Source organism: Pelecanus crispus, chromosome 1, assembly GCF_030463565.1.
Source record: "Pelecanus crispus isolate bPelCri1 chromosome 1, bPelCri1.pri, whole genome shotgun sequence".
Lineage (NCBI taxonomy): Eukaryota > Metazoa > Chordata > Aves > Pelecaniformes > Pelecanidae > Pelecanus > Pelecanus crispus.
This window is the reverse complement of record NC_134643.1, coordinates 67270859-67415037: the sequence shown is the minus strand read 5'-3', so window position 1 is coordinate 67415037 and position 144179 is coordinate 67270859. Positions and strand designations below refer to the sequence as shown.

General features: G+C 41.2%; 3 protein-coding genes across 3 annotated transcripts; 1 reads left to right on the top strand and 2 right to left on the bottom strand.

The window, feature by feature from the left end:
- Positions 1-52200: 52200 nt before the first annotated feature.
- STMP1 (short transmembrane mitochondrial protein 1) lies at positions 52201-59862 on the top strand. The gene is made up of 3 exons (XM_075727638.1): positions 52201-52279; positions 56012-56065; positions 59415-59862. The coding sequence occupies exons 1-3, from the start codon at positions 52265-52267 to the stop codon at positions 59493-59495; spliced, it is 150 nt and encodes a 49-aa protein (XP_075583753.1). The 5' UTR covers positions 52201-52264; the 3' UTR covers positions 59496-59862.
- A 9781-nt stretch (positions 59863-69643) lies between these two features.
- SLC13A4 (solute carrier family 13 member 4) lies at positions 69644-99938 on the bottom strand. The gene is made up of 16 exons (XM_075712369.1): positions 99840-99938; positions 93655-93783; positions 90915-91051; positions 90178-90359; positions 89358-89412; positions 87599-87638; positions 86861-86938; positions 84098-84288; positions 79991-80110; positions 77194-77295; positions 75973-76074; positions 74377-74474; positions 73094-73224; positions 72119-72280; positions 70445-70582; positions 69644-69781 (listed from the first exon to the last, which is right to left on the bottom strand). Exons 1-16 carry the CDS (start codon positions 99936-99938, stop codon positions 69644-69646), a joined length of 1902 nt encoding a protein of 633 aa, XP_075568484.1.
- A 4685-nt stretch (positions 99939-104623) lies between these two features.
- Positions 104624-130116, bottom strand: FAM180A (family with sequence similarity 180 member A). Its single transcript, XM_009480038.2, has 3 exons — positions 130041-130116; positions 105998-106098; positions 104624-104977 (listed from the first exon to the last, which is right to left on the bottom strand). Exons 1-3 carry the CDS (start codon positions 130114-130116, stop codon positions 104624-104626), a joined length of 531 nt encoding a protein of 176 aa, XP_009478313.1.
- Between the last annotated feature and the right edge of the window lie 14063 nt (positions 130117-144179).

Below are 144179 nucleotides of genomic sequence, written 5' to 3'. Positions count from 1 at the left end.
TGTGTGTGAATTCTGGCAGAATTTTTCCATCAACTGTTCATGAACATTTTCTCTAAAACAGTCTGTAATGTGCTGACACAACAAGTGTTAAAAGGACACATTAGCATTCCTGCCAATAATGACAAGAGGGAGTTAATCCATATGTTGATATGTTGTCAGTCAAAAGCAAACTGAAAAATAAATTTATCTTTAGGCAAAAAATAAAAGGGACATTCTTTAATATTTTTTTTGTTTGTTTCACTGTTGTCTCCAGCCATGACTTTGTGTGGCTAGTGTGCATAAAAATAAATACCATGGCTCATGGTAGATATGTTGTGGTCTATGTGTTAGGAAGGTAAATTCAATTTGTGTCTCTTTTTCTGAAAGCTGTTTTTCTAATTTCATTGTCTAATATGAGGAAGCAGAGAGGACAATAGGTAGCTTGGTGTCCTTTCTTCTGCCATTTTCTCAAAGCCTTCAGCGGAGATCCATATGCTTACTATGCCATTTCTACACACAGTTACTTTCCCTGTCCAAATGTCAGGGGCAGAAATGTGTTAGGGACCCTGACTAGAATGTAAAAGCAGCAAAGCAGCACTTTTAAGGACCAAACTTTCCTACGGGCTATACAAAACATACTGGTATTTTAAGCAACTGAGGTTTTAAAATTATTATTTTATTATTTTATTTTGATGTGGAATATCAAGGTTTGAATTTCTAGTTTTTCCAACATTTGCACCTCTCTAGATGGCTACTGTGTTCTCCTAAAATGCCTTACTGAATATCAAGAGACATAATCATATCTTTAAAAGATTTGCTGAATTGAGAAGGTAGCTTTATTCATGAAGAGTTACGATAATCTTTCATGTGTGTGCCCTGGTTAACAAGGTATTTTGATAGAATTTTCTCCTGATATATAGTGTCAGAGCCCCTAATGTCCCTAACCTCTGAAACAATTTCTAGCCCAGATAATGAAAGTCAGTGTCTGCATGTCATTTGTGTCTTCGAAAATGTCCCCTGAAGCCCAGCAATACAGTGGAGTGTTGTTTTGATACTGACTGCTCAGAAGAACAGTCAGTCAATGGTTTGACATTTTCTAATCTGGATGCACGAGATAAGTCACTTAACAAAGCCCAGTGAGCTCACTATAATGGCAAATATAAAATAATTTTTTCTTTTCATATAACCAGGTGTTGTACAGAGTTGGATTTGGTACTGCATTACTTGGGTAACTTTGGAAAGTGCTATCTCTTTCACCTTAATTTGTATATGTATATGCGAAGCTTCTAACTAATTAATATCTCTGCTAGCTCCACTGTGCAAAAAGTTTCCCTCTATCAGACAATAACTCAGTCACAATGTATAAGCATTTGTAATTCTAATGCCCAGAAAATACAGTACAGGCACTGCCATAAAAAACCTGATGGAATTACTTAGCCAGACCACTTCTTGTTTGCATTAAAAAAAAAAAATCTAATTTATAAAAAATATCTATCTTTCTGTATTAATTCATTGCAGGCCTCTTTGGACCTAAAAGTTCTTAAGCAGAAAGTATGATTTGCTCTTGATAGAAAGTATGAACTGTTGCAATTCCCCTCTTTCCTCCCTCTCTCCATTCAAGTGTCTGTATCCAACACTGCTGGTCAGTACCCCAAATGTATGAGAGGAAGTGGTAATAAATCCTAAATTGGGAAGTTACAGATAGATGTGGTTAGGTGTAAAGTTTCATCTTCACCTCCTCAGTTAGTGGTAGGAGTTTTCCTTGTTCATTTTTAATGCATTAGGATAGAATTAAGAGAAACCCTGAACCCAGTTCAGTGGCATATTTCCTCCCTGACGTCAGTGAGACCTCACTCTCAGATTTCGCTGTAAAAGTCTGCTCTATCTGTTTCTCCTTCAGAAAGTAGGCCAATCATCTCTTGAGTCACCAGCAGTAGCAGAAATAACTTCTAAGGTTAACCAAGGAATTTTATGGAACACTTGCTGCTTTACCGGTTTCTATTGTAGTCCTGATACTGATAGCGAACAAGATACATAGCACTTATTGGGTGAAAGGCAAGATGCTTGGATGTGTCATCGTTTTATTATTACAGGTAGCTTGTGACATACAAACAAGTATACAATAGGCAACAGATGAAAAAGTAACAATGCAGCCCTCTAATGGTAAAAGTGAATGCTAACATTTCAAAGAACTAATAATAATACCATGAAAGAAATATTTTTATAAATCATATAAAATGTAGTACCCATAATCCTTTCTCTGGTACCACTGATAGCAACTGGATTAAAGTAAAGAAGGTGTTAAATCCAAACAGTGGATGATGATGAATCCCAAAGCACAGCAAAAACATGCAGCCCTGATCTTAAAGGCCAGGAGAACAGAAAGAGGCAGGAGAAACGTGAAGGATGCAACGCTTTCTCTGTGATTGCTCTCCATAACTGCATAGCTCACTAACTTGCACTGTGCTTTGGGGGCTCCTTTGCCTGGTTTCAAAAAAATCGTTGCTCTATTGGGGACATCATTCTTTCCTAAGCTACACCGGGGTCTGACTTTGACCTGATTCCTATATTTGAGTGCTGATGACTGAGCCTAAAGCTGCTTTTGTCATTGACTGTACTTACGGTAATGCCCTACAGTTTCCAAGGCAGTGATCCTGTGGTGCTATAAAAGCAGCAACTGAGACTAAGGGATTTTATTCTCTTCATGAACTTTCGAAAACAGAGTTGTGTTCAATTAATTAAAATGGGAGATAGTTGGCTGCAGGAAGTACACTGGGAGAGGTTCCTGGCTCTGTTCTTCATCCAGATCTCTGATCTGTTTGCTTGTCACGCATGCTCACTTTTTCCCTTGTGGAACAGTCCAAGGTTGGGGAGAAGCTATGTGAGGAACTGGCTGAAGATATGCACTAATAAAATTGTTTATGTGGAATTATTTCTGTTGTTATCTAGGGATAAAAGCTCAGTGTTAGGGATTTACTTCTCCCTGCAGAATTTTCTGCTGGTTTTCTATTTCATGTCCTTCGCATGGGTCTGTCCCTGACTGAAGGACTACAATCAGTAATGAAGTCCTGGCTGTCTAACAATCAAAGCTAAGAGCCTCATCACTATCCCAATAACTACATTCTGCTCTAATGCCCCCATGGCAGCCTCAGTAAGTCCGACAGGTTGATATGGAAACAGTGTTGTGGTTTAACTCCAGCTAGCAACTAAGCACCACGCAGCCGCTCACTCACTCCCCCTGCCCCAGCGGGATGGGGGAGAGAATTGGAGGAGTAAAAGTGAGAAAAACTCCTGGGTTGAGATAAGAAGAATTTAATAATTGAAATAAAGTAAAATAGTAATGATAATAATAACAATATAATAATAATAGTAATAACAATATACAAAGCAAGTGATGCACAATGCAATTGCTCACCACCCGCTGACTGATACCCAGACAGTTCCCGAGCAGTGATTGCTGCTCCCTGGCCAAACCCCCCAGTTTATATACTGAGCATGATGCCATATGGTATGGAATAGCCCTTTGGTCAGTTTGGATCAACTATTCTGGCTGTGCCCCCTCCCAGTTTCTTGTGTACGGGGCAGAGCATGGGAAGCTGAAAAGTCCTTGACTAGCATAAGCAGTACTCAGCAACAACTAAACCATCAGCGTGTTATCAACATTCTTCTACTAAATCCAAAACACAGCACTGTGCCAGCTAGTAGGAAGAAAATTAACTCTATCCCAGCTGAAACCAGGACACACAGGCTACTTCCCCTCTTACCTCGTATTTATGAACAAGGAATTTAATGTAATTTCTATGTTTAAATCCAGATCTCCTTCTACCAGAAAGCTTACGGCTGTGTCATAGCTGGCCAACAGAGACAGCCAGTGTTTCATATAAAGATAATATATATACTACATAAAAAAAACATTATTATCACTTTTCGCTCTTCCTATCTGCTATGGAATCCACATATTACATCACACAAATACCTTTTAAGTTCTTTGTAGCAAAGGCCTTCTTTTCCCTTGTGTTTGTAGAACGGAGCACTGACCCTTCACTGATATGACCGGGTGCTACTACTGTGCATGCTTTTGCAGCTAAATACATGAATGAAGGGCTAAATTCTGCTCTTACTCAAAACAATGAGTAAATGAAGCTGTTTCAAATTTGGGCAATGTTTTAATACATTCATATTTTCAGCTGAAGGTATAATTTGCTTTCTATACAGTATAAGCTGTTTCAGGGCTGATGTAGAATCCAGGATATTTATTTAGTCTACTCTTTGAATCCAGACTTTTGTGTGAACCCTGATTATTTTGGGGGCTGTTACAATTAGAACTGCACATAGAATCTCAAAAGCATTACTGAAGCTCTTTAGTTAAACCATGACTTAATAAAATGTACAATTTTGCATAGGACACAATAGTTTTGGACCAGTTTGCCTGTTTTCTAGAATGGGAAGAGACAGCAAATAAGAATATTATTCTAATTAGAAGCAACTCCAGAAATAACTCCATTAGAATTGCATCAGTGGCATTTCAGTGCATCTTTCAGCTACTCTGAGCTTGAAATACAAGACAGACAGGCTTCTGCAAAACAGCTACTATTGACATTTCTTCACTTTATAATTGAAAAGAAATTCAGGCCAAATAGATCATATTTACATATGTGAGTGATACTAACAGTGACACTAAAGACATGGAATTTGTCATACTTTCCCACAGTATGCCATGTACTATACTATAGACTGCTTCTTTTTCATCTCTCTCATATTTCTAATAGTAAGGATTGCATTTTCATTCAGAATCATTTAACATGACTATGGCTGTATTATCTGTAAGCAATTGTTATTAGGAAAGCAAATTAGGTTTTTTTCTTTAATGTTTTCCAAAGCAGTTTAGCAGTTGCAAAGATGAGAAGATTACATACATATTATATGGATCATATCTGGAGAACTAGTGATTTGCATATCTATTATTTGTATTTAAAATAGTTGATCTATAGGGTAGAAGGGCCTTGACATGACAGCTTATGGTTTCATCCTCTCAAGAAATTGTTCTCCATTCATTTCAATTGTGAATGACGATTTTCCATGGATACTTAATGCTAAATTTCTCTCTACTGACTGTGTGTCAGTACCTCAAATACCTTGCAGTCCTTTCCAGATCGGGGACTTACACAGAGCTGTATATTATAGTTTGTCTTCCCAGCTGCTGATATACAGTGCGCCATATTTTATTCCAGAGGTGACAAATGTACTATGCTGTATACAGAATCCCATAGATTCCTTCCATTATATGAACTCATTTTTGTGAGAGGCAAAGTCTATCAATTCCTTACATTTTTACTCTTATAAGCATAATTATAATTAGGTGTCACGGTTTAACTCCAGCCAGCAACTAAGCACCACACAGATGCTCACTCACTCCTGTGGTGGGATGGCGAGAGAATCAGAAGAGCAAAAGTGAAAAAACTCGTGGGTTAAGATAAAGACAGTTTAATAGGTAAAGCAAAAGCTTCACACGCAAGCAAAGCAAACCAAGGAATTCATTCACTACTTCCCATGGGCAGGCAGGTGGTCAGCCATCTCCAGGAAAGCAGGGCTCCATCACGTGTAACAATGACTTGGGAAGACAAATGCCATCACTCCGAATGTCTCCCCCTTCCTTCTTCTTCATATAGCTTTATATGCTGAACATGATGTCATATGGTGTGGGATATCCCTTTAGTCAGTTGCGGCCAGCTGTCTGGGCTGTCTCCTCCCAATTTCTTGTGCACCCCCAGCCTACTCGCTGGTGGGGTGGGGTGAGGAGCAGAAAAGGCCTTGACTCTCTGTAAGCACTGCTCAGCAGTAACGAAAACATCTCTGTATTACCAACACTGTTTTCAGCACAAATCCAAACCATAGCCCCATACTAGTTACTATGAAGAAAGTTACCTGTATCCCAGCCAAAACCAGCATGTTAGGCCAAATTCCTCTGCCTCAGTTGTATTCACTGGAGAAACTTACGTTGGGAACTTCATAATGCTAAGTGCTCTTAACAGTAATAAAGCCAACTTTAAATATCAGTCCAGACCTGATGCACTCTTTGGAAATATCTCTATCATTCCACTGATTTTACAGGGAACGCAGAGAACTTAAGCTCTAAATTTAGACATTTCAATTAAGGGCCGCAAATGGGGTGAATCCAGGCTTAAATTCCTGAACTTTTGATAAAGATGTTTTCCATTGCCATCTTTGTTTCTTTGAAGGCCTTCCTTAGTGGAAGAAAATTGTCTTGACACCATGAACTGTACGGTCTACAATACATAACTTAAAAATGGTTGCAATATAACTTAAGTTAAATTTGGTTTTAGGGTTCAGGACACTTGGGATGCCAAACAGACTTTTTCACCTTTGTTTATAAACAAAGTAAATCTTTATGGGCAACTTGTAACAGCTGAAAAAATAAACATCACCACCCCCCCTCCTCCTTGCCCCCCTCCGAAAACAAGCAAAGTTTATATTATTAAAACACAGAGGCACTACTTCTGGCTCTTGACAATATTCATGAATATGCTATGTTGTTTCCAAAAAACCTCCTGTCCCAGTTGATGATGCAGCAGCTTTTTCAGGAGGAACAGCACTTAGGAATGGATTCTTCAGTCTCCTCATATCATCATATATGAGAGGTCCTCCTTTTTGCTACCTGGTCTCACTAAGTCACAGGAATCAGTTTGGTCAAATATAATTTGTAGTTTGGATTTTTCACTGTGGAAAAGTATAATTTGAGCTGTAAAAATGCCAGACATGTAATACCTCTCTCTTCTTTCCCTTCTTTGCAAAGGTGAATCAAATAGACAAAGAGCAGCCTGACACTTCATGGTCTCAAAATGTAAATGAAGTATCAATGTATTTTCAATAACCTGCACTGACATTTAGATAGAAAACACCTGTAATTTCCTTCACAGAGAAATATTTAATTTCCTTACAAGTAACAGTATAGGGCTTTTTCATGTGCTTTGCCATTTCTCTTAGAAAGTGATTATTACAAATTGTGCTGTCATTTCTATGACTTTTAAAGGTGTTTTCTTTTGTCTGTTTTCTTTTGGCTTCATCTTTGCTCTTGTGGTCCCATTTCATTTGTTACATTTTAAAGAATCCTACTAATCAGCTGGAAGCTATATAAACACTGATTGCAATGAAAGCCATATCCCATTTTTATGGCATCTGAGAGACTATTTTCAGGAACCCATCTGCAGAGGTGTGCTGGAATACAAACACAGGAGACCTTCTTCCCCATCACACCACAGTGACCTACAGAGGATGAGATCCTTTATAAAGAGAAAGGAAGGGGACATTACATTGGGATATCTTCTTGATAAAGCTCAGTACTCTGCACCAGTTTACCCTTTGCCCACAGAGATGAAAGGAATTTGTTTACTCATTAAATACTGGGGACAAGGAGAAGTTCTGCCCAATGAAGGTTTTGGGAGGACTCAGACCAGCTAGTGATGCCACACTTGGAGACCAGCCTGCCCACAGCAGGAAGGGAAGACATAGTGGCTACCGCCTCGTGGTATATCCTCTGTATATGGACGGGAAAGAAGCAGTAGCTGCTACTCTGTCAGGTTCAGCAAATATTGGGGCAACATGACCAGCTGTGGTCAGATCAACAGCAGTTTCCACAGAAACAGCCGGAGAACCAAAAACCCTGTTTGAACATCAAATATTCTTCAGACTAACAAGAGAGATTCTGCTCCTTAAAGAGCAGTCTGAACTAGTTGGGTGAAGACTGTCAGATATTACATGGAAGGGCAGCTAACGAAAGCCTGGTTTTGGAAATTCTGAAAGATGATCTGAAGTATCACTTTTGGACACATGTGAAGATATCTTGTATTGCTGCTGTTTTCTTTGCTGCAGAGCAAGTTGCTAGGAAGTAGCAGCATTTACATGAAATGGAAATAATTTTTGAATCCCTAACTGAATGACTGTTTATCTTGCAAAGTGCCATTTGGGATGTGACAAAGCAAAATATTTAAGGCACACCTAAGGAAATAGGAAGATGAAACCTCTTCTTAATAAGGTAAGAGATTTAAATGATATGTACCGGTCCTACCATTGACAGTACAAGTAAACTCCTTTCTAAGATTAGTAGGATAAAAACTGATTAGTCCTAATTGAGTTTCCAGCAGACACAGTCTCCTTAATTGATCTCTTGTGTAACAAGACATTTCACAGAATTAAATTATCACCTGTATGTGCAAACATGTTTAATAGGACCAACTGTGCTCACTGAAATGCCTAATGCTTTGAAACTCAGAGGGTACCATGGAATTAATTTTGTATATAGACATCTATGGAAATTTAAGGCAGTCCTCTTATAAGCATGTGAAAAAGGGTGAATCTTAGTGTATCTGAATGAAAGAATTCTCATATCCAGCAAAATAATGTATGAGATAATAGAAAAAAATCCCACCGCTAAGGAAGCCAGCTGAGACCCTGAAATTGTACCTGCAATATGGTTCACTAGAATTATTACACATAAGAGGAGGCCAAATCCCAAACCAGCCCTCTGCTATTTATCACTGTAGCCTTCTGTGTCACCAGGATGTCACAGATCTACTGCTATGAACACAGATCCACATGAATGAACGTTTTTCTCACCATAAGTTACAGGTCTGTTGAATGAAGAGTGAGTCTGATTCAGCTCTAAGGGGGTGGAAAGGAAAAAGGAAGGTGTGTAATTGAGTCTGAGGCAGCTATCCTCACTCTGAGGGAGGAAAACATGCAAGAGGAAAAGCAAGAAAGAGAACTGGGGGAACTACAGGCTGGTGAATCTAACCTCATTTTTTGGGAATACATTGGAGTAAATCCTTGTGGAAAACTTTTGCAGGCACATGAAATACAAGAAGGTGACTGAGAACATCCAGGATGGATTTAGCAATTGAAAGCACAACTGATCAACTTGATTTGTTTTCCATGAGGCGATGACTTGATCTATGGACAAGGAGATAGAGTAGCAGATGGTTTTTTACCTTGACTCCAGCAAGTTTCTCAGCATGATATTTCATGTTGCTAAGTTGAAGAGGTATGTTTTGGGTAGATGGAGTATAAGGTGGATGGAAAATTGCTGGATTGTTGGCCTGACGAACTAATGGTCAGAGCTTCAAAGTCCAACAGGCAGCTGGATACCAGTAGCACTACTTGGTGGTTGCTACTGGCACTGATACTATTTAAATTCTTCATTAATTACTTGCAGCATCGAATACCCACCCAACAGGCTGGCAAACAAGAGCAAATTGAGGGAGTGGTTGATGCGCTGGAGAGTAGGGCTGCCATTCTGATGAGCCTTCACAGGCTGGACACGTGGGTCAACAGGAACCTCATGAATTTCAGCAAGGACAAATCAAAGTCCTGCACCAGGCCTGTAATAACCCCATATAACACAATAAACTGGGGACTGGCTAGCTAAAGAGAAGCTATGGAGAAAAGGGTTTAGAAGTCCTGGTGGGCAACAAGCTGAGCAGTAATCACCAGTGTGCTCCTGTGGTGCTGCAAACTGGATTTTATTAACAGGACCATAGACAACAGGTGGAGGGAGAGATTATTCCCTTCTCTGTGTTTGTGTAGCACACTTTTTATTCAACATCTTATGCTGGTTAAAAGCTGTGAGAGTATTAATAAAAATGTGACCTAGATGAATGACAAAGGTGTTTTTCCAATCTGATTACTCAATAGAAAAAGTACCTTTAGTTTGAACACTCCTCCTCTTCATTTATGAGATTCTATTATTTAGGTAGGTATTTATAGAATCATAGCATCATAGAATCGTTTAGGTTGGAAAAGACCTTTAAGATCATCCAGTCTGACCATTAACCTACACTACCAAGTCTACTCTAAGCCAATCAAGGGTAGACTAGACTAAACCATGTCCCAAAGTGCCACATCTACCCGTTTTTTAAACACTTCCAGGGATGGGGACTCCACCACCTCTCTGGGCAGCCTGTTCCAATTCTTGACCACCCTTTCCGTGAAGAAATTTTTCCTAATTTCCAACCTAAACCTCCCCTGGCGCAGCTTAAGCCCATTTCCTCTCGTCCTATCGCTAACTACGTGGGAGAAGAGACCAACACCCACCTCACTACAACCTCCTTTTAGGTAGTTGTAGAGAGCGATAAGGTCTCCCCTCAGCCTCCTCTTCTCCAGGCTAAACAACCCCAGTTCCCTCAGCCGCTCCTCATAAGGCCAGTGCTCCAGACCCTTCACCAGCTTCGTTGCCCTTCTGATTCACAGGGAAAAGACTGGTTAGGAGATATTCTAACAACCAAGGAAAAAAGGGGATTTTGTCACAGAACCTCGGAAAATAGGTCATAAGGCTTGTGCGTTCACACAGAAATGCAGGAAATCTGCAAATTCTTTGGTGCACCTGCTGTATTGACTGGTGTCTGGGCAAGGAAATGGAATCCTCCTCTGATAGGAGAGCCTCTCAGCACAGACATGAAAAGACACATGAAAACTGTCAAAATAAACCCCAGTTATATATACTTCATATCTTTCAATGCTATAAGGAAATGGTTCCTTCCAAAGTTTGCATCTCCCCAAGGAATGCAGTTGATCCATCACCTATGACATGATTACCTCCTGGGTCTCTGGATTGTATCTGATGTTTAGTCAAGTTAGTGGCAAGGTTCGTCACTACTCTTACCACAGCCAGAGTCCCTGTTACAGTGGGTACCAACTTTTCCAATACAATCTTCCCAATGTAGTGGCTCAATAATCAATGATTTTCAGACATATAGCCTAGGACAACATCAGATTCTTTCTCTCTGATCCTACTAGTATCTTTTATACTCCTTCCTTTCATGAGATGTTGATTATGTACTCCTTCATTAATTTATCTCTGAACACTATGTAAACTGGGGTCATAGCCATGGCTTGGTAGAGCACAAAGAAGCAATTGAAGTAGTCAGGAAACAGGATGAGATTCAGGTAGGAGGACCTTCTAGAAACATCAGTGTTTGGTATAGCAATCATCTAGACTGATCTTGGTAAATGCTTTCTGTATCTAGTAAATACCCACAGATGTTTTATAGTTTATGTTAATACACTTAATGTTATTCAGCATCAAAAGAAAAGGGAGTGTAGAAGCAAAGCATTTCCACACACAATAGTTGAAACCTATCCATAACAAAGGTTTAGCAGAGATTACCCACAAAAGGCAATAGCAACTGCAATTCTGTCCCATGGCAAAGATGGCACTATTTTTTCATCCACATTCAGCTTTTCAATTCAGTATCTTCTAGCAGTGCACAGCTGAAGGCTGAACATGAGTCCATAGCTTTTATGAACACTATAACTGGCACAAGAAGAAGGAATCAATATGGCCTTTTCCTCCCCTCTCCCATGGGCCAGTTCAAGGCTTGTGACAGTGATCCAAACTGAAAACCTGAGCTATGTTAATACCTTCTGTTTATTGTTCTGTTTCTTGTTCAGGGGAGGGGACAGTACACGGATGGAGAAGATTAAGGGTATTTGTGAAATAAAGGTCTTAGACACAAGGTGAAGATCCAGCCCCTCTGTTTCACATGAAGTCTGGAAGGAAAAAAAAAAAAGGATAATTTTCAGCATATTTCACTTCTTTCTACTTGTCAAGCTACCAGAGAAAATCTCTGGATTCCCAAAGCCCATTTGTAGGAGAAAAAATTGATGTATCAGGCAGATATACCTAATAGTTTGAGAGGAACAAATGCTATAAGGGCATAAAGTTACGGCAGAAGATACATTTAGAGACCTCACACTTCCAAGGTAGTTCTTGGTAGGCTCCTGGGAGTAAAAACCATTTAAAAGCACCAATTATACAGGGAAATAGAAAAGCTATAGGATCTTTTAGACATAATTTCCTTATAGAAGTTGGTTAGAGATTAGCATTTCTATATGAACTTTGCAATATTTAACAGTTCTTCTCTTGCTGTTCACTAGGTCCATGAGTGATGGTGGTCATTAGTACTTCCCAGCATAACAATATGACTTTAAGTATATATATATACTTACCTCATGTTTTTTATCCTAACATTTCACACGAAACTGTTCTCCTGTGCAAGTTTTGCAGCTCTCTTTCCTCTGCCTGATTTTTTACTCCCTGACTGGATTTCTAGTTCTACATAGGGTGTTTCTTAAAACAGACTTTTATTTTTCTACTGTAATGTGGACCTTCAGTCCTAAGAAAAAAATTATTACCCTGCCAACGCTTTCTGCTATGCCTGTGCTGCACTGGCCACAAAAGTTTTGGTGAAGCTAAGCTCATCTCTCCTTACCCAACTTTAAGTGATCTTGAAACTAGAAAATCTGTTATTACAGAGGACAGTCTATATGACTAAAAAGGGCTTGGTTTAGCCTCATGTGATTTTAGACATTTAAGCAAAGATTCTGCTCAGTAAAAGTTTCCTTCAAATCTGCGCAGAGCTTTAGGGCCTCAGTGGACTGAATCAATGTTTTGCAGGAATCTCTCTCTTTGCATTGACTATAGAGGAGGAATTTGAAGTCACACAACTGATGAATTCCATGCATCAATTTAACCAGAAGGTATCTGGGATAAAGTACAGTGTCTGAAAATTAGGTTATTTTAAATATATGCCCTTAGCATAGAATTTTATTTTAATAACTTCTTTTGCATAACATTTATTTTAAAATAGCTCACTGAACAAATACCCCAAATCTGTCTTTGGAGACGTGCATATACTGGCACTCACTCAGTATGGTGAAAAGAAGAGGGTTATAGACTGAAGAGTGATCTCAGCTGAACATATTGGTGTTTTAAAGGCTTGACTGTTGTCATCCTCCAGTTCCTAAATGGTATAACCCAAATGAAATTGAGCCATAGTTGGAATACCAATAGTGGTGTCATGGTAGATTTCCAACCTCAGGACATACTAAGTAGCAAGAATTCTTAAATCCTGTAGAGGAAGATAAGGCTTCTCCTCAGCACAAAATAATATTCACCTTTACACATATTTTCTTTTCTTTAAAAAAAAAAAAGAAAGAAAAAATAAAAATAAAGAAAGAAAAAAGAAAAAAAAGAATAATAGTTGTAAAAAAATTCTAGCAGAATAGATGGTCTGGACAGAAATTATATTTATTGAGCCAGTAGCCTCCAAACAGTTCCATGCATTATTCCTGCTCCCAATGCGTTACTGAGATGATTCTTCTGAAATGAAAATCATTGAAAGTGACATTAGAAAAACCAGCAGCACACAATAATAACCAGCAGCTAAGCTACTGGGTTCTGAATAAGGATTTCTAATTCTCCATAAGCTCTTCTCAATTCCTCTTAATATGGCCAAAGACATTCACAAATTGGAAAAGCTTCAGCCAATAGAATATGGCTTATGGGCTTACTGTGAGAGAGTCGGCACAGCTTCACAAAGCTCCTTTAAGGCGCTCTCAGGAGACTCTGAAGTGACCAAAGACAGTGGCTTCTCAGACGCTCTTGTCTTTAATAGGTAAATCCAATATTAGTTCATCATCCCTCTAAGAGTGTTTGTGAATCCTCTGGCAGCTGTATTGCTCAAGAAGCCCAGGATTTTTGAAGCAAAGTGGATTTCTAGTGGAACCACATATGAGAAAAGCTGTAGCAATTTGAATGAGAAAAATGAATTTCTCACATACACAAATAATAAACAGTGAATGCTACAGACCAGTGGGTTTGTGAGCACAGGATATGTTGCATTTTGAGGACTCTAAATGTCCTTGCAGAGACTAGTTTCAGTTTAACAGCTGTGTAGCTCTATTGTCAAGGGAGCTATTGTGTTGCTATTGTTGTACAATTTAATTTTTCAGTCCAGATAGGGTATGATCTAGTAATGAACCCTGTTACACAGATATGGTCATTTATATTATAAATGGTGATCATATTATCTCTGTCTGTGAGCCACTTGTACATCACGCAAGGTATTGCACTCTCACAGGATTAAGCATGCTCTCTGTTCCAAATCACTGGCCAACATAATTTATGTCATGGGGCTCCTTTTTGTTCTATTCAGCATCTTCAAACCCCTTTATCTGTTTAGAAGACACTGGCACATTTTCTTCTGTATAGTGTTCTTCCCTCCTAGTTTTTCTAATTTTGTTTGTCTTTTAATTCACATCGATAATTTCAATATAATTAAAAAAAGATGAAGAAAACCAACCGGTGTGAAGCAAAAAATCTAATGATTTCCACAGAACAAAGTAATTGTGGTTAAGCTTCTTTTTCCATGGAAATGTTCTGGCATCAGATACCATCCTGAACTACCACCCACTGTCTGGTGGGTTTGTGCTTTTTTTTAAAGCATTCATTGTAGCAAACATAGTTTTTCATGCAAGGCCTTGATCCTGCTGAGAGTTGTCTTGACAATGAGTTATCCAAAATTCCCTGTAGGGCAGGAAGCTAAACCCCTGAGCCAACAAAAGGAAAATGAGGATGTGCATGCAGTTATCACTTGTACTCCCACTGTTTCAATGGAAAATTCATGTGTTCCAAAGGTACAGACAAAATTGAATTAGATGAGGAACCAGGACTCAAGCTGGTTGGTAATCTGAACCACGTATAAACCAATGTAACATCTTCTTGCATCTACAGGTGTCTTGAAACAATAGCTCAGAGTGGGATCAACCACTGTGCTCATCTCTGTTTAAATGTACATAAACATAAACAATACAAAGATATTGTTAACTGTAACCCTCTTCCTCTGTAACCCCTCTGCTGAGGGATGCAGCTCTCTGTGGCCCAAGGCTTAGCTCCAATGCAGCCCGGCTACAAAACCTGGTGATAAATGTCAGAGCAAATTGTTTTATTGTAAGAAAGAGATGTGAGGAAGTGCATAGACTAGTGCAAGATAAAGAAGCTAAAACTGCAAACTCATAGCAGCTTGAAGATCTAAGAGGAAAAACACTAACATGGAGGCTTGGTGCATAGAACCCTAAAAGAAAAAACAGGGAGTCGTAAGACAGCAAAATAGCAGTATCAAGGGTTGGCCTCTTCCACAGAGCAGTGGAGGCTGACCCTTTTCCCCCTCCCTGACCACTGCTTGGCCTGCAAGCACTCATAGGGCTTCTTATTAGGGGTTGTGAGTATGTGAATGCTTAGACTAATACATTGGTAAGTGTAGTCGTTTGCTGTGTGTATTATCTAATAATTTATTTCTTTGGTCTTTTAAACTATGTGTGAAGCACTTGAGCACATGGTAAAAGCCACCTGAACAAAATGATCCAGGGAGAGTTAAAATCATGATATTGAAAAGAACTTTGTAATTTGCAGTTTGTTTTTTTTCCATTTCAAGGGAGTGAGCTTAGCCATTCATGTAGCCATAATTTGGAAAATCACTATCAGCTTCTGTTTTCTATACTAACCTCTGACCAGTTAGATGGGAATAGAAGCCAGCAGATTAGAAAAAAGAAATAATCAACCCTGTCAACCAAAAGACTTCACTATAGTCTTTTATTTTGTATTATTTCCTACAGTGTGACAAAAAAAAAGAAAACTGGCAACTCTTCTTCCACCATATTTGCAACGTTCTATACTTCTGACATATTCTTCATTGTCTTTATCTGGGTCTAAAACTCTTAAATGTGATATAGAGTTCACAGGTAGGAACAAAGATTCTAACATGGAAGTGTGTACTCTATGGAGAAATAGGGGAAATATAAATGAAATGATACCTACTAAGGTGTTCTTCCAGCCAGTGGGGGGAAATATGTGAATTAATCAGTCTTTCTGGTTATCTTTGAAAAGCCCATGAAATATAAAAGAAAATAAAATTATTTTCAGCATAATTTAAGTACTTAAAGGAATCATGAGGGGAATAAAGCCAAATCTTATTTAACCATCAGAAGCTCTTCAGAAAGATGGCAGCTAAACTCTGAGGAACTTATTTAACATTTGAGTCTTTTCATTATAAAAGCATTTGGTTTATTTATATTTTTGCTCAGAAAGGTGAAAGATGGCAGAGTGAGATAGAGGTGGGCAACTAAAAAAAGTCATCTTGTTTGGATGGACTTTTGAAAGTTCTTAGGTTGAGTTGTGGAAGACAATAAGAAATGCTACTTCAGGTATAAAATGTAAAGCATATTGTGTGTCCTTCAGTTAGTTTACTGTAGTAGAAAATACGATGGAGAGGATATGCTTTGGGATAAAATTGTGTACTATCTGCTTTGAGTGCAGGCAATATGAATGGAAACATTAAAATGTAACAATGCCTCTACTGAAAAGTCAGATGAGAGAAAAGCTGTCTGCTGCTATTTTGTTCTCAGATCTTTATGCGGTCTGACATTTCTAGCCAGACTAGCAGGAAGCAGCTGCACAACACTGGGAGCTACACTAACAAAGATGGCTCTCCTGTAGAGCTGAGCCATCAGGACAAGCTTCTTAACATTTCTGGCGTGAAATGGAGACCTTTGCTAAGATTCCTCTAGAGCCTAGACAGAGAAGAAGCTGACACCGCTCAGGCTTCCTTTAAACAGCTTGAAATATGCTGTGGTCCCCTATGTTTGGGCTTTCACACTGTAAACAATACACTTACATCTTTGATTTTAACACCTCTGATACTCCAGGCATGGCTGAAACATCCCCACCACTGATAACGGGTTTCACACCTCAGCTCAGCACCTCTTGTTTCCTCTTTCATGTCCCCTCCATTTCCAGGAGCCTTTTACATTCTGCCTTCAAACTATCATGAAACCTCTGCATGTGTTAGAGCTGGCCAGAACGACAAATGCATCTTTGTGAACTCTGTGATAAAAAGATACCTAGTAGTTTAATTCTGCTGTGATTTCATTCAACTCTTAGCAAAAGACATGCTATAGAGTGGGTGCTGGGTTCTTATATGATCACTTTGAACATGCAATGGATAAAATACAGATCCAGAAACTGTCAGAGATTGCATGGGAGAATCACCGCACTCAGAAGAAGCCCATACCAGTATGGAGAGAGCATAGCAGCCCCTGTTTTTCACTATCTCATTTCACTATCTCACCTGTCTGTGTGTAGGGTGTGACAAGATTTAAAGGAGTCTTTTTATATTTGGCTGATGCCCAGAAGTAATTTCAGTACATTATGTCTGTTAGTAGTTAGGGTAACCTAACCTCACAGACAGCATCCTGGTAACAGAAGAGCTTTACATGATCTTTGTGAATTCCCCCTACCTGGTGCAATGTGCTTTTCAATCACAAAAAACAATTTGGTCCTACAAAGACTGCCTTTTTCATGACTCCAGCACTGTAGGTCTTATGTACTTTAACACAAGCATTTCTGAAGCAGGAGCCTTTTAGAAATGGAGAACTCCATTTTAGTTCCATTCCTGGGTTTGGATCTTTCTATTCCTCCACAAAAATAACTCTAATGAATTACATGAGAAAGCTGTCCCTTGCATGCCAAGAAATACAGTTCAAACTGTTTGTTTCATGAAGCTAAAGGTATCAACACAACAGCATTCTCTTATCACTTGCAAATAAGACACAATTATGCAATTTTGAGATTTAAAGTAGATCTGGAATAAGATAATAAGTTTGCTTCCCTTAGAAATGATTCTAGGGATTTTGGAGCAAGAACTGAATATAAAGTTGGAGGGTTTTTTCACTAATACAATATTCTGCATCACTCCTTATTGTCAGATGAGTATTTTGTAGAAATTTCTTTCTCCAGACACTGTGATATCCTGAGAATGTTTTAATATATTTTGTTGTCAGATTTTTAAATGAAGATGTACAGAGAAAACATTTTTTTAAAACAATACACTAAATTTAAAATCAATGTTTTCCTTGATTGCATGTCTACCCAGGAGAAAAGTTCTAGTTCATTTACAGGCTATTAAGTTCAAAACAGAAATGACTGGATGAAATTCAGTGAGTCAGATGAAGTGGTAAGTCAGAATAGATAATGCTTATGGCTTAAAAATCTATTCAACTGTTTAGAAGGAAAAGTAATCTAGAAAGATTTGTAACACACAGTTTTTTGTTTTGGTTTTTTTTGAAGGGAAAGAGAGGAAGCTCAAATCTAGAAATATGCGCTTCCCTGAAAGATCTGTTTGGTTTATCAAATTAACAGTGCAATTCTACATATTTTTGAAGGCCAAGAATCAGAGCTGAAAACTTGGGCACTGATTCAGTAAGGTACTTAAGAACGAGCTCTGCTTTAAAATTGCTCTAATCAAAGACAACATTCCTGGTGCTATTGCCTGATTTTAGAAAGCAAATTTAGCACTAATGAAAAGATGCCAGAATGAAACAAGTGAAGGCTGTCATCTCTCTCTTTGCAGAAAAAGTGACACGGGAAGTAGCAAGGCAAGCTTTTTTAAGCCTTTCCTGCCCGCCCCATCCTCATCGCCCCTACCCCCATATGTTTAAACTTAATTTTATTCCTGATGGAGTCCTTGCGATGCTTAGCAACAATTTTAGTTAGCACCAACAGTGGTAATGCTACATTGACACCGATTCAAACTAATAATGTCAAAAGCAGTTTGTAGCTCTAGCCAGTCTTGTTAACTAGCCAGTCCCCTTAATAGTTTGGCATCTTTTTTCCCTCTTCTTGTCACAAATTCGCTGCTTGAACTTGTTGTCCATGGTTCCCACATTAGCAACACCTCAGCACGATGTCTGCTACCTTTCACTCAGAACATGTCAGGAAATTTGCCTGACTGACAGGTTTAATTATGAGTAGCTGGAGCATGATAGGATCAAGGGCACAAAGGTGACAAAGAGAAATGAGACTTAGGGTGGATTACTGGAGGCCTTCAGTATCCTTGTAAGCCTCCAAAGGTGTTAAGGTGTGAAACAAAGGTTTTCTTGGTAGAAATTTTTTGGAAGAGGTGTTCTGGTTTCTTAACCAGGCAACTGTTTTTGTAAATAATGAGTAGTTTAACTGAGAAATAAACTTTTATTCCCCTACAATTCCCTGTTCTTGTCATTGATAAACTTCTCATCAGTACCAAGTATCACTGTGTCTCTAATGCAACACTGAAAAGAAAATTCTTCTTTGTGTTATAATATGGGAAAGAACTTTGGTGGGGGTTGGTTTGGGGTTTTTTTTTCAGGGCATGTTTTCTACAGTGTCCTGCTGTGGTGAACAAGAAGTCTTCAACTTCCAGCAAGATCTTACCAGATTTCCATTAAGACATCCTTTGCACTGTCATGCACCAACAGGACAGGACTGAGATTCACCCTATACTTCTTGCATGGGACAGAGGGAGGCTGCCCTGAAGTACAGTCCCTAATCCAAAACACCGCAGAATTTCTATAGTCTCCTCAGAAACAAGTTCCCACAAGAAGGATTCAAGGACAGGTGGGGATAGGAATGAGAGCGAGATCCAGTTCTTCTCTCCCAGCTTTCTGTCTCTGACTGTGGCTGGAAGATGCATAGGGAAGAACATGGGATCAAAACAAGGGGAGAGTAGTTCTTCCTGGATATTTTTCTTGTCTGGGGAAATGAGTAGTTACAGGATGTAGATGAATTTGTCTAACTTTTGAATATGCTAATACCTTTCTTTCCCATGATGTTCTAGAGAAAGAAGTTCCAAAATTGCCAATGAACTGTTTGAAAAAGGACTTCCTTGTGTTTAAGTTTGGATAGAGATCAGAGTACACCTAGCTCTTCTGCTTTGAGTGTCCTATCTCCCTTCAGTTGTTTCTTTCCAAGCTGAAAAGTCCGAAACTATTTAGCTTGTTTTCATGTCTCATCATGCATGTTGTCCATGTGGAAAATGGTTATCCTAACCAAAGAAACTTTGTGTGATCACAGCAGTATGGCCTACAATGCATCAGGGTAAAACCAAGACCTTTACAAGGATTCCATGAGAAACAAGCAAGCAAGTTAGAGCATTTGCAAGAGATATACAAGCTCCTTGGGGCTTGAAACTAGAACTGCCACATTTCCAGTGAGTCCCCTGGCATTATAAGAATTCTGTCCTACAGATCTCTTCCTTCATTTCAAACACACATTCCATCTTGATCCTTCCCAAAAGGAAAAGTTTCTGAAAAGCACATCCAACAACTCTGCAGCTTTCTTGGCAACTGCTGGTAGTTTTCCTGACCAAGGGAATAGGAGACCTCTGCTCAGGAATATGGGCTCTAGGTTTGTCTGAGGAAGTTGTATCATGCTAATGACTCTACTCTGCTTCAGCAAGGTAGGCTTTTATGTCTTCCACGCACTGCTGATACAGCATTCATAGTAACAGCAATGAGGACACAAAAACTGTCAGGAACAACAGGTTTTAAACTGTGCAGTTATGCACAGTGCAATTTCTGCTTTGTCTTCTGCTGCCACAGCTATGCAATCGACAGACCAAAGTTGCCACAGTAAGGCTCTTGAATCAGCTATACTGATGGCATTTCAGAGAGGCATATTTGGAATTAACTCCTCTTGCATTTGTAAACAGCCTAAATTGATAGAAAACAAAGCACTTTTTAGATCACTTGGTGAAAATTATTTCATTGCACTGGGCTTTTCCTCATTTCAAAACCACAAAATATCTACAAGCATTTTTTCCTCCAAATTATACAGAACTTTTAAAATGAGTGTTCTCGGAAATTCACAGGTCATGTTCTCTTTTTCAACAGGATTTGCAGAGCAGATGCATACAAACAGCCTGTGCAACAGAGGCCTTCATTTCCTTCCCTATATACTCGTTCTCTCAGGTTGATGCAAATCACAGCATATGAGGTCATGGCCACCTTTCCAAGGCTGATGGATCACCTCCTGAGACTAACACTCAATACAAAGCTGCCTACTTAGATGATACAAGCCATCTATGATGAAGACTGGAAATGCCAGCTGCAGAGACTGATGGCTGTTCTGTAATCACTGCAAAACACAGGTCATGCTGTTATATTGGCCAAATATTCTGCTAGCTGATGAACTACCCTTAATCTAGGATACATCATGGGAAATGGCCGGGGAAGTTGTCATTTATAAAACTGCTCCTTTGGTTCAGAAACCAATCACAATAGTAAAAGCAGCCTGTGGTGGTTTAGCCGTAGTAGGCAGCTCAGCACCACACAGCTGCTCACTCACACCCTCCACCCAGTGGGACAAGGGAGAGAATAGGAAAAGCAAAAGTGAGAAAACTTGTGGGTTAAGGTAAGGACAGTTTAATAAGCGAAGCGAAGTGGCACATGCAAGCAAAGCAAAATAAGGAATTTATTCACTACTTCCCATTGGCAGGCAGGTGTTTAGCCATTTCCAGTAAAGTAGGACTCATAATGGTTACCTTGGAAGACAAATGGCGTAAGCTGCACGTCCCCTCTTTCTTTCTCCCATCTTTATTACTGAGTGTGATGTCATATGGCATGGGATAACCTTTTGGTAAGTTTGGGTCAGCTGTCCCAGCTGTGTCCCCTCACAATTTCTTGCCCACCCCCAGCCCACTTGCTGGCAGGGCAGCATGAGAAACAGAGGTGGTCTTGATGCTGTGTAAGCACTGCTCATCAATAGCTAAAACATATGTGTGTTATCAACACTGTTTTGGCCACAAATCCAAAACACAGCATCACATGAGCTGCTATAAAGAAAACGAACTCTATCCCAGCAAAAACCAGTACAATCTCCATCCCTTATTCCATGTCATTGGACAGTGTATGATGTGAGCATGAAGTTAAGTGATCGAGAAGGTGCCATTAGGATGAAAGGGGGTTCAGAAAGATCACCAGCTGTTCTGCTGGTAACACTGCTGTGCTCTGACTCTTTCTACAATATCTGACAAATCCATTTTCAAATAATAATTCTTACATTTAAAGAAACATCTGAAAAAGTTTTGCAAACTGAGCTGCAGGTGACTGGACCTGCTGACAGATTCAGACCCTTTGAAGGACACCTGTTGGAACCAGGTTCTCCTTTGGTGCACTTTCATTTTGTGGTCAAAGAAGCTCCATCCTATATAGTTGCCCCTGTATGGGATGCACTACAATTGTTTTCCTTTTCTACACAGGCCCAACCATTTCATTTCAGCAAGGAGATTGTACCCAGCAGTACCTTACCTGATGAAGCTGCAGGGTCTGTGACTAGTTTAAAGCATTCTGTTTTCCTCTCTTTTCTGTGTTTACTTATTTTGTCTAATATTGACTCTTTTGTATTCGTATAAGCTTGGTCCTTGAATCTTCATCCAAACTCACAGCTGCTGAAGATTTAAAACAGCTACTTTGGTACTGGCAGTACAATGACATCATATACACATTATTCACTGTTGACCCTGAAGGAGGGAAAAAAGAAAAAAGAAAAAAAAAGACAACTTTATTAAAGAAAGGTACTTCCAGCAGCCTTATGCAAAAGAAGAGGTACCAAAGGTGATCCATGTGATATGCAAGAGAAATTAGATTTGCATCTTTCTGGAGGAGAACAGTTAGATATCTGAGGGGAATAAACACAAGTGATGCTGCAAAACTAGGTGACTGTTAAATAACGTGGGAACATGTGCTGGTTTTGGCTGGGATACAGGTAACTTTCTTCATAGTAACTAGTATGGGGCTATGTGTTGGATTTGTGCTGAAAACAGTGTTGGTAATACAGAGATGTTTTTGTTATTGCTGAGCCACTGCTCAGCAATAGGCCTTGACCCTGTGTCAAGGCCTTTTCTGCTTCTCACCCCACCCCACCAGTGAGTAGGCTGGGGGTGCACAGAGAAGTTGGGAGGGGACACAGCTGGGACAGCTGAGCCCAACTGACCAAAGGGATATCCCACACCATATGACATCATGCTCAGCATATAAAGCTATATGAAGAAGAAGGAAGGGGGAGACATTCGGAGTGATGGCATTTGTCTTCCCAAGTCATTGTTACACGTGATGGAGCCCTGCTTTCCTGGAGATGGCTGACCACCTGCCTGCCCATGGGAAGTAGTGAATGAATTCCTTGGTTTGCTTTGCTTGCGTGTGAAGCTTTTGCTTTACCTATTAAACTGTCTTTATCTTAACCCACGAGTTTTTTCACTTTTACCCTTCCGATACTCTCCCCCATCCCACCAGGGGGGAATGAGCGAACGGCTGTGTGGTGCTTAGCTGTCGACTGGGGTTAAACTATGACAGAACATAAATTATTGTTCTAATAGAACAGAATCACACATACATTGAAACAGGTTTATTTTGCAGAACATAAACTTCAGCATAAAATACGAGCAATGACATTCCAAGAAAAAAAAATATACTCATAAGAAGGGGAAAAAAGAGGCTACAGGAATACAAAGGGAGCCTAAGACATGCAGTAACAGGGACTGGCTTTTTGGTTTCATTCATATTCCAGTTTTTTGGTGCATGCACAAGAGCTCTTGCATGGGGTAACTTCCTTGAAAAAGTTTTTCTTTTTTTTTTTGTATTACGGGTTTCCAGTGTATAACTGTTTTTCTCTCACTGCAGACCTGCAGAAGTCTTCTGTCCTTCGCCCTCTCAGTGAGAGCTGTAAGAGGAAACAGTGCCAGTTTCAATGGTGATTCAAATATCATGCTTGCTCCATATATTAATTTCATTTGAAAACCAGTCTTAGACCCTTTGTAGTGGGAACATTTTAAGAGATGGCCTAAATTTTACCGACAATCTGAATTTGAAGTGAGTACAAATTTTGTACTTTTGAAAAGCAAAGACTTTCATGACAACCTTGCATTTATTCTTCTTTTATTCTGCTTTGAATATATTGGGACATGCTTCATTTTATCTAGAGGACTTAATTCATCACTAAGTTCCTAAATTGCAAAGGAAACAAATAAGTATAAATGTTCAGCTTCTCTATTACTCATATAAACATTAGCATAGTCTCTATCCAATGAAAATTTTTTAAAATAAATCTTCCCAGGGAGGGCAAGAAACTCTTGTATCAAGATACAGCTGCAGAGCTTTAAAACTTTTAGATGCAAGTACTGACAGAAAGAGACACTGGTTAAAACTGAGTTTATTTCTTGCCTCCTATAACATGCCTTACATCAAATTTTCCAGAAAGCAAGCAGGAAAAAATGTCTTTGCTTAGAAAGAAAACTCTGTTTTTGCAAAATGAAATAAGGGTTCTTGGCTTTTTCTCAACATGTTGCTAACACTTGCTGCTCTCATTTTTGCCATGCACAAACATGCACACAACCTTCCATAATCCGTTTGTACCCCAGTGCCAGTCCTGGCAGCCAGCCCCCCATGAACCCACTCATCTATATTGTTCACCTTCTGCTCAGCCTTATGCTTCCCAGCACTTCTGGCAGTGGCCTCCACCACACCAGCTGAACCACCAAATGCAAATTTACATGGGGCTGGATGAGTTTGGGCTCCCTGGACCCATTAGTGACAGCTGCTCTGGCATGTGCTCTCTTGAGTCATATGAGAGAACTGTTCAGCACCTCCCATTAGAGTGAGGTTGCATTTACCCCTGGCTACCCAAATGTTTAATTGTTCCTTCAATTTACCTCAAAAGGAGAGTATTTAGTTTATCCATTGGTTTTACTTAGGTCAGTAATTAGCAGCAATGATGAATATATTCCAGTATAATATAATTTCAGTTACCTATAATAGAAAACTTCTAAAATATCATCTTTTTTTCACAGCAAGTTAATTCAAATACACTATCAAAATGTCTGCTTTACATCCAAGACTTCTGATATCAACATCCTGGAACAAATTAAGGAATGTCTCAGCAATACAGTCAAGGGGAAGAACAGATTCATCACTTCTAATTTGGATGATATGGCATTTGCTTATGGCTCACTACATAGCTTGAAGAACCAAACAAGGGAGTCTGCAGGTTTTGCCTTTATCTATCTTTATCTTTATCTTTATCTTTATCTTTATCTTTATCTTTATCTTTATCTTTATCTTTATATCTTTATCTTTATCCTTATCCTTATCCTTATCCTTATCTTCATCTCTTTGTATCTTTATCTTTCTTTATCTATTTTATGTGCTACCAGAGATTGGGACTGCTCAGCAGTGTTTGATAGACTGAAATGTGGGGATTTAGGAACTTTGAAATAGCCTACAGAGTTAATTGCTTAAGTATCACCTAAGCATTAAACCCTCTAGTACTCCTAGGATAGTAATTATACTTTGAAATCCCTCTAGTGATTGGTCCTGTCCTGGTATCTTATAAACAACAAGACTTAAAAACCCTTGTGAGGTAGATTTCATTACATCTTTTAAATAGTTATATAAACTGGACTGCAAGGAGATCAAGTTCCTTGCTCAGTACCGTGCTGTGAATCAATGATAGACTCAGCAATGTACCCAAAATGACCTACAGCAGTTTCCTTTCCTTTAACTGACAGGCTGTATTTTCTCAGATAACGAATTATGAGATGCACAGGTCTTTTCTTTTCCCCTATAGAATACAAATTATCAGTACTTGGAGTTAGGCAGACGGTCTTTCTTTTATGAAGCTGTATAATGTTTCACAATTAGGCAGTTTCCTGATGGGAAACTTCTGGTTGTTTTTGCAAAGTTTTAGAGCTCCATGGAGCATTGGCCTATTCTGTTATTTTAGCTCTTGTTTTTGTAAAAAAACAGGAGAACTTTCAAGCTTGTGCTCATTTGTTTTGCCTCCCTACTTTAAAGACCTGGCCTGAAAGCTGAAAATTGAAATCTTCAAACATGTTCTTTTTCAAAGGTAGCGATTACGAACAAATTGGTTTGGGAGAGGAAGAGAGAATGGCGATTCATTATAAGGACTTCAGAAGGAGAAACTGCTGCCTCAGAAAAAAATGTAGGTAATTGTTTCTTTCAGTCATTGTTAATAAAATGGAAGTACTGTTTTACAGAACTGCAGGAGAAGTACTGTCAGAAATCTCTCTTTAGTTGAGACATCAATGTAATGTATTAAAACAAATTCTTCATTCAGATCCCATTCTTTTCCTCCATTAGGATCAGCACTATTTTTAGATCCAGACTGCCTCAGCAAGCTCTTATTGTGAGGGAAATAGCTGTTACAAAATGAGATGCAAAGTCTAGAGTGGTCTTAGAAAAGTATTTCATAGTCTAGTGCTATAATGGTGAAGAATCCCTTTCACCTCATACCGAAGAAGCAAAATTGTGGAAAACAGCCTTAGCAGTGAAGCTACTTGGATTCTTAAGCACTGAGTGTTTGTTTCATATCCTTTGATGGTATTTGCCAACCAACTTCTGTTCTGCAATGTAACAAATGGTAGGAGCCTGGTTTTGTGCAGCAGACTCAAACTGTCTTGCAGCTCCAGTGACTGTGAGCTATACATTCAATGGCTCTTCATTTGCCTGCCATCTGATTATCTCCTGCATGTCTCCTAGCTGACTGCTGGCTTTATCAGACCACCAACGCACTGGCAACTTCCAATCACTATGAGAAGCACGTTCAACACATCTGGAAACAGAATTAGGATGATTCCCAGGTACATTCTTGCTGTGTGATGCCCTTAGACTACAAGTGCTGTCTATCAGTGCTTGCTAGCCCTCTACTGGGCAAGAGATATGTTGGATCAATTAATGCATGGTCAGCAGCCTCTCTTAGTATCTTGTTACTCCACCATTCACAGACCAATAATGGACCTCAGTGAGCAAGTTCAGTCTTTCCCATGTGATGCATGATGACCCTGTTTAGCAACCAGATCAGCATGATGTCACAGGTGTGATAAAGCTTACTGTTCCTAAGCCAGTAAAACTATTGTGCTATGTTAAAAGCAAGCCTTAACCTTCAGAGTACTGTTTGGTCTTGGCCTATATCACATGCTTTAATGTTCTCCAGTGATCAGTCAGGATGCTGGCAACACAAACACCTACATACCTGCAATGGTGGGTATTTTTAAGGGCAGTGAATAACGTCAATTCCTATTACCACAGCTATTGCTTAAATTGTGTTTCAAAAATAGTGACTCTTTAAAGTGGTAATCAGACATCTTGTCGGACGACAACATGGTTTTGTTTTGGGGATATATCCTCTCCTCATGAAGCCCTTAGTTTAGGCTTTGAAAAGATGATTGATTCCTTAGCCAGGAATCCTGACTCCATAACCCAACTTTTCATTTTCTTCTGCTCCAGAAATGAGACTGGCTGGAGGGAGGAGAGGGGATTAACTCCCTGCCTCACTTTCCTGGGCTATTTTGAAGCATTTATGTGAGTTCTCAATGGTGCTGGCAAACCTATAGAATAACTCTGTATCGTACAAAGATTTGACTAAACCCCCCTCTGATTCCTGTAAGACTTAGCTGCACAGCTTTGCAGCATGGCACACAGTGCACAAGCTGCTTACATGCATTAGCTCATTTGAAGATAGACACAGTCTTGTGCAGTAGTGGAGATATATGCAGAGAGGTTAGTTTTGCTGCATGTGACAGACCTTTTGTAACAGCAAATAACAACTCCATTGTCTTATTTTTAAAGGTAATCACAGCTCAGATAAATTCAATGTATTTTTGTCTAACATAGAATCCTATATATTTCCTACATATACCCACTCAGGACTTCGAAAGACTGATTGAAGGAAACTTGTTTTGGTATTAAGGCAGTTTAATACATTTAAAAACCCCTGAATTTCAACTGAGAGTTTCAGAGAGAAAAACAGGCTCCTGAGAATTTAATAATTGTTTTTCTAAAGGCCTTAATGACTTAGGAGTCCAAGTCTCACTGACTTGCAAGGAAAATTATGCTCTCTCAGGTCCTGGAGGTTTTTAAAAATTAAGACAAATGTTCCTACATTACTGAGGCACTTTTGAAAAGTTTCCCCTAAATCACTGTTGTGGACTGCTGCACACAAATCAAATCAGGATTATGTTTTACATGCTTGCTTCTCCTTGATAAGAAAAATATTTTACCTTTCTCTTTTCACTGCTATAAACATCATGTGCCAGTATAACTTAAAGGCTACTGGCTTTTATTCTCACAATCAGCCTGTGGTTTAAGTGACTTATAAAGGAGAAAAATGTTGTCAACAATTCTGTTCACAGAACCCCTAGAGTTATCCTATGGGGCATTTTAAACCTAGCATTAAAGCAAATAGTCTAGCTTTAATAAAAGAAAGATTATGGATGTTGTAGTACATGAATTATTGAGGAAAAATATTCCAGCCAAGATAAATCAGAGAGTACTGAAAATCATCCTTTTAGTCTATCTGTTAAGTCAGCTTAGATCAAATAAGGTGATTTTAGGCCTTGATCAAAGATTTGTTTCTTTTAAGATATAATTTTTGCTAAAATATTAACAAAAGCCTATCTAGCCTTTCAGGCTGGATAATAAAGAGGGCATCTCAAACAATGAGGATTTCACACATTACTCCTGTGTAGCTACTTCTGGGGTAAACACGGCAGCCCTTCTGCTGATCAGCATCTAACACAGGTAAGGCTAGACTTCCCTTCTCAGTCATGCTGGTACCCAGACTGAAATCTCAACTGACTGTAACAGGAAACATCAGGCTTGTCAGTGGTGTTAAAGCGGGAAAGCAAAATCTGACAAAATCAGACCTTTTTGATGTAGAAATTAGGTTACTTATTTGGAGCCAAATCCTATCACTTTTGTGCGTGTGGAACAGCATCTTGTCCACGTAATACACAAATTTCATGGACACACTGCTACCCAACAGAGGTAGGAAAGGCTATACATGGCCAGTAATTACTTGTGCCTCAGTTTACCCATCTGGAAAATCAATATTAGTAACATCTACATTCCAGGTCCAATTTTGTTAAAGCTTTGATAATACTTAGAGATCCTGAGATGCAGAGATTCAAATAAACACTAGATATTATTACACTTTCCCATTGCTGCCATTTAGTTAGGTTTTCTGATTGCTGGTTCCCAATAAGGGCAAGTAGGCAGAGCAAAACAGAATGGAAAAGATGAGCCACACAAAGCCACACAAAGACGACAGGCTTGAAATCATAAACTTCTAAAATACCTAAGGAAAAGACTTAAGCATGGAGATACTTCCTTTAAATCAGAATTTCCCAAGCTCTTTTTCCCTGTGTTGCAATCCCACAAGTACACTCCTGCTTGTGTCTCCTGCCTCATTAGCATGGTCACAGCCCTGTGGCCCCGTAGCCACACCACCCTATGGCTTTTGGTGTCAGCACCTCCCCTGCAACTTCATGGCATGGGCAATGCAAGCACCTGCCTGAGCGGGTACCTCAGCTCTGCTACCAAAGTTCAGGTGAGCTCTGGATTTTCTCCTCTCTAATAAGATGCTTGTGTGATCTCTTGCTGGAAACTGTGTAACAAGGAAATGATTTTGCCAGACTGCAAAGGATGGCTTGGTTCTTGTTTGCAATTTGCCATTTATATTTATATATTTTTTGCCTTTCATCTGAATGCCATGCTTTGACATATCTAAATAAACACAGACAGCGTGTGCCCTGCCTGGTCCATATACCCAGCAAGGCAACGTTCTTGAGTGCAAGGCATAAAGTTCCTGCCAGCTTAAGGATGAAGCTCTCTCTCTGACTGAAATGTCAGATACTATATTAAAAAGGTAGCAGATTGTGATGATAATGAAGTGCTGCAGCCTGTCGCTATGTTACCAACTGCTCTGAACTGACATGTCAGAAGGAACAGCAAGGAAAATGCCCAGAATCCCTGTTTGTATCCTCTTCCCACGCCTACCACCAACTGAAGTATTTAAAATATTTACAGATATAGCCAGCTTGTTGCTTTATAAACAAAGCCTAAAATGATAAATAGAAAAATATATTACCCCAGCGAGCCTGCTGTCTAAAATCATCCTCCTGCCTCTCCAGTTTGCCTCAGATTGTATCCTGCACCCTCCAACAGAGAAAGATTGATTCAGGAATGGGCACTTCTCTGCCCCTTCTCTGTCCCTTAAAGAGGTCAAACGCCCCCTGACTGATGCAGTGTGTTTAAAAGTAGATTGAAACAGGAGGGAAGATATTTTCCTGCTGACTGAAGACAAGGTGAGAGCCATGGATGCTCTTTCAAGGGAAGGGGGACATTCTCCATCCCTTGACCTGCTGATTCTACGTATCATTGCCTTATTTATATGGTGTTAGAGTCACCATCCTGGGCAATGAGCCTCTCTGGATAATAAAACTGGCTGCAGCTGGTCTGTAAGGGGTGGGGACAGAAGTGAGGAGGGTGGTGTACAAGGGCACAGCCAAAACCATTCCTTTCACCCTGTACAGAGCAGTGCTCACAGCAGGCTTAATCCCTTCCCCTCCCTCAGCAAACCTACCTACTGTGCAAAGCAGAATGCACTCACAACCAAACCACTTCTGCTCTCATGGAAATTTTGTGTAAACAAAGAGAACAAAACAGAGTCCTTATCACGATGCTAGGGATGTGCTGTGACTTGCCTGGTGATTTTGATATGAGATGGGTCTTCATCACGGGACATGTTTGCTGAGAAGAGATTGCATTTGGAAAAGCACTGGATCTGGATGTGATTCTGTGCTCATAGATGCCAATGTCATTTTTAAAACTGTCTACTCAGTCAAGCAAAAAAACTGGTTGGAGTCGCTTGTTTCCTGCTGCACGCTACGCAGAAATGGAATTCTTAATTATTTTACCAGTTGTGGCTGAATTTTCAGTTACATAAAATGGTAGGTTTTCCCAACATTATGAAAAGAGATCAGTTCTCTGAAAAGCCTACAACATTTAAACTAGAAATAGGTTCACTTTCTGCTAAAAATCTACCATATCATTATCCTAATTCAGCAGTAAAATATTTTAAACTGGTTTTGGTTGAAAGTAAATTTGTGCTAAAAATACACAGCAGATAAATTTTTAAGAGCTAAGAACACAATTACAAAAGTAATTCCACTGTTTGTGAAAATCACACTCAAATAGCAGAGGCTGCTAGACATTCAAATTCAATAAAGATTTTTTTCAAGATGATGTGAAGCTAAACATCAAAAGGAGAGTGTCTGGATTTGTGCAGCACACAGCTACAAAGCACCAGGTACCAGATGAAATGGAGGAAAATGTGGTATGAAGTATGTGCTGCTACTTGACAAGGTACTCCATAGGTAATGGAAAACAGAATAAAAAAAAAAAGAAAAAAAAGAAAAAAAAAAAGACAAAACCAAAGCCACCTAAACCCCACAATTCCAGGTATTTCTGATTGTGTTTGAAAACAAATTGCTCACAGCACAACTGAAGCCATGTACATCTAGGAGAGTCCTATTCCTGTCCCTGTCCTCCTGTTGGTAAGGGCACATGGTGGCAACTGTTGTACTGAGAAGGAGGGGAAAACAGGCATTTAACCAACTTTCTGATTAACAGCTCATGAAAGCTTCATGGTCTATCACACTTGATCAACTACACTTACCCTCATGCCACTTGCCATCACTCCTCATTAGTCCTGCCATGCAACTCAGAGGAAAACTGGCAGAACTTATGCAGCCAATACAAAGCCACACTAATATCTTACAGGTGTTGTATTTGCTCCTCTCTCAGCTTCATTCTCTGTTCCTCCTTTTTGCACCCACACACATGAATGGGCAGAATCTAGACCTAGCTGAGACAAAAATCTGAGAAAATATCTTATTCTTTAGGCCCTGCTTAGCAACAGCTGTCAGCAGGCATATATGACTAGGGTTATATTACATATAAAGGAAAGAGAGAGACTGACAGGACTAACTCCAGTGGTCTACAGTAGCTTCCAGCTGCACTGTAAAAGGCTGGTTTTGGTAGACCGGGACAGGGCTTCAGGTAAAAGCATGTGCTTTCTCACAAGGGACTAATACTAATGACAGTGAATAGATATTCCAATGAAGCTGTGGGATGTCCACTGCTCGAGGTTTTCCGAATGTCTGCCAAGTGTATTTTAGTCATGAGGTGCCAACATGATCCTGATGATTAACTGAGGTCCCTTCCAGCCCTATTTTCAATGGCTGTATAATTCTGACATATATTGTAATATATTTTCTGCCTCCTGTGAAAGGGGAAATGCTGCTGTGCAGTTTCTTTAATAGTATTTGGTGTTTTATTTTTATTGACAGCAAGACCCCTGCAGTACAAGATGTCAGATGCATTGACTCAAATATAAATAATTAAATTGTTTTTTTCTTCTCCATTAATTCTACTCAGCCCTTTACTCCCATCCTCCAGACAGATTTCTGATTAACATAATTGGAGAGGAGAGTTTTGCTATTCACTTTTCAGTAGAAAGTTTTGTTGTTTTTTCCACCCCATGGGAATTCAGTGCATGAGCTTGACATCAGCCCAGTTGATTGAAATGTGCCTTTTAACTTTGTCTTAAGAGAAAAACTAGAGGAAAAACATGAAAGAAAAACAACTCTAAATGAAAAGTGCAAGATACCTACTACTCCACAGCTCCTGTTCTGAGTGGATCAACAAAGGATGATAGAATAAAGTTAAGGTCTGCCTGCATCGGCAAGACTTGTAATGAATGAAATGGTCGGGGGCTTCAGCCAGTTTGCTGTAACAAGGAGAAGTCTTCTGTGGTCAAGGCTCTTGGCTCTAGTTGGTTTTATCCATCTACTGGCAGTGCATATTTTATAGATGAACTGTTATTGGCAAGAGGTAAGCAAGCATGTGTACACGCAGTTGGACACCCAGGAGCCTCAGTAAATACAGAGATTATCCATAAGAACAAATGAAGCGTTGTCTAGATAAATTTTGACCATAGAGAAATCTGGTAAAACATCAGTCCGTCACATCCAAAGGCTTGATAAACATATATTACTGTGTACACAGGAGGTGATACCTTTATGTTCTCTGTTTTTCTGAGCCTGAGATGTCCTTTGCATTTTTACAATTCTGGGGGCATTCTGAGTAACCAGCAAATGAGAAGAAGCTTCATGGATGTATCCCTATTTCCACATTTCTCTTCATGCTGAGAGAGGTACAGAATTAATTTTCTAGTTCATAATCAATTACTGCAACACTACAGTGAGAGAGAAAGTATTTAAATATTTTTATAAATACAATTTCATAAATGCCATAAATATCTGTTAGATATGAACTTATACTGTGTGATTTAATTTCACAAAGTCAGTGCTGTAGGATATAGGCACTTGTGAATCTTTCCTACTGTGCCCAGGTTCTGGACAGAGACTTCATTCTTCTCCAGTTCTCAGAAGTGCAGCTCTTACTCTATGCATGGAAGAGGAGAACATTTCCGTTCCTTGGTGGTTTAGCTGCTCGAGTGCTTTCTTGACTAGCTTGCTGCTCTCCTACTAAAAGAAGAATTTCATTTATATGGTTAACAAGTTTTCCATCTCTCCCCTCTGCTTTTGAAGCATCCAAAACATATGCCAGGGAGTAACATTACAATGTGTTACAAAGAAATAAAATGAAGAGGCGATCAATAGATCCAAAGATTGCATGGATGAGAGAGGAAATTCTGGTCCATTTAAGTTGCTGGTAATACACTCATATCTCTCTCTGGAGCTAGACCTTTTCTCCTGGATTTTCTGAGTTAAAAATGACACTTAGATGCAAATTCTTTCTTGTTGGCCACTAGATGGGAACAAGGCCATTGAAATGGATTGCAGCCAGCCAGGCAGTGAGTGTGCAAAAGTTACTTCTCCAGAATGGAAATGAAGAGGTTGTTTTTGTCTTGAGTACAGACAGGCAAACTGCAACAGAGTTTGGGATTTAGCAGATCCCTAAGGAAAACAGGCTGCCAAGAAGGGCAAACTGAGTGGCTTCAAGTGGGTGCAGCCTCTTACCGCCAGGCCTGCATCAGCATCCTACCCTAGACTCAGTCATCCGCTGCAGAGGGAAAGGTGCTGCCTCCAACACCTCCACCACCAGGAACCTAAAGACTTTATTTGGCTGGAGGTCCTCAATCCACCTCTGATAGCCCAATGGTGGTTTTAGAAATGAGAGTTTCTGATGATCTGACTTTGCAATATCCCCAGTAGATATTAGGATCAAATTTATCCTCTGAGCATTTCATTGCAGAGCATCTTTTTGTAACATGACATCTAGAAATGTCCCTCAGGAAGAAAGAAGTTGCTGAGAAGTTACACTGCGACCGACTCCCACAGTTGTATGGAACCATTATACTGCCATTTCTAATGAAACCATAAACAACTATACAAAGAAAGGGGATAAAAAAGTGATTTCAAGTGGAAGTACTGCTACAAAATTTCTAACCTTTTCTGCCTCTTAAAATAACAGAGGATCAGAACTAAATCACACACAACAAATTAAGTACCTGACAAGTATAACAGGAAAAATAAAACAAATCTGATTTGTTACTCTCCAAATTAATAAGCAAGTTTACAGTGCTGGCACAAAACACTTGGTCCCATTGTACATCCTCGCTACCTTCCCACGCACCATTTCATACTTCAATGTATTCCTGTATGACTGGAACAGATGTTATCATCTTGAAGGAAAAAAGTAACTGTGGCTTTCACTCAATACTTACTAAGTTATTATTTCTTTATAATAGCCAATAGTCTGTGATAATGGAAATGTACCTTTTAAAGAAAAAAAAATAGATCACATTGTTCCCTTGGGATAATTTTAGGCAGGGTAACTTCAGCTTACTTAAATGGGTTCACTGAAAGGATGTTACAGCATTTACAAAAGTAGCCATTGTACCCATGGACTAGTGTTGTCCTTTACTATATTAAAGTATTTTGTAAAAAACATGATGAGCAGTAATCAAATATTATTATAAAAACTATACATGATGCATGTTCATTTATCAAAAAAAGCCTATTTCAGATTCTACCAGAATTCTGGCAGAAACCTGGTTGGAGCCATTTAGGAGCATATAAACAAATTAGCAATTTGGAAGACAAGCTCAGATCAATAAATGTCAGATCAGTAGGGTCTCTTGAAAAAAAATTAGATGGAAGGCACAACAGAGATGCGCCTTTTAATGGATTACAAAGGTGAAAGTGATTAGACATAAGATTGTTCTGAACCCTCTTGGATAATTTGTGCTTAATGCCTTGCTGACAAGGTGATTACTAGTATGGAATAGTATGGAATAGTATGGAATTATACTTCCAAATATTTCTAGAATATCTGTGAGTACATGTGTTTGTGTATATATGTGTGTGCATCGATATGTACAAATACACACACACACACTTTAAATAAGATAATGTTGCAGAAAATGTTGGATTCAGTCTCCAGATTCCTGGATTGTATTCACTGTGGTACTGCCAGAGAGATGAGTGACCTTGAATCAAACTGTTACTTCTCTATGCCTCAGTTTTCCCATTTGCAAAGTGATGTCAATCATACTGACTTTGTCATGAAGTGTATTAACATCTGCTGATGAAAAATATTTCATGTTAATGGACTGAAAATCATTTACAGCTATTTCTCATTAGTATGAGTTAAAATAATAGCCATGAGCTTGATTTCAAAAGAAAAGCCTGTGTCAGTGGCAGGGTTTTTACCTCCTAGTCAGCACGCTGCTTTTTGCTGCACTTATCTTTTCTTTCCATTGGCGTCGTGTTACAATTTAGAAGTCTTATCAGGTCACAGCACTCACACAGAGAGCACAGAAAGGTTTCATTGCCCCAAAGAACTCAGGCATCTGTAACGGGAGTTTTCAATGCTTTCGTGTCAGTTGCATTTGTACCCTTCAGCATTGCTTTCTCCACAACATTTCCAATATTGCTAACTTTCATGCTGTTAGTGTTTTTTCCTCTGAGGCTCAGGAATACAAGGGGAAAGGAAAAGAGAGAGGAGAAACTCTCCCTCTGGATCTAAAAGCCTATTCACTGATTCCTTTTCACACTTCCACTCTAGCAGGCCCTGAACAGCTACCTGCCTGTCTGGCCTAATGATTTTCATGCTCATCAAAAGATTTATTGCAGGATGGTTATTTGGTATCTTTTAAAATGTTGCCATACATCTCTCTCAAAGCAAAAAGGAATCTGAATAGTATTTGACAGCCAACAGATGTGCAGTCTGTAGACGCAAAACCATTTTGAAATTCTTCTACTAACAACCTAACAACAGCACAACTTCTCTTTGTTGCAAGATATGAAAAGCAGAGTGAGATGAGAACACATGCATGAAATGGACCCCCTTTTCAATACTCAAATTTTCCAAGAAATGAAGAGCCTTTTATACACAGTAATCACTTACACCTTGTACTTGTAGGGCTGATTTGGTTTTGCCTGGATTAGTTTTCAAACCAGTTCACTGCAGGACCAAATGGATGGTGACACTATGGCAAAGGAGAGGATGCCAACACAAGCCCAAGATAAGGTGTAGCCCCCCTTCAGTACCCTTGCTAGCTAAACCGTTCCTGACTATACAAGGTATTGAACGTCCTTCAGCACCCTGATCTATGACACTTCCACAGCATGAGAGCCTCGCTTCTAAAGCCAAACATTCAAACCTTGTGGCTCCTCTCTCTCTGTGAACTCAAAAGCTACTGGGAAGTGGCCCCTAACCACAACAAGCTCTTGAGCTCACTTCTTAGGCTTAAACATGTGTTGAAGAGCTTTGCTAGACTGCAGAGCTCATGACTGCAATTGTGTGGGTTCCTCAGAATGTTTTTTTCTGCTTCCACTTTAAGTGCAATGATACATGGGTCTACTTGAAGAAAGAAATGAAGGACCACAAAAAAACCAAAGAGCATTATAGCCATTACTGTCATCTGTGTGAAGAAAGCATTGCAATGGCACCTTGCCTGGTGTGTCTAGTTTACTGTCTTCAAAGCCTGTGAAGAAACATATTCAAATACTAGGGAAGAATGTGCTTGTTTTGCCTAGTCTGCAGCCTGGGTTTTACAGCAAAGGCTCTTCTCAGGGTTTCTGAGCTTTAGGCTTTAACCAGTGCCAAGGAGTAAAGGGGGTGAAAACGCTGAGGTAGAAAAGTCAGATCAAACTCTGGGATCCTCAGGCAGAGGGAATGGAGATAATGATGGGAGAAAAACCCCTAATTGGAATGAAAGTAAAAGATAATTTATGAACACCAGCAACAAAATTGTTTCTCCAAATAAGACTTATTTGCATAATTCACTTATTTTTCTGCTGTTTCTATGGGCCTTTTTATGTGAGGTGGAATGGGACTTTGACAATCATTTACCCTGTCCTGAGGCATTCACATCATAAATAATACACTGCATGCAAAATAATTTTCCATTACACTGAAAAATTAGGGAGTACTAGGATTAAAGAGGCCTTTTCAACTATGCTTCTTCCCTTTGTGCAATTCTGCTCCTGCATAGTCATGTAAGTTTTCATTTCATGTTTACACACTGTTTTTCTCAGCAGGCACCCTTCCCCTATAAAGAAATCTTAAGGCTCTCTGGAGATTGTATTTAAGCATTCCTGCCTGGGGTCCAGGCCATCAACTCAATAGACCATTCAAAATGATCTTGTTTTATATGTTGCTGCACATCAACAGCCTTAACAGGGCCATGTGGCACAACACAGCTGTGCTCTTCTGAGTGTTTTAGACAGAAGGAAAATGAAACTTTTGAGACAGCAAAACACGATTCTGAAAGAAAAAAAAGATACAGATCTGGTAAAATCTAAATAAGAGGACAGTGTCTAGTGAGGCTTCACTGACTCTGTGATATACTAAGGCAAACTGCTGATTGGTAATACAGTTCCAGCAGATGCACTTCATACTGTGCAACCTGTGACACATTGAAGTGCGTCTTTCCTATCTGTAACTTCTTCTTACTGAGGTTTCTCTGCTAGCACATGTCTGTCGCTCAGGTATCACACCTCCTCATACCACTGACCAATGCCAGCACAAATTTCCGGTGTATATTTGACTTCTGTGAAGCTCATCTGATACCAGGTCTTTTAGGGACTAGTTCAAGAAGACATGAAGGCAGAACAGTTTAATTCCCTTTCTCCCTTTATGTCTTTAAGATATGACTTAGTATGTACTGTGAAAAATTCCCTAAGTACAGAAGCAGCTCCAACTGCAGCTTAACACTTTGGTTCTTTCTTTGTTTCGTCTTACTTTAAGCTTTCACTTAATTCTCTTCATGCTTCAGCAGATGTGAACCATAATAATTAGAGCTAGCTTTTGGAATGAGCTGCAAGGATAATTGCCTGGGCATCCTGTGTATGGAGAGAGGACAGAGGGACCATTAAGTTATCTTAGGCTGTCCCTGCACTGAGAGGCTGGTGTGCTCTGTGGTGTCTACCACAGTCTTGGGCTCCTGGTTTCCCAGCCTCCCAGATCTGGCATGATCCCTTTTGGACTGCCTGCTGGGATTTTCTTTCCCTGGAAATCCAGTTGAGGGAGAACGAGAGGAGAGGCTGTTGCATAAACTGAAAAGTGCTCCTGGTTCCACAGTCACCGGATGGAAATGTCAGAAAGGAGAAAGAGATCCATGAGTTAGTTTCTTACTTGAACACTAAGACTGTCTTTGCTTTTTGCTAGTTGTTACCTGCAGTTGTCTGTTTTTCTACAGATAACTGGTGTTTGCTGAAGGTTACACTGAAGAAGGATGGTAAAAATTGGAAGATGTATATATCTAGCCATCCTTCTTCATGATGATTAAGTGGATTGTATGTGCAAGTAGCACATAAGGGACAAGAAGGGGAAAAGAATATTACCTTTCTCTTTTGCTAACCACTTTTCTAAACAGGCATCAGTAACCTTAGAACAATATTTGCTAACCTGTGGGTTTCCACAGAAACTCATCCTTAGATATAAAGTGATTTTTAATGAGGCTTTTGACCCTTACATGCAGGGTTCTCAAACAAAAAGGGTAGGGGAAAATGCCCTGTCCTTAGGGTATTTAACTGAGGCAAAGATCTGCTATAATGTTTCAAATTAGCTACCATTCCTTCCAGGAATTTTATTCAGGCTCTAGGAAATGTTTCCATTTACTATAATAGGGAAATAGCTGAATAGTGGAGGGTTAAATTTACATTGAATTTTGGGTTAAGTTAAATCCCCAGTGGGGAACAAATGGTTACTAAGGCAACAGGAGCATGCATTCAATACCTGTTATTCAAGTCTATATCCTCATGTGCATTAACTATACCACATTGTTTATTAATATTCACTCTAAAATGGATGTTGCTAGAACCTTTTTGCTTTGACCTAAGTAGCAAGACATGAATTAATGTGAAAAGAACTCATAACTACTATCAATATATTAAGATGCCTCTCAAGAAGCACAGATCTTTGTATCTGAAGAACAACTTTTGCTTCCATGTAATAAAACATCAAAAAAAGCATTTGTAAACAGAATTCTGAAGGGAGCTCTGCCCAGAAAACAGAAGGACCTACCATGATGTCCTGAAACAAGCAGTACAAAATTAGCAAAAAAAAGCCAGGTCAAAATACCCACTTAGATACTAAGCACTGATATGTAAGAATTTCCATGCAGAATCAGACTAACAGTATCTGACTGTATGTGTTGTTGAAGACCATGACCAATATGGAGTGTTTTAGGTGAAGCCGGAGAACTTGTGCCTCCCTGTTTTTTTCTCCTGTGATAAATGAGAATAATATGTTCAGAAAATATATGCTAGCTTTGGCCTACGATAGTTTGCAGAGGTCAGGAACATTATGATAAGGACTTGAAAGAACTAGTACACATTGTACAACACAATAGCACTTCACAAAGCTTTTAAGACATCTTTGTGTAGCCTCCCACAAGAACAGAGAATCAAATACACATAGCAATTCATCCCTGAGCTTACTCATTCCTCTCCCATTCAGAAATTAAGTATCAACAGCAACAGATGCTTCAATCTGAAACAAAAAAAATATGTATTTAAAATGCTTCCTTGGGAGTGAAAATTCTTCCCATTCAGAATCATCAGAGCATGTTATTTGATTTCATTTAGATTTTTATACCATGTTAAAATATACTCAATATTATATAAAACTTACAAGACACATACATGAACATGTTTTTTTAAATAGCGACAAATATGACAACGTAACTAACAATGTCTGTTTCTGGAAAGCATGAGCTTGCCTTGCTGTTTCTTGAAACACTACCAGAGAGAAGTTAGGGTCAGCTGGATCATCTCAGTTTGTTACTTCAGTAACCTCTCAGAAGGCAATGCATAACATTATTCCCTTTGTAGATTTGGCCCTAAATGCCTAGTACTTTTCATAATTCAGAGTTGCATTTCCTCATCCAGAGTTCACAACCTATGCAGCTGCAATGCTCCCAAGTGTAACAGAGACATATCTATCAGTCCATCTTAAAAAATTATGCTATTGAAGCAAAGGATCTCATTCTTCACATCTAAATGAGTCTATGAAAGCAGGAGCACTCAGTTATTGAAACAGAATTAAATCACCTGTTCTAAATAACATATTGCAGACAAGTATATAGCACAGAGTTAAACTCACATTGATCAATCTGGAAAAAAAAAAAATTTGCTTAAGCTAGAGTCTCATATCCTACAATATCCTTGACTTTAGCTAGCTAGTCTGAAACCACAGTGATTTGTATAGTCTCTGTAATATCACATTGGCCTAAACAGAAGAATCATTCAAAGGATTCAAAAAATCACTGTAGGAAAAATTTTGCACATAGTATGAGTTTCAGGCTTTTTATTTAATTTTTATTAAATTCTTGTAAATTATCCATTCCGTAAGGGCAGCTGTCACATGAGACCTGGCACACACTGGACAGCTATGAACAAGAGGTCAAGATGTCCTCATAGTTAGGATGCTTTTGAAGATCCCATGAGATACAAATAATGATTATTAATCAAACATTAACATCTATGCGGAAAAAAGTATTTCTTACAGAAATTTTCACTACAGTGATGAGAATGAGATTAACCATTATACTAAATACCCAAAATACCTTCTATAGTTAAGACCAGCACCTCAGAAAGGCATCTGAAGTCTTTTGGATTTTACTAGCAATTGAAACTCTAAATCCTCCTTGGGCTCCTTTAAAATACTTAGCCCAAACCCCAAAGCCAGGATAAGGTTTGAGATGCTGTGGGGCTATAATTCTCCAGTAGCAGGACCCTGAGGCACCCAGGTGCAGCAGGCAGGGGCACGGCTGCCAAAGAGTATTCACAGAAGTTGTGCCTCCTGGATTTAGTTGAATGGGTTGTCTTGTTCAGTGACAGAAACTTGGGAAGTGCCAGCACAAAATTTCTTGCTCACTTGGTAACTGGAAGCATTTGAACTCTGATTGCTTGCCAGTTGAGTATGACAGTTATCAAAGACAGACAGAAAGAAAGTGAATATCAAATAACTGTAATCAAGTAAGTGGGGTTTCTCAATTCTGTTTGATGTGTGCAGGTTTTTCATTTCCATTGAAGACTAAAAAGAAATATAAACAGGGCTCAAGCAGAAAGCATCAGTGTTGATTTTCTTGCATCAGAGATTAATTAAATACTTAGAGCCATAGTCCTGCAAAGGCATGACTTCTGTGACTCGTCCCATGAAGTCACCTGAACTTCTTCCAGTGCAAACCTGGAAGTCTTTCCAAGACAAGCATTTTTGATCAACTTTGAGAGCACTTTTGAAAAAATCTCTCCTTTTTGACATTCCTACTGTAAGGAGAACAGGTGGTAAAATATTCTGACCCTACAATTGATCTCTACATTCATTCAGATTATTTTAATAAACTGAAGAAATTATGTCTAAGAAAATAATACCAGATAGTACGAGTTTTTTTGTTTGGGGGTTGTTTGGGGTTTGGTTGGTTGGTTTGGGTTTTTTTTTTTCATAAAAAGCAGAACAAACAACCTTATGATAGAAAGAGGAGAGCTAATTAAAATCGGGGAAGATAATCTCATTCTTTTTGAAGAGCTGCTTGGTAAAGTGCAACACCATAATTAGATTATTCCACCAAGTTTAATGAATTGGGTCAGTTAAACCAGTGTCTCTCTGTTATGAAATATAGTGAAAATCTGGAGTGACTTTTGGAAGGAAAAAAGTGTTTGAAACTTATTTTTTAATAAATATTATCTAGCTGTGGGATAAAAAGATTGAAAGAGGTTGATAATGTTTTTGATAATTTGAAAAGACTTCTTAAATTCTTACTCGGGAAAAGAGCACCATCTACTGATCATCACTCTGAAATTCCAGTATGATGTTTCATTTAGATGGGTTTTACTTGTATACAATATCATAATCTTGATTCCAGAGGCTCTGGATGACTCTTGAAAACATGTGAAAGAAGGCTTACCTATTTTCAGCTACCAGCTAATATTTTATTGTTATTGTGGTGTTTTATTGTTATTAGTAGCCAGCAGCACCTTAGCAGCAGAAAGCATGCTTAAGAACTTCAGAACATATGGTGATATCAATAAACCCACATTATCACTAAGAGGATGGTAAATGCTTTCCTAGTACAGTTGCTTGTTACAGACACCTGCTTCTTGCTGGCACAAGTAACTTTTTAGTCATGTGAAGAGCTAACCTAAGCAGGGGACAGGCTGGTTTTTTTAAGTAGGACCTGTTCTTGAGCTGCCCTGAGGGGCAGAGGACAAGGACTGCCCTTTCCAGTCCCAGCACAGATTTACGCCAAATTACAGTATCATTTAACATTGCCTTAAAAACATGCAGCTCTTCTGCACTAAAGAGAATAGTTGAGTTCTTGAGTTCACCTCCAAAGCTTTTTTTGAGCTTGCTTTTCTGCCAGAGAACCAGCTGTGACAAAGAATGTCACACAGAGGAGTATTCAGCAGAGAGCAACACTCATCCAATGCCATAAACACTCTCCCCACTCACACGCAGAAGACGTAGCTATACTTAAATCTCAGGTCATTACTCAGGTTCTGCCAGACACATTCTAATTATATTCTTTTAATTATATCACATATGTCTTCTTTTTATAGCTGCTCTGAAGGCACTGACTTTTATTCCACACAAAGGTTGCTCAGGCAAGTTCTTTTCTTTATTTTCTTTCTCTCTTAGGAATAAGTGATTGCACTCTAGCTAGTTAGAACAAAGTAGGGTTCCAGGAGCAGCTGGGTGGGCTGCCCAGCAGGTGTCGGAGGATGCCAGGCACTGAAAGTGGTGCTCCAGCAGGTCCTAGTGGGGTAGAGATCTGCCTGACCAGGCAGACGGGCTGTGACAGTGACCAGGACAGCTGCAGCCTTGCTCTGGACAGGAGCAAGGATGGAGTGTCCATGCAGCAGCCAAGACACGGAGGCTCCCGGTAAGGTTTCTCCCTCCCAGCTCTGTCTCACAGCCCCGGGGGGTGGCAGTAGAGACTGCAGAGCCTGCTGGTGCACTCAGGGCCCTAACAGGAATACACAAGCTTAGCTATAAATAACAGTCTTTGCTCATTTTCCTGTACATTTGATAAGACTTAAATTCTTAAAAAGCTCTAGTGCTGTTCTGAAAAGCGATTTCAGAAAATTGGTCTGCTGGTGATTGCTGTCATCCTATGAGTGACGGGGCTATTTTCCCAGTGTCTCACATCTGATGTGATTGTGACGACTGTCTCTAAACCAGAACGTGAGGAGCTGAACCAGGAGCTCCCACAGCTGCATGCACAGCTACATCTTGAAACTGCCAGTTAAATCTCCATGACTGGCACTCATGCCCTCTGCAGGTCTGGCACAGAGAAGAATTCATTGCACAGCTATTATCTGCTCATGCAATTATGCATCTCTGTGACCACAGGAGAATTGGGGTCCTTCTTGTACTACTGTCCTTCTCAGGCCATAGCCCAGCAGCTAGAGCTGAAAGGTATCATTGCTCAATAATGTCTTGCTTGACTCTGCCTTCAGTGTTTTGAATTCCTTGTCCCAGGGGCATGCGATCATGTGAACATCTCAGCCGGCCAGCGGAGGAGTTGTTTAGAGAACATTTCTAGAACTTGTAGCTTCAGGGGAAAAACTTAAAACCATGACTCATTTGCATTCAAGATACTCCATTACCCTGCCTAAATATAAAATTATCAGTCTTTGGGGTTTGAGGTTTTTCTTTCTTTATACACCGGAACTTTTGCTGGACAGGTTTCTACTTTGCCTGGCAGCATAGACGGTTATTTCATGATTTTTGGATGCAAGGCTTGGTAAGACTGAAAAATCTGTTTCCTCCATTAAAAGGAAGATGAAATGAATGACTGGATATAAACAGAAAGCATACTAAAATCATAGGTTAGCATAATTCAAGTGGGAAGTGACCTCAGAAGGTCCCTAGTCCAACCTCCACTTCCAAGTAGCAGCTCTGAGCTTAGACAAGGTTGCTCAGGGCTTTATGCAGCTGAGTCTCGAAAATGTCTAAGGATGGAGATGGCATAGCTTCTCTGGACAACCTGCTCTGCTGCCTGGCTGACCTCATGGTGAAACACTTGAAAGCTAAGTGAGTCCAAGTTAAAACATAAATTGACTATATATATATATGTATTGAAGGAAGGGAGAGAAAAGGATAAAGTAGAGACATTTACATGGGGGAAACCAGAGCCACTGAGGTGTGTAGTCAGATATTCAGCAAGTAAGTTAGAACTGTCTGTAGGCTATGTATATCACTGAGTAATGTAATTCCAAGGTATATGATAAATTCACAGATAGAGCTTGCAGATGTCCTTTTGTGGAAATGCAGAATGAAGTTGCAATGCTAGGGTGGAATGAATGGCTGAACAGGTCAAGAAATGCACTTCCATGCATCTACAAGAAAAAAAATGTGCAGCTGAATTATCTTTATTTTTTTCCCATTCAAAGTACTTCTTTGAAACTCATGTGGTTGGTTCATTTTAGGAGCATCTCATTATTATTACTTTGCATATAAAGAAAACTCAGCTGGTATTTTGGGTTTTCTAGCTATTTCTCAAGTCCTTCTGAGCCCCTCCCTTTGTGCCAAGCAACTTGTGGGGTTACTCTAAAGAGGAGCAAGTCTTAGATTTTTAGGTTCATAGATTGAATTAGGACATCCAACATCAGACCATGCCACGAGAATAAGGACCAATTTCTCATTTTATTGGAAAATGCAGAAATAATCTTCAATGAAGCTAGGCCAGGCTCCTGCATTGTTGTGTCACCCCAGACTGTGACAGACCTCTCAGCTCCAACTTGTGAGTCATGCTGCCTTTCAGCCCTGCTGCTCAGAGACCTTTGGTAGGTTCTCTCTTCTGTTTCTCCTGGGGCTTACACTCCTCATGCTCTAAAATTTCCCTTTTTCTGGAAAAGAGAACTTTTAGGACAAGGGAGAGCTCTGGAGTTCACTCTGGAATTCACTCTGGAGACCCCTGGGCTGGGTGATGTCTGACAGTCTCCCTGTTCCAGCTGTGGCTCTGGTGATGGCCCGGGCAGCAGAGAGGAACAAACACTTGCAGGTTGTCTGAGGGCTGATAGGAAGAGCTAAGCTGCTCCCTCTGCCCCTGACAAATTGTTCACACAGAGCTGGGCAGACTCAAGTGTACAGCTAACATAAGGAACATATTAAGAAGGTAATATACTTTCACATACATTATGAGGAAAATGTAATTTCCTTTTTTCTAAAAAAAAAAAAAACCAAAGTAAATGTTTTGACACTTTTTTTTACTTTTTTTTTTTTTTCCTGTATTGAACTAAGCCAACTGTCTGTGTTTTGTGGTGTCAGGAATTATCTTTGAATCTCATAGTGCTCTGTGTAAAAATCAGACTTTAAAAGGGTCGATATGAACCACCATAAAATAACTATCTCTTCTAGTCAGTAGCTACATTTGAAAACTTGGCCTTAAACAACTACAGACTCACATGGTGAGTCAGTGATGCCTTCTGTTTTTCTGTGAAAAACATACTAGGCTATTGATCTGAGAACTCCAGAGGGGATGGGATACAGCATCTAAGAGGACAGAGGAGGGGGTGGAAGTTATTTTGAAAAAGATGTTTTCAACAGGTTTAAATTAACAATAAACTGCACCTCGGCTGGAAAAGATTTGAGGAGATGCAAACTGAAAGGCTATTTAGGTTTTTTTCAGGTAGGCAATTATACATGGTTTATTTAAAGGTGGTAAGTTCTGATAAGTTTTTGATAAGCTGACTGTCCTGCAATTCTGATTTCTCATTTCATATTGTTCTATACATATTAAGTGTATAATACTTTCTGTATCTATTGTGTACTAAAATGGTGCATGTCTCCAAGGCAAGACAAAAAAAGTCCTGGATAATTACAGCTCCTCAGAAACTGTTCAACCATATCACAGATTATATAAAAGATATTTTACTATGGCAAAGAAAAGAAAATGGGCAGAACTGAAAATGAAATTTAAGCATTAAACATAAAATGTAAACAGAAATTTTAATATATGATTTTCTTGCTCCATCTGGTGTTTATTTCACAGAATTTCTAGCTCAAGGAAATCTGATTTCCACTCCCCTTTTCAGCTATACATCAGAAATGAGGAGTGATATTAGAGGACACTTACACTGATGCATGCTGAGGGCTTGCATTCAAAGTTGTATATTAGCTACTGTGAAGGTACAAAAAGAATACTTTTTTAAATCAATGTTTATATCCTGTGACTTAAATCATATTCAGATCTGATAAAGGGTTTCTATGGCTAACCACTTAACATTTTCCCTCATGATATCAATTAGACTGCTAAAATACTGTTCGTCCCTACTAACCTTGCCTTGCTTACATCCTCATCATGGCTAAATCATCAATACTACTACTTTATTCAAATTAATTCTCAAACACTTGCAACAAAATTATCACAAGTATTCACATCAAATCTTTTATTGTTGCTGCTTTCAGGTCAGATAATAGCTTATTTACCAACTGTACAGAAAAAGCATGTTGGAAGGAAGAGCGAGAAGATCACTGCTTGACTGCTCACTGGGTCAAATATTTGTGGAGAAAGTACCTATAGAGTCTGCAATATAAATCACTTTTAGTATCATAGTATCATAGAACAGACCAGGTTGGAAGGGGCCTTAAAAGATCATCTGGTTCAATATTTTGTGGGAAAGGGAGCCTAGATGAGATTATCTAGTACCCTGTCCAATCTCATCTTGAAAACCTCTGGTGATGGGGACTCTACCATGTCCCTGGGAAGGTTGTTCCAGTGATTGATTGTTCTCACTGTAAAAAATTTCTTTCTTATATCAAGATGAAACCTCTCCTGGTGCAACTAGTACCCATTGTCCCTTGTCTTTTCCATGTGGCTCCATGTGAAGGGAGAACCTCCGTCCTTTAAGTGCTGGAATACCATGATGACGTATGCCCTGAGTCTTCTCTTCTCTAGGGGGAAAAGACCTAACTCCTTCAGTCTTTCCTGCAAAAACCATTGATCACCACCCTCTGAGTGAGGCCTGTGAGCCAATTTCCTACCCATCTCACAGAGCACCCATCCAGTCTGTATCTTGCCAGTTTGTCCAGGAGAAGGCTGTGGGAAACAGTGTCAAACGCTTTGCAGAAGTCCAGGTAAACAACATCCACTGCTCTCCCCATGTTGACAGAAAATGTTATTTTGTTGTAGAAGGTGATCAGGTTTGTCAGGCATGATTTGCCTTTGGTAAATCCGTGATGGCTTTTCCCAATCACGTTTAATTTGTTTTGTAATAGTTTCTAGGAGGACTCATTCCATTACTTCCCCAAGGATTGAAGTAAGACTAATGGGTCTGTAGTTTCCTGGGCCCTCTTTTGGACCCTTCTTGTAGATGGGTATGACATTTGCCCTCTTCCAGTCATCAGGGATATCCCCTGATCCCCATGACTTTTCAAATATTATAGACAGTGGCCCTGTAACAATGTCAGCCACTCCCCTTAACATCCTGTGGTGGGTTCTGTCCGGTCCCATAGATTTATAATGATAATAGACAATATAATGACATACCACCCTTCTTTTTCTACTGGGCCTAACATACACAACTGTCTTGTCCTGGTATGTTCATACACCAGCAAACTTATTGTAAAAAACAGGGTAAATTAAATATTACCCTATAAGAAAGGATTCTCACTTTCCATGGAGTGGAGTATATATATACCCACACATGCATGTTAAAAACAATATTAAATCAACATAGAGGCATTTTCAAATATGATTTAGCAATTGAGAATAATGTAGAATAGCCAGTATTACCTGACAAACAAGCTTTCTGCATACCTCACAGGCTTGACTATACTTGTAGAGCACCTGAGTAAAGTAGGTAACACTGAGAAAGTCTTCAGCAGCAGCAACTGTGTTAAAAATTATACCATTTTCCCTATCTCAGTTAGAAAGATGAGTTTTCCAACCTTACTCATATTAAGTAGATTAGTCTTCAAGATTCTTGGTTACAAGGGATAATCTGTTTTCAAAGACATTGTTTATTGTATGTATGGGTATTACTGTGGCCTTTACAACTTGCCTGCACGTACTGATTGTTGAAAATTATCAGACTATCTGTGTGTCTTGTCTGCAAGTGACTGAAGAACTCATTGTACTTGATATTCAGCATTTCAGCTTTGGGTTTGACTGAATGCATGCAGTAGATCCTGGGATTTCACTGGTGCTCCATGACTTTTATATTCTTCTTTACACTGCAGATATTCACACTTCTGCACTTGGTCCTGTTGTTCTCCCACACAAAAGACTCCATTTCCTAAAGCACAGGTGTGATGGCAAGGTGGAAGGAGCTAAAGCAAAGATGCTGTAAATCAGTTGTCAGTCTCACTGAGCCCAGGTTTTCCTGGGGTAGGCAGCCGAGTGCAGACAGCTCAGTGTCACACAACCTCAAGGCACTCCCATTTGTGCTGCTGCTCCTCATCCCATCTTTATTCTCCACATGCTATTACCAACCTCTACGGCAACAGCTGGTAGCTACAAGAGAAGAAGCTGCAAGAAGTACCTTAAAGAAGACCCAGACAGCCTTCAGCCCCTGGTCCGCGAAGGATTATGACTTGTATCATCCTCTGGCAGGACAAGCAGGGAATGAAAAAAGCAAAGCATATGAAAAGCAGGCCATGTAACAGACCCATCCCCAAGCAGGCAAAACAAAACCAGTGCCACGTATCACAATGGACTCCTTCCACTCCATGAACATTGCCCAGAATAGCATCAGTGGTGTTGGAGTCGGGGAGTCTTGTGTACCTCTTCCTGATTTCTTCTCTTCTTCAAGATCAAATAAAAGCACTCCAACCAAGTTACAGCCAATGCCCAGGCTGGAGTAAGTGCTGCCCACTTATGAGTTCTCTGGTCTGAGGTGAAGGCCTATTTGGGGGAGCTCAAAAAAAGAAGGGGTTTTCTTGTTTTCTTTTTTTTTCCCCAGCTATAAAAGCATGATAGGTGCATTTATAGCTGTCAGACTGAGCTCTTTCTTTCAATAACATATGCCATCCACCATACCCACCCTCTACAGTCTCTAAGTCAAAATGATTCAGCGTTGGCTGATGTAGATGGAATGGATTTCCTTTAAAGGAAAAAATGATTTTTGGCTGCCCATTAAATGTCACAGAGGAAACTCATGGCATGTAGGAAAACAACTGTGTACAATACTGTTGAGTCAAGACTGTCTGACAGATGTTGTACTCATTATAGTCTAAGCACAACATTTTTAATGAGCAGAAAACAGGAAAAGCCTTATCTCCCTGCGGTGATACTCTGGAGGCATTATTATTACTTAATTAATAATTACTTAATTAATAATTTAATTAATAAATAAAAATATTACTTAATTACTTAAAGCCTTGTTTCCTCCTGCTGGTTTCTGACATGTGCTCAGGCTGGAGTCTGTAATATTATCTGAGCGCTCTGATCCTCCACATGTGTAGAAGGCCTCAGCATTAGGAAAACAGTTATTACCAGGCGATTTGTTCCTGTTTCCAGAACGAAGCTCATTTCCAAGATTCTTGAGAGTGCCACTCCAGAAGGCAAGGAAACCCAATCCTGGCTCTTGTGCCACATCCATCCAAACTTCTCTACGCCACTTCCAGATGTGGTGGGTTGACCCTGGCTGGATGCCAAGTGCCCACCAAAGCTGCTCTGTCATTCCCCTTCTCAACTGGACAGGGGAAGAGAAAATGTAATGAAAAATCCTGTGGGTCGGGATAAGGACAGGGAGATCACTCAGCAATTACTGTCACAGGCAAAACAGACTCGACTTGGGGAAAATCAGTTTAATTTATTGCCAGTCAAAACTGAGTGGGGTAATGAGAAATAAAACCAACATTATAAAAACCTTCCCCCCACCCCTCCCTTCTTCCTGGGCTCAACTTCACTTCCGATTTTCTCTACCTCCTCCCCCCTGAGTGGCGCAGGGGGACAGGGAATGGGGGTTGCGGTCAGTTCATCACATGTCATCTCTGCTGCTCCTTCCTCCTCAGGGGAGGGCTCCTCACACTCTTCCCTGGCTCCAGTGTGGGGTCCCTCCCATGGGAGACAGTCCTCCACAAACTTCTCCAATGTGGATTCTTCCCACAGGCTACAGTTCTTCACAAACTGCTCCAGCATGGTTCCCTTCCACGGGGTGCAGTCCTTCAGAAGCAGACTGCTCTAGTGTGGGTCCCCCACTGGGTCACAAGTGCTGCCAGCAAACCTGCTCCAGCGTGGGTTCCTCTCTCTCCACTGGTCCACAGGTCCTGCCAGGAGACTGCTGCAGCACAGGCTTCCCATGGGCTCACAGCCTCCTTCGGGCACATCCACCTGCTCCAGCGTGGAGTCCTCCATTGGCTGCAGGTGGGTATCTGCTCCAGCGTGGGGCTCCATGGGCTGCAGGGGCACAGCCTGCCTCAGCAGGGGCTGCACCACGGGCTGCAGGGGAATCTCTGCTTTGGTGCCTGGAGCTCCTCCTGCCCCTCCTTCTTCACTGACCTTGGTGTCTGCAGAGTTGTTCCTCTCACATATTCTCACTCCTCACTCCAGCTGCAGTTTGTGTCCCAATGGGTTTTGGGTTGTTTTTCGCCCCTTCTTAAATATGTTATCACAGAGGCGCTACCACTGTCGCCAATTGGCTCAGCCTTGGACAGTGGCGGGTCGGTCTTGGAGCCGGCTGGCATTAGGTCTATCAGACATGGGGGAAGCTTCTAGCAGCTTCTCACAGAAGCCACCCCTGTAGCCTCCCCACTACCAAAACCTTGCCACACAAACCCAATACACCAGATGTCAGCTCTGGCCCAGGGAGGGAAGCACAATATAGCAGCTTTGGGATAACCTGAAATTCCAGAGAAAGTTGTCTCAAGTCTGGCTCCTCACTACAGTATCACCAGGACCAAAAAAGAAGTTACTTAGTATCTTTCTGTTCTTCCTTTCCTAAAACGCATAGAAGATACTTTACCTCACCAGGGTACCTGCCCCAGAAAGGCAGGAAGCTACATGTTTTCTATCAGTTGGAGCATTCAAGCTTTCTGGGAATAGAGGCTTCGTTTGTGTTAACCTGGTTTCAGGGTAGAGTTGCCCAATACTTCCAAATAGCCACGTTTTGTTTGTTTTGTTTTGCTTGGGTTTTCTTTTTTTTTAATCTGAAATGGTATGTGAAAAAGAGAAAAAAAAAATAAAAAAGGAAAGACAGGTTTTTTGAAAGCTCTTGTGGGATCATTGGATCATTCAGGCGGGAAGGGGCCTCAGGAAGTCTCTAGTCCAACCTCCTACTCCAGGCAGGGTCACCTCTGAGCTTAGAGCAGGTTGCTCAGGGTTTAACCCAGCTGGGTCTTGAATACTTCCAAAGGTGGAGATGGCACAATCTCTCTGGGCAATCCAGGCCAACTGCCTGCCTGCCTCCCCTAAGGGACAAAACAGTCTGTCCTTAAATCCAGCCCAGTCCTCTTGTTTTATCTTGTCTCTGCTGTCTCTCATCCTCCCATCATGCACAACTATGAAGAGCATGGCTCCACCTGACCAATACCTCCCTTGAAGGCCCTGGGGGGGGTTGCTGCCAGGTCCCCCTGCATGGCTGAACAAGTCCTGCTCCTTCAGCCTGTCCTGATCAGCTCCAGGGCCCTCTGCTGAACTTGCTCGAGCTTGTCCAAGTCTTTCCTACACTGGTGCCCCAAACCTGGCCATGGGTACCCTAGATGTAGTAGGGAAGGCAAGGAAAAAAAAAAGAACAGAAAACCTTTCTTTCAGGCTTCTCCAGCATGGGAGGCTGACTTTTCCCAAGCACTGAGGCAGGGGACACCCAAATCATACAGGATTTCACCCGCAGAATGGAGACGCCTAGTTCCCCTGATCTGTACTTGAAGACCCCAGCTTGAAATTACCCATAGTGTAAAAACTTGGACTCTCATGTAACTGCTCGGCAGCCCCTCGGGAGCGGCAGGCTCGATGGCCGGCGCCAGACATGTCCCTGTGCAGCAGGAGGGAGGCCTTAAATGACGGCCCACCGCCCTCTTTGCGCGGTTCCTCATCCCAAAAAACGGCAGGGGTCAGGCGGGAGCGGCCGCGCCGGGCGGCGGCCTCTGGGGAGTCCCAGGCCCAGGGCCTGGTGGGCAGAGGCTGCGGAGCCGCCCAAGGGGCGCGGGCGGGCGGCGCTGGGCGCACCCCTCCCCGCCACGGCGGCGATGAGGGCGGGCCGGCACCCGGAAGAGGAGCCTCCGCCGCCCGCCTGACTTCCCCGGCAGGCAGGCAGGCAGGCAGGGAAGCAGGCAGGCAGGCGCCATGCTGCAGTTCTTGGTAAGGCTCCGCGGGGCCGCAGCGCCGCCATTTCGCGGCAGGGCGGGGCGGAGCGAGGCGGGCGGGGGCGGCGGCGGGGCCGCTCCTCGGTGAGGGGAGGAAAGTCGCTGTGTGCGGTCACCGCCCGCACCCGCGCCTTGCGGGCGGCTCCAGGGAGGCCCGGCGGGCGGGCGGGCGGCCTTGTCCTGCCCGGCCCGGCCCGGCCTGGCCTCTCCCCTCCCCGCGGCGGCCTCTCCCCACAGACCCGCGTCGCCGCTGCGCGCCTTGGGTGCTCCTGCCCCACGGCCTGACTCGCCCCCGTGGCCGTGAAGCTGCTTGGGCGGGGCGGCTGCCCCCAGTTTTGGCTCTCCAGCATCCTTGTGCGTGCGGCTCCGGGCGGTTTCCCCGTTCCAGCTCCTTCAAACCCGGCCTGACCCTTTGAGCCGCCTCGCCCCGTTTTTCGGTGCCCGCCCTATGCCGCCGGGTTTGTCCCTGCTCCCCACGGAGCCGTGCCTTAATACTGCTCTGAAAATGAGAAGTTGCTGCCTTGTTTTTTCTCCAAGTCGTGCCCTTAATTTGCCTTAGAGATTCAGCAGATTTTGCTTGCTCATGGGGATGCCCTCCTGCTGCTCAAATGTCTTCGCTATAGCTTATGTACCTCCCTCCTTTTATGAGAGCAGGGGTTTTCAGTCCTTGCCATTTTGCTCACCTTTAAAAATGTATCGCTGGAGATGGGGATTTTCATATATAGAAATTAAGGCAGGGGATCACGTTTCATTACTGCCTTTCATTAAATCCCCTTGAGAACAGCAGAATTAATAGACTGCATGTTTTTATACTTTGCTCATTTTAATTTTCCGTTCTGGTTTTCTGTATGTTCCTCTAAACTCTTCTGGGTGTCTGAAGTTAGATGCCTGGCTACTCTTCATTAAATACTTAATCAATGCTGGTATTTTTACTGCCAAGTGTTTAAATAAATTGCTTGACCAAAAAGATGCTGGTTTCTGCTGTAGCAAAGCATGGAAACAGCCTCCTGTTTTTCATTCTAGTGATTTGGGGGATACTCTGGAGTTTTAATTGTGTTCAGATATGTCCCAGTAAGCACAAACAATAAGTGATATTCTTTCATCTTTCATTGGGGGAAGAGTAATTTAGCTGGCTAATAAGTTTCATACCAAGTGTTGATACAGAGCAAGAAGAGATGGCCTATTGTTAATTGGAAGAGTCTTGCATGCGTTTATGAAATGAATAAATAAGGACTATTTCTTATCTCAACTTTGAAATAGCAAGTATGAAAGGCTCAGTCATTTCTGTAGCTGTTTATAGTTTCTCTCCACTCCACTGAAAACACTCAGTAAGGGTAAATATGGGTAGCCACTCTCAAAGTTTCTGTGTTTATCAAATCTACTGCTTGCTGCTAATGTTTTTTGTTGCTAGATAAAAACCGCTTATTAATTGTGACTTCTTGATTAGCACCTGAAAGTTAGAAAAAAGATACACTAATTCTGGGTTTCTTCCCTCTTTGGGTGTAGACTGGGTGTTTGACTCTTGCTCTCCCTTGTTAGGGCTGTAGCAGGCAGATAAAAGGATAATCTTGCAAACCTTACATTTTTGCTATCCAGAGTTAAGCATTAAATAAACATTTGTTTAAAATGCAACTTGAAGTGCTGGGTAGAAATTGGAAGACCCTGAACTCTCATCAGCACTGTTAGCCTTAGTTAATATACACATTTTAATAGGCTATATGTTTTGCTTACCACATAACTGAAATCTAAACAGTGATTTTTCTTTTTTTCCTCTGCTTGAATTGTCAACTATAAAAGTAAATGTAACTGGGTGGATTGCTCTTAAATGCAGTGCTAGACTTTTCAGTAAAGGAGTATACTTAAAGGGAGTGCTCATCTCAGTATTGTCTGTACCGAATAAGCTTTATCACACAGCAAAATATGATAGTTGTCCCATCTTTGGGAATGTTCTAGGGTGAAAGCCTAGAAAACTGCTAATAAACAAGGACCTGGTTTGTGTTTTCAAGTGAGTTCTCAGACAGTGCTAAAGTTACAGGAAATTCTCCTCTGCTAGAATGATGCTCTGCATTAAGAGGAATCACAAGTCTGGTTTACGTCATTGAGATATTTGTTAATATCTCCCAGAGTACTTCTTCAACTGATAATAAAAGCCACAAGAGCAAATGATAACCATTGCAGTACACACAAAAAAAACTCTACTTCTTCTTAAATTGTTAAAGCTAAGCTTCTTAAAAAGTAGTAATAAAAAATAAGACCAAAAATCTGTTTAAGAAAATACTGAAGTAACTTGCAGTCATGGTTCATTTGGCAGTTTTCAACCATTTTTAGTTTTCTATAGCTAGCTTTTCACCACTTCGGGGCATGGTTTAGTCTAGTCTACCCTTGACTGGTTTAATGTGGACTTGGTAGTGTAGGTTAACGGTTGGACTGGATGATCTTAAAGGTCTTTTCCAACCTAAATGATTCTATGGAGTCTGAGTCACGGAAAAGATGAGCTGCACTGTGTCCTACTTTGGGCATGGAAAAGATGTCTAGTCAGTATGTGATGGCAAAGTTGTTATTGTGGACAGTGGTTTTATTTTTCTTAAAATATTCTTGTTTGGACAGCAGTGACCATGAGCAATAACAATTTTCTTAAATAGAACTGGCCTCAGCTGCCATATAGAGTGATTTCTCTACTGACAATGAATGAAGGCACAGTATTAGAAGTCTCCTCTTCCAAAATAGTCAAATGAGCTTTCATAGTATAGGATGTAATTATTATCAAACATAACAATAAAAATAAAATCTAGGACCTTGGGGAGCTGCTGAATGAAAATCTCATCACCTTTCTTTGAAGAGAGGAATTTCTTTCCCTCTTAAAGTGTTGTTACACTTGAGGATTGTCCTCAGCTGGCAGGTAGGGACGAGGCCAGGAGCTGTGTTTCTGTTTCACTCATGTTCTCCTTCCAGGGTGCAGTTTCACAGACACCCTTTAGGAACTATGAGTTTGCACAGCTGTCCAAAGAGGTTGTGCCCAGCTTCCAACCAACAGTGCTTTCCTGCCTTAGAGGAGCCCCTAGATCAGAGTGAATTTGGCTGAAAACTAATCTCTTGTGGTGCAGGAGTCTGGGAGGTGCACAATTGTTTGTTGTTGCAGAAGATGCATAGCAGTTTCACATCAGTTTAAGTTGATGGGGGAGCTCCGTTCTTAAACCTTTTAAGGTGAGACTGGGATCTTTTTGCAGTCAGAGCTTGTGTTCTGACTTTCAAGCTTATGAACCTTTTTGTTACTGTGTATTACTGTGTTACATCTTTGCATGCGTGTGTCCCTCCCCAGCATTGAGCACTGTTTTAGTGTGGCTTGAGGCTTTCCAGGCATGGACTGAGAGCTCAATGATATGTAGGTCTCTGCTGCTATCTCCCCCATTGTTTTAGGAGTTACTGCCTTTGTGGGTGTGCAAAGAATTTTGCAGACAAAGGTGATCATAGCCTGATCCAAATAGTCTTGGAGATGTGTATTGAAAACATAACTGTGCTGTATTTTGGAAATGGTGGTAAGGTTTTCCTGGTGAGGAGGTTGGGTAAAATTTCTCTGGAAGAAAGGTGAGAAATTAAGTAGAAGTGGAATTGAAACTCATTAGTCTTCACATGACTTGCAATATTCCTTTTTTTTGTTTTGTTTCAACCAACATGCTTTTGATGGAAGGATGTTAACTATTCTTTTTCTCTTTTTCTTTCTTTTTAGCTTGGTTTTACTCTTGGCAATGTGGTTGGGATGTATCTGGCTCAGAACTATGATGTGAGTATCCTTGCATTCTCAGAGCTGAACCTATTTTGAACTGAAAATATAAGGATGTTTTCCCTCAGTTGGAATTGAATCAGTTTTTATTTTGATGGTTTATTTTATTTGAACAGAATGCAGATTGTATTGACTTTAGTTACAGATGAACTCAAATATACATAGAACCAAAACATCTACCTCTGACACCTTGTCTATGACAGAGTAGTGCTGAGAGCCTTAACTGATGTTGGGGCCCTAGAGCACAGATATTGTAACCAGACATCTACATAGACAGAGCGAGGAGAAACAGAAGAGGTCTAGCAGCTGCTTATGGATTGTACCAGCATTAAAATACTGGTTTCCTGACCCTGCTAGCCTGTCACAGTGTTCTCCACTCAGTATACCTGTTTATTACTTAAGAATCCTTCAGAGCATCTGAAATTTCTGTCCTCTGTACCAGTAATAAAAATAAGTTTTGCCAGCTGTTTGGGAAAATTCAGCACCTGGTCCTACCTCAAACATATATCATAGAATCACAGAATGCTTTGGGTTGGAAGGGACCTTTAGATGTGATCTAGCCCAACCCCCCTGCAGTGAGCAGGGACAGCTTTAACTAGATCAGGTTGCTCAGAGCCCCGTCCAGCCTAACCTTGAATGTTCCCAGGGATGGGGCCTCCACTACCTCTCTGGGCAACCTGTTCCAGTGCTTCATCACCCTCATTGTAAAAAACTTCTTTCTAATGTCTCGTCTAAATCTATTCTTCTTTAGTTTAAATCCATTATTCCTTCTTCTGTCACAACAGGCCTTGCTAAAAAGATTGTCCCCATCTTTCCTGTAGGCCCCCTTTAAGTACTGAAAGGCCGCAATAGGGTCTCCTTGCAGCCTTCTCTTCTCCAGGCTGAACAACCCCTACTCTCTCAGCCTGGCTTCATAGGAGAGGTGCTCCAGCCCTCAGATCATTTTGGTGGCCCTCTTCTGGACCCGCTCCAACAGGTCCATGTCCTTCTTGTGTTGAGGGCTCCAGAGCTGGACGCAGTACTCCAGGTGAGATCTCATCAGAGCAGAGTAGAGGGGCAGAATCACCTCCCTCGACCTGCTGGCCACGCTTCTTTTGATGCAACCCAGGATATGGTTGGCCTTCTGGGCTGCAAGCACACATTGCCAGCTCATGTCCAGCTTTTCATCCACCAGTACCCCCAAGTCCTCCGCAGGGCTGCTCTCAATCTCTTCATCTCCCAACCTGTATGGATATCGGGGGTTGCCCCATCCCAGGTGCAGGACCTTGCACTTGGCCTTGTTGAACCTCATGAGGCTGACACAGGCCCACCTCTCCAGCTTGTCCAGGTCCCTCTGGATGACATCTCGTCCTCCTGGTGTGTCAACGGCACCACTCAGCTTGGTGTCGTCTGCAAACTTGCTGAGGGTGCACTCGATCCCACTGTCTATGTCATTGATGAAGATGTTAAATAGCACCGGTCCCACTACAGACCCCTGAGGGACTCCACTTGTCACCTGCAATCTTTCTTTCCTGCTTATCTCACAGTGAGAAAAGAAAGAAAGTGAACTTTCCTCAGCTCTCACACTGAACTGAGAATTTTCACTGTGAGAGTTAGAGTAGAAGAAGAAGATTTAGAGCCGAGTCTTCAATGCAAGATTTTAATTTCTGCCGAGTCAGCAAAATCCCTTGTAAAACCAGTGCCACTTAGCTGTTTACAGGCTAAAGGAGTTGATGAATTTAACATATATTATTTTCCTTTCTTATGCAATCTGTATTAGATTAAAAAAAAGTTGTTGAGGCTCAAATCTGACATTTATGTTTTGTTTTCCTCATCTTCAGTATTGAAGTCATCTTGGTAGAATAATTCTTATTTTTTGCTCCTTGCTCATGGGCAAACTTTTGTGATCTGTCTGGTCACCTCCAGTAAGAGTACTAATAAAAGGCTGGTGTTTGTTTCCAATATATGTCTTACAAAGTTGTGAAAATGTAGTCATAAGAACATATTTGTTTTGTAAAGATAAGAACAATTTGTATTGTAAGCATGGTATAGTGCTTTTCTGGCAGCACTAGTAAAGTATTGCCACAAGAGGGGGACTTAATGCTTTTGATTTGCAGGAAATTGTTTCCTGGGAATGTAACACTGACTTGCAGGATGAACATGGTCATTTTATTGCTGGTATTGAAGTTGATTTCTTTTAGATTATAAACTTGTCATAATGAGGTCCTAATTCTGCAGCTGTATGCACATGTGCTTAGTTATAAGCACATGGAGGGTTCTGCTGACACCAGTGGACTTCACTTGGTTTAGCTTATAAATCAGGCATATTACAAGCTGGGCTTTTGATTTTGCTTTCTCAAATGGAGCTTAACTTTGAAAGGGAAGGGAAGAAAGAAACTTCCTGTATTACCTGTACTATCAGCCTCAAACCACTCAATGAGAGAACTGCAATCCGTTTGGATTAACTTCTGCTCTGTGTTGAGGTGAAATATGATTTTTTTTTTCCACAAATACCAGTGGGAACTTTGCTTTACTTTCATTTTAATCAGTTAGCTTGTAAAATTCTAGCTTGTCGATTCCCAGTTTTAGCTAGAGTCATGAGATAATCTATTCCTTGCCCTTAAAAGTTGCCTTTCTTTTTAAGTTGTCAAAACTTACTGTTGGATTACTTTATCAAAATGCTTTGATTTGCAAGAGAAAGCTGAAGTTTTGAAGTTCACAAGCGGTAAATTGAATTTTCATTCAAGCGTGAAACTGCAAAAGGTTGCCAATTTGCAATGCAGTAGAATTCCCCAGTGAGGAATTTTCATTCCCACCATGCAGGAGGGAGAAGTATTTCTTCAGGAAATCAGTACCAGGAGAAGTATTTCTTCATGAATTTTTTGAGAACATATTTGCTGCTCTTGAACATCTGTTTTCTCTTGGTCTGTGACCAGTATAGTGCAATGTAGTTTCCCCCCGGAAAGTCATTATTAAAGTCTATGCATTAGTGTTTAAATTGGCTTATTCTTGGCAGTTTGTCGTCTTTCAGTGAGGAAGCCAGACTGGTCTTACTAAATTTCCTGTAGCATGATCTTTTTTCCTCCCTCCTGTTCCCATCACCACTGGCTGACTTTTAGTCTTAACAATCTAAAATATTTCCGGAAACTTCATGTGAGGTGGATGCATCTGCTGTTTGCTTGATGTTGTTTTATTTTTAACCTCTGTGCAAGGTAACAGATCCTGGAAGCAAGAACCCTTTAGAAACCCGTTTAAACATGGAATTTCTTGCTGTGTTTATGGTATTGTCTTTCCTGCTGAGGCTCACATAGCTCAGGATTTTTTGTTAATTTGTGTGGTTTTTGTTTGTTTTTTGGTTTTGTCTTTAAAGATTCCTAACATTGCAAAGAAGCTTGAAGATTTTAAGAAGGATGTGGAAGCTAAGAAGAAACCTCCCAGCGACAAGTCCTAAGAGAGCAATGTTACCCAGGTCACCTCTGTGCATGCATCAAGGATGCAATTTACCTTTCGGGCAACAAAGATCAAGTATAGGGTTGGCATTGGAGGTTCCTCCACTTTTAGTCTCGTAGAACTGGAATGTCCCTCTTTTGAAAGAGCAGCTGTGAATTTTTCCTGGGACTGATTTTCAAGGGTTTCAGAATTTGGATTTGCAGCTGATGTGTGACTGGATAAGATTGTATTTTTCGTTATTGCTTTTCCTAATATTTTGTAACCCATTTTTACCTGATCCAAATGGAGTCCTATTAGTCCTGTTACTATGCGTACCTCACACTTTGTTATACCCTAGGTCTTAGAACATTGCAAAAGAAATTAAATGTATGAAGAAGTAACTTTCAGGGTTTCTTGTCATTTGTTGTGAGCAGCGGTACTTCACTGTCCTTAAGATCTGCATTCCATTATTGGAGATGGGAAGGTTCATTTGTTAAACTATGAACCTGGAGGGCAGGGGAGAGCTCCTGCTTTTGCCATTATGTTAAATGATCACTTCCAGCACCATAGACTTTGCACAAACATGGCTGATTTCAAAAAGCGTAAAAGGCCATCAACTTTAACCTGTGTTTCAAATTCATTGTTTCTTCTATTATTACCTCTTCCTCTTCTTTCCCTTCTGCCTGGTTGCTTGAGGATGTCTCTGGAGTGATGGGGAGGATGGGAGAGAGAAGAGTTATCTTCTGTAAGTGGTAATAGGGGCACGTGGAGGTCAGCAGTTATGTTGCGAATCCAAATGGTTCACTCTATGTACTTAATGGTCCAGTTTGTGTAATTGGTCTAAGTATGCTTTTTTTTTTTTTTTACTGCCTCTTGGTGTAGAACAAGGACTAGAGCTCAGTATTTCTATCAAATGTGTCTGGTGTTCCCATTACTTCCTCATTTCTGTGCATGGTCTTCAGTCCATTGCCTTTGCATTTGGTTCAGTTGTCTACCATGTATTTTCATAGGATTAGAACCATTTATCTGCCATCTCCTTTATAGTTTGTCTGGTATGCTCCTCTGCACCCATTGCTGCCACTAAAAACCCTGGTGTGTGAGAAAATACACACTGTAACTGTCCTCTTCTGTTTGAACGGAAAGCAAAGGCTGCATTTGGAAACCATAGTTTTGCACAAATTCTGTTGTAAATTCTGAAGAAAATATTGCAGTAATTTGAATAGATGTAAGCTTTCTTCATTCAACAAACTATCAAATATATTTTTTTTTTTCTGTAAAATAGAAGAGTCCTATCAACTCTGTAAGGTGACTTAAATCACTGAGCCCCCTTGACAGTCTTTTGCAGGATGTGAAGGACAAAGAAAAGTACCAGAAAGATATTCTCCTTGCTTTTATTAACAATGCCTGGTGACGGACTGCTATGGACAAGTAGGAGGAACCAGCACAGAGAATTACCTCCTTCACTCTTTCAGGCATACCTACAGTGCTTCTCCATTAGTGTTTTAGTTAGGATAAGGATTGTGCCTTCAAAGCAAATTGTCTTTTTACCATGTTTTCATTCTCATCATGGAAAAACTGTAGAGTACATGGACTGGATTCTTTTCAGAAGAGACTAAACCAGAAGATGTGCTTTGATCTCTAATGGGTGTTTAGTCCATGAGACAGGCCTAGAGACATTCAGAGGGAAAATATCCTAAGCTTTGGGCACTAACTGTTTTGCTCTGTAGACCCAGTGAACTGCACTGAGATAAACATTGCATGAAAGTCTTTAAGTACAGGACTCCCCATGTACCTACTGTAATTTTTACCCTCTACCCCAAAACCTTTAACTCGGACATATCTGGGTAGATTCCAAGCTCAGGAGTTTTCACTGTATCAGCAAAGACACATTTACAGATTAACTCACGCCAAACTTCCGCTTCCTTTTCCAAAGTTCTGTGATGGCAGAGTTCTTCCACAATGTGTCCTCCAATTGAGTAAAGTATTTCTCATCTAAAGATTCTCCTTCTTAAAGAATATATATATATATATACACGAGAAATATTTCACCTGTAATTTCCCATCCTTCCTTTCACCATCTGCCCTGAAATGTGTAGCTGACATAAGAGCTTTTGGTCTTTGGTAATAAATATTTGACAAGTTTAAAAGCCACTTCAAGTCAGCCAGTCTTAGTAGCTATGCTACCAACTCTTCCTATAGTAAACACTCAAAAAACACAAACAGGGCAAAATAATTTTGACCACCTAACATTAGTTATCAGAAACCTTATGGTAGCAGTATGCGTTGAAGATGCCAAGAATGTGCTTGGTGAAGGAAGCTCATAAATAAAGTAGAATCACAGAATCATTTAGGTTGGAAAAGACCTTTAAGATCAAGTCCAACCATTAACCTAACACTACCAAGTCCACCACTAAACCAATTAACGTAGAGTAATAATTAATTTCATGTTTCCTGGCTTGGTGGCTGGATCCTTTATAATGAAAGTAAAAACTAGGAATCATTAAGGTTGGAAAGGACTTTAAGATCATCAGGCCAACTGTCAACCCACCACCACCATGCCTACTAAACCATGTCCCAAATTGCCACGGCTACACGTTTTTTTGAACACCTCCAGGGATAGTGACTCCACCACCTCTCTGGGCAGCCTAGTACAGCCATGTTTAGCTATTACTGAAGTAGCAGTGTATGCTCTGGTCTTTGAAAGGGGTTTCCATTGGCTTGCACAGACTTCAGACCACACTTGAAGGAACTGTCTTCCACACACAAAAACTTTTCCATAGAGTGAGACAGCACTGCACAGCTGTTTTAATGCTTTTATCAAAGTGATGAACTTAGTTTCCCCCAGCTTCCCTTTGGGTTTCCCTCCCTTCCCCCGCCCCGTTCTTTCTTTCCTATTCTTGAGTAGAGTATTGAAAAATACTGGCTCTAACCCAGTCATATTTCTTTGCTTGTCATATAAAATTATGTTAGTGTTTAAAATTGGATTCTTTCTTTCCTCAAACATGCTTTATGTTCTTCCCTTTCTTTACACAAAGATGAGGAGGGAAATAATATTCGAAATCTCTGTCTTTATTGCCAGACAGACCTGTGTTACTCTAAAAGTGTAATTTGGAGCTGAAACTTTCAGATGAGCATTCGAAGTAGATGTTAGGATTTTTTTTTTCCTATTACATTGTGAAGTGAACCAGCCACAGCTGTGGTGTTGTAGAAACAATATATGCTCATTAATATTAAAGACAGGACTTCTTAAGTGTTTCACACTGTTTGTAACACTTTCCATTTTAGCTCAAGCTGTCTTTATTGTCCCACATAGTAAGCTGGAGAGCTGGATAACATTATAACATGGTTCTTGTCAACTTTGCAACTACTGTATAATACATTTTGCCTAACTGATTCAGCCTGAGGCTATCCTAGATGATACTAAAGGTTAACCTTATGTTTCAGAGGGCAGAAAGTCCACACAGATAACGACTGCTTGATGCAGAACTTGCATCTAATGGCTCAGAGAGACTTTGGGTGCAGTGGTGTCATAGCAGGTCACAAAAGATGAATGCACCTTCAAGATACCTAGGGGCAAGTTTCCCACTTAACGTGGGTACTGTGAATTTCTGCACGTTCAAAATGCCTATGTGGAGAGCTGGAATTGCCAACTAAAATATGCAGTCTTCCTTCCTCTCTTAGCAGCTTTTAGGATAAATGCAATTGTATCCATTTTCATGTACTGATTCTTTTGAGACATGTCCCAGGGGCTGAAGGTTCGAGGCAAAAGGGGAGGAAAAGAATATATAAGCTACTAACAGACTTCTAAAATATTTACTGTGGATTGAGACTGTTATCTGGTGATGGAAAATGCTGCCCTAATGCTCTTGTAGAGACCATCTTCCACTGAATACAGTAAAGAGTTAATACTGAAAATATATGAAATGCCAGACAACAAAGCTAATTATTAGCTTACTGGGCACCAGAGGTCAAATAAAGATAGTGGATTAAGTCACAGAATTTCACTAACATGAATGCTCAGTGGTGCCATTTTATGTCATAGAACCACAGCCGCTTGTCTCATGATGTGTGCTCCACCCCTTGATGTTTGTGGCCCTTGGGTAAGACTCGCTCCAGTAAGCCCATGTGCCTCTTGTACTGGGGAACTCAGAAATGGACCTACCAGTTCAGATGTGTTTCACCAGGGCTAAGAAGAGGGGCAGGATCATCTGCTCCCTCAACCTGTGGAGGATGATCTGCCTAATGCAGCTCAGGGTGCTGTTGGCCGCCTTTGCCTCAAGGGCACATTGCTGACTCATGTTCAACGTGTCTACCAGGACCTCCAGGTCCTTTTCTATAAAGCTGCTTTCCAGTCAGTCAGCTCCAGCTTGTACTGGTGTGTGGGATTATTCCTTCCCAAATACAGGACTTTGCATCTCCCTTTGTTGAACTTCATGAGATTTGTGTCGGTCCATTTCTCTGGCCTGTGAAGGTCCTTCTGAATGACAGCACAGCCATCTTGTGCATCAACCACTCCTCCCAATTTTGTCAAGGGTGCACACTGTTCTATTGTCCAGGCCATTAATAAATATGCCAGTGTTCAATAATTCAATACTGGGCCTGGTGTTTTCCCCTGGGGTACACCACTAGAGATTGGCCTCCAACTGGACTTTGTGGTGCTGATCAGAACCCTGTAAGCCCAGCACTTCAGCCAGTTTTTGATCCACTTTACCGTTCACTTATCTAGTCCATGCTTCCTCAATTTGTCTGTGAGGTTGTAGTGCAAGGCCATGTCAAAAGCCTTGCCAAACAACATACCCTGCTCTCCCCTCATCCACCAAGCTACTCATTATGTTGTACAAGTGTCAGGCTGGTCAGGCATCATTTCCCCTTCATTAATTCATGCTGATTACTCCCAATCACTTTCTTGTCCTTCATATATTTGGACACAGCTTCCAGGAGGATTTGCTCCATTGCCTTACCAAGGATTCACGTGTGACTGATCAGCCTGTAGTTCCTCAAATCTTCCTTCTTGAAGACAGGAGCAACATTTGCTTTCTTCCAGTCCTCAGGGGCCTCCCTGCATCACCATAACCTTTCAAAGACAATAGACAGTGGCCTCACAATGACATGGCCAGCTCCCTTACCATTGCTTTAGATTTCCTTTTGCAGCTGGTGTGCCTATAGAGGCCCTTGGCTCCTGATTTTTTAACAAGAAGGGCCTCTATAGGCCTCCCAGGTGAGGCTGGCCAGGGCCAGTAAGGTACTCAGGGCCCTGGCACTGGCTTACCTAACCCTATCCGAGTCAGTTAAATCACTAGTACCTCCAGCCACCTTCTGTAAAAATAGGTTATACTGCAGAGGAATTACTCAAGGACAGGGAAAAGTTTAATGAAGCCAACTCTTTTTCTTTATGTTTTTACATTAGGTAGCATCATCTACACCAGAAACTTTTATTATGAATTCAGCTAAAGATATGTGACTCCTGTTAATGTAGAGTATTACTCTTCACAGTGATTTCTGATGAATAAAGTAACATAGTGGTGATCTGGCAGCACAGGACATTTCTCAGTGGTGATGCTGTGGGGAGTTGTGGTATCACTCAAAAAATTTATTGCCTTTGTGAAGGCAGAATTTTTCCACTGTGGTTCTCCTTCGTGGTTCACCTTTGTCCTGTGGTGCTGGCAGCTGTGTGCACCACCAGCTGTTACGACTCCTCTATGCATGCTTTCTTGGAGACATTTGTTATACATGCTGAGCGTCTGGAAATGTGCTTTGAAGGGCCCAGACTACTGTTGGCCCAGATTACAGATAGCCATTAGATTACTGGTGAAATTGAAATGTTGCAAAGGAAGAAATTGGAATTTTCAAAATTAATAAGGAGTTGGTTTCATAAGCCTAGATTATATCTGTGTTTGCAGAAACATGATTGTGAATTTGTATTCATATGTAAAAGTAAATATCTGCTGCATGTGATGCAGAATTATTTTGAATATTAGGAAGTGATGGTGGATATTGGAGTGCTTATGTTACTGGTAAACTCCATAGAGAAATTTCCTGTTCAGCTCTTCTTGCTTCAGGGAGACAAGAAACGGATACTTGGTTCTATTTGTTACACATCTCAGTGCTATATGCTAACCTTTACTTTACAAAGTCCTAAGCCAAGGCAATTTTTAATTAATTTGTACTGAGATAAAATAGCTGTGGAGGTTATTTTTTTTTTTCACCTGAAACATATGTTAATCACAGATGGTCAAATTTACTTTCTTCCCACCAGAGTTGATTCTGGCTTTAGTCTTTAAGACATCTGGAAAATACTTAAATACCCCATTCCTGTAAATCACCAACTCAGACCTTAACTTCACTAGTAACTTTCCTACCCTGTGAGCCTAAATGCTGGAGTGGAACACACTGTGTGAAAACAGGGGTTCTGCAACCTTTCATCACACTGATTAGAGCCCTTCTCTGACAACTGCACTTTTGGGTTCAAAGATGTAACCCAAATCATAAGATACTAATCAATGTTTGAAGAGAAATATAAGGGCCAATGTATGAAAAAAAATATGTAAGGGTTAAATTCTATTATTCACACTTTCTGCAAACCAGAGAGAATTGAACAACCTGTGTCAAGTATTAAGTACAGCTATCATGCTCTGCTTTTTTTCCTGAGAAATAAAACATTACTCTATCAGCTGCAGAATGAAGAATTGCTCAGTATAAATCATCTGTTTACTTCAGTGAAATTGTTCAGGTTTTATATTACTGTGAAAAAAAAATATATGCAGTCTTAATAGGATTCTAGTAAAAGGTAATAAAAAACTGTAAGATAAAATAGTATACTGCTACTAGTTAATGTGATTATACTTTTTGGATAGGAATCTTAAATTCTGGGCTGAAAGGAGAACTTTTGTTTTTAGGACTTGATGTATGTGCTGAATGTTGAAAGCATCTGGAAATCACTTAATTTGAAATCAAGCTTATCTCCCCTCTGAAGAAAGACTTCAGCTTTCGTTATTGGTAGAGACAAATCTGAAGTTGAGTGACAGTATGCTATAAATTACCAGTGAAAACTTACCACTTCTTTGTCCACTTGACATTTATTTTGATTAAAAAAAAAAGGCAGCAATCAGCACCCATTGCTGTCACACTGTGAGCCATGCATCTTGCCCAACCCTAAGCTTGTTGTTCATCTGCTGCTGTTTTCCTTTGTGATATTCAGATTCTTGCCACTAAATACTCTCTCATGTACTTTCTTATATCTTCAATGAAATGAAAGGAATCGTACGTGTATGTCTAAGGGCAGAATCTGGCTGTGGTGCATACACTGACTGATCTGATCTGGAGAGGGGGCCAATACAAGCACACTGCCTTCCTGCAAATGCCAGGTGGGACATGGCAGTGACAAGTGCCAGCAGCTGTGGACGTGCAAGTTTGCTGAGAACAGCAATACAGAAGGGAAGGCTGCTGGGAAAACTTTTTGCCTGAGTCCACTCCAAATTTCTCTGCACCAATCTCGTGAGACACAAACTATGCCAGAGACTCATGGAAATGTTTCTGAAAAAATATTGCTAGAGAAGTGCAACACAGCGCCAAGCAATTTCTATTTACCTAGTGCTATTGGTGGCCACCCTATTTGATTTGTGAGTAATCCTAGATCTCCCTAAAGCTGATTGGCATGCCAGCTGCTCGTCTCTCTTGCAAATGAGAATATCCCATGTTCATATCCCCTGGGAAAGGGGTGGGATAGCAAGGCCTGATGGGAGCTGAGCTGAGCAGAGCCGAGCCGAGAAATAAGTATTAGGAGTGTGGAGAGTGATTTGTTGCTGAGCAGCTAGGCAATTTGAAGATGGTGGTGGATGAAGCGTGAAGTGAAAAGGATTAGACGATGAGTGCACAGTGAAAGGCGCAGAACGACTAAAGCTTTGGGAAGAGAGCAAGGCAGAAAGAGAGTTTCTTGGCAGGGGGAGAATGATAGAAAGTAACTTTGGGGACTGTGAACAGAGATGTCCTGCTTGTTGAGCATGGTGACAGGACCCTTGGTACTGCAGACACCCCCACCCACTGAAGTGCTTGTTCCTGGAGAAAATTGCCCATGTTGGTGGACAGGTATTGCAGCCTCTCCCTCCTGCTTCAGTGGCTTTGGTGCTGGGTGCATCTTGCTGGGCGACTGCAGCTTGTGCCGGCAGGGAGGCTGGGGTGCCTCTGCTTTGAGCATCATGTCGGGGGCTGTGCCCCGCAGCAGCTACTTGCTGGGGGGCAGGAAGACACCCGGGGAGGGGAGCCAGAGTGGTATGGAGGATCTGAATCCCAGAGGCAGCCGTGAATTTTGTACACTGGGGTGCAGCAGAGCAGCAAGTTCAGGATAGGGGGAACACAGGAATTGGGAAGGCGAGAAGCATTGAAAAAGCGAGGCTGAGATATTTTGTGGATTAGGAGGGCATGGGGATGCACTGAGCCATTGATTCACAGAAACACTTTGTTTTTCAAAACCAAATTTACAGGAAGTACTGTGAATAGAAATTGTTTTGCTAAAGGATGCTGCCTCCTGGTTTTGGTACAAGGGCTAAAATGTGCTTTTGTGATTTGTCCATTTTGCTTCCCCTCTGCCAGCCTATGACCTCTTACTGTCTCTGTTCATTTCCAAGACAAGTCTGTGGGATCCCTCTGTGTTAGTAGAAGCAGTAAACCAACACCTCCTGCTGTCTCAACACAACCCAGCAAGCCCTTAGGGAAGTAATGAGGTGAAATATATCCTATTTATATTCTCACAGAGCACCAGAATATGCAGTAGTGAGTAATTTATTTTATTGACATTTTATTTATGCAGAATAGGCATTCACACTAAGATCTAGAGAGCCGAGATTATAAGTGGGAAACATAAAAATTCATTGAAGTATATCTATAAAGAGTGTGATTACATGAGGTCCAATCATCCTAATATACAGCTTAAATGCATTGACATTAAAGAAATTATTAAAACCGGGACATAATACAAGAGGTTTATTGAGTATCACAGGGATTGAGTCAGAAAAGCAGGGCATTCACTTTGTAGATGATAAAGACATTGGCCTTTTGATTTGGTAGTTAGCCGCTCTGTGTCACAGTTTCCTGCATTTGAAGTTCCTGTTCTCTGGGCTGCTAGAGAACAGGTGGGTGTGATGTTCAAGTGAATGCGCACGATGAGGATATACACCAGCACCATTTCACTTCAGCCCTCTCCCTTCTTACTCATGGAACAGCACTGAGTGCCATCTTGGATGAGATTGTACTTTCTCTGTCAGGGGAATTGAACTGTGTAACTATGTAAACAGCAGCCAAAGAGATTGGAGAGCAATGGGTCTGTTGGCCTGGTAAGGTTTTGCTGGTCACAGCTTCCCCTGCTGAAAAAGCTTCCACTGCAGTACAACGATACGGGAAGAAGGTATTGACCAAAATTTTCTATCTGTTTCTGAAGCTCTTCCTTCCAAAGCAGAGACTGCAAGTACTGCAATGTCGGAAACTTTATACTTGTGCTGTGGAAAAAAACCCCAACATTCTCCTTCCCAGGAGACTGCTCCTTCCTATCTGTTTGGTGGTTTCTATTATCCCTTTGAAGTGCTGTAACTAGTAGTTGGTCGCTGTATTTCTTTCCAGGCCATATGCATTAACTAGGAAGGTGTTTTTTTCCAACACAGTGATGACTCACCTCAAAAGAAAAATAATGATTTGCCTTTAAAAGAAGTAGGCTTATAAAACTCTAGGTTTGGGAATAAGACTCACTCTTCATTCACCATAGGAGTCAATGGTAGGATTGAACATTCTACTACTGAGTACACCAGTGTATGTCTACTTGTCTTCTTCATTGGAGTCCTATATCCCCTCTTTTACAGGTCCTGCGTAATTGTTCCAGGGCATGAAAAAGCTATAGGCACAGAATTTGGAAGGAGAGGGTTTTTTCAGTTATGGTATCACAGGGAAAGCAACAATAGAGCAAAGCTAATCTCTCCTTTTAACTCACACTGATTTTCAGAACTGAAAAGCTTTTGCAGAAGACCTCCCTGTGGATTTTCTTCATGGGTTGCTATGGATCCTGGTTCTATGTATACACAAGTTTTCTCCTTTCCTTCATATGGGCAATGTAGGTTTAATATTTTGTCCCAACTCACTTTGGTCTTGCACTTTCTTCTTTTTTTTCTTTTTTTTCATTGGTGATTATGTTTGGCTAGTGACGTTGCTGACCGCTGCCCATTCTGGAAAAGTATTCAGCTGGAAAAGTCTAATTCCCCAAGTGTTGATTGCCACCATGACAACAGCCAGGCCAATCAGATTTACACCCAGGCCAGCTTTCACCTACAAAAGCAAAATGCATCAGAGCACAATCACTCACAACTTGATTAAAAACAGTTAACATAGAAAAAAGAAGGCAGTAGGGTGTGTGTATGTTTGTATGTATAGTGGCTTATATATAGTGTGATAAATTATGTGTACTGATTTCTAGAGCCAAAAAAAGCACAGTGAGTAGTATGTATCAGAGCGTACATTGTGGGAGTATGCAGGAGTGATAGTCAGAGGTTGATGCAGCTCATTGGAAAACTGCTCAGTTTGTCACTTGAACTTCTCAATCAGATAATCATAATGGGGTGTTTTACCACACATAGCAGGATGATAACTACATGACTTACTGTGGAGCTATGTGATAAATCTAATTTCTCATGCTCTCCTGTGCTTGTCTTAACAGGTCAATGCAAAGGATTGTGTACTCCTGTTCTTTGATACCTCTTTAGACTGCTACATTCATGAAAAAATAAAGATGAGAACAGTGCGTATCCTCCAGCAGATGTGTAAATGTTCTTAACCTGACAGCTCAGTCACATAATGACAGTGCAGATCAATATGACTTTATATTAGCACCAGTATCATCATTACTATTATTATTGGCTGCTGGATGTGATCAGGACAAAGTGTTGAGGTTGCATGAAGCATGGGAAGGACATACCCAATCTCAGGACTCACCATATCTTTAATTTGGCAGTGGCCATAACTGAAGACAATGGCATTTGGAGGATTACCTACTGGCAGCATCACCGCAAATGAGATACACATGGTGACAGGTATCAGGGTGTATAAAGGGTTGATAAGCAGGGTTTCTGACTGGAAGGAGAGAGGAGGAGAGAAATTTCACTTAGCCAATAAAAGCCACGGCTCATAATTAGGATGAAAAGACCCTCTCTGCTTTACATGAAGAAAACAAGATTATGTGACTCTCACCTCCCTAGTTTCTAACCCTAAGCATGGTAGTCTTTTTTGTTTGTTTTTTAGAGTAGGGTAGTGCTATAATTTGGAGCTGGTCGTGCTCCAGGGATTTCTCTTGAGCCATTTCACACTGGGTGAGGGTAGAGCTTGCTACTATTAGTCCTTCTTCAGTCTTTCCTCACACTTGTTCTCCGTGCCATTCTGTGTTGTGTCTTCCGGACCTTAATAGTGACTGCCACTTCAGTCTTCATCCAAGAGAAGTCACAACAGGTTGGCGTGAAGAACTTACTTCCTTCAGTTGCTGAAGGTACTGAGACCATTATGTAAAGTCCTCCTGAATGGTGGTTAAGAAAACTAGATGTTCATGGCCCAAACTCGCGTGGCACGAAGGCAGTAATGATGGAAAATTCTTTACAGTCGTCTAAAGAATTGTTCTTCCACTGCAGCCTGCGGTGGTGGTGAAATTTTGCATTTCTGTTTACATTGCTATGGCCTAGTTTTATGTCAGAGGGAAAGGGAAGGCTATTGACAAAGCTAACTTCATTTTGGAGAGGGAAGTGTTTCCAGGTTACTTTTGCAGTCAAAACAGAGAGACTGTCTTAAGATGGTAGTTCAGACTACTAAAAGTAGATTGCTGCTCTAAATTTCTCTTTAGGAGAGTCTCTTTCTGCATGGAACAGAGGTAAGTTTGAACTTATGAGCCATACAAACATAATTACTTATTTTCATCTGGCTATATCTTCATATTATCTCAGAGCTGTTCACATAATGTACTTTGGGACAATCCCATAAAATTGTTATAATAGGGAAACATGACCTGCATTCTGTTTCACATTACATAAAAGAAAAGAAGACAGACAGTTTTCTGTAGCTGCTATTCCAATATAGAATGAAATTTGTATCTCTTTCCTCTGCCTTTGTCACCAGTCTCCTGATTTTTTTCTGTCGCTTACAAGCATCTCTGCTTTCCATGTTGGATGATAGAATGCTTACCAGATCATCCTCTTGAACACATTTAAATCTGATAAAAAATTCACTACTACAGTCTTTTCTTACAAGTAGTGAGTGGGTGACTGCTAACTAATGAACAACACATTTAAAATAACATTAATAAGAGTATCTCAAGCTTTATGTGGACTTCACTTATCTTGTTGATTGCATCATCACCTTTTCTTGTACTTCAATTATGCATCCCTCAGCACAGGTGCTATGTTTTCACTTTGTCTGGGAAGTATTGAATAAATTTCTCAGTGCTAAAATATGCTTTTGGCTGCCCAAATTTACTGTTTTTCCTAAGCCCAAGACTGCAGAGCTGTAGCTTGGGAACCAAGGCTGGGTTTCGTGTGAACAGAGTGCCAATACCCTGATGTCCTGAAACATTCCCATGAGCCTGCCAGGAAACAACACACTAAAAACGTCATTGTTTTTACTCACCATGCTGCATAAAATAGGCAAAAAGATGGTTATGGTTGCTGGATTACTAACAAACTCTGTTACCAGGGACACCAAAATGCAGGCCAGCAGAGTTACAGCCCAGTAGGGAAGGCTGCTCAGGGAGAGCATTTGGCGTCCAATCCATGTAGAGAGGCCAGAGGTCTGGGGAAAGGACAGAAGCACAAGAATTACTAAATACTTAGTATGTTTGTAAAACAGACTCTTCTCTTTGGGGCAGTTTGCGTAAGAGAATCCCACCAGCAAATGAAGTTTAGGTCAATGTTTTCTGCATTTATTTTTGTTCAGTAAACTGGATTTCACTGCAGTGCCTGATAAATAGTTGTCCCTAGTAACAAAGAGATACATTTGACAGTTAATAATATTAAAAAGGCACCAAGGCCGATCTTCCCTCTTTCTTCAGCATGTGAACCGGAGTATTGCAAATTGGTGATGAAGGATTGCACAGTCTGGGTAGAATTAATTTTGAGATTAAAATACACAAATTTAGTTGTCTACATGTAGGAGTCTATAGGAGAGCTAGGTGTGTATTCATGAATTACACTGAGTGTAGATATAGTCAGTAGAGCCTGGAGTATGATTTGTCCAGTCAGCGCTAGGAGGTTGACACAGTTGCCTAAAGAGGAGCATCTAGTGACAGATGATATGTTCTCCCTCTGTCTGGTTAGCTGCTAGTTGAGAAGGTGTGAGGTCTCGCTCAGATCCGGTGTCATGTCTGCCACCCCTGTAGGAATATCTGGATACTCTAAAGCATCTGAAATGGCAGATGCTTACGCAACTGACTTGAGCCCTGACCATCTTTTTGTTAGCTTCATAGCTGTCCATTGAGTGCAGGGAGTAGGGACTAGGTTATGTACAAACTTGAAAGTATCCACATTGTAAATCAAACCAAAGGGATAAAAGTCCAGGTTTATAATTTTTTTTTTTAAGAAGGAGGATAAAAATCTAAATCAGTACCTTGCATCCAGCGGCTAAGGCATAACCTCCTCCAACCAACACTACAATCTCCCAGGGCATGGTCTTCTGGAAGTCCTTCCAGGTAATGATGGGATCCAGTGGGTTAATGTCTGTTGACTTTTCACCATCTCCTATATCAAAATAAAGCAAGTGCGTGACCAGTATTGCATTGGCCTTTTTGCATAGAACTTCACATTTTTCATACTAGTAGGAATAATGTAATATCCATGGGAGTTATCTTGAGAACTGTCTGTGAGAGAGAAGTGCGTAGCCTATTTCTCTGGTTAGCTCAGCCTCAGAAAATGCAGCATCTTAATTCCAAGTATCCTGACTTCCGTGGCTGCTCTGTTGATGTGGATAGTTGTAAACCCCTGTGTTTCATTCTATAGCTTTTTGAGGGATGGTGTTCTCTGTTGTGTATACCTATGTGCAAATTATCTGCAGACTACAAAGATGGAGTTACATTGGGATTATTTTCTCAAAGAAGAGCATTTTCTCTCTCCCGTAGGCCATGAAGCTTGGTAAAGTGCATTTATACCCCTAGGTTTTATCCAAGGACATTATTTTCTTTAGATGCCTGAGTATTTTCTTGAAGTAGGAGTTAGATAGTGTCATTTTTCCTAAATGCTGTTTAATATATGTCAATGTAAAAAATAAACTTAACTATATACATTTGTAATCTCTACATGAGGTTCTGTGCAGGCAATTCTGTTTTCATACAGGACTGCTGAAAGCCTGGCACAGCAAACTGATCAATACCACTGAGCGCTACCCAAACATGAATGTGAAATAACAATCATTATTATTATCAAGAAGACTGAGAGAGAAACATTGCGCAAAACTGGAACCTCATCTGACATTTACTGACCTCTTTTATGTTTATTTTATGACATTATCAATGATTTCTGCTGTATAAGTGATGACCAAATTATTTACTAGAGCTTATCTTCAGCCAATTTTGCAAACATCTGCATTATAATTCTCCATATGGAACTCCATCTGAACCTTTCCTAAAACTCAGTCCTAAATTTTGATAACTCTGATAACACAGAAGAGATGGTGGCTTCAGATACAAGATCTGTTTATAATCTGCTGGAGGAGACAATACGAATTAAAGCAACAAAAAAAAGGGGGTTGATGTAGGAAGGGCTGGTATCAGAGGAGAAACTGAACCCTGACCTTCCACAATAAAAATCTCTTCTTGGAACATTTTACAGAGAACAGAAAAATGTCAAAGGCATTGGAAAATGTGCCAGATCTCTTTCTTGCTGCATCCTCCTCACCTTTTTCCCTTTTTCCAAAACATGGCTTTTTTGCTGGAATCAGGAAAAGGAGAAAACCAAGAAATACAGAGACAGTGGCATCAGTCCGGTAACCTTTCCTAGAAAAGAAACAGTAGGGTTATCATAAAAACACACTAACAGAAACATTTCCAAACAAGGTACATGGCTCCAAGCAAATTGTTGCAGGTGAAATTGTATTTCCACATCTGAAGTGTTTCTAACAGCCCACTAGAAAAATATGACTGCATATCAAGGATACAAATGGATTTTTTTTCCCATTTATTAAACTTTCTCCTGTAGCCAATTTCAATCACTGCTCAATGATTTCTAACATTCCATTGAAAAAAATAAATCCCTTTTGGTTTACAAATCTATTAACTCAGAGGTACAGAGAAATAGTGTGTTTACTAGAAGGAAGAAACAGTAAACACATTCTGGGGAAAAACCAAACCCAAGAGATTCTTTAGAAATAAACTGTAGATTGATTTTAAATTAAATGTTTAAAACTCATTCTGAAAAACTATTTTGAGATGTGCCAAGCTCCAGAGATCCTCAGGAAATCCCAATATTAAAAATTGTTTTTCTGTCAAAATTAGGATGAAAAATTAAAATAATTTTATGTAGTAGAAACATAAAGAAAATTTAAGTTCAGATCACTTATTCTTTGACATGCATTGTGTGTTATAGTTAGTTTTAATATAATTTGTTTCAACATTATTTAAAATAAAAGAAAAATTATTTGCTTCAGTCACCATTCTGTGTAATATTTAATTGAAATGGACATTTTCTTGATAAAATTTATCTTCAGAAAAATACACTTTTTGTCAAAAAATATTATTTCAAAATGAAAAAACTGTAATTTGAATTATAGTTGCAATCTATTCCAGTGTCAGCTTCTCTATGAATGCACTAAAATGTTTTAACTTCAGAATCTGACCCTCCTATTTTTTTACATTTGAAATATGTTTATTTTACTTTCTCTTCTTAATTCACTCTGCTTACTGAGAAAGAATACAATTTGCCATCATGTGAACAGATGTAGTTTAAAAACCTTATTCTGGAGAAGAGGAGGCTGAGGGGAGACCTTATCGCTCCCTACAACTACCTGAAAGGAGGTTGTAGTGAGGTGGGTGTTGGTCTCTTCTCCCAGGTAGTTAGCGATAGGACAAGAGGAAATGGGCTCAAGCTGTGCCAGGGGAGGTTGAGGTTGGAAATTAGGAGAAATTTCTTCACGGAAAAGGTGGTCAAGCATTGGAACAGGCTGCCCAGAGAGGTGGTGGAGTCACCATCTCTGGAAGCGTTCAAAAAACAGGTAGATGTGGCACTTCGGGACATGGTTTAGTCTAGTCTACCCTTGATTGGTTTAGTGTGGACTTGGTAGTGTATTTTAATGGTTGGACTGGATGATCTTAAAGGTCTTTTCCAACCTAAACGATTCTATGATTCTAAGCAAAAATCCTAATTTTTCAATAAAGACTTCATGTTTCTCCACCTTGTTAAAAGTGGCTGATGATGTTTTAAGGCCAAAAATTATTGCAGAAAGTCAGAAGATGCAAGGCCATGTTCCTTTGGAGTTGTTTAGGGAATTTCACTTACTTCTCGAAAAAAGATGACCATCCTGGTACAAAGCCAGGCTCACGAGTAAACCAAAGCAAGGTCATCAGAATGAAGAAAAATCCAGTCACCATCTCAGGATAGCTAGAAATAAAAGCAAAAGAAAAAAGCTAGGAATTATATCCAAGGTCTGTCTGAAAACCTGAGAGCAAATTCCAGAAGAAGTAAGAACATAGAAATTGGTTCCAAAAGAAGGATAAAAAATATAAGGAAAATAGAAAGGAAGATTAGTTTGAATTAAAGAATTCTACATTTAGCTCCCAGCTGACAACCATCTAAACCCAGTAAAAAATGGGCTGAAAATATCTGTCTGTGTTTGCAATTCAATCATTCATGGGCAAAACCTGAAGGAAAACATTTATAAATGCTTGTATTGTATTTGCATTATTATCTAATTAAATGTGTTAACAAGCTAAAGCTCATGTTACTATTCCACAGTAAACACTTTCTATGGCATTTTTTAAAAGTGTAGAAAGCGTAAGAGCAAACGACAATGTACATTAGCACAGATATTTTAAACACATAGAATAAATATAAGGTGACTTGAGGATGCTGAGTTTTAATTTAGGATAGATTTAAGTATGGTTTCATATTTAGGCACAGTCTGAACAACATTCTAGATTCAGAGTTGATCGTATTCAGCAAGTTGATCTGTCAACATTTCAGCTGAACAACACAAAAGTGTTTTGAGATGAATGGATTTTATGAGGTGTCATCCCTTTTGAAAACTGATCTTGCAAAATAATATTTTCAAGAGACATTTCTTGCCACCATGAATAAAGATTATGGGCAATTGGGAGGGCTGGAAATCTCATGGCATGGGCTATTGCTGCAAAGCCTTTGCTAACAGTGAGCTTCTATCCACCAAAATAAGTATGTTCCTGAATTGGGAAGGGGGGTCCTTTAATGATTTAGTTCAAAGGTAGAGACAAACCTTGACTCAGTGACCTTTGGACCCTGGTATAAACCTGAATCTTTCCTTTTATTTCCTTTTTCTTTAGAAATAAATAAATGAGTAAATAAATACATGTTTGTAACAAAGTCTTTGATTTTAGTTCATTTTTGCATTTAGTTCTACTCCTATCCTGGAAAGGAGGAAAAGGAGGTGACAGTTTAATCTACATGAGCCAAAGGCAACAGGCAATATGAAAGGATGGTCCTGCCTAGAGAGGCAGATTCCTGAGGAAGGCAGGTCCATTTTACCTAACATTTCCCAGTTTCTTATATTCTTCTTGAATTCTTCTCTCTGACATTTCTTCCCGTTTGGTTTTCTTCTTCTTGCTCACAGAACAGGTCTCTTGAAAACTGAGGTAGATAGCACAGTAAAATTAGACAAGGGCATTGAGTGAAAAAAAAAGTCATTAAAAATAACAGCAATGAGGCAAACTGAAAATTCCAGTTGCCAGAGGCTGTCGGGAGAAGGCGTGACTGGGGCATGGCCTGATGGCAAGGGGAAGGGAAATTATAGCCTGTGATCTTTGCATAGTCTAGTTTCCAGATATTCTGAGGATCAATCGTAGACATGGTAGGAATGTCCTTGGGGTGCTCAGACTAATACTGATGGGTATCACTGAGCTGTCCTGAGCTGTTGCTGGGCTCCCTTTGTGTAGGTTTCCTCAAACAGCTGGCAGTGGCTAGATTTTCTGGTGCCATCAACCTCCAAAGGCTATGGCTAATTTCTATCATCACATGGAAAGACTGTGACAGAGGCCAGCTATCAATAGATGTTTTAAATGGGGGAACTGTGGGAAAGCTGTGCTGAGGATCCCAATACCTTTCACAACCTGTCTCCTACTAATACTAGCTGTTTCTAAACCAGGCACAATCAGTGTAACACCAAATTGCCTCTGCCACAGAGGCCAAGGCAATCAGCCTGGTGTTTTGTCTTGGTGCAAAATGCCTGTGCTTCTGCCAGGGACATGCAAGCACAAGCACATTTCATAGCTGAATATATTTAAACCTGCTATATATTTGTATGAAAATTAGGTGAAGTTCTTAGTTTATTCAGATTGCCTTCATACTATAAGAAAGCCTGGGCATTCCTAATTGAAATTAAAATACTTGCAAGTTCACTTTAACCTTTTCCTTTTCTTCTTTTCAGTAGCATTACTTTGCTGTGCTTTTCTACTCCAGCTGTACTCTCTGTCACACAGAGGTGTGTGGGGTGGGTTGAGAAACGTCTGCAGCTAAGGCAGTCTTAAATAGGCTGCAGCAGCAGGGGCTTCAGTGACTGAAGTACCAATGGGAGCGCAATGGCCTGTTTTTATAGTTCCCGCTGCTTTAATATCTCCTTTGGTACCCTACTAGAGATCCATGCCATAGCACTGGCCGAGCCATGGACTACGATCTCCCTCCATGTATCTGGTTATGACCAGATTCTCAAAGGAATTTTCATAGCTCAGGATGCACGCAGGCCTTTCATTTCGCTTGTAAATGTGACACCTATGTGACACTTGGTTTTAGTGCACTTAGCACTGCCCTGCACCTATACATATTTAAATTTCCTTGCAAACCTTGCTGTCAGACTCCAGTAAAATCTACCAGCAGTAATTCAGCTGCTAGAAGAGAAGAGCTCTATGGTTTATAATGGCCAGTTCTATAGTAATGATTCTACCCTTAGCTCTGCTTTGCTGGCAAAAATTGTTTAGCGGGTCCATTATCCTTCCCTTTGACCTAGTCTAGAGCCTAAAAAGCAAGTCTGACATGTTGTTCCAACTGGGCCAAGTAAAAACAGACAGATAACACTGGGCTTCCTCAGAAAAGAACATTACGGGAATGCAGTAAACATTTATGCACAGGCATTAGTCAGCTGTTTCAACATGTTGTAAGTGTTTCTAGGCTTAGGAGAATGTGAAGGTAGAGTACTGTAGCCAAGCTCCTAACATAATATGTTCTTTAATGAACTGCATCAGAGATTAAGGAGGCTTGGAATCAACCAATACTTCTCAAAAAGTTGATAATGCTTCAGTTTCTGGCATTATTTAAAACAACGTTAATCAGCATGAGGTCTTGGATGCAATGTGGAATTCCAATTATATTTATTTAAAAAAAAAAAAAAAGAGGGTCATGTTAGGGCCTGTTTCCTCTCAAGATTAAAAAAAAAAGACTTATTTTATCCTTTTAATTTGGAACTACAAGGCTCAGGAGACGGACTGAGAGAAGGACATGGAGCTATTCACCTCTAAATTACCTCCTCAAACTAGTCAAGGTCAACAGCAAGCAGAAGTCATGATTTTATTCATCAGCTTAGGTGAAATAAATTAGTGATGTCAGTTCAGCTTACTTTTAAGAGTAAACTAAATCAAATTAAGACCACTTTAATTCTGAGGAAATGTGCCTGCACCACAATTTAATGCAGATTAACAAATCCACTCTAAATGCACACATTTAGTCAATTTTCATTAACTTTGCTGAGTGCCTCTGCAAAGAGAATACGTGGTACAAATGAACTAGAAGACAGCCTTGTTCTCATTTTGGGGCTAAGGGACTAACTGGTATCCAAAGGTATTCATCTTTTAGGCTGTGAGTCCTTTCCATTTTAAAGAGAAATATATATGGAGTCTGTTTATTTTTAATTTTAACTGGTCTTACATTAATTTCATTGACCTGGAGGCAGATCTGAAAAGTGACTTTTTCACTTGCAGTTATTTTTCTGTGCATCTTTTAAGCTGTACTTTTCCAAAAGGACTTCTAACAAGATTTTTGGTCCACAACGGGATCCTCATGGTCATGACAGTCAAAAAATCAGTTGAATGCTTCATAAGGATTCCCATCAGCAATACCTAGGCACTTCACTCTCAAGCAGCTATACTGTACGCTGCTGTCTATGCAGTGCAGCTAAGCAATAAGATTTCCTCCGGTAATTGTTCTGGCAAGAAGAAGGAAGTTGTGCCTTAGTTTTTGTCATTTGTAACTGGAAGCATCTTTATGAGACATGTTCTAGAGGAGCCACAGATGCCCTGCTTTCATAATCTATGCATCTTGAGCAACCTGCACTCACTTGCAACCTAAGAATAGCCAATGCATCCAGAACCAAGTCAGGACCAACATGATGAGGGAGATGGGGAAGCTGAACAAAAACCAGGTTCCAAAATTCACCACTTCAGCATTTGGGTAGTGGCTGTAAAGGAAAAAAAGGATGCACAGGAAATTAGAACAGTAAAAGGACAGGGACCTCCAATATGCATAGATGTACACACATATATATATGTGAAGGATACCATGGCAGCAGTGGCAGCCATAGATGATCAGAATCAGGTTTGAGCTTGGACACATATCTGTGCATGAGGAGAAGTACCACCAGTCTTCTGACAGAGGTAAATTCATGTCTTTTAGAGCCCTGGGCATATATGATAAATTAAATACTTAGCTGGTCGGAGAGCTGCTTCCCATCTTCTCTGAAGCAAAGGTGTAAGGCCACATTTCTAAGTTTATTTATTTTAAATAAATGCCAGGGTGTGGCATAGCAGTTTGCACGGGAGGACGTACAGGGAGGGCACCTCTTCGAAGGAGGAGCATTCCACTGGCCGAGTGGGAGACTTGAAGTACACATAGTCGAGCAACTGGGCACTGTTCTGTGACCATCTGCACAGGTCAAGGGCACTCATCCTACCTGACCCTCAAGGCAGAATGGTGGCGCTCATCTGAGAGCAGAGGCTGCAGCTCCAGCTGGGGGGATCTGCACCATGTACCCCAGTGGTGGCCAATGCCTCCACCCAGATGGAGCTGCTGAAGGCAGAGGCTGCATTGCAGACCTCAGACTGCAGGAAGTGCCTAGACTTTTCTCCTGGGGCAGGGACAGGCAGCAGACATGCCTGCAAAAGGTGTCCCCAGGTGGAGGACCTCCTGGTGGCTGAGCTGCAGGAGGTGGTGAGAAGGCTGCGTAACATCAGGGAGGCAGAGAAGGAGTTAGATAGCTGGTTCCAAGTGTAGTCTGCAGTGGACCCACAGCCCATGGCCAAACAGCCAAAAACTCCCACACTGGCGTACACAGAAGGGAGGGGGGCCAATAATGCAGAAGAAAGGATGGTTGCAATGCCAAGGACCAGCAGGAGGAAGATACTTACCCCAAAGCCTGAGGTGCCCTTGCAGAAATGCTTCACCGCTCTACAGACTGAAGAGGAAAGACCTGTCACACCAGGAGAAATGCTGGAGCTGAGTAAGGCAGCCCGATCTGCTCCTCATATAACAACCAGCACAACTAAGAAAAGGTGATGGGTGATAGCAGTAGACACCTCCCTTCTGAGAGGTGTGGGGACAGCCATTTGCCAACCTAATGAACTCTCTAGAGGGGTGTGCTGCATACCAAGGACTCATATCAGGGATGTCACTGAGAGAATACCAAGCCTCGTACATTCCACAGACTATTATCTGCTCCTGTTGTTTCACATGGGCACCACTGATCCAGCCAGGAGCAGTCTGAGGAGTATCAAGAATTACAGAGCCCTGGGAGCTGTGGTAAGGGGCTTTGGAGCACAGGCATTTTTTTCATCAGTCCTCCTGGTCGAAGTGAAGGGGTTTGAAAGGGCCAGTCAAATCTGGTGAATCAACATATGGTTACAAGACTGGTGCCACAGCCAGGTGTTCAGCTACTTAGACCATGGGATTTGCTTTGAGAAACCTGGTCTGCTAGGGGCTGATGGGGTCCATCTGTCATAGAAGGGGAAGAGCATCTTTGGTCATAGGCTTGCCAAGCTGGTGAAGAAGGCTTTAAACTAAAGTTGCCAGGGGAGAGGAACCTCAATCCATCCCACTCCTACCAGTTTGATGCCAGTGCCAGCAATAGATGCCCAGAGTCTGGAGAAGGATCACAGGTCAGCAGGAGAGCACCTGAAGAGCAGCACAAAGGAATTCCAGCTTCTATAGGTACGTCAGTCATAAAAGGAAGACCAGGGAAAATGTGGGCCCTCTCTGGAGGGAAAAGGGATACAGAGAAGGCTGAGGTACTCAACAACTTTTTTGCCTCAGTCTTCACCGGCAAGTGCTCAAGCCACACCGCCCAAGTCTCAGAAGGCAAAGGCAGGGACTGGGAGAGTAAAGGGCTGCCCACTGTAGGAGAAGATCAGGTTCAAGACCATCTAAGGAACCTGAAGTTGCACAAGTCCATGGGACCTGGTGAGATGAATTCACAGGTCCTGAGGGAACTGGCAGTTGAAGTTGCTAAGTCACTATCCATCATATTTGAGAAGTCATAGCAGTCCAGTGAAGTTCGTACTGACTGGAAAAGGGGAAACATAACCCCCGTTTTTAAAAATGGAAAAAAGGAAGACCAGGGGAACTACAGGCCAGTCAGTCTCACCTCTGTGCCCAGCAAAATGATGGAGCAGAACCTTCTGGAAACTATGCTAAGGCACACGGAAAATAAGGAGGCGATTCGTGACAGCCAACATGGCTTCACTAAGGGTGAATTGTGCCTGACAAATCTGGTGGCCTTCTACAACAGGGTTACACTGTTGGTGCATAAGGAAAGAGCAACTGACGTCGTCTACCTGGACTTGTGCAAAGCATTTGACACTGTCCCGCACAACATCCTTGTCTCTAAATTGGAGAGACATGGATTTGACAGATGGACCACTCAGTGGGTAAGGAATTGACTGGATGGTCACACTCAAAGAGTTGCAGTCAATGGCTTGATGTCTAAGTGGAGACTAGTGACAAGTGGTGTTCCTCAGGGGCTGGCATTGGGACCGGCGCTGTTTAACATCTTTGTTGGTGACACAGACAGTGGGATTGAGTGTACCCTCAGCAAGTTTGCTGAAGACACCAAGCTGAGTGGTGCCATCAACACACTGGAGGGAAGGGATGCCATCCAGAGGGACCTTAACAGGCTTGAGACATGGGCCCATGTGAACCTCATGAAGTTCAATAGGGTCAAGTGCAAGGTCCTGCACATGGCTCGGGGCAATCCCAAGCACAAATGCAGTCTGGGTGGAGAATTGTGGGTGTTGGTTGATGAGAAGCTTAACATGACCCAGCAATGTGTGCTTGCAGCCCAGAAAGCCAACTGTATCCTGGGCTGCATCAAAACAAGCGTGACCAGCAGGTCAAGGGAAGTGATTCTCTCCACTCTCATGAGACCCCGCCTGGAGTACTGTGTTCAGCTCTGGTGCCTCCAACATAAGAAGGACATGGACCTGTTGGAGAGAGTCCAGAGGAGGGCCATGAAGGTGATTGGAGGGCCATGAAGATGGTCAGAGGGCTGGAATACCTCTCCTATGTGGACAGGCTGAGAGAGTTGGGGTTGTTCAGCCTGGAGAAGAGAAGGCTCCAGGGAGACCTTATAGCAGCCTTCCAGTACCTGAAGGGGGCCTACAAGAAAGCTGGAGAAGGACTTTTTACAAGGGCATGTAGTGATAGGGCAAGGGGCAATGGTTTTAAACTGAAAGAGGGTAGATTTAGATTAGATATAAGGAAGAAATTCTTCACTGTGAGGGGTGATGAGGCACTGGAACAAGTTGCCCAGAGAAGTTGTGGATGCCCCATTCCTGGAAGTGTTCAAGGCCAGGTTGGATGGGGCTTTGAGCAACCTGGTCTAGTGGAAGGTGTCCCTGCCCATGGCAGGCGGGTTGGAACTAAATGATCTTTAAGATCCCTTCAAACCCAAACCATTCTATGATTCTGTTTTTGCACTACATGTTGAGCAGCCCAATTACCACTAGTGATGCCTCTAGGTTCACCATAAGAACTCTCTTTCTAAGAACCCATAGAACAACTTGAAGCTGATTTTATGACATTTCTTTTGTGAGCATTTCTCTTTGTCTTCTTTGCTATATCTTCATGGTGTTGGTGTTTACTTTTCCAGGGTGCCTGCTGCCTTCATGATAATCAGTTTGTAAAATCAAAAGAAGTTGCTGAAGAAACTTAAATGTTACCACATACTGAGGAATTTTTATTTTGCATGGGAGAAAGACATGGATATGTATTAACTTAGGCTCCCCCTTTCAACCATTAACCATTAGTAATAACATTAGAGTAGAGGAGGAAACAAAATTGTCTTCAGAGAGACTGTCTTACAAGGGTTCCTTGAGTTAGTAAATAACCCATGGGGAAAGCCACAGAGATGATAATGACCCAACCACCGTTCTCACCAAACCACAATATCACTTACTTGTTGAAGTGCTCTAAGAATATGAGGCTAGTGGAGGTCCCTATGATGGTTGTCAGTCCTCCAATGGTTGCCGCGTAGGAGATACTCAGTGAGAGGCATTTACAGACCATGTGGTCATGTCTGGTCTGATACCGGTACTTAGTGCTCAGGCCCAGTTCTGAGGGCTTAGGAGGCAGGACCAGTATCTGAGCCTGTGAGGGGATACATTCACCAAAGAAAGCAATTGATCAGAACAGCAGCCCAACTTGCTCTAATACCATGGTGATACTGGTCCCACAAAAACAACAGGTTTGCGTAAGAGGGGATAGTTTTTTCTTCACAGGGATTAACTGGGATCAGAACTAGAAACCTGTCCAGGGGCCTGAAATTGCCTGGTCTGTGGCAGAAATGTAGGACAAACAGTAATCGGACTTCTGGCTATGGTTTGGGCCAGCTCCAGTTCTGACTGGAATCTCAGCTGGATACCGAAAGCCTTTGTGGGCTACAGGGGTGGGATGCCAGCACTACAGCAGTAGGAATCCATAATCCTTGAGGCTTATGAGCAGCCACCAGACAAATGCTTGGTGGACTTTTTGCACTTACAGTGGCTCAGGGCCTCTAATTAGGAATGGAGTGCTAGAGGTCTCAGAAACAGCATGAAAAAGGCTGGACAATGGGAATATGGAAGAAAAAGCTGTAGGAAAATATTGCTCCCAAAGAAGCTTTCTCAGCAGTGACAGGAAAGTCTCCATGTTGGTAAATCAAGTTCTTGTACTAGGAAAAAAGTTACAGTACTTCAAGGCACTTCACATGCAACCCAAGGCTGTAATTTAGCATCAGGAAAAAGGCAGGAAGTAGTTCAGATAGATTTGTTAAATTTATTAATTTGGATTTGGGTTTATGTAGTAAAATCTATCATGCTATAGGTTCATCATCATCATGAGGGTACCCTGGCTAAATCCCTGTAGGTTAAAAGTGAAGTGAGTATATTTGTTACAAAATAACCACTGATTGTGTGTGGGAAATGGGTATAAGAGGAAAATAAGTATCAGGAGCAGTGCATTAACCTTTTTTGGAAACATACACTCAGATTCTTTTGAACTGTGAATACAAATTTGTGCATTGCTTTTAGCCTAATCTTTCTTAGACATCAACTTATGCCATTAAGATACTATGTAATTGTAGTCCAAACAGCAATCACTTCTGGGATCCACTTAAGAGAAGTAGAAACACTGGAATGGACTAATGTAATGGAGGATTTTGAGGGTGTGGAATAATTGCTGGAGGTGACTTAGAAATTAAACTTATGTTCACATTTTTTGGAAAGGTACAGCATTGAAGAAGCTTCCAGGGTGGAGTGCAGCTGGCATGCAAGGAATCCATTCCATGGAAAGTTCCCTAGGCCTGCAACCTTAGATGTCAGCAACACCAGGGGAACTTGGTGTACTGGCTCTAAGAGGAACTGTCCGGAGGGTGGAGCGATGTGGAGACACCACAGCCAAGCTCTGTGATGATATGGGAACTGGAAGGTACCACGGAACTGATAAGCTGCATATTTGTTACCCTGGGCCAACAGTCTGTCATGATTTTGACAAAATGCTGTCCTTTTGGTAAACTTTGCTCATTATAATACCATTATAAGGCCAAAACACACCTCCATCCCAAAGCTGCTTGCCTCTAAGGTGCGACCACCCCTCACTGAGCTTGCGCTTTGAATTCTCCTAGTCTATACCTTTAAAAATGAAGCAAGAAAACTTTGTATCAATCATAACAAAGGTATGTATGACTAGAGTCACTCAAGCGCCACCTGAAAGGTAAAAAATACTATAAAATAAGTTAAGAGAGAGAGAATGTTAGGAAAGATACCATTGTGTACCACTGACTTCTGGGATCAGTCAACGGGCTGAGCCTCTCTTCCCCCCCCATCGGGATGCCTTTGGGTAAGATTCGAACACTGGTTATACCAAGTGCCTCCCTGGGAAACTTAGAAACCTCTACATAGAGTCACTTTATATCTTTTAATGCATCTATAGCTAGGCTGTGTTACTCGTACTTTTAGTATTTGCACGTGATTTGCAGACAGTGAATTTATCACCGGTAATCCAACAGAACCTGTGTATCTGTTGCTTTAATAAACTACACTGTTCATTAATCTAGCTGTGATAGTTCTCATTGAACGCGACCAGACGCTTTATGTGTGGCTGTGGTAGTTCATGGAACATGACTAGACGGAAGGTGCCTCATGTTATTTGTGCATCCGTAATTGTGATAGTTCAGTACACTGAACGCGACCGGACTTATAACGACAAATTGGTCATCTGCCAAATTATTTTAACCTCTTAACGCAACAGAGGGTGGATATTTGGCAAGACAAAAAGGAGGTGGATACTAAGACAACCTAACGAACTGGCTGAACAGATAAATGGTCCTGTGTGCTTCTGGTTTAGTTCTGAGTAGGATATAGTGTGGCAGGGACGGTTATTTTTGAGTTGGGCTATTTTCCAAGGAGGCTTTGCAAAAATAAAGTGGGTAAAACAGCCAAATAAGGGAAACTTGTGATCACATTACTGAATGTAAAGCTAAATGAATTGTACTAGCCACTCGGGGAGGGTCTTCTGAAAATACCTGTGCTGGGGGCATCTAAATGGGAGTAAGAACTAGCAAAGGCCAAGCTATGACTGCTCCATGTAACACATCTTACAAGTAACAAATATGAAACAGTGGGGAGCAGGTGATGTTCACACCTGTCTTTTCCCTCACCACCCAGGTCTAACATCTCCTTACCTCAGGTAGGTGCTGCCCATTGCTCTTAGAATTCATCGTTCCAATAGGGTTGGCTATCATGTGCACACCATTCATACTCTGTAGGGAGGCAAATGCCTTTGGATTAGCCTTTCTTCTGTTTCTAGGAGCACTTAGATTAGAATTGGTGATGCTTTGTAAAGGTCATGGGTAGTGGGCTTTTGGAAAAAAAAAAACAACCCAACACTGAAATTTCAGCTGTAAACTCTACACTGGAAAAAAAAAGATTTAAAAAAAACCCCAACAACCTGATTTTATTTTAAAGTGATCTTAAAAGTCAGATTATAATAAGTTTAGGTCTTCTTCCTCTGCCATGTAGGAGAATGTAACGGATCCCTTTCTAGAGGCTATGGCTTTGTGATATGTGTAAGTTGTTCTAGTAACTGAGATGTCTCAGCTGCAGAAGCGGGCAATACCTAGACAATAAAAGATTATCCCTGAACTTGCTAGAAACAGTGTGAAGTTCTTAGTTTGCTGACTGGATCTCAGGAACTCCAGCAATAAGTACAACGAACACTACAGAGCTAATGTTCCCCAACTTGATTCGGGCTGACAGGTTAAATACAAAGCAGGACATTGTGCAATACATACTCTGCCAACAACCACTACTTGTTTGAAATAAAGGAAACAGCAGTTTGTTGCAAAGCTGTGTGGACTCTGCTCTGATTGTTCCTGCATTAGAAGACAGTGTAGCTCAGAAGATACTACCTATGACAATACCTTTGAGTGCATCAAGGAGCTGAAGTCAGTAGTGGTAGCACTAAAAACAAAGAAAGGAAAATATACTTTAAAAATGCCTGTTCACCCAGCTCCCTCAAAAGGCACACATCATGGGTAGGAGGGGCAACATCTGCAGGAGAACTAGTGCCTACTGAAATGGTGAAGAATACCATTTATTAGTACCTCTTATGTGGTGTCTTGGGCAGATACATAAGAGTGGACATTATGTTTCACAGCTCTATCTCTAGCTGTGTAGCAATGGGGTTCCATCTCCATGAAAGAAAAAAAAATTGTATTCTAGGCAGTATATAGCCCATTTTAGGAATGGATTCGATTCACAGTGGAGTGAAATACTGGGCAATCCTACGCTACCACTGTTCTGCTCAAGTTCTTCCTCTGCCAACCTCTGCAATGCTGTTTCTGAGCACCTACCTGTACCACATTAAAGCCTCCACTAAAATCTGTCCTGTATGGCATGTGGACCATGCAAACAATCCACTAAACTTTTAGTTTGACATTGAAAACAGATTTAATTCCAGAAGATGTGCTACTTTTCTTTTTCCATCAAATTTCAAGCTCTTTTTCAAGTAATACTATTTTAATAATAGTTCTGTTATGAAATATTCCACACATACTCTTCAATAGGGCTTAAAGGGATTAATGGCACAATGCCAGACTAAAAATTTTATTCCATACTGCACAGAAAATATGGCTGGGATAACAATAGAGGGAATACTGGAGAACCCGTTAGTCTCCAGACCAATAAGAAAACTATTTAGATCTTGCAAGTTAACTTAAAGTCATCAACATGTGCTGGTTGAATGATAATGTTTGTTTTAAAGTAAGTTTTTAAAGGTGTAACAAGAACTTGTTTCTATTTTATTTTGAACAATGGTTAACAAAATAGAAGGAGCTCAAGAAGGGATTGTGCAATTTATTCTCACACCTTGTAAGAAGATGCTCATCAGGATATAGCCTATAGCATAGTTTTAGGACAATGACTTTGTATATTCTCCTGAGTATCTTGAAATGCTGGTTAATTTGATGATTTGACAAAGAAATTAGTCCTTTCCCTGATTTGCCCTTTTCACCTTACTAGACTTTACCCCAAATAGAGACCTGGTTGAAACTGCTAGTGTTCCAAAGTGTTTCAAACTTCTGAAGAACTTTGTCTATATTAAAAGAAATATTTTAGAGTTTTTTTGGGGCAAGGAAGGATGTTTTTTGTTGGTGTCCGTCCATCTGTCCATCCCGTCCCGTCCCGTCCCCCCGTCCCCCCCCCCCGCCCCGGCCCCTCGGTCTCATCTCTCTCTTGAATGCTCTTGACAGTTCAGGCTTTCCTTAGGAATCCTCTGTAACTGTTTTCCCTCTGGATATGTACTGTGGGCACTCCATACTGTGCTTGGATCCTCTCCATCACTGTTCCTTCAGGGGAACAGAAATAAAAATCTGTGGACAGCACTCTCTTATACAGCACAAACACAGACTTCAAAAGAAGATCTTTCAAACCCTGAGAAACATTTTCCTTCTCTCTAAAATGGCCATAGTGTTAAAAAATACATTAATCTTGGGAAGCTGTAGTGAGATCTGGACCATTACATTAATCTCATTTCTCATATAAGTCTTCCTTGTCAGTCATATCTAAAACATTCACTTGTAAGCTTCTGCTTGCCCTTCCTGGCTCTACTCCTGGGTTCATCTCATTGCAACCTGTGTACGGCTCAAATCTCCAGTCGTGATGTACAAGGTTCATTCTTACTCCTCATTGATGAAGATAAGCTCCAGTGAAGGTTGGCCACGCTTTTCGCTGAGACCTGCAACAAAGGAAGAGAAAGCAGCCCTTGGGGTAAGAACTGAGCTGAGCCCCTGGGCCACACCACTGAACATGGAGAAGCTACTGCAAACAAATCTGAACCCTCTCAGGTACTCTGTGACCGTTATGCAGCATTTTATTTTGTCATATGGTCCTGATCATGTGCCTCTGACAATTAAAAGACTATCATACCTATATATAATACGCAAGGTTAGATGACGTCATTTTCAGCCTGCAGTCTGTGAGTTGAAAGAAAAGAGAGATTCTTTTCTTCCCAAATCCTTTCTTTCTGGGAAGGAATGAACAAAATGAACCTTAGAGCTCTTACAAATTTTTTTAGTGGCACCTGCTCTGACCTGGGCAGCCTGGAAGGTCAGGGTAGAACGGGCAAGCGTGGGATTGTCACAGAGCACACTTTTGGACCTCTTCTACATTTCTTGGACCTCTTCTACATTTCTTGGACTTTCTTCTCAGAGATTTCCTTCCAGCCCTGTAAAAATCCTATGGCCTAAGAGTTTACAACACACAAACTCCAGTACATGCCCTAATTTAATGTAAGTAGTTTCCTAACTCCAGTTCTCCCATCACATCTTGAAACTTTCTTTCATTGTTTGAAAGAAATATCAGAGCACAAAAAGAAAGAGTACAGACTAGCATCTTTGGCAGTACAAGTCAGACAGCTCTGACCTCGACAGAATTTGAATAATGTGTATTAACAAGTCTGGTCACTGATAAATAAATAAGAATGGCAAATATTGACAAATACCTATTGGCTCATTTTCTTCAATAATGTTGCTGCCTGCAGTACTGATGACCTCATGCTCCTCCTCAGCATTCACTAGCTCCCGGAGCACTGCTTCCACGATTGGCATCACCATGGCTGTGGTGGATGTATTGGAAAGCCACATGGATAGCACCGTGGTGCAACACATAAAGCAAAGAAGCAACCTGGAGTACAACACAGGGAAACCTTCTTGAGGCACTTTCAGAAATATTAAAGTCCTCCTTGCCTAACATTTTCATTAGTCAACTAGTAACTACACGGGGTCTTTTTCTCTTTGTGGGTGCTAAAATACCATGCTGTGCACAGATAAAATGCTGCCTTGTGCTGAGAACTGTCATAAGACAAGGTATCATTGGAAGCCATTTGCTGCCCCATGTGGAAACCAGCATGTGATGTGAGAAACAGCGATTTTCAGCATATACAGGATTTAAGCATCCTTTTGTGTTTGCTAAACAACAGGCAAAGAAGGAACAGAGAGACTAAAATCAGTATGAGTAAAAACTAGAAAGCAAAGTGACAACAAACCAAGAAGTAGGAGGTGGCAGAAAGAGGATGAGAAAAGTTGTAAGCTCTCAAACTCTGAAAGGAAATGTGAGTAGGGAAAAGAGCACCAAACCAAGCTAGCTTTTGCCCACGCATGGGAAAGTCAGAGCTGTTATTTGCTCTTTCACACTGCTGCTGTCAGCCTCAGACTACCGCAAAGTCAAAGGTTCACTCACATGCCTGGCTTTGCTCCAGCCATCATGACCATACGCAGGGCGATTCGCTTGTGGAGATTCCACTTTTCTACAGAAGCTGCCACACAAATCACACCCATGAGGAGCAAAGTTGTGTTCTTGAAATATTCGGCAGCCACCTGCATTAAGGGCAAGGGGGAAATAGTCAGTTAAAAAAGCAGTAACTACCCTACACAGAAAGCATGATGAATGAGAAGTATGGTATTGCGGATTTTTTCTCCTTAGAGAAAGAATGACAGGGAGCTGGAGAAAATGAAGAATTCATAAGTCAAAATGTTCTCTTTAATCTTGTTCATGTTGTGTTTACAAATAACAAGTCTCTATACCCACTTGTTAGTAGGTTTCTCAGCTTTGAAGACATCAAAAGAAATCTTGCTTCTTTGAGCAGGATGTTCACTGCCTGCGGTTAATCATACTCAACTAGGCCCAAACTGAAACAGCCACAGAAAAACCTCCACAGTGAAGGCAGCTAATTCATGTGCTCCATCTGTTTTTTCATTCTGGAGATGTTGTTGTCTACCTTGTTTGTATTTCTTATGTCTTGTTCAACTGGTGGGCAAAATGTGGCATCCTAGAACCTACAGCTTCAGGAAAAGTCCTTTGGGACATGCTCTCTGCATGCAATAAAGAAAGGCTGGGATATTGCTGTGATGATCCACAAACCCTGTGCCAGAACTTTTCACAATGGAAATCCATCTCTATTGTATCAGGAAAGCAGGGCTAAGTTTCAAAAAATTGAACTTTAATTTAAAAGGGATGAGCAAAAATCATCAACTGGCGCAGGAAAAAATTCAGAGACCATGCCTGGTCGTCCAAAGCAGCATTCTTGAATATGTGACTTGCTAAGATACAAGAAGATGTTCTGTGAAATGACTGCAAAAATAACAAATGAAGCAACCCAAAATATTCACACACACACTCTCTCATGTGAAAACAAACAAAATGGGAGAAAAGTTATAAACAGATGCTTGGAGTCTAGCTAAATTTTTCATTTCATTCTGATACAATTCTTCCAAAGCTGTTGCTAAAATATTTTTCCAAAAACATACTTTCTTCAGTTTAAAACTATTCTTCTAACCAAATGTAGGCACCAGCATTTTAAAACAATTAAAATCAGTAGAAGCAGTATTTTTTCCATTGTCCTCAGTTATACTGACACTCCCGCATAAAAGTGCAAGAATTACACTAATGTTATTTTGTGAAAGCTGCAGGAAGTTAAGTATTTAATTATATTTATTTAACAAATCCCCATCGTCACTTAAATAGACTTGGCCTTCATAGTTGTGTGCCAGAACTTTTAAATACCACTTTTTTGGCTTTCTTCCACTGGTTTCTTTCTCATTAACTTTCTTTATTTTTGTGCTACCTTGTTAAAAAAATATCTTGAACTGAATGAAAGGAATCCATCAAGCCAGCAGCACAAAGAATCTGTTCTTTTTCTTTATTCCTTTCAGAGTCATTTTGGAGAAACAAGTGAATACTAATATTCTTATTAATACACATGTACACATATACGACACACTGGCTCATGTTCTTAAGCCCCTGTGAGTTATTTGTAGCTTAAACTGCTAGGCAAGAGCCCTGGGTTTCTATGGCACTCCAGAACATCAGACTGGAAATACTGCAGCATTATCAGAGTTGTTTATTTTAAAATACGGGGCTTTATTTCTGTTCCTAAACCAAATAATACATTATCTGCAGTAGTCCCACTGTCATTTAATTTGATATTACATTGAATTTATGTCAGGCTGCCCTTAAATCTTCCCTCTCCAACATGCTGCAGAATTCTGTAATGAAAATGCGTAACTACTTTACCTTTATGTTAGGAAAAAAAATCCTGAAAATATTTAACTATGTTGGTATGGAAATGATCCTGATTATATTACACAGTTGTTACACCATTGGGAGGAATAAGGCACATCATAAAACTCTTGGTTCATGCTTGACTGTGTCCATTTATGGGCATGCCCAGTGCCAGATTGTGTTAGAAATGCAACAATTTTATGGTTGCTATATATTCTTCTGTGTTCTTATCTGCATTACTAGTCCTTATAGATCAAGTGTGGTGCCGTCTCACCCCCAAAAAAGAGAGAGAAAAAAGCAGGAAAAAAGAAGCTGTAGATGAAATAAAATAAATTCTTTGCATATCACGAAAGAAAATAACATTCACCAAAACCTCAAATAAGCAAATTCAGAACTGATCAAAGAGACTTTTTTGTACAGCTACTCCTTTGCCTTAGAACTCATGGCTACAAGGCAGCACTAATATTACAGCTTTGAAAAAGGACTAGATATTCACCTGGATAACAAAATTACCTAGTCTTATATAGTAAATGGTAACTGTTTTTAGAATATGTAGCCTCATGCCTTATACAACATGTATAATAAATATAATTGGAAGGAAACTATTCAGTTTATCCCATAACTGCTGTTTACATGGTTTTGGAGGAGGGGAAAGGTGGGATCCTTTGACACAATAGGTTTTGGGAATTGTTGGTGATGCAGGAGCTGACAGGATGGACACCCCTCTTGGCTAATAGAGCCATTCTTTTATCTATCTTCAGTAGAAGAAAGAGCTGGTCAACCCAACTTGCACATTACAAGATGTACACTTCTTCCTCCCACACCTCTTAGTCTTGCTAGTCCACTAAGATTAGTTTTATTCAAATAATTAACTGAGAGTAAGAAGATTAAATGATAAAAAAGTGCACACTGGTCTGACCTCACTGGACTTCATGACTCCAAAAAGTGGGTATAGGAAAGCAGGAACCAAGGCTGCTGCACCAAGAGGTACTGCTTCAGAGACCCAGTATACAGCTGTCACGATCAGCACGTAGGCACATGAGGCTTCCTGTAGGGAGAAAGCATGGAGGTTACATATTACTGCCACACCACCTGCTGTGGAAGCCTTTGTGAACGTGTTCATAGGACTCATCAGACTGAGGGTGCCTGCATAAGGACCTCCTAAGGTGCAACTCTTTGGGCCTGAATCTAGGCTACCATAGAAAAGGCCAGTTCCAGCAGATGACGTTAATGAAAGGTTTTGCACATAAGCTAGGGCAAAACATTGGGATAAATGTATTTATCAGCAAAATAACTGTTGCAAGTGCATTTACAGATTTGTTTGAATTTCATAATCCAATATTTACCAAACGTTCAACCATAACTCCTCAGATTGGGCCTGTGGAGCTGGTATTTCTACACAGCTATCTCTCCAATATTGGACAAGAAGAGGAACCTGTAGTTTTCAGGATCAGACAAGTACGTTCACATTTGCCATAGCATGGATAAAACCACATTGTGGCTCTTTTGGGAAATGCTCTGAAAGATTGCTTTTTTTTTTAAACAGTGTGCAAACCTACATTTTTTGTCAGTTGATTTTATTTTCTCAGGTGATTTCTACAGACCCTTGGGAGAAGACCACAGACCCAAAGGGCTTAGAGACAATGGGTTAACAGAGTTAATCAAACAAATTTGCTGCTGTCCAAGGTTCTGGTAGAGAAAGCCGTGACAACATCATGTTGAGCATTCATGGAGAGCTGGCATATGATGGAGAAAGGTGTTATCTGCTGAATATTTTTACAGGAAAACACAGCTAGTCTGGAAAGTATTCTGGTCCATTTTTTTAGACAGATATGTCTTTATTTATGGCATTCAGTGGAGTTCTCCTTAAGCTCAGTTTGTTATGCTTAGAAACCTGAGGATATTTCCCTCTAATGATTACAGAAATGGCCCTCAGGAAAAAGTTTTTCCTCTCTTTTTCTCAAATTTGAAGCCAGATCCTGTACTGGGTCTAACTGGCCGTTCCATGAAAGCTAGTAGGTCTGCACTGATTTACACCAGCTATAAATCTACCTGTTCTTCATTATTCACTGGATGTTCTGTATTAACTTAACCAGCCATATGGATTCACAGCTCACAATAGCTATTGTTTAGAAAATTCACTATTCACAAGTGTGTTAAAATATAATTGCATTACTTCTGTTTCCTGATGCAGATTCCCAAATTAAGCAGCTTTCAAGATGTCACACAAGCAATCCCCACAGATCCTTGTGCAAATCAATGAGCATGTATGACACTTCACTTTTTTGCAGTTTTGTGATGGTAGCTTCTAAAGTAAGACTATACAGGGATATGGATTCACTGGAATGAATCAATGGCTTGTATTTAAATTCATGTTTATACATGTCCTTTTTACATTAACCCTAATAAAAAGCCACATTCAGTTGTTCCTCTTTTTTAGCACAGCTCATAGTAATAACAGGCAGAATGCAGCCCAGAGAAAAAGTTAAAATTGATTGCGATGTGTCACTTCCTTTACTTGCTTAAAAACTGCAGCCAAGTTTACTCAGAAGTTTGGGGTTAAATTAGCTGCCAGACGTTGCTCTGACTCCTATTTCAGAACAGTGTAACAGTTTTGATTCAAGTAAGCAGGGCCACCAAAATAACTGAAACAAGGTTATCAGGAAAAATAATTTCCTTGAATCAGATGAACTCAAATGACTTTAGAGACTATAAAGAATATCTGATAGGATATCAGAGAAATTTCACTCTGGATTGTTCCTTTATGGATGGACGAGTACATTTGAACTTCTCAACCACACAGAAACATGCATATTTGTTTCTCTTCCTTAACTATTATAGAAGAATACTTTAAGTTTTAGGCTCTCCGATACAGGTTTCACTGGTCCTCTATGATCCGGTCCTGCAGCAAAATATTACAACAAAAGATTGCATTGCAGTTGTAGCTTCATTGCTACCAAGAAAAAATTATAAGACAGAATAAAGAAAGTTGGCTTAGAATGGATGAGATCAGAGTGGGGTTTTAATATTAATGGATTATGATGCCTGCATTTTATAAAATGGAATTGCTATGCTGTTTGAAACTCCAAAGACTGGTGTTCAGTTTGTAACAACTTCAAGTGATCACTCAGTAAAAAAACAAACAAATAATTTTGACTTGGAAAATGGAAATAATTTAAAAGTAAGATGACAGACTTTAGAGATTTTTAGTAATCTCTACTAGGAAGACAAGACTATTTTAGATGAGAGTCACGGAGCTGATGGATTGGCTCATAAGCATTAGCCAACTTGCTGCACAGTCACCTTTAACTGCATTATACTTCATGGTTAATATTCCTTAGACAGTAGAGCATAGGGTCATTTTTGTGACCTAATGACTGTTTGACACATTTTTCATTTTTTTTTAACTTATTAGTTTCTGCTAACAAACTACTCTGTTTGTATGGTCTCTGTATGATATCCAGCAGTTGTCTGAGGAGAAAAATATCTTTTAAGGAAAAAGCATTGATTTTTATTTTAAAACAGTGCAGATGTAAGATCCAAGAAATATGTTTTGCCAAAATTCATAAAATTAATTTTAATTTCCAAACTATTTTTTCACTGAAAAGGTTTACTTCTCTTTAATTTCTTTGAGCATAGATTCTTATTTTCTATTGCTCCTCTGTGTGTGTAGCAATAAAGTAGACTGATAGTGGAAATGGAATAGGACAGTAGGAAGTTGTATCTCTACCAAAACCGAGCTGGCATGAGCACTGAGTCCTTCTGTTTTCTGTACACTAGCTGTAATCAGTTTACAAACAGAACTAAAATAAAGCACATTTTTAAATGGTATAAAACTAGGTAGCAAGTACTAGGAAAGCCAAGTTTGATAATCTCCACTAAAAACTTAATCAGCTTGTCTAGCAATTTTCTCTATTTATTTTCTCAGTGCTTTAAACCAGCTCATTTCCAAGAGAAACCATATTAATCTCTTCTATTTAATTGAACTGAATTTATATATTTAATTAATGGTTACCAGAGCTACTAAGTACTGGACTGAAGTAGTGGCTGTATAATTTTAACTGTTTCACTCTTCTCACTTCTTGTACAGATGAAAATTACTGTTAAGCCCACCTCAGGGCTTGAAGCTGGGAATAGGAAAACAGGTGATAGTTGGAGGGACTGCCACCTATCTTCAGTCAGTCCCTTAGGGGAAAAGAAAAGAGAAGCTAAAAGGAAGCCATGGCTAAGAATTCCACAATAAGGGTCATGCATAAGCTTTTGTAACCAAAACATCTGAGGATCTCAGAGTGATTAAAAAGAAGAATAAACTCTGTGTTGGAGATTTTCCCACTTATGGATGTGCATTGCATATCTTGCATGCAGGCATGTGGTTAATTAAGCTGTGCAAAAAAGAAGTAGTCTATCCTCTGGACTACCGTCTTTGAGCTGATGGGATCACACTATAATTCTGTCCCTTCAGCTTGTGTAAATAAAAACAAAGGTGAATGAAATTATGCCATTGGTGGCTGTTCAGAGTATGTTCTGTACTTTAGGGTCCATTCTGCTGATTTGGCATGTCAAGGTGTCAACATCACCTGATGCTGCATGTCTCAGAGCTTAGAAAAACTCTTGCTGACTTTTGAGGAGTCATCCACATGTCGTTGATTGGGTTCAGTGTGGCCACAGGATCAGTGGTTACAGGAGACCCTGCCCACAACTGACAATTCATGTGGCATGGCATCACTGGTGACTTTATGAAAAAAGGGTGGATGAAGATTGAAAAAAGGTGGCTAAAGATTGAAAAAAAGAGGCAAAAATGCTCCTGTGTCACTGTTAAGAATGAAGGAAATAAGGACAGAATGAAAAAGACCCACAGTTTGTAAAGCACACAATGGTTTTTTTCTGTATGTGTCATGACCTGAAAGGCACTTATGCATGTCCCAAACCTGCTGTACAAGTCATAGTTCAGGTATAAACTTTAGAAAGGGAAAAATTCTTCAAGCAAATTTTCTCAGATTTATTTTTTACACAACCATGTCTTGTCACAAAGTAATAGAAAATAAGCTGTGAACGTAATTCCTATAAGCCGTATCTACAAACAGTTCTGAGTCCATGTGCTCCCTTTGGTCGCTCTTGCCACTACACATGTAATGCTCCTTTGACATTTCCAGAGTTGTGCTGATATCACCAAAGAAACTGCAAGCTGATTCCCTGCAGAAGTGCAAATATAAACCACCTGGTAATTCTGCTCTCTACAAGAAAGACAGAAAACTAACATAATTGTCTGATAAATGAAAATGTAAGTCAGTCAGCAGGTGACAAATTTAATCTTCAGGTTTAAGAAGTAATCATAGTCAATGTGTTGTAACAAAGTAAATACTACACTAAACCACTTGAATAGTATATTGTCAACTGAGTTTTTTTGGTGTAATAGCATTATAAACATTTTTCCAACTCTGGGTCAGATTCATGGCTATACTTTACCATATGTGGTCATTCATGTATATATAAGTGGATGCAAAACATCATCTGATAGCTTTACATATCATTTTGCAGCAGAGCAACACCATGAGGTGCAGAGTAATAGCACCAAGGAGCTTGTACTGTATAATTCAATTCTTGTGGCAATACTGTCAGTGAACTTCTGTTTCAGCACCCCTATGATGCTATTACAATTCCCTTGGTTATTAGTTTCCATATTACATCCTGTGCCTCTGAATCCAGTAGGGAGAAAATATAAGTGACAAATTTTAGTGCAGTGAATCTTGTGTTTCCTAGGAGAGGCTCTCAAGGGACATAGAGCATGCTGCAGTTACAGTGCCATATGGGCATGTCAGGGAATATCTGTTCTTATGTTGCACTTCCAGTGACACTGGGGGACATTAAACCCTTTTTTAAAACAAGCCTATGTGAAATGGTGAGCCCTGCTGTTCTCTGAAGGAGCACGATTGTCTGTCATTTGTTCCCTCTTGAGAAAGAGAAGAGATGGAAAACTACTATAAGAGGACAGCCGAGATATACATTGAAGTCCAGAGCAAGAAAAGTCATTCAAAGTGCAATACACAGTTCAGTGGTGTAGGAACATTTCCTTTCCATGAATCCTGTTTTTCTTTCCAAACAAAATACTACAGTTTTATTTTTGAAAACTGCTATACAACTTCTAATCCTTTCCGTTTCTATTTGATAAAGTAGTAGTATTCATAAATCCTCTGTTACTAGAAGGAAGAATTAATCTTTAGCAGTGTAGAGGAAGGAATGGAAATTGCTGCACCATTTGGCCAGATTTATGTCTAGCACTACAGAAGCACTAGCTGCAGAATTTTTAATACATTGCAAATTTGGATAAGTTAAACATCACCATCTCTATAAGGTAGGAAAACATTGTTATTTTATGGTTTACAACTGCAGAGACATGCATAGAGAAGAGTTAAACACACGGCCAAGGGTACTCAGCAGCTCCAAAAGAATGTCAGGAATGCAGCTGTATTCACTCCCATTCCCTGGTCTGCCTGTTAAGCACAGACTATTCCCTCCTTTGTATTGTTGTGTATGTCTCTGAGCCGTCATTTATTAGCCACTACCAGAGTTGCAATGTTTCAGTAGAGATGCCTACACCTGCTTGAGAATAGTGGATACCACACATGGTCCTACATGTCTGTCACTGAGTCTTAGCTCCTGCCTCACTTGAATTGTTGGCCTAGAAACCCACACTAAATGCAAAGTCCCTCCATGCATGCTTATTATTAAAAACTAAAGAAACTGAAAGTATTCCTTTTAAAGACTTCTCCTTAAAGAAAATGTTATTGGATATGTTTGTTCTGTTCCCCCTTCCACACACACATTATTGCAGAAAAAGAGAGAATATTTCTGCTTTAAAGTAGTGCTTTACTAGCTTCACCTGGTTCTTCAGCTCTGCTTGTGACATGACTCAAGGTAGCTCTCATTCTTACTGTGATAACTTCTCAGTGACCTTCCCAGTCCTTCAAATTTGAGTCCTTGATTTTTCTAAGAGCATTGCTTATTTAGGTCTTTGTCTTTCTTCTTGCACACTGCAGACTTATCCAGCATGACTACCTACTGCACTCAGAGGCTTTGTTAAAAAGAAAATGAAAAGGTACTTACGCTGCTGGGGTATAAGAGTGGCAGAGGAAGCAGCAGAAGTGGAATGAGAACAACGAGCAAGAGATTTCTGGATCGGAGAATCTCCTTCATCATTGCCATACTCTTTTACTTTCTGGTGGCTTTCTTCTTCTTGGGCTTCTTCTCCGGTTCCTCAGATACTCCAACTTCCACTCCACGTTTTCCTTTTCCTGTGCCTGGATTTCCCTGAAAGGTCTCTCACTGCCTCATTTCCTATCCCCACCCTGTCACCTAAAATAGCTTTCTTAATTCATTTATTCTTCAATCTGTTGTTTTGAAAAGAAACCTTAATAATTTTTCAGTTAAAAAGACATTCAGTTTAAGTAGGGCTCACCAGCACATCCAAATTATTACCACACCATAACATGCAGAGGCTTGCAAGTTGGAACATAGTGATCTTTTGACAATTTTTCTTTTTAATTCAGAATCACAGGTGTAGCTGTATTGCACTCTTACCCCCATGCTTTGGAAAGTTTTTTTCTTCCATCATCCAGTAATGTAATTCCTGTTTTCGTTAACCAGGTGAGATATGTTTCAGGATGCTTCTTTTCGTCCTGTTTTATAGTCTGAATGTCTCAAATACAGGTTTCTTTTCTGCTGGAAAATTATTAAACCCAAAAATCTATCATTCAACAAACAAACTTGCAGGTATTCCTTCTTAAAAAAAAATACAACCCCCCCCAAAAAAACCCCATCTGCAGCTCTTCCAGGTTTTGTCTCTTTGCTATAGTTTCAGCTTCTACTTTGTATCTACCTTTACCCTACTTTTTCCCTGAGCTTGGAATTCACAGGGTGGCAATTCCAACACAGATTATACTTGGTCTTAAGATAAAAACTTGTTAAAAAATTTCATGCAGCTCTAATTCACCAATGAGGACTGTGGAAGGTAGTAGTTGCTCCACCCAAAACGCAGTCAGAACATTTGAGAAAATTAGCAGCCTCCTCTTTCTGACATGCACACAAATGGACAAAAAGACCTTTCTTAGTTGCTGAACAGTCTTTTATTGTTTCAAGGTCCCAGTACTGACGATAAATAAATAATCATTGTTTTCTAGACAGTATATTTTGTCTTTTGTGTTTCTTTTATCCTGATCTATGAGCATCACTTATTCCTGAGGCATGGGCTGGTCTCTGTACTGATTCATGTGCCCCCAGTAACAGTAGGATTCAGACTCAGGTTTTCTACTCTAGTCTTCTAGTGGAGAAACATTTCCACAACTCTGTTGTATTAATGCTTTTTGTGGGGCAGGGAGTACTGGCGATTTAGGACTGAATCCATTGGCTGGTTGCATGCACAACCTATAGACAGACATCCATTTGTCCTGTATCTCATAGGAAGCCACACACTTAGGATTTTCTACACTCCCAAACCTTGCTTGCCTATCATCTCCCCACACTCTGCCAGTCAAACACAAACTGAGCTCCCCAGACTGAACTGGGATGCCTCTGTGACACTGAGTCCTGGAGAACTGGCAAAGGCAGACCTGCAGAAGAGTTTGATGCACAGGGTGAATTATTTCTGAAATTAGTAATTGTATCTAAGACTGTAACATTTCTATACCTTGAAACTTCCATCAAGCAATAGAACCTTGAGACCCTTCAGGCAAATTTAGCAATTCGTTCTGGAAGCAAAAATATAGTTAATGTGAAGATTTTGGGCTGACCAATACAGCCAGGGAGTTTATATCTCTTTTGCAGTTGTTTCAGAGAAACTAAAAGAATGTCTAAAATACTCAAAAAATTAAAAAATGTTTTATTTTAAATGAAAAAAATCTATGTTTTGTTTCACTTTTTTATGATCTATAAGGTCAAATGGTGGATAAAAGGTGCCATTCAGAGACAATGGCTCTTCACCCTGTGGGAGGACTGTCTATAAACATGACAGTCTGAAGTGATGAGATGCAAACTGAGCTAAGGAGCAGGCAACCAGCTCCTGCATCTTAAGCAATACTGAAGGGGGGAACTTGCCCTAAGCCCAAAGAGCTGCCCTGAGGCAGAGTGCTCCTTCCCACTTGAACTCTGGAAAAAGGAGGCACTCTCCTATTTATTACCTCTTCCTGCCAGTCAGAGAGAAGGGCTGTTATCTCTTCTCTCCTGTACCATTGCTCCCATGAAGAGTTTCACAGTCCAAGGTAACTCAAGCTGCAAGTTGCTAAATAGTAAATCTGCTGCTGAAAACAATGCAATGCAAACCCAATTAGTTTTATGTAGAATATTTTTATTATTACATTGACAGTCTCTGTTAAATTAACCTGGGCAGTCCAAGCACATTCCCAAGGAATAAATCTTTTTCCTACACTACACACAATAATGGGAGGAGGGAAACAAACTCAGAAAACTTTATCTTCTGTTGAGGAGATAAAGGTTTCAATTATCAATTTGTGAGGTATGGTAAGGTATGTATGCCATAGGGAATGATCGGATATTCAAAGTTATCTGTAATTCTCTTCTATGGGATACTTACTGATGAGTAGACTCTGACTGCTGGACAGTCCTGTTGTGGGGTGAGGAGAGTGGCTGGGAGGTATTTCTCTGGATGGTGACTGCTAGAAACTAATACTTGCTGTGGTGCCGTTTCTTGTTATCTTTGCAGACTTGGAGTCACTGGCTGTAAGGGATTTATGAATTGCCCTGGTTCCAGGCTCTTCCAGCAAGTAGTGCTTCAGGGAGCCAAGAAGCAGAGCTGGAAAGGCAGGAATGTGCTCCATGGCATTTCCCCTCCATGTGTTTATAAAGCATAGTGTGGGAAGAAAACATAAACATATCATCAGTGTTTATGCTGAAGGCTTAAAGAGCATGTGGGCTGTAGCACAGGGCTGCTTTGTGGGTGCTGAGCTGTGTGTGCAAGTAGAGCAGATGGAGATACTTGTGGTTCATAGTTTTGTGGTTGAGGTTTTCAGTTTCCTTTGCCATATGCCAGCGAGGCTTTGAAGGTGGTCAGCAAAGATCTTCAGGTATAAAAGTGCACCTACACGTATGTGCGTCTAAACGCAAACGTGCACACTCATGCATACACATACAGAAACTGCCGGGAGAAACAGGACTGACTCTGTGTTTTATAAGCCCTTTGTACAGCTGTGTATGCCATTGCCAGCCTGGCCCTAAGGCTGCTGTGGTTCCACATTCCCACGGGTGATTGCCAAACCCAGTGTGCTCTGACTGCTTGCACTATTTGCTGCAACAAGGTAGTGCTGGATGGATTTTTTCAGCTCCAGTCCATGGAGTATCCCTGTTAAGGGACACAGAAGAGTTCGTTCCTTTTGCTCAACTGATGCAAAAGCGACAATTAAATGTGATTCCGAACTGGGGCTGGAATCCTCAGTTCTCTTTTACAGCCTCAGGGATTTGTGATTTGGGCTTGTGTCCTTAAGATATTATGCAAACATAGAGATAGAGAGTGCTGGTATGAAAGGATGAAATAAATGTTCAGCTGTTTTCCCATGCTCTGGAAGTAGAAGCACCTTTAATATCAATAGAGAAACAGAGTTCCTATAACTTGTTCACAAAAATTAGGGGATTTGCTTTAGAAGAGCTTGGATTTTTCATTGCTAGTCATCTGTCTGACAAGATATATCTTCTTTTTCTGTCCATTTTCTGTCCATGATTTTTTTGTTGTTTATAATAATCAGTTGCACTATTTCTACAAACAGTTTTTGCTGTAAACAAGTACTGCTTTTCCACTGCTCGCAAACTCATTATTCCCACCACTGGATTGGTGAATGGCCTTTTCTTCTAAGTGGTTGGATGCAATTGTTCCCTGACTGAACAATTTAGGATTCCACCATGTACTCAGCACATAGTGCACACACATGCATGAACATACACACACATATACACAAGTGAATATATAATTTACGATCAAAAATGAACCACACTGCTACATTCAGCACCAGGTACGTTTTAATGCACCTTCCTCCCTTGCCTCAGGGGGATTCTGAAGCACAGGTTTAAATGACCTACATTCAAGTGATAGAACCAGGAAAAATGTGTCATCATTAAACTAAACAGGGCCTTTGTCTTGCCTTTGACTCCACTAAGGACAAATCTATGTTCCCTTCAAAAACAAGGAGCAGAAACGAAGTCATGTGCAAATAACAAAAGAATCATTGCAGACTGCTTGGGAGTGTGGCTCTAGAAGTGGGGAATATATTCATAAGAATTGTTTGCTTCTGGTGTTCACAATGCCCTTTGTCTTCTGCAAATGTTACTGCAATTAAAAACTGGCTCAGCCAAATGCAGTGAATCAGACAGTGCTTATTTACAAGAATATTTGGAATGAATAATATTTGGCATAATTTCTGAAGGCTGACAGTTATGAAACCTCTTCCTTCTACAGAGGGCCTTTGTATCTCTTCATAATATTCTTTTATTGGACAGCCAAAATATGAACTTGTTTCCCCAACTAGAAAAGTGGCATTCTCCAGCACATACACATAGGTATGTGAACATAAGAATAGTATACTTATGTATTGCTTATAGGAAACCCACAGGATGAAAAAAGGGCATGTCTGTCTGGGGCGTACACCAGACTCCCTTCTTTGCCTGCCACAGAATGTGCCTCCAAGCCAGCACAGAAAATGAATTCCCAGGACTGAAGATAACATTTTTCCCTATTTAACATGGAACTATAAAGTGGATTCCACAAGAGGGAGCTAGAAAACAAATAATCTTTCATGAAGCAGGCTATTAAACTCTTTACAGAATAAAGTGGAGGACGTCCTATGTGTCCCTTATCAACCAGAAGAGGTGGCTGAGTTGCTGTTGCATCAAGTCTCCCACTGTGATGGCTCTTTGTTGTATGGGAGCATCAAGTCGTGCTTCAGGGCTTTGTAAAGATTGACAAAGGATTCAACCCAAGCATCTTTCTGGTGCCCCTGGGACTGAGCAGCCCTGTAGGCTGTGTAGACCATAGTCAGCACTGTCCTTTCAAAGTCTTCTTTCTTGAGGACCCTTGGGTAGGAAGACAGCCTACTGCTCAGCCTGCGGATCTCTGTGATGCTCTTGGGGATAATCTCATTGCAGATGGTGTCAAATTCAGCAGCCTTCCTCAGTGAAGCGAGTTCCTCATCTTTGATGGAGATCCTCTGACCTTTGTCAATGTCAAGCTCGGCTAAAAGAAACTGGTACAAAATCAGAACACAGAAAGCTATTTATCTTCTCCAAGAGACTCTAGGCAGAGTAAATGTGAATTAACAACATGTCCTTAGGTCTTTACTTTAGGTCAAATGGAGACAAAACTCTCATTGCACTGGCTGGAGGTGGGGCAGACCAGAAAGTCTCTATGTGAATGTTGGACTCCTGTGTTACCTACCTGGGAAAATTAGAGACAGGCTATGGGGAAAGGAGGGAGGAAAAGGAAAAAGCAGGTAGTTTGCTGTCCAAAACAGGCATGGGTTGCTACTGGTGCCATGTAGGGATTAGAAAGATGGAGACAGCAGCACAGCTGGGAAAGGCCATTTACTCTGCCAGAGACACCAGTGGTGGCCTGGCTCTGCATGAAAGAGCACAGCAGTGGCTTCCCAGCTCATCTCCCCTGTTTGGACATCCAATCCCAGTTTCTCAAGGTGTGGGATAGAGAGATTTGACCCATGCACCTTCTTCAGGTGGGCCACTTTCCCTTAGCTAACCATACGACACTGTTCCAGACTGTGCATTACATCTGCAGTCTCCACTGCTGTGAAAGAGGGGACCTGAATCATTTTGAATTGAAACAGTCATGCTCTTCAGATTACTTTGCAATGACTAATACTCGTTGCTTTAATGATATGAACAAATAATTTGGGACTGAGACTTAGACAAAAAAATTTAAATGCTTTGTGTTGTTAGTACGTAACTGTTCTGGAAGAAAGTTTCTTTCAGTGGAAAGCCATTTGCTCTGGTTTTCATTTTGCCTGTCAATGAGCTAGAACCCACATTTGAGGTACGCAGGCTACTGCTGCCTGCTTAAGTGCTGAAAGAGCTGAGTTTATCATATATATGTCTGCTCCCTCCCTTCTGGTGAGCTATTACATAGTCTGCAATAGGTTTACTGCTGGGATGAGTAGAAGTGAGTTGAAGACAGATAATACATAACCCCAGTGTGGACAGTAACCCCAGTCTTGGTTAGGGCTTAATATACCATCTGCTCCCATATACTGAACCTCATACAGCAGGACCACATCTTCCAGCGAGTTTTGTAGCACTGGGTTAAGGAAGGCAGCTGAGGACCTCTTGAATCGCTGAGCAGCGGGGAAAAGCATAGCTGGAAAATAATAATGGGAAAAGAGAGGTTCCATAGGATGGCAAACACTGAAAAGAGGAAGCATTTTTCAATAGTAGATTCAACCAAAGAACTGCCTGTTGCAGACTTACTGTACAGTATGACTTCTCACAGTAAATAAAATGGGCAGCATGGACTGCTTAGACTATAATCTACTATGGATGGAGGTTAGCTGTTTGTCCTATATCTATACAGTTTCTAATACAGAGTGGTTTATAATTGAAGCCTGGGACTCTGTGTTAGGCAGCCACAGTGTTAGGAATAATAATGATAACTGCAACATCAACATTGCCTGAAATACATGTTATTCTCCTGGCTCTGCAAGGGGAAATCAATACTGACCTTCAACATAGCCTTCTTTCTTCAGGCCATTCACCTACTGACACGTTTATAAGACTCTACATTTCTCCTGGTTTCAGCTGTCTAAAAGTTCATCTCTCCTTCGTTGATAGAGACAGCTCCTCTAGAGAGTATGTCACCTCATCTGTCCTGGGCATAATATGTGTGGAAGGAGTGACTCACCCTTTGGAGATGCCTATGTCTATTCATTGAGCCCGTTACCAGCTGAGACAAGACAGCTACATTCAATGAGGTGAATCCCAGTTTATTATGACTTTAATACTTCACAGTGTTATAGCTAGAAAAAACAAAGTCTGGTATGATCAGGTATTCACCACTGTGAAGCGTACTACAGATATTGTCTCAGGGAAATGAGACAGAAAACATATGTATACCCCCTGAGCACAGCACCCCAGTGAGGTAGAACACTTGTGGAATCAATGACCTGTACAGTCTGGAGTACAGAAGCCATCTGATGCTACATTACAGATCATGTAAATGCTTTGAGTTACTAACTAGGTTACTGACCAGGTAACTAGGTACTATTAAAAGGTGTCAGTTCCTTTCAGAGCAGAGGGGAAAAACCCTGTTTTGTTTCATGTTATGTGTATATGAATTAGATGTTAATGTTTATGTAACAGTGGTTTGGATTTGTTGGATTTTTTTCTAATACTCAGGAACAGGAAGGGTTTTTTAAAGCTGTGCTTATGTGACTATCGGTGCATTTCCTCATAAAACTTACTTCTCAACCGTAACTGTTGTTTAGCAATAGTTAAATTTGGAAACCAGTTCTAGAAAAGGAAAAAAAACCCACCTTTTGAAAGGCATAAACTTTCTAGCCTAAATGTAGTCCTGTTTCCTGGGCCATTGCCAACTGTTGACTTTGTCAAAGTTTCACTTGTTAATGATATTTAAGTTCAAGTAATGCAAGGAGAAAGAAACCAGGCCCTCAGAGATTGTGTTAATTAGGACCTTTACTATCTAGCATAAGGAAAATTAATTGGGATAACAGTAGGTATGAAGTAATTCATGCTTGACCCAGCAAAGGGTATTTTGGCCTTGAATTAGCTAGGGAACCTAGTATAGGTAAAATAGTTTGTTGAATTGCAATAAACATACTGCTGCTGGATACTAGTAACTGTAAATGCATCCTGCAGGGATGGGTTTCAGGCATTTTGGTAAGACACCTACAGGGCTAAGTGCTTCCTATTGGATCCATGTGAGTTTAGATTAAAACTTGTTTAAATAACCAAATAATATTTGCAGGGTACATGACTAAAAGCCTGAAGGAATGAATGCACCAAGTAAAAGAACAAAGATGTTGAAAAGGACTTGGTCTCTGTAATAGCCTTTCCCCAGCATGATGCATTTACCACCTGAGCATCTCCTCTGGTCCAGCCAAGGAGGGGGTGAGTTTGGGAAAATTCACAAGCTGCCTGCATGTTCTGCTTTGTGAGAGTGCCTGGCTGACCACTGGCAACTGGGGCTATACCCATTTTCTGCTGCTGCTCCATCACTGATGTTCACCCCTCTTGCTCAGAGCTTTGCTGAGGCACACTGGAGCTATTCCATCTTTCACTCCTGGCAATTCAAGAATGCAGTTGAGTGCATCTGAAGCACTTGAAACTTCAAGCACTAATTGCTGAGTAATTAAAACTTTTATTACCGGGCAATTAAAACTCTAATTACTAAGCAGCTGGCAGAAATCCAGCCCATAATGATGACGATTCATTTTTATCTCTTTTAGATGCCCTTTCAGTGGAAACAGCCTCAGAGTGCAGAGTACCTCTACATACGCAGGTGCTTTACATCTCAAATATTCCCTGAGCCATGGAAAAGGTGTATATGGCATCTTGCTTCAATGCTGTTATGCTTATTGTCATCACACCAACCGCTTTTAGCTCTCAGGCCAAGTGCAGATTCCTACCATGGAGCTGAGCTAGGAGTCATCAGATTCAGCCCATCACCACTCACCCAGAAAAGCCTCAGTGAAAGACTTGCACAAAAATAAATGCCATATTATCGATTTGCTGAATCCCTTGTAACACCTCAGAAAGCAGCTGGGTTTTCCTACCCAGCTGTTCCCAGGATGACAGAGATTAGGTTAGGAAATTCAAAGGCACAAGAGCCTGAGCTGCTATATTGTGAGAAAGGACTTTGTATGCGTATCAGAAGCATGCCATCCTCTGTAGGGACCAGGCTAGCACTGACTCCCTGATCTCATTATCTTGTTCCCAAAACATATCAAACTTTGTTACAGTTCTTAGAGACTCTACTCATAAACTCTTTCAGAGCTCATTTATATTTGTCACAGTGATCTGATTTTCCTGATCCACATTTTATTTCAGTCCTTCCCTTTCTTTCTGCACAGTAGTCAAATCCTTCCTCCATCACTCCTTCCACAGTCCTCTCCATGAATTCATGAGTTTCTTTGCGATTGTGTGAGCATTTAGAGCAAACATTCTCTGATTTTTATTACACTGACTTAACACACATGTAAGTTAAGCACAAAAGCTGAGACAGAGAAAGATTTGCAGCCAGTTTCTGCATTTAGTGATTGCAAATTCCACTTGAAACATATCTGCTGACTTGACTTCTTCCTGCATTTACTTCCATCTCTGACATGAGTTAGCTGGACAGTATCAAAGAACAGCAGAGGAGTAATACTGTGACTTACCATTTCTTTACTATTTTCTTTCCCAAGGGAGTTCCCTGTAAAGCTATCAAGCAATTATTTCATAGGAAGATGCAGAGCAATGTGCGTCATTTTATGGTGATGTTGCAGCCAATTCGTTTCAATGGCAGTAGCCATGAATGTCTGAGGAGCACAGATCCCTAATCAGTATTGACAGAGGAAGCCCAATCCAGTTATCTCTGAAGTCAGTGGAGAGACTCTTATTGTTTTCACTTCTGTTACAAATGTGTCAGGACATCTCCAATGGAGATGTAGGTGCTTCTGTCCTAAGGGCTGAACAGTCACATAACAAAAAGCTTATGATCCACAGAGATGAGGTAGGAAAAATAAGGTTTTGATTATCCTTACTGAAAACATTTTCTATTATCTATCGGTGTACCACCAGGCTCATCCTCTTCCAAATCCCTTCTTCAGAGGGGCCTTAGGAGTGCTCCCTGATCTGACCTCCCTTGCTGCCCACCGAGGCCTCAGGGCTGGAGGTGGATGGGAGAAGTGTGCCTGAGCACAGCCACCTGCTGCCAGCCCACCTGTGTGACCTGGAACCCCTGTGCCCTGGAGTGCACCACTGCTTGTGCCTGAAGATGGTGGGCAGCCAACAAGTCTAGTCTTAAGGATGGCTAAAAGTGCCCATCAAAATGTGGTGCGGGAGTCCCTGTTTTCTGCACCAGTCACTGCAGGAGTCCGTCCAGTCTCCTATGGCTCGGTTGACTCAACTCCACTTCTTAAGGACTACCCAGGTTTTTAAACAAAAGCTGCAGCCAGGTTTGCCAACTCATTGGCCTGCTTCTAACTATTTAGCTCATGACAGCTTAGAAATGTCTTTACGGTTTAAACATAGCATCACATCTGAGGCTGACAATAGTTTTACTTTAAAAATGCTTTCGCCTTTTTTAAGAACTGTGCCAGAATTCTCTGGACCTCATTAGCCACATGATAAACATTTGTGATCCTCTCCCAGGTTTTCCACTGGCGATGGTACAGATGTTTGGTTTTGCTTTCCAGTCCACACTCCTGCTCATGATTTCCCAATTGCTGCCTGTGATGTGTTTGCTCAATAAGTACAGAGCATAGCTGCAGGAGAGCTCAATTATTTGTGCATCATCAATGCCCTTTGCTTCTCCTATGAAAAGGTATGAAGCCAAGAGCATGAATCAAGCCCTGTGCAGGCCATCGCTCCAAAGCACGTACAGATCCCCGGGGCTCCAGGACATGAACACAGTTTCACTGGGGTCATGACTCAGTAGGAATTATTTTGATTGACTTCAGCGGCATGGAAAAGGACTAGCTCATTGCTTCAGTGGGACCCCTTTCATGAAGGACAGGAGGAGCAGAGGAACAAGAAGGACTTGTGGGCCAAAACTCCTGACTTCCTGCAAGCAAAGCAAAGCAGAGTCGCCTGTTGGCTCAGGGAAAGGCAGTGGCCCAGCTGGAGTTGTCCTATAAGCCAAATTCAGTCAGCAGGCTGCCAGTTGTGTCCTTCTGTCTTAGATTACTAGGGCCTGACTCTGAAAAACTCATAAAAATAATTTCTTTGGGCATCACTGGCTTCCTGGGACCAGCCCCATATTTCTGGGAGCGCAAGGCAGAGAGTGGTTGCACAGGCAGCAGCAGTTCCTCTTCAGTGATGGACCTAAAAAGGAAAAGCGATCTCTGAAGCTCCTTCATGTGTTCACCAGCAGTTGTAATGGGGATTAACAGGGCTGTGCAAGACAATATCCTCTCAGACCACCACAACTGTCTTTTTACCGCAAGCTCACAACCACCCCTTAGTAGTGAGAAACTGCTACAAGCTCAGCAGTACATCCAGCTTGATCCCTCACAGCAAAAGTTTCCCTTATCTGCTCAAAGCTTTTGAAGTCAGGACTCCTAGACCTCAGTAGAAAGAAGTTAATGCATCCCAAATTATAATGACAGCAATTTCTCCCTATTTGGCTTTATCTTCTTGGTAAAGCAGAGAATAAAAGTGTTTACTACAAAATAATTGTTCAGTGCTGTGAGTGCATTTGTGCATGGGAACAAATATGCATAATGCCCCCTAAATTAAAGGAAAGGAAAATGTGAAACTTTATAGGATATTGTTCATGAAGGCATGGTAAAGCATGCAAAACATTTTTTTTATAAATTCATTGGCTATTGTTGTTTTGTTCCATCCTACAACAAGCCCAGAGAAACAGAACATTTGAATTATACTCCAGTGGTGTGAGTTTTTCCCTAGCTTAAACATCACATGGCTAGAAAAGCAAATTAAAAAAAAATCTGTGGCCATGCTCAGCCTTTTTTTATGGCAGCTTCTGCAAGAATCAAAAAAGCCATCTCCTGGGCCAGATGCATAACCCTTTTAAGCTTGCTGATAGTCAGCCTGGAGCATATGCTGGTTCCACTAGTGAGCTGGAAATTTTCCTTGTGTCATGACATTTTTCTCTAACCTACCTGGTATTTGCACTAAATGGGTCTCAGCACACCCAGAGGCTCCTGTCAAGAGAAGACATTTGTAGATAACCTAATAACAGATTTTCTCACTAGCACTGACTTCTTTGAAAGATGAAGATGATTCTTCAAGACGAATTCAAGCATTTGCCAAAGCGAATGAACTCAGCACTGTCCACAAGCTGATTGTATAGGCAGACACAGCAGCCACTATAATGCCATGCAGAAATTGTGAGTGATCTGGGCTGGCTGAACCTATTTTGTTGCAGAGATTGCTGGACAGTTACTAGAAGTCATTGTTGCTTTGGATCTTATGGCAAATGGCTGAAATGCTCTCAAGAAGATTTTCTTTGACAGTATGTGGGAAGCATTGTTTTGAACTCAGTCTCTACATTTCTCCTTGACCATGTACTGCAGAAGAGAAGAGGACATGAGTGTCAAAGTTTGTGTACCCTTGATAAAGGCTTTTTGTTTCATGTTCATCTCTGACCACCTTGCTTATGAGGGTTTACAATCAGACCAGAACTATATTTTATACGTAAAGAGTTTTATTTCTGTCAGATGACTCTTTGGTGGGTCATTATGCTGAGTTGCTCCATGGCTAGAGTAACAATTCACTATCCCCAATTTACTGCCTCAGGCTGACTGAAATACCTGTCCTTACCAACCTACAGTCAATCAAAGATGCTAAATATTTTGCTGCACTGAGCAACTACCTGCTTTGTGCCTGCAGCAGATCTTGGTACCAGAAGCATTGCTTCCTCCAGCATGAAGTGGTGTTGACCTATGAAAGGTGTGTGGTGGGCAGTGAAAGTAGTAATGTAAATAACAAAAAGTACAGTGTTAATAAGTGATGAACAGGTTTTATGCATAGTAATCCCATCCTTCTTTACTTCTTGTCCTGCACTTGCCTTATCCCCAGGGGGATGCATGTTCACCATCTGTGAGGTGTTTATACTGCCCTGGGCCTGCAATTGCTGCCAGGGCAGAACCTGAGCTCTGGTTGGCCAACCTGGCAATGGAGCGTGCTCAGGAATAGCTCATCTACGCTTCCTGACTTTTTGCTTTTCTGTATCAAAACTGCTATATTAGAAATCATTGAACACTTTGCCCTAGCACAGGAGAAACAGAAAGAGTGGGAAGCTTGAGGAAGAATAAGAGGAATAAAATAAGGGAAACACACACAAAAACCTAGAAAGACAAAGAAAAAACACTGCAGTGCTATAGGGTAGCTTCTGAAACTTGTATCTCAAATTGCAGTTACTCACATAAGTAGCTCCCATGACAACAAGTGCAATGCAAAGGCTTGTGCATTCCAACTTTAATACATTTAAATCTCCATTATTGGGAGATTAAATCCCAATGCCCCTTAAGAGAACACAGCAGCGAGATGGAAAAGACTTTTTAATTACAAACCAACATGAACTAGCACATTTTTAAAAGCAGCTACCAAGAGAATTTTGCCTCTTCTTACTTTTAGCTCCATATCCTTGCTATCTTAGCTCCTAAGACTAAAATTAATAGTGGCAATGGTCTCTCTTTATTCCTGCCTGTTGGCTAACAGTGAGAATAGACATTTGTGTCTTCTGTAATTACAAAAAGAATGGCTAAAAGAAGAAAGCTCCATCTTGAAATTCTAAGTTTTGTCAATAAGGATGTAGAAAGTAGATCTCCCTACAAAAGTTGGCAACAAGCAACACTGTTCTTAGAAAAAAAAAAAAAATCAGTTTAAAACACTTAGAATTAAAACCAGATTGCATTAAATTCCTTAGTTCATCACATAATCAGTTTTTTCAAAGTTACCTTTTACTCATTGGTCCCCTTTTAAGAAACACACTTATTCTGAAAAGGTGTCTCAGTTCCATAAAACAGAACCCACTCCAACCTACAGTTCTGTGCTTCATAAATGTCCTGAGATGTGTTAGATCAGATTAACGTGCAACAGAGTTTCTATATAAAAACTAGAGTGGTAGTAGCCTTTCTAGCTACTTGGCATGAGTAAGAAAAGTAAAGGTGTATTAGAAAGACCAAAAAAACCTTATGTTTACAGAAATGGATATTGCTAGAGAAGGGAATGGTGCATCTGAGTGTTTGTGAGAGGCAGAGGGTATTTCTTTCTTTTATGATTTAAGTAAAATGGTTTCAAAGATATGACTAGCATCAACCAACTAAAATGGTCTGAGAATTTATTCCCTCAGATGGAATTTCCATTATGCAGCATTTTCACCTGTTCCCAGCCTGGAGCAATGTATGCTGTGTTATTTATTCTTCTCTTGGTCATAAGGAGGGGGTCCCCACCTGGAATTATTCATGCTTACAAAAAAAGATGCAGTCAGTCAAGAGACCTTTAATGTGCTGGAGTAAAATTGCTGCAGAAGGCGTGGAGAGAAAAAATGCACACAGAGAAACTGAAGGAAAGAAGAAGTAAATGAAATATATTGTTATCCTTCAGTTTGCTGCCATATTACCAGGAACTTGGGATAGGCTATGGTGAACACTATATGAATGAAGGGCAGCCATAAAGAAAGGAAATGTCAACCCAGTTCCACAGGTTTAACACAGAGGCAATAAGCAATTTTGGTAACACAGGAAATTTCAGACACAGTTGGGAAATAAACCAGTGCTTTATATCCCTGTCTTCATTGCAGGGTCACCTCTCCTTCCCTATCTGTGTTGCTCACAACAGTCCTTATGCAAGGGGAAGACACAAAGCAATCTTAATTAAACACGTTTGGAAATGTTTCTTACAAATGAAGAAGTGAAGGGATATAATGATCCAATCTACTTCCATTTCTCCCAAGAACAAACAGAGAAGGAAGGGAGTGACGGAGGGAAGAAATACAGGCGGGTGTTGGTTTCAGTGCTCAGCCATGGGGAAGGACCCTAGGAGCAGAGCAAAGTGGCCAATTCTGCTGTTGAACAATGGAGCAACAGCAATGGAAATCAGAGCTCTGCTACACAGGAAAAGACAGAGCTGCAACAGCTCCAAGAGCTCTATGGATCATGCTATTGCTGCTCTGAAAGGAAAGCCCTTCAAAACCAAATCTCTCTCTCCAGTTCTCTGCCCTTAGTATATTAGCATCACAGAGACCAAAGGCTCGAGCCCTGCACCACCTCCCAGGTATGTATTTACACAGAGCTGAGACACTGAGCACAGAGGAGAGGCATCCAGTAGTTAAGAATGGCCTTTTTACATTTTTTTGTACTTTCTTTTTCAGTCAGGCTTCCTTGGTTTCCTTGCAGGCAAAGGTGACTGAGTAGCTACTGTTTTGCTGAGGCTGACCTAATCACAGCTGCAGCTGCAAGGGGCAGTCCAGGGTGCCTGCCCCCCAGTCAAGCTCTCCCTCCTTCCCTTTGTGCTGACACCCATGTGGCCACACAGTGAGACAAGCCAGGGATCTGTCTGGTCATGAGTGAAGGGACAATGCAAACCAAAAAAGAGTGGTAGATTTTAGCTGTCTCATTCCCCTTCACAGCTGCTACGCCAGCAGCGCTCCTACGTGTGAGAAACTCCCAGTGCAAGTGTGGTTCAACTGCTCTTAGGACATTTGGCAATGATTCCAGTTCTCAGATGACATAAGGATGGACATCAGCCCTAGTTAGGAAAAGCAGAAGCCCTTCCTCATGCCTACACACCCTTGATCTAATCACCAAGCTCATGGGCTCCTTTCTGTGGATGGCCACCTCAACTAGGGTAGTCATTGTTCCTGCTAGAGGTGAGGATTGGCTGCAGGGCCACTAGCTGCCAAACACTTTCCCTTTTATGCTTACATCCACCCAAACTTTTAACAGAGTAAATTCAATTGGCACAAAGAATATCTAAAATTTATTCCAAGACTGTATGGTGAGAAAGGAATCAAAGGTCCAGTTTGAACAACAGACCAAGAAGAAATCAGTATGAATTTTATTTCATTATCACAAATGACATTTCAGTTTCTTCAGTCCAAGTATTAACTGTTGTCAATGACTAGTTTCCATAAAATGTCTATTCAGAGAGTAGGAACAATATCAAGCGCTTTATCTAAACAACCAATACCTTCTAGATTTAGGAGCTCTCTTTGAAATTACCTTGCCTTTTTATCTGGGAGAATGGAAATGCCCTACTACATGCTAACAAGAGAATTAGCAGATTTCCTTCTTATGATATCTTCCAGTTTGACCTGTCTGCCTTTTCAGAAAGTATGCATTAATGAAACACAAAGCATTGGATCTGTTGAAAGGGACACTACATGAAATTCTGTGCAGGTGACCAAATTGAAAAAATACATGGGCATTCTGACTTTAAAATCTATGGCCATATGATCTGCAGATTAAGAAAAATAGTGGAGGTTTCTTGTTATTGTTGATTGAGTTGTCCTGTGCTGAATTATTTTATGGGAACTGTCCCACTGAGATCAATGGAGCTGTTAGTTGAAGTGAAGAAAAACAGAAGAAATGATGGGGACCCTGGAATTATTCACTTAAGCCATCTGTGAATAGTTTCAACTAGCAAGTAAATTCAAGTGTTTGACGGTGGATCTAGGAACTGTTATTGGACTAATAACAAACTATTATTTTACTTGTCTATGAACTGGTCACCCACATATAGCAGCACATGTGAAACAACAAGCTATTCCTCAAACTCACTAAGTATCAATATCACAGCTCAAAACTGAGGAGGAATAAACATTATATTAACCTTTTCTTCTCGCTTAAATTAGAAAGAACCAGAATTGTTTTTCCCTTTCCTTCAAATCCCCATCCAAGTTGAAATAAATTGTTAGGAGGAGAATACATAAATCCCAATTTTCTGCTTTCTCTGCTCTGGGATTTCACTTGTTCTTCAAAAACAGGGAAACCCCAGCTGCCTTTCCAGCTGTTCATTGAGCTCCAAATGTCAGTGCACCTGCTGCTGGTTTTCTTAATGACATGAATATGTGCTGGATGGAGAAAGCATATAAATCATCCTTGCCCAATAGACAAAAAGCAGGGGGGATACTGGGTCCTTTTTGTCAGGAAATTAGTTATTTCTGGAGACAATGCCTTTTCAAAATACTGTATGTTTTCTAGTAGTGATGATAAAGACAAGAAGTCTGATAAAGTAACTCAGAGCTGAAGATAGATTTAGGTTAGATTCTGAACTTGACTGGTACAGCTGTTTTGCCACCTGAGCAGAACATGAAAGGTGAAAAACTGTGCTGTATCCCTGGCTAAGGGGCAGAGGAACCACATGTCTCTCCTGGAGCAGTGATTGAGGGTCACTGTGAGAAGGCATCTATTCTGTCAAGTTCACACCTGCATGAATGTCTGGGCTCCATTATGTTAATTTCTGCATCTGCATGAAAATAATATTAAAAAATTAATGGAACTCAAATATCATCATCCACAAAATCAGTGGATTTCAGTGTGTGCAGATGCAATGGTGGGCCAAGACAATCTTTGTGATATTGCTGGAAACAGCAAAGAAATCTGAAGGATGAATGCAAAATGGATTATTTTTATAGCTGCCTTCTCCACTCCACAAACACACATATGGGATTTCTATTTTACAAAGCTGTTATTTTTCCACTGTTCCTTGTTATTTCATGCTCTCCTAAAATCTGACTATTCCTAGATCTTTAAGGTTTCACAGTCTGTTGAAATAAAGCTGAGACTGACGTACAACTGGATTCTCCATTAAATACAGAAAGCCCTGCCAGAAGCTTGAAGATTGCAAATTGCTAAAGGCAGATGGACACTGTGGACAAGGTCCTTAGATGACCTGAGCTGGCACCACCAGCCCCGTGATGCTGCTTTGCCAGCAGCTAGGTCACAGAGAGCCCTGTGCTGTGAAAGGCACACTTGGCATCAGAGGGAAGAGAAGGTTAGATTCAGGCTTACAGAACTCTTATAGCCAACAAAATAACCCAAATATCTTGTTTTCTGAGGAGTGGGACCTGAAAGGCACAAAATGCTGCCAGTTCATCCTGAAATTGATGGAAATTCAAAACTCAACATCTTTCACTGCTGCAGTTCCTGCCCCTATGGATGCCACCTCTCAATGGCTCCCAGCCCAAGAGGACCCTGCCAATTTGTCCCATGTATTTGATTCAGTGTTATTCTTCCTTACCATACATTCTCTTCTCCTGGAGTCTTTTGAGCTGAACTGGTAAAATAGATTTTGGCTAACAGGAAAATAGTCTAAGTAAATGTTTAAGGAAAAAATGTTAATGACCTCATGCTCTAAACTTAGGAAGAATAAATTTGGAGAAAGGGAGGAAGACTTGATTTCCAATGAAAACCTCTAGCATGTTGCTGACTGCAAACAGGTGGGAATTTATTCTTTGATTTCATTCCTCTATGCATGGGGACTGATAAAGAAGACATTATTAGTGGAGAAGCACTTTAGATAAGTTGCTGTGATACTCGCATTGTAAATTTCAACCTGTCTTTTCCTGGATTTGGGCTTTCTTCTTACTAATTCAAACACTCTGAAGCTTGCATAATGAATTGTGCTTACTTTGAAAAGTTTTTGCCAGCATGTATACACTCCATGGGTTGTCATTATAGGCTGCTAATGAAAAATCTTTTTGGTCAATCTGACGTCTGTTGTCTTGTCTTGTGCCTAGAGAAGCACTCCTTGCAAAAACTAGACTTCATCATGTGATGATTCTGCATGACAGTTTTTCAGCTTGGTAATGATAATGGTCTCCCAGGTAAGCTTATAGAGATCATCTGGTTATGAACATGCAATATTCATTTTACAACTTCTTCACATGACTTCCTTTTGTCATATTAGGGGAATTTTATTACTGGTCTTTGGCCTATAGGTAAGAGGTAATCATTGTCTGAGATACTGGAGTACACTAATACAACTAATAATTTATAAACGTAGATTGACATTTAGTATGGCCACAAAATAAGGCAGGGACTCCTTGTCCCCCTATTTATACTTCTAAATGCTAGCCCCAGTAATCTTAAAGTTCTGTTTTGACTTCTGAGCAGTGCGCAGATATTAAGGATGAAGCAGAAAGCAAACTAGCTTGTCATGGCTGAGCTCAGACACACTGGATTAGTAGCTGTTACCCATTGCATTGGGTTACAGAGAGAGGCTGGTGTGAGCACTCCAGTTTGTTGTGAAAGGGACACGCAGAAGGTAATTTATAACTTAGTTTAAATAACATATGTGCTACTTCGTCAACAAAAGCACCCATAAGGAAGTGCACTGGGTTTTGAAAACTGGTAAGTAAACCACAGTATGTTCAAGTAGCTGCTCCCAGCTGAATTGCAGTGAGAAGGACTAGCACTCTTTTCCACCTCAGCAGGCAGACATTCAGAGGCTGCTGAGGTCCAGCCTTGGGTCAGCAGCATTCATATACAGAGGCATCAGGGGAGATACATTTGCTTCTTTGACAGTTTATGTCTTGTTTGGCAGCATGAATTCAACCAGGAGTGAAAAGCTCCTGGGGAACATCATAGATGGGTTTGAAAAGCCAGCTGGACATGATACACGCTTCCATCTTTGATCATGTAAATAGAAAAGAGGGAGGGGTATAGAGTATTTAAGACGTGATGAGTTGGTTACATTTACCTCACTGACAAATTTGTGCAAGTAGAAACTGAGCTGTTTGCTTTGATGGTGGTATTTTGTTTAAGAGTCCCTATATGTTCCTTCGGAGGATATATGTGCAAGTGTTGTTCACCTTTGGAGTTCACCTCAGCTGGACCACGCTTGCTGTGAGCAGCATGCACAGAGATTAGGGCTGACATAACTGGATGCAGGCTGGATTGATGGTCTGTGGCACATGCAGTTAGTCATTCAGGGTTTGAAGGGCATCCAGAAATTCCCAGCAAGTGTCCAACAGCCTGCTCCATAAATACATTTTCTGGCTAGAAAAGGAGTGTCTTTCTAGGGAAATACAATGTCTTATGGTATCCTTAACACTTAGCTATTTACCAGGCAGAGTCTTTAAAGACAGACTTCTCATCAGCTGGAGCCCACAGCATTTCCCCGCTGTGAACATGAGAAATACAGCACCATGGCAAGACAAGCCCCCAGTCTGTGCGATTGCCAGCTTGCGACTGCCTCATCTTTCTCAGTCCTATTGCTAAACATCTAAAACCCCTTCTCAGCTCTCTGCATTCCTGGAGGATTCCCTCCATCCACAACATGCAGCATTGCCCAGACCTCAGCCAAGTGGCTACTGTCTTCCTTCTGTGCAGCAGGGCTGGTTTTAGGAAGAGATGGAGCACAGTGAGAGACAGCGACCTGGTACGGGAAGGCAGAAAGGTTAGATAACGCAGCTAAAAACCCCAAGCCAGGGCCAGAAAGCAGGTTTTGGCTGTTCTTGATGGTTGATAGAGGACACCTGGTATCTGTAGCCCATTCATTGAAACCGGGATCCTTTGAGCTGAGCTCAGGCACCATGCTGCCTGCTTATTTCTTCCTGGCTTCTCCCAGGCATCCTGTGTGGAAGCAGGGCCATCTCTCCTTCTGCTGGAGAGCCCAACACGGCAGTCACACGCTGCCCATTGCCACTTAAGCCTAACTGGGCCTCACTGTATCTGATTTTTGTTGATTGTATCTGATTCCTGTTATGGGACACCCTAGTGTGGAAAAATCTTTGGGTACTTTTCTATCCTTTTATCTCTGTGAGCACCCAACTGAGCTTTAGATTTGCTAAGTACAAGTCAAGGTAGGTTAACCCCTTTGAGCTCTTTTTATTAAAAACCCATATAGTAGAAAGCAACAAAACAAGCAGCATGTGCATTTTTATCATTAGTCTTATTACCTTCCAAAACTTTCTGCCCAATTGGCATGACAATCCAGAAAACCAGAAATTGCTGAGACTATGACAAATGAATGGTTTCACTTAACACATGCCGTTCTACATCAAGATGTCTACAAGTAGTGTTTAACTGGAAATGGAGTTTGTTCAGTGCCAAGCCATGAACAATTGCAGTAAATAAAAACAAGGCATGCCTTAAATGCCTTTTATTTTAAGAGGGGACTTAAGACATGAACAGTCCCCTCAGACATAATATCTGCATTTAATAAATAAATTCAATAAACATTTACTTTGTGTTTCTTCAGAGCCAGACAAAAACAAAAAGGTAGTGTCATGGCTGTGAGCATTATGAAAACCAGGGAGGAAACTGAGGGCTTGCAGGACTTCATCCCTTCCTCCAGGGCCTGATAGGGAGAAACAGGGACTTATGCATCTGTGGCACTGTTTCTATGACTGGTGTTAATGGGAAAGCTTGACTGATAGTAACAGGAAATGCTGTAGCCCCACAGCCCTGTGAAAGAGCAAGTTTCTTGCAGCTTCCATGGAATAAAATGGGCTGTTTCTTGGGCAGTGGGGAGAGTCTTTTTTCATACCTACATAGTTTAGAAAGCTCAAAGTTGGGGGGCGGGGAGGCAGGGAGAGATGTGCAGAGACCTCAACATATTGCTGATTCAGTAGCAGTAACTTTGACTTCTACACTGAGACTGGTGGTAAATTGCCCAGACTAGTGTATCTCAACATCCTGATGTGCTGAGAGGCTGATGGGGACCAGAAGCAAACAGGAGTCCTGCTTACGTGAGAAAAGGCAGTGCCAGCTCCAGAGAATTGCAACCATCCCATGAGTCTGGGAAGCAGATGGATAAGATGAAGACCAGCTGTGACAGATAGATATCTTCTGAAGGGCAGGTTCAAATGGGGATGCATACCATGCTGACAAGGAGGTGAATGCTACCCTACTCTTAAACATATGTGTGCTTCAATCTTTCCCATCCATATTTATGACATTTTCTCTCTCTCCACATTTTTCCTTTCTCTTCCTCTTTTCCTCTCATTCATACTACTTCCTTCCATTTGCCATTTTTACCTCCAGCTTTTTCTCTATTCTTTCTCAGCATCTCTGCTTTTTGCTTTTGCCTCTCTTGTCTTCCTCTCTGTGGCTCAAATAAGCCCTGCCAGATTGGAAAGTCTGTACTTTTTCCAAGACAGAGGAGAGATTAGATGCATCAACTCTGTTTGGGGCATGCCACCACCTGCCAAATAGATGGAGATGATGGAATCCTGATGTTCTGGCTCGCAGCAGGTATCCACATCCAGTCCAGTGCAGTTTACTCTCTTCACAATTAGGCAAAACCTAACCAAAGTGTTCTGCTCCCCCAGTGCCATGCCAGAAAGGGGGTGTGGGGGTGGGGGGGGTGGGTGTCACACAGGCATGGCAGAAGACCTTGTGCATTTGGATCTCCAACACAAGATTGCAGTGCAGCATTGCCCTTCTACTGTCCCATTTCCTCCCAAATAACCTCCGAGCTTTGAACAACTCATTTTTTCCCTTTCTCAGTGACTTTTTTTCAGCTACCCACCTGGCTCCTCCTGAGCAGAGAGAGACTCAGTGAGTTTGGAGCCTGGCTCCTGGCTGGTGACCTGTTTCCCTGTGGCTGGGGAGGAATTTCCAGAGGATGAGTGGTATGCATGTCTATCTCAGGGGAACTGGGGAGCTGCCAAACCTAACCGGCAAACTGGGCCAGGAAAGGCCCCACACACGCTTTCACCAGAGGAAAGGAATGTTTGTGGAAACTGGGAATATTTAACTCTGCTCCTCTCCTTCTCACATTCTTCTTAGTTTCAAGCTCAGCACTGAGCTCTCCCTGCCATAAGCACTGTGATAGTGAGACAAGAGAAGTCAGGTTCTTGCTGCAGCCTGGAGCACCTCATGGGGGGATAAAAAGAGTTACCAGCTAAGGGTTAGCCACTGAGTAGGCAAGGGAGCCCTGTGACTTGTGGTGCAGACTCAAGCTAGTTTAATGTCTCTGTATTAGCAAGTATGCTGTGGGGTATATGTAATAAAACTGCCATAGCAATAGCCAAATAAAACAGGATTTTGGGGTAATGAGAGACACAGGAGGCATATGGGATCCCTTCCTCTGCTTGCTTTCCTTCCACTGCAAGAAAACCCCATAGATGATTGCCTCCTTGGGGACTTTTTTCTGTATGTTTCCCCACAAGTGTTATTTGCAGCTTATCCTCAAGTTGCTTTTTTTTTTTTTCTTTCTGTGATGCTTTTGATACATTTCCTCCTCTGCATCCCACCATCAGCTATCCATGTAGCAGACCTGCATGAGCTTTACCCATGCCAGCACCATTTGGCTGAAAAACACTTTAACCAACAAATAATGTGTTTGGGCTGGAAGATTTTAACAATCAGGGTTAACAATCAGACCAAATTCCAGATAATGACCAAGATTGTGGCCTCACTCTTGAGACTGGCAAAACTCCCATTGATTTCAGTGGTGCTCGTTTGCACATTTCAGTGCTCTTAAAGTTAAAGCAAGGAGCAGACTGGTTTGCCCACTTTAAGACACTCACACAGAACCCTGTTTTGCTGCAGCCGGGTCCATGTACCCAGCTAGCTTCTCTGCATCTTGGATGGAATTAGCTCCATTCAGCAGAATCACTGGGATGCAGAGGGAGAGCACGTAGTTTTGCAGAGTTCAAAGTAGGTGCAGGCTGTGCACGTCGGCAAGCACCAGTGTTTGTCTCCAGCACCCTAGCCAGTTCTATGGGTCCCACCCTGTCTTGAACCCGAGCACAGGCACTGAGTGCAAAGTTAATTGCTCCACCACTCAGTGCTTTACCTTAGCAATTTACATCTTGCCTGTCACTATCCGAGTAATCAGAGCCTCTGCAACCTGATGATGTTCATTAAGACCTGCTGACTTTCCTTTCAATGACATTGTACTATTCAGTGCTTCTGACAGGATTTCTTTCTGCCTGAGAAGTCATTACACTCCTGCTGAATCTGGCATCATCTACCCCATGAAAACTAGAAAAGCACTTTATGCTTCAGAAACAGAATTTAAAAAAAAAAGGTCACCACTATTAACAACATACAGAACTACATGCACACAGTCATCCTGAAGAGGTCTGGGGCAAGTGATTTAATTACTCTGTGCCTCACAACGGAAAGGGATGCTAAATTTTCCTCTCCTTAATTACACTGAAAGTTCTTTGGAGAAGTAAAGATTTTTTTTTTTTTTTACTCTGTGTGTTTGCATAATGCCAGGTACCAGTGGGGTCTCTGGACCCAGCAGTCGAGTATAAGATAATCAGGAGGGGACTCACAGACTGCTCTACAGTCTTTGCATGTGTATATGAGTTATTTCATTCGTAACAGAGCTGCTTTCTTTGCCTATGGAAGGGAACATAGGCTTAACAGCATGCATTAAGAGCAGTCAGGTGGTTGTTAAAGGTAAGGTGAAGGGAGCTATTTCCATGTGAAAGTGTAAAGGAGGGATTTGAATGGCAGGAGGTACTTCTGAGCTGGATTTCTGTTGGGACATGAGGACCCTTGTGCAAACTGATCCGGTTCCCATGACAGTTCTATACTGGGACTGAGGAAAATAGATGGGACACTACAGTATGGAGGAATTCTGTAAAAACTACCAAAGTGGCAGCAAATGTCTTATTGACTTGCCAGTCCTCAGTACTGGGATGGAACTGGGATCACTGAGGAGATTCTACTGGTGCCACTTTCAGCTAATAGTTCATACTCAGTCTAGCATATATCAAAGAGACAACAGCTTTACCTCACGTGTCTTCCTCTTGTTGCTTACCCAGATTTCCTCAAAATTGTCTAGCTCCTTCCTCGTTTTAACTTTTGATTCTGTCAACCAGTTTATGACTGTATGAGCTCTAAGCTTTAGCCATTTTTTAGCTGCTTCCTGTGGTGAAAAGAGACTCAGAATCACTTAAATCCTTCCTTGCTAACAGCATGACTGCTTTTATAGAGTACAATATCCATCTGTGATCTAAACTAAAATGTGAAAGCTTCTATAATCTATCCTCCCTCTGATCTCATCACAGTTTAGCATCATTGGCCTAGAAGAGATTATAAACTTTGATTTTTTTAAGCATCCTTTGTATGTCTTTCTGTTTCAGGTATCCACTGTGAATTCTGATTCAGGGATCATCCTCCATGCAAGTTGAATTAAATAAGTCTGCCCCTAAAGGAGCATTTGGGGAACCAGGACATGCTAGAAAGGATTTTGATTACAGTCGCAGCCCTACCCTATTGGATATTTATCCTACGCAGGTTAAATCCATTCAGAGACTGTTATATTCTAGCTACCTTTTGCAACACCAAGCAGCTTTCCCAGGTACTAATAACTAATCCATTTTCAGCCCCTTCTTCAGTACTCTCCCTGCTCTTCCTGCAATAGCACTTTGTTTAATAGCTTCAGACTGCCACAATGGGTGATGCCCAAGGGATCTGCCACAAGGAACAGGAGAGCCACATCTGCGCTGCACAGCAAAGCATAGGCCAGAGATGTCAGATCCAGAAGCAGTATGACCATATCAGTGTGGCACTGGGTCCAACCAGGTGATCCCCATTGAAAGGCAGAGCTCATTCCCTTGGGCACATGCCATGTACATGACTATCACCCTGCTGGGACACCAGCTAGAGTCCCTGCACTGTCCTGTGACATGCAAAGCAGGCAGCTTGCCTCAGCCCTGGGTCTGTGATCTCTGCTCCACACACCATTGTGCCATGCAGATATCCTAGTTGCCTCCTTAGTTCATTAATTCTCAAATATTTTCCAAACATATTTTTGTCTTTGTTTTCTTCTAATTTCTGAAAGGGTAGAAAATATTTTTCAAATGCCTCCTTCCTACTACTTACAGTGTGTGACAATTTGGTTTTTAAGGATCTATCTTTAGGTCTATGATGTACATTTATACTCATCTCTTATACAGCTCTTTGCAAAGGAATTCAGGAAGTAAAAGCATAGGTATATAAATTGCCTTCTTCAGGTCCTCCCGCTGCAAAGCTAATTCCTCTGAATTTCAATCCTGGACCGCCCTTCGGGCAGTGCCTCCCTCTCTTTACAGGCACAGTTGCAATACTTGGTGCAGTAATAATTTGTATCAGGCAAATAAACCCCCAGACCAAGACACTCCAGCCTACAAACATGCATTCCCAGGAACTGGTACAAACCTACGGAACAGACTCGGGGTAGGTGGGAAAAACCTCTGCAGCAGATCAATCAAGCCTTTTGCAGCTCCAGTGAGGTCATTGGAATGGGTCCAACAAGCAGGAAACTTGGGGCAGTTGAGGCAATTTTCCAAGTGATCATGTGGAAGTCAGAGAAAAGGGAAATACTGCATTTTCTCCATAAGAAGAAACATGCTTTACCCAGCCAGGCTTAGACGGAGTTGGCTCTGTTTCATAACATTTCATATCTTTCATTGTTTCATGTGCACTATGTATTTTAAGAATTTGATAACAATGGCTTTATGGAAAATAAAGGAGGTTAAATAGATGTTGCATTCTAAAAAGTTCTTGCAGCTGGTCCAGCTGGTATAATTTCTTTTTACCCTTGGACCAGACCTTTGGAAACCTCAGCATGTCCTAAATAAGCCAAGACCATAACCTGGTATACTCAAGGACCGCCGGGCACATATGTGTATATGTGTTTGACCATTTGTGTTGTAATTACATGCCGTGTTCAGGCCACATTCCCTTTGCTTGTGCTGTCCAAGCCAAAAAAAGTCAAACAAGTGTTACTGTCAGCAGTGGAATCCCAGAAGTTGCTGAAGAAAGAAGTGCCTGGCTATAAGGATGCAATACGAGATGGGAGGAAGAGAGGCAAGTAAGGTCAAAAGGTGTGGGGATGCAGTGCATGCCCTAATCTCAGAGGCACTCATCCTTTGCCCACATGGCAAGACCACCGGCAACCTGGTATGTAGCAAATGATCACAGAGTACAGAATATGTTAAACACTGCTCCCTTATAAAAAGACTGGCTGGCTTTCTAGCAAAAGCCAGTATTCTTTCTCTTGTACATAGTCCTCTCTCTCCCGGCACTGGAGACCTGCCAGCCTGCTGCAGCTAAGCCCACAAGCAGAAGCAGCCTGCAAATGTTGCTCATGTAGCAGCTGCTCCATCAAACTCACAAGCTCAGTTGCCACAACACTAGAGCAAATACTAAAAGTTTGCACTATTGTGGGGAAATCAAGGAGGATGGGCCTTCTGTTCTTCCTTCTGTAATTCCTTCTGCAGAAAGCCTCTAAGGAGAACAAACTGCTCCTCTGGTGTTATGGAACAACCATTTGATTTTCACCAAGCACTAGAGACTGGGTACAAAATAATGTATGTGGACCAGATAGATCAGGGTGTGACTGTAATTCTGCTTTTGAGGTCTGGAAGGCACAGCACAGACATTGCCCAAAAGCATGAAACCTCAGTGGTGCTAACATAGCTAACACATCCTTTTCTCGCTGATGGGTGAAAAGAGTTTTACCTTCTTATTTTGTGCCTTTCAGCATCTCCTTTTCCAGCCTCCACTGAGGGGGAAGCTTACCATTGCAGCTGCTTTCACACTGTCCAAGAAGCCACAAACATAAGAAATTATACTGCATCTTCACTCCCTGAGCAACCATGTAGCAAGCATGCTACTGTTTTTTGTGTCATTTATTTGAATCAGGAAGCCCTTACAGTAAATAAACTACAACCAGCTGAGATGAAATGTGCTAATAAGGACTGCCTTAGGGTTTCTCCTCAGGGAACAGACAATTCTTATAATGAATATCTGAAGCTAACTTCTGTTCTCCAATGCATTGGTACTCATCAGAGCAGTTTGATGGAACAGGGTGGCAAGCAGCGACGCTGTCTCCAGTTACTACAGATGCATGGAGGTTTTTTGTTTATTTTTCTTGTCAAAGAACAGGATTCGTTCCTTGGCTTCTCCAGCAAAAACATCTCTTAAGATCTGGAATTCTTATTTGGGACCTTCAGAAATTAATATGACTTCATCTATACTATCTCACAGGAAACCTATGAAACCTATAGGAGACCTAACATTAGCTTTTGTCCCTAGACAGGTGTTTCACAAAATCTGAGAGGGTAATACCATACAGCTAAGCCTACAAGAGGCTCAACGAAACCTGAGATGATAAGTAAATTATTTCATCACCACTCAGGACCTTTTCTTTATTATTCTGAACATGTCCATCCTAGGGACCAAGCTTTGCCTGTGACTTCTGGACCAATGTCCAAAGCTGGATCTAGGCAGGCTGGGTGTGTGAGATTTTTAACACAAATGGCTGAGGGAGTAAAAAGAAAAAAAAGTGCTCAGTTTTCCTGCCAGAAATGCTTTTTTTTTTTTTTTTTTCCATTCATTGATGCTCATAAAAGCAAAGGGAAAAAGGAGGTGGCAGTCTGAAGTTCCCACTCACCAGTCAGCACAAGTATGTTCATCTTTCCTCACGCCTGACATTTTTGCTGAGCCAAAGCTTAAACGTTTGGTTACAAGGTCTGGGCATCCAGGGCTGCCCCAGTGCCCCCTAGTGAGAAAACGGTAAAAGCTAGACCTTGTTTTACCCAATATTGACTGTTCATTTCTATTGCAAACAACCACTGTTGGTTTTTAAAGCAGGACCCTTTGTCCTACTGTTTTTTAAACAATCTGGACTACTAGTCAACATGGAGATGATACGCCGATCTGTCTTTCATTTCCATCAGACCAGATGCTGATCTGTGTGCTTTTCCATTGCAAAACTCAGATCAGGAGTTGGGTAAGACTTAAATGACTGAGGTTTAAGCCAGACAAGAGCCAGTTGTCATTTATGGAGGGAGGCAAGAGCTCTGAGTGTGCAGAAGGGTGTGTCATGCCTCGGTACTCAAATTTCTTCTCAGGTTTCGAAGCAATTCAAAATTTATGACAGTCCTTTGGCCATCTAGATACTGCAGATGGGATTGGTTGGGCTGACACATAGATAGTTTAGGGGAGTGGAGGTTCTCTGAAGTAGCTATTGTTGAAGGAGTCATGCCTCTAAAACACATTTGGAGCTGAATAGTCTCAGCAGCTGTGGAGAAGAAATCTGGTTTCCTCCTCAGCAGACGTCTGTATACAATATTTGTGAGAACAGAACTCCTTATCGCAACAGGAAATGAATCTTCTCTTCCCTCTGAAGTCTCCAAAAATCAAGCTCTAGAGCTTCTAGCTTGAAAAAAATCTGCTTTCCCAAAAGGCACAATACAGTTCTGATGTTTTCCTTTAAATATTCATGATGATTAAAATTGGACTTTAATAGTTGCATGGATTTCTTTTAGGGTTGTGGTGGTGTTGTTTAATTAAAATAAATGTGTTAGCAAAAGTGAAGAACATCCTTAAATTGCATAGTGATTATTCCATGGAAATGAATCCCTTTCTTTTTCCTTTTTTTTCCATTTCATAGGTAAGGTGGCCTCATTCTTCCAAAAGGTAGGGTTGGATTTTTTCAGACATGCAGATCTAGTTCTGATTTCCTCACCTTTTTATGTGTCATCCCTGGAAAGACAAACTCTTATCTACAGAATTAAGGGATTTTATGATGACAATTGTTGTCATTACCTCTATTATACAGTAAGAGAAAAGTAAGCTACATGAAGGTATAATGACTCATCCAATGTCATCCAATAGGCTGATGGAAAAGCTGGGGAAAGAACCTGCCATTCCGAGTACCAGGTCAATGCCCTGTCAGAGATCCCCCACTAACTGTAAAGAACAATTAAGCATTCATACAGCCTTAGCTCTTCACTGCTTCATTCAGCCATTGCCTCCCCTACAAAATCAAAACCAAACCCAAATAGCAGACTACAAAGGAACCAGCTGTAATGAGGAAGACATGGGAGACTGGAGTGGGGAGGGGGGCATCCGAATGCTTGATTTTTTAACAGCCTCTGGTTCCTTTAAATATCTGTGAATTTCAATATCAGAACCAAATATATCATTTGGGAGGTGTTTCCTTTCTCCACTTCCAGCAGCTACCGAACCCATGCCAAATACCGGAGGCAAAAATAAAACAAAAAAGGGAAAAGACATCATCACTAGCTTTTAATCAAGCATGTCCTATGCAATCCAGTAGTCCCCAACTATTTCATAGGTTACTGTCACACACTTGAATACCAATATGTCACAACTATATATTGTCATATTGGCAGCTGAAGCCTGATAACATTGCAGGTAGCTTGCTTTATGTTGTACGTGCTAGTCTGTCAGGGTAGGGTCGTAGGCATTTCTAGGCACCTTGCACAACCCAGGCATTGTTCTGTTTACTATTACCAGGTATCTGCCTGGTGGAGCAGAAGATTATGCGACCTGTGACTGCAAAGGCTTTTGCTTTAAGGTTTCATGACCTATAATTTTTGTTAATGCAGGAGAAAAGGAGAAGGAGAGAGAAAGGAAAAAGTGAGAAAATAATGTAGTTTTGGTTCTTGGGATTTTTTTTATATCTATTTGTATTATAATAGAATACATATATATCATTTTACCTTTATGCACTTATGCATGTGTATTTTTCTATTTGTCTATATAATTATTTAGCTGACCTGTTTAATACAGAAGAAGAATTCCAGAGTTGGGAGGGACAAATTGTATATATATGTATATTGGAACATAATTTCAGACCAAATCTACAAACTCAAAGTTTTCTCTTAAATAGTTTTTCATGTTTAAATCTTACCTCTGCTCCATCTGTGGGTCACAGTGGCATGAGCACTGTAATAGAACAGCAGCAGCAGCAAAGTCTTCCAAAGCATCCTTCTCTTTAAAATATGTATGTCTAGCTGTATAGTAGCTTTTTAATTTCCTACCTCGTCTCTTTTCAGGAATAAATAAATGGCTCTTCCTCTCCCCCTCCCCCTTTGAAGGAGAACCTGTCTGTTCTTCTGAGTACAGCTGAAGTCAGTGTGCAGCTCCTCTCCCAGACCAAGTCTCCTCGGGATCAGGAAACTTACTTTCACAGACAGACTTTGTTTTTATCCACATCTGGAATGACTCATGGTGCATGTGAGTTTGCTGGCAGCTGTGCAAATAAATATCATTAGATTTTTGTAGTTGAGTTTCATTTGTTATATGGGCCAGTTGGAATTTATTTTTGTCCAATAAACAGCCACAAGTAACTGCATTAAAGGACACTCGTGAATGTTAGCTCTGCAGCAACTCCTCTGTAATGCAGGGGGCTATACACTAACCCGTGTCTAAGGCAAAAGCCTCCTCTGGAATGATGTACAGCTGCCCTTGGATGCTTCAGTCAGGGAGTGGGCCATGTGCTCTGCAAGAACATTTTGCTACTGTGATTCATATAATCACTCCTTTATTAAGAACATATAATGCCATGCTTAGACTTCAGTTCTGCAAGACAAGTCCTGGCCTTTTCCTCCATTTGGCCAGTGCAGAGAACAGGAAGGTCCAAATCCTTAACTGCCTCTCTTCAACAGTACTATGCGGAACACTAAGCAATCCTAAGGGCAATCTACAATAGCCAGGCTGGATGTGGAGACATTGTGATGCTGAACAAAAAGGCTACTGATAGATGTCTCCTTGCTGACACTGGCCCCAGGAAAGACAACACTGGAAGCGTTTATCCCAGAGCGACCCAGCATGGAGGAAGCTGCAGGTATGTACTGTCCCTGGCACAGCTTCATCAGCAGCATCAGGGGGTGCTTTGTGGGAATATAGCACCAGAATAACAGCAGGTTGCTGTGTGTTGGAACAGACCAATGAAAAATAGAAACACAAGGAGTATTTAGCAAAATCAAGGGATAGGGGATACTCCATTTGGTGCCTAGAAGTGATGAGTCTAATTGTCTTCTTTTGCAGGTGAGTGTAAGCCAGGAACAAATCCACAGACACCCATGAATTTACACTGGTGTAAAACTGGCACATAAGAAAGGAGGATCCAGCTCAGAAGGTATAAATAGAAGAATTAAGGAGAAAGGCCAAGAGCTGGAATGACAGAGGGCACTGTGGCTCAGGATTAATGGGCACTGGCAGAAAAGCATGGAGAAAACCTGTTAAACTCCTGTCTGCCTCATGCCAAAGTCTGGCCTTAGCCTCAGTCCCCTTATTCTTCTCTGTTGCAGTTTCAAGTAACACCAGCTGTAAAGGAAGGAGGAAGGTCAAATAAGGTTGTCTTGCTTAAGGCGACTCCACTTCTTTTCCTACTTGTACAGATTTTCCTATGCCTCAGGTTACTCCCACATGAACAGCACATGAATATAAGACAGTATTTTACATGCCAAGGAGATGACAAAAGGTATAATTCAAGCAGAGGGTGGCTAACTAACTCTCACTATATACTCATCTTGTTACCATAACGTATTAGGGATGGGTCTTAATGCAAGGTTAAAGCTAGGAGTGGGCTCACTCATAAGTATCCGTCCAGAAATTATGGAGCTGGAGTAAACTAGTTTTATGTTCCCTAGAGAGGGGGAGAGAGAAAGAGAGATGCCACAAGAGGATGATTATTCCTCCTTAGCTCAGATAAGGCACTTAGGACAGGATGAGTTGCTCTCTGGAGGAGGTAGACCCAGTCATCAGCATAGCCAGTTCTGAGATGATGTGCGTCCAGATGATTTGCATCAAGAAGGTGAAAGTTGCACCATAGTAAGGGGATAATGATCTATTAACCGCTAAGGAAAAAACATTGTAGTATAACTCCTACTGCAAAGACTTCAATGAGTAGAGAGGGCTTGAGGAAGTGCACTTTAATTTAGTAAACCACCTTAGTGAAAGCCCTCTAGCAAGCAAACACAGTGGGTATAGATCACTTCATTAACTTAACTGCTTAGCTACCTTGGCACGATGATCTTAATGTCAGCAGGGTCTGTGAACAAGATATTTCAAAGTCAGGTAGACAAGGGAGAAGAAGCACTTAGGATGCACACTGCAGGCTTGAGAAATGAAAGAAAATTATGAGAAAACTTAAACTCCTGTGGGGTAACAAATGAACACATTTTCAATGGTATTTGGGGAGGCAGGGTGGAAACTCTTCTGAGGTGCTATATCATTTCATGTTTACATCTAAGGAAATAGCAGCCCATAAGAGAGGGGGAAGGAGGTCAGATGGGCTCTGTCCCCCTCTAAACCAGAACTGAAACTATTTTGCAGAAAGAGCTCTGCAGGATGGCTCTGCCTCCTGGCTGCCAGCAACAGGACACTTCCTCTGCTTGTTCATTGTCAATGCTTAATATATCCAGCCTAGAAAGGGAGAGGAGAAGAATTTTCTTCCCTAATCTTCCCTCCACCTCCAGCCTCTGGAGCAAGCACCCTAGAAGCAACAGAACAGCAGCAGCTGAGAGACACAGAAGAGATGTGTGATAAGACTGGTATACAGGTCAAAGGGATATGAGAGTATGAAATGATTACTGATCTCTCCTTTTTCAGACCCTGGAGATGTTGCTCTGAAGCTACGTTATATGTGATTTATTATTATTTTTATTTATTTATTTATTTATTTATTTATTTTTAATCTGAGTCTGGCTACAGAATCCTCTCTAGCAGCCTTTTCCTTATTGAGCTCAAATGCAAACTCTCCCCATCTGTGTTTCAAGGCCCTGCTCCTCAGTGCAGTCTTCAGACATTACAGCTTTGACTGCCTCTCTGCATGTACCACAACTGTAGGGCAAATTTGATTTTAAGACTGTGAATGATGCGCTCACATCTGTTTTCTTACAGGGAATGCAGCTGTAAATATAGCAGGTCCATGTAAAATAAAGAATGCTTTCCCTATGGCATCTCTTCAAGAAATGTAAATGCCCCTTTCCCCCCTTAAAACTGTAGATCTTTTTCTCTCTCTCATGGTTGTATATACAGAGAGAGTCATATCCTCCCTATTAAAAAGCCCTCCAGATGAAGCCAGGAAATAAGTCTTTCAAGCATGCTCAGGGCACTTCAACTATACAGCTCATCTCACCTTATTATCTCATGGCTGTATTTTATTAGATAGTTGCTCAGTTTCCGCTCAAGGCAGTTTCTGTCTATGCTGGAAGTTTGAATCACTGCAACTATAATGAATGCTGAAGCAGGGTAGATAACCTCACTATTTGTAAATATTAAACATTCCTAGATTGCTTTGGAAGCATCAAGCAGAGGAGCTTTATGGTGAAGAATTCATCCTGAAGATGTGTCTGGTAGGAGAGTGTATCATGCTGCTGAAGCCAGGAGGCTCAGAGCTGGTCTGCTGGCTGGTCAATATTCAGGTTTTAAATCAGTGTAGTGCTAGACACTGTCACAGTCATGTTAAGATGAATATTTATGTTTTACCAATTCTCATAAATTTAGGTGTTGGGTCTGTGAGTCCTCCAGTGCTTCTAGTATCTGTGAGACCTTTCAGGCACAGGGAAGGTGTGATTGACTGGTGCCTCTGGCAGGCTGTTCGAAGTGGAAAAGGACATTTATGCAACTCTCACCAATATGACTAGATACCAAGGAAGTAACTTTTCCATTTGATTCCTCCATCCGATGCTGTCAGTGAGTGTCTGTACACACTGCTACTCCCACACAGCCTTTTTAAGAAACCTGCAAATAGGGCAGGGAGGAAAGAAGTGGGTGAAGACCAATCAGGGAAGCTGCCAGCTGCCTTTTTGCAGTCCATGCACAGTGAGAGCAGAAAGCTGGTACTCCAAAGCTGTCCTTCCTTCCCATCACAGATGCCGTCATGGTGAAAGGACAACTTCAGCAGGCTGGGAGTGTAGAAACCCTGTATTTCCCAGAGGATGCTCTGGAGTGACCAGTGCTTCAGGTGAGGTGTCCTTATGTGTCCTTTTTAGTAGCTCACTGTGTGAAATAACTTATAATCTAAAAAGAGAATAGAAAAGGAAACAAGGCAATGTGTGATCCAAGATCAGCAGCCTGCGGGTCTTTAAAGAAAAATAATCTTTTTCACTGGAGAATACCAGCTGATGGTGTCAGTTCAGCTTTGGCTTTAATAAGCTTCTGCCAAAGCCAAGGTAGGGTTGCAGTCTGCCCTGACACATCAGTTGCTGTGAGACTCCCTTGCAAATCTTCTATCAAACCAACAGATATTTTTTATATTTGCCTTGTTTCAATTAGAAAACAGAGTGTGTGCAGGGAGGAAGTTCCTCTGAACCAGCAACTCTGCTCTGCAGCCAGAGCCCTGCCCTGCACCATAGGCAGTGCAGCATCTGCTTGCTAGTATGCCAGCACAGTGGAACAACATTGATGCATGACACAGACATTGGTTGCCTTCCCACCATAGAGATGGATAAATGGAGACATACACACAAAGTGACTCACTCACTGAACGAATTGATGGTAGAGCTGGGGATAGAAATCAAGACCTGATTCATGCCTCTGCCCAAAATATAAGGCCCCGATTTGGCACTGCAGCAGCTCACACAGCACCAAGTGCCATCTACCAAAAAGAGAAAGTAGCTTCCACAAGAGGCCAAGAAATACCCTTATAACTAGGAGCACAGAGAGAGTAAAAAAATAGCTGTACACAAGCTCCCAGGAGAAGAAAAGAAGTTCTTTCAAAACTAGACTATTGGCATTTAAACCTCATTACCCATAATGACTCTTGCTGGCCCCTCAGCTGAGGTTGCAGCTTCCTGTAGCAACAGTTTGGATGGCAGAATCTTACCCAGCCTCAAAGCAACAGCAGCCAGGGTGAACCTTTCATGGCCATACAGTCCAATGGAGTTGTAAATTGGAAGGGACTTAGAGGCATCTATTAGTTGTCCTTCTGCCCCAGAGCTCCCTTGCTACCTTGATCTAGCTGCCTGAGCTCACATTCACAAGAGCATTTAGATGCTGTGCTGATACTTAGCAGATCTACATTTAAATAAACAAAATCTAAATTCTGCCCATGCAGCTTTGTGAATACCTGAATTCCTTGTGTGCCTAAGCTTCCCCTGTGTGGCTCCTTAAATGCTCATATCACTGTATCTACCTTGAAAACACTGAGCTGCTCACATCCTATTTCATATTTCAAACAAAATATTGAGACTTGCCTTAATATTTACAAAAAATATGTGACTGCAAATGCCCCTTCTCAAGTCCCATGTTACACATATCAGGTTTTTTCCTACATAATCAGAAAGCAGATGGGGCACATATTTTACTCTGCAACTTGTTTGTTTGAGAAGTCACTTGCTTTTATAAGGTGTCCTGGCTCAGATCCTTTCTCTGCCTGAGGAGATGTGAATACATACCATAAGAGATGACTGTAAGACCTGAATTACAGGATCTTCTGGGATGGAGCTTTCCAATTCTGTTGCTGAATCTGTTACTATCTGTGAAAGGTAATTAAATATTCATTGCAGCAGAGAGAAGGAATGCGAGGACTCTTTCACCATGATCACAGCACTCACACATGAGATGCAGGTCTTACTACCTACTCATCTTTTTATTTGGAAGCAGGATACATTCCATTGATAAATCATTATTCACCAGGCTCATATAATCAAAGTTCAAGTTGCCTCAGGAAGAAGAGGTATTTGAATCCAGGTTCTTGGATCCTAGTTGAGTACACTAAGTAATTAACTCAGAAGACATCCCTCTCCTGTTTTAGATATAAAAAGTGAGGAGAGGAGTCATGTTTACAATGAAAACCTGAGCTGAGACAAATAACTCCCACTAGCTTTAAGCTCCAAAGGGACACAAAATTTAATATGCCTCTTTCTCCTTGGTATTTCCTCTTGACTAGCTTGGAAGGTCTCTGTGTTTCAGCCTGGATTATGTGAATCATTCTCAGACATCAGGCTTTCTCCCCAGGCACTGTACAGACAGCCTAGATACTGAAACTGGGGCTGTGAATACAGCTCAGAGCAAAGCTAAGCATGCTCACTGTTAAGTCCAGCAATGCTGAGCCAGGGCGTCTCCTAAATCAAGACTTCATAAAACTAACATGCTAGTAAGGCTGCTTTGGTCAAATATGTGTTGCACTACATAAAAATTAAGGATGCCACATTTTTTGCCCCAGATTTTCAAGACAATATGCAAGGGGGTTTTTGTTCAGTTCCTCAAGCATCAGTCAAGGTGGTGCTACTCACACCAGCCCACAGAAGAAGGAGCATGGATATACGGTAGTCAGCAGAAGCTAGCATGGAAAGTCATTGATGGGAGTCTGACTTCTTCCTCTTGCCGCACCTTATAAAATACAGACTTAATTTTCCTTGTGGCTGCTAGGGCAGTTGCTGATGTAAATCACTAGAGCTACACCTACCTTAAAGAATCTGTGCTGATTTATACCATCTTATAAGCATGTAGTCCTTGCTGGGTTATGCAGCATAACCCTTTTGGAAAACTGAGCTTTTCAAAGATTCTATCAGTTCTGCTTTTTTGCAACCTGTTGGCCACCAATGTAAGGTCCAGTGGCATGAAGCCAATACAAACACCAAGGCCATGACTTGCAGTTAAGCAACAGAAAATGCTGTTAGCAGTGCTACTGTAGGACCAGGTCTCAAATGAAGCAGACAAGAATTTTCTGTCACAAATCACTGCTAATATCATAAAGAAAGGTCAGCTATGCAGAGAATTTCCTGCCTTTCAGCCTAGAAAGTCAATAATGACAGCAGTGAAGATTCACAGATGGAATTTTATGATTAAAACCTCAGAACATCAGAAAAAAAATTATCTTCAGTAAATATAGCCATGAAATGTTAAATCAAAAAAAGAACCAAAAACAAAGCTTGGCAATACAAAACCAAGAATAATTGATGCCATCTCTGAAGCAGAGAGAAACACGAAATGATCAACATAAACTCATTACCACAAGTCATTACCAAAACCAGCCAGACCAGAGCTTTCTATGAATTTTATGTTTTAGTTCACCCTAGATTCATCAGTTTGTTGAAACTGTGGATGGAAATTGTCCTGGGATAAAAAGAAAGGCAAAGGCTCGGCCTAATAATTATAAAACTAAGAGACTAGAGACACAGTAAAGATGGATTATGTGGTCACAGTATTAGAGGTAGGGTGTAATGTAAAGAGTCAAATGGGAGTGGGATGAGGCTGGATCATACAAAGAGGATAAGAGAAGAGGGGTGGGATTAAGAATGAGTGCCAGATGCAGATGAGGTTATGGCATCAGCATACACACACAGGAACTGAACAGAGATGGGCTCTTTTTTAAAAGGCCTGAGCCAAAACTTGGATCAATGGGAAGCACAACATGAAAGTTAGGTCCCAGTTGTTCCCGCTCTGAAAACTTCTTCCACCTACTGCTTCTGCCAGTTAACACACTGACATTCCCACTTGTTTACTCCAGTGTAGCACTGGTGGGGCTGTTCAGGGGAGTGCAGGTGATTTAAAACAGGAGTGAGATGAGAGGACAACTCAACCCATTCCCTCCAGATGGAAGCAGAATAGTTGTCCAGCTCTTCCTTTCTCCTTAAGCAGCCATGTGGGCAAAGCAATGAAAGATGCAGCAGGTAACCTACAAAGCAAAGTCTGAACCTTAAGATACCCTAGTCTGTACACTGAACATTCATCTCTGCAAAATGAGAGTTCCCCACCCCACCAAGCTTTTCTTACATTGGGAAAGCACAATTGCATTTTTGCTGCAAAATGAAATCTTCTAGTTTCTAGCTGCCTAAATAAGCCCCTTAAACCAGTTTTCAGGTAGGCGGGATACAGAGAGTCAAAACATCCTCCAAAAATGGGAGGCCTGATGTGTGCCTGACACCTCAGATCCACTAAGAATGTGCAGATCTTCACAGATGCAAGAGTTACTTTTCCATGCTACCAGTATGCTTGGCTGTCAGACCTCCAGAGAAGCAATTAATCATTTTCTGAAGCAACAAGGTTTTCAAAAATAAGACCAACTTTGTGGCAAAGGTCTTCAAAAGGAATTCAGGGACCCTTCCATTTCTTTCTCTATGTGATGCAGGCTTCAGGCAAAAGGCAAAATTTTTGAGTAAACCATTGACATTTCTCTGCCTTGGTTCCCTGTGTGAAGAAAAGGAAAGACAATGCTGCCCTTGTTCCTCATCTATTTATCTGGTTAGACCGTAAAATCTTTTGGCCAGAGACTGTCTGTGCTATACCAAGCACACATGAACCTTCACCTCTGCTGAGGCCTCGGGGTGCTTTAGGTGTCAAATCAATCCACCATACTGTGCCTCTGTTTGTAGTGAACCACAAAGACAAAGGAAGAGAGAAAGGAAGTTTCACTTTATTTTATTCCAACAGGTCAAATCCTGATATATTCCCGAATGACCTAACCAACAGAGATATTTAACACACAGATTTTTTTTTAGCAGACTTAGAGGACAAAAAAATGACCAGCTCCTCCAAGTGAAAAATCAAGACACCTGTTTCAGTGGTGGGAGGGTGTGAGGGCACACAAGAGTGGCAGCAGATACTAGCTCCTCACTTCTCCAGGCCTTTCCTCAGCTTCCTTTTGTGAAACAGCAACTTGATCATAATGATAAGAGCTGAGACACACTGTTTTACTGACAGCACAGAAAATAACACACAGGTTGGAGAGGAAAAGGAGGTCAGAACCAATTAAATCTCCTAGGCTGCACAGACTAAGTAGCAATCAATACCCTGAACACATGAAGGCTTCAGGAGGAGAGACAGCTCATCGATTTAACAACTCGTGCTTATATCTAAAATCTGTCCAGGGTGGCAGATTCATTCAAGGATAAAGGAGCAAAGGGGAATATAAACCACGGTTAATGCCCTGGGTTCAAAAGAGCTCTCACAGCTGCTTTAAACCATTGCAGCTTTCAAGAGACTTTCTTCCCAGCTGTAATCCTTCTGTCTCTGCTCAGGCTCTCAGGGCATCCTCTCGCCTTGTGTGTACATATGTGGCGGGGCAGAGGTAGAGGCAAACTTCCCAGCCATCCTGCCGGGCTCAAGAGGCTGCCTGTTGCTGGTGTATGTCCTCAGCCCCAGCAGGCTGCAGCCGCCCAGTGCCACGTTGCTTGATGACCTAAAATGCTACAGTGTGGTGATGAAACTGGCCCAGGGCCTTTATAAACTGCTTTCAGTAGTGCCAGTTTCCTAAAAAAAACCAAAAGAAAACCAAACAAACAGATTGTGTGCGTGAACAATAGGCACACAACAGAGGTCCTTCTCCTCCTGAAAAATAATGGATACATATAGGAGGCTATTCCCTCACTGGAGAGGTCCACAACCTCTCAAGTTAATGTATATTCCAGCTAATGGGAATTGTAATCATTGGCACCAGGCCCACATTTAGCTCAGTACCAGCCCTAGCACAAGGGAGGCATTCAGAAGCAGCTCACATCCAAGGGCAGGAGAAATGAGCTGCCAATTGTGTCAGACATGTTGCCTTGGGGGAAAATCTATCTTGTGGTGCTGCTGCCTGTTACATTTCTCTGATCCCTTCCAGAACAAGCTGCCTCTCTTGTGCCTAACACCCGCAAACCACCAAAATTAATAGCGTAATGTTCTTATTATCTGCTAAGATTTCTTGATTATGTACGACAGTGCATGGGGTGACAACACAACCAAATTACCTTTCTCCTTTCTCATTGCTGAGAAGGGTGTGGGCTGGTTTCTCTCTGAAGTCCTCTCACTTTCTTCCTTCCTCAGCTTGGCACAAAAGCTTGAAAGCAAATGTAATGGAAAAAACAGCAAATTCTCACCTCATTTTTTTCCTTGAAGTACTATGCATATAAGTGTATATGCATGTCTGTGTGTATGCATATGGAGGGAGAGAGAGTACTGCTTAGAGCAGCTCCCTCAGCAAGAAGAAAAGCTGCCTTTCATACCTGCAAAGCATGTGTCCTGGTTTCGGCTGGGATAGGGTTAATTTTCTTCCTACTAGCTGGCATAGTGCTGTGTTTTGGATTTAGTAGGAGAAGAATGTTGATAACACGCTGATGTTTTTAGTTGTTGCTGAGTACTGCTTATGCTAGTCAAGGACTTTTCAGCTTCCCATGCTCTGCCAGGTGCACAAGAAACTGGGAGGGGGCACAGCCAGAGTAGTTGATCCAAACTGACCAAAGGGCTATTCCATACCATATGACATCATGCTCAGTATATAAACTGGGGGGGGTTGGCCGGGGAGCAGCGATTGCTGCTCGGGAACTGTCTGGGTATCGGTCGGCAGGTGGTGAGCAATTGCATTGTGCATCACTTGCTTTGTATATTATTATTATTATTATATTGTTATTATTATCATTACTATTTTACTTTATTTCAATTATTAAACTGTTCTTATCTCAACCCTGGGGCTAAACCACGACAGCATGGTAGTACGGAATTGTTTGCATTGCAGCGACCTTACCTCTCTGATGTTTGCACTTGTCATTTGTCAGAAACTGTATCAGCTGCACCCTGCATCCTGGGCTGTGCTATGAAGTGCCAAGAAACCAAGAGAACAGTCTAATTAGCTCCAGACTTGCACCAAACCTCCAGTGAACTAATGTTACTGGCCACACTGAGAGAGACCTAGCTTGTATCTGTAAGCTGAACAATTTCCTATTGCTAAGTTGCTTTAGTTCAGTGGAGCTTGAACCATTACCATTGTTCCCAACTGTTTCTGTAGTACACAATAGCAAAAACTGTAATGTGGGCCACACCGACTCCATTTCTTGTACATCACCTGTGGCTAAAACAAGAGAAGTGTTTACACATGATAGCCATACTGCAGAAGAGAGGGAGAAAGTACTGTCTCCCTTTTCTAAGCAGTAAAATCAATGAGATTCAGGTAATCTAGAGGTGGTAGGAAACTGTACAATAAGCATGTTTCTTCTTGGAAAACATCAGTTAAACGAAACTGAAATTTTCAAAGTTATGGGAAAATGTGTGTACCAGTTCTGGGAGGAAACATTTCTAAACCCCAGAGGGAACTCTTGGTCAAATTTGAGAGAGCACCCAGTCCTCAGTCGATGAATGAAATCTTACAGTGCGTTGCTACAAGGTATGGAAGACTTGGATTCAAGTCTTTGTGACTCCCACATCTGAGACAAAAGCCTTATCTGTCTATTGACTACATGAGGAGAGAGTCCTTCAGGCTCCTCCATTGTAAACACTCCATTTCCTTCAAGCAAACCAATATTAAATGAGGCAGGGATCCCAACTTGGCTCCTCCACATCCCATAAGAATGTTATAACCCTAGTTAATGCCTTCCTCACTCTTCTTCTTAATGAGTAATTACTTACTCAAAGTGAAACCACTTTAATAAAAGAGGAGTGAAGTCGAACCTGTCTTTCTCTGAAAGGTGTTGGATTTGTCTTGACACAGACAGAACATTTTTGACAATGGAAAAACTTTTGCAGGGCAGGAAGCCTGGTTTCCACTCAGCATTAATTGTGCCCCTGTAACACGAGATATGATAAGCAGAACTAGGCTTAATAAACCTCATTAAGTGAGGTTTGGGTACTCAAATCCAAACCCAAAATGGCTTGGATTTAGTACTTCTTTTAGTTGAGCTCACAAAGCTCAAAAGGATTATGCAAACAGTTGAAGAAATACTTCCAGTTTGGCTCCTCTTGGAGCCAAATCATTATGTCAGGCTCCACAGAAAGCAGTGGTAGGTTTTTATCTACAGATACAGGTTTTATGAATATCCTTTTTGGAGAAACATGCAAATGCCTAATGCAAAACAAGATGCCTATCTGTCTGTCTCTCTCTCATATATCTGTGTTCACGCGGCTGTGACATCCTGTCTTTAAACAAGGCTTCAGATATTAGGTTTCATCAAGCAGAATTTGTGTCTCTAATAATGTGGATCTGCCTGGAAGAATTCAGCATCAAGAGGGTGCATCAGTATCACTATCCAGAGTGCAGGAAAGACAAATGCATCTGGCCTACAGGCTGCAGAGGCTAAGTGCCATCACCAGAGTCAGAGGAAGGTATGATGGGAACTAGGCAAAACCACACCAGACCCATCCCACTGTTTGTACTCGGTCACCACTTTTAGGAGCCTGTGCTAGGACAGCTATCCAGCACTACTGGCATGGTGGGATTAACTGATACAGCAGAGGCTGGAAAGCTCTTACAGTGCTCTCATGCAGAAATAAGGTGGCCAGGAGTGCATGCAGAGGTGTAATGGGAGATAAAGAATAACCCCACTGGTGCAGTGCTGCAGGGCAGACAGTAAGAGGGAGAAGAGAGCACAGGAGAAGAAATGTGGAAGAGGTAACATCCTGACAAATGCATGTGCAGTTGTAGCATGGAAGCAAAGGTTTGAGCCAAACAGCAGAGCATGGCTGGAGATGAGAAAAAAAATACAGAAAATCCATCTTAGCACAATGTTCCGAGGATTTAGGCACAATATGATTCAGGAGCTTTACAGCTTCAGGATACTGGGCATTCCCAGCCTTCTGTTTGATTATTACAGGAATTCATTTACTGAGGGGCTTATTGGGCCATGAACATCCCCATCCCTCCTAGACGCCAGGGGAAACCTGTTCTCCACATTGGGGGATGAGGACAGGCTCCCCTGCTCTGGCCAGCATGGCTTCATTCACTCCTGTAGCCTCATTACAACTCTGGAAGACAGACTGGTCTGTCTTCCTGGCCATTTCGCTGGTCAGGCTGCTGGAGCTGGGAATGGCTCGGCCTCACTGGCCTGGAGCTGGTTCACCTCCAGGACAGATCCCATGCCTTGTGCTAACAAAGGGGTGCAGGTCTGGTTGAATACGGAAAGTATGTATCGCAAATTTTATCTGAAAACGCATAGGCACAACTACAGTGATAACAACAGTGTTGTGCATAGTGTGTGCTAGCATGTCGTTTAGGAGCCAAACAGCACTTGAAAAAAGAGTAGGAAAAAATGTCCACACACAGTCCTCTTGCAACCACTTCTATGCCCCATAATCTCTGAATGTAGAGCCTATCACTATTAAGGTCATTATTAGGTAACCTCCTTTTGTGACCTGTATAACTTCTTGATCATTAAACTAAAACAACAGGACAAGATGAGAGACGTGTTCCAAAATTATGTACAGTTCCCTTCTAAAAGGTGCCTCTGTCTCCTCACATAACGCTGGCCATTGCCAGAGAAAAGCAAAATGTGACCCTGTACCTTTAAGAGCTGGATCCAATGGTTATGCCACATTTTAGTCAAAATGGGAGAATAAGGGAAGGAGACAGATTATGCTGAAGCAGATGCTGCTAAGTATCAAAGTGAGATTAAACGTAAATGTTAGCAAACTGGGGAAGCAGGAAAAAAAAAAGGAATTTAACATAATCCTTTTTGAAATCATAAAATAAAGATGGTTGATCCCTTCTCTTCTCCCTCTCTCTCTCTCTTTCAGCCACTATCTTCCTTTTTTATTTTTATTTTGACAGTAAGCCTAATGGAAAACACCAACAGCTGAGCTAAGTTTCTGAAACATTGGACAGCGAAGGGAAAAGATGAAGGCAGCTTTGCAGATTTTGCAGGTTACTGCCTCTGTGACAATAACCTCTTTTATTCCCTCCACCCCCTCCCTCTGGGGATGTGCATGTCCTGCTGTCTTTAGTTGGAAAGAAACTTAGCAGATAAATGGGTTCAAGCATGTGTCCCAGGGAGATAATAGCTCGGATGTTATTCTAATTTTCTCCTAGTAAACTAGGGCTTGGTCCTGAAACACCCTCTCAGGCAAGGGGCCCGTACATATTTCAGGAGTCCCATTTTAGTCACAGAATAATATTTGCAACAGAGCTGTTAGGTCTTTATGGATAGCTAAATGGGGAGGAAATTTATGCCTAGTGTTTGACTGCGGGAGAGGAGATAGGACATTCAGATGCTGAAGCACTGCTTCCCCCAGCACGTTGACCCACTAGCAGCCACAAAGCAGGGAGGATTTACATTTTCTCCAGCAGCTGCAGTTGCTCTTACCTCTCTCTACCTCCTTGTCCCACAGTCTCCTCTTATAGTAACCCAGTGTC

Coding starts and splice junctions, on each gene's coding strand:
- FAM180A (XM_009480038.2), bottom strand. CDS start 130,116: ATGCTTTGGAAGACTTTGCTGCTGCTGCTGTTCTATTACAGTGCTCAT. Junction 106,099..130,040: donor GACCCACAGATGGAGCAGAG/GTAAGATTTAAA, acceptor ATTATTTTCCAG/CTATGCTTTTCCCCGCTGCT. Junction 104,978..105,997: donor ATGTGGTCCTGCTGTATGAG/GTTCAGTATATG, acceptor ATTTTGTACCAG/TTTCTTTTAGCCGAGCTTGA.
- SLC13A4 (XM_075712369.1), bottom strand. CDS start 99,938: ATGGCAATGATGAAGGAGATTCTCCGATCCAGAAATCTCTTGCTCGTT. Junction 91,052..93,654: donor GAGTCATGAAGTCCAGTGAG/GTCAGACCAGTG, acceptor CCCTTAATGCAG/GTGGCTGCCGAATATTTCAA. Junction 89,413..90,177: donor TGAAGAAAATGAGCCAATAG/GTATTTGTCAAT, acceptor CCTTTGTTGCAG/GTCTCAGCGAAAAGCGTGGC.
- STMP1 (XM_075727638.1), top strand. Junction 56,066..59,414: donor ATCTGGCTCAGAACTATGAT/GTGAGTATCCTT, acceptor TTGTCTTTAAAG/ATTCCTAACATTGCAAAGAA.